Source organism: Girardinichthys multiradiatus, chromosome Y (genome assembly GCF_021462225.1).
Source record: "Girardinichthys multiradiatus isolate DD_20200921_A chromosome Y, DD_fGirMul_XY1, whole genome shotgun sequence".
Taxonomy (NCBI): Eukaryota; Metazoa; Chordata; class Actinopteri; order Cyprinodontiformes; family Goodeidae; genus Girardinichthys; species Girardinichthys multiradiatus.
Window position 1 is genome coordinate 30,123,080 of NC_061818.1, and position 144,179 is coordinate 30,267,258.

The 144,179-nt window shown below is 38.4% G+C and overlaps 4 protein-coding genes and 1 pseudogene across 4 annotated transcripts; 1 reads left to right on the forward strand and 4 right to left on the reverse strand.

Moving 5' to 3' along the window:
• Positions 1–636: 636 nt before the first annotated feature.
• LOC124864799 (visual system homeobox 2-like) lies at positions 637–2,723 on the reverse strand. Its single transcript, XM_047359711.1, has 3 exons — positions 2,313–2,723; positions 1,868–2,025; positions 637–1,186 (listed from the first exon to the last, which is right to left on the reverse strand). The coding sequence occupies exons 1-3, from the start codon at positions 2,545–2,547 to the stop codon at positions 773–775; spliced, it is 807 nt and encodes a 268-aa protein (XP_047215667.1). The 5' UTR covers positions 2,548–2,723; the 3' UTR covers positions 637–772.
• A 6,196-nt stretch (positions 2,724–8,919) lies between these two features.
• Positions 8,920–36,526, reverse strand: LOC124865061 (integrator complex subunit 1-like). Its single transcript, XM_047360068.1, has 48 exons — positions 36,394–36,526; positions 35,938–36,059; positions 35,569–35,859; positions 35,282–35,478; positions 34,841–34,978; positions 34,583–34,742; positions 34,386–34,491; positions 32,424–32,610; positions 31,891–32,036; positions 31,661–31,802; positions 31,053–31,229; positions 30,843–30,951; positions 30,648–30,768; positions 30,483–30,560; positions 30,249–30,406; positions 29,941–30,037; positions 29,764–29,855; positions 27,649–27,709; positions 27,379–27,576; positions 27,175–27,304; positions 26,809–26,988; positions 26,558–26,707; positions 26,286–26,465; positions 26,095–26,199; positions 25,830–25,997; positions 25,619–25,730; positions 25,386–25,544; positions 25,157–25,303; positions 24,970–25,068; positions 24,634–24,758; positions 24,258–24,512; positions 23,996–24,155; positions 23,782–23,913; positions 23,334–23,502; positions 21,801–21,927; positions 21,594–21,709; positions 21,414–21,501; positions 19,684–19,934; positions 13,468–13,597; positions 12,516–12,649; positions 11,012–11,204; positions 10,794–10,918; positions 10,589–10,698; positions 10,277–10,390; positions 10,104–10,174; positions 9,931–10,022; positions 9,715–9,824; positions 8,920–9,578 (listed from the first exon to the last, which is right to left on the reverse strand). Exons 2-48 carry the CDS (start codon positions 35,990–35,992, stop codon positions 9,463–9,465), a joined length of 6,561 nt encoding a protein of 2,186 aa, XP_047216024.1. The 5' UTR covers positions 35,993–36,059; positions 36,394–36,526; the 3' UTR covers positions 8,920–9,462.
• Positions 36,527–46,271: 9,745 nt separating this feature from the next.
• Positions 46,272–57,915, forward strand: LOC124864992 (annotated as a pseudogene).
• Positions 57,220–94,837, reverse strand: LOC124864165 (transmembrane protein 184A-like). Its single transcript, XM_047358831.1, has 10 exons — positions 94,800–94,837; positions 92,761–92,857; positions 92,396–92,599; positions 80,348–80,513; positions 79,466–79,556; positions 74,504–74,579; positions 70,056–70,147; positions 68,958–69,127; positions 68,655–68,852; positions 57,220–59,457 (listed from the first exon to the last, which is right to left on the reverse strand). Exons 1-10 carry the CDS (start codon positions 94,835–94,837, stop codon positions 59,228–59,230), a joined length of 1,362 nt encoding a protein of 453 aa, XP_047214787.1. The 3' UTR covers positions 57,220–59,227.
• Positions 94,838–95,222: 385 nt separating this feature from the next.
• Positions 95,223–100,442, reverse strand: LOC124864630 (proteasome assembly chaperone 3-like). The gene is made up of 3 exons (XM_047359478.1): positions 100,307–100,442; positions 96,326–96,548; positions 95,223–95,566 (listed from the first exon to the last, which is right to left on the reverse strand). Exons 2-3 carry the CDS (start codon positions 96,536–96,538, stop codon positions 95,414–95,416), a joined length of 366 nt encoding a protein of 121 aa, XP_047215434.1. The 5' UTR covers positions 96,539–96,548; positions 100,307–100,442; the 3' UTR covers positions 95,223–95,413.
• Between the last annotated feature and the right edge of the window lie 43,737 nt (positions 100,443–144,179).

A 144,179-nucleotide genomic window follows, 5' to 3' on the forward strand; every position in this document is an offset into this window, starting at 1 on the left:
CAAAAAACGACTTCTCAAAGATTAAGTGCTCAATACATGTAACAAATGAAAACAAACAAATCAGATCATCTTACCTGATATACTTCTTTTACTACATAATTATAATGTTAGTATTTAATTTTATTTATTTATTTGTCATGAGCAAACAGAAAATAGAGAGAATATTTTATCCTATATGCAGACCCCTTCACACTAATTGTAAGAGTAAAAGCTACACAATTAATTTCTATTATACTGGATTGCTTTGTTTTTAATGAAGGCTGGAAAACCAATCAGAACCTCCCACCTTAGCTGTTAAATGGAAAACAATTGAAAACTATCTGATCTGACATCTCATTTTAGGGAATTATAATTTACTTTTCATTTAGTATTATTTAATGTTTTTAGATTATGGGTGTAAAGGAAATAATTTTTACAAAAAGAAACAATATTTATATTCAAATCTGTTCAAGCATAAATGTGCTCATTTTAACCCTTTAAAGTTAAAAAGAAGTTATTTTTTAGCAGAATTTTATACAAATAGTTAAAAGAGGTTAAAAGTGTTTAGTGTGAATTGAGAGAAAATCAACATTAAACATAATTTTGTATATGTAAAATATCTGATACGTAATAATTTGGTAGAAATTATACAGTAAATATATTTATAGATTTATTTAGTCATTTGTCAGTTATTTAAAGCTAAGTGATGAAATGTTTCCCCCGAAGTTCAAACAGTGCTTGTACATTGAGGGTGTCCAGAGTTTATCTGTATAAACAGGAAGAAGGAACATGATTAGTCGCTGAGAATGGCGTCGGTTTCCTGCGTTTGTGCCCGTAAGTCGCTGCCTGACATGTTTACAGTGCTGTGGATCTCAGCTTCGTGCTCTCTGGCTTTGGCCCGCAGCTTGGCAATGCTGCAGGAGCGGAGCTCCTCGGAGCTGGGCCCCTCCTGCCTCTCCCACTTCCCCAACCTCAGGGTCGCAGGCTGCTTCCGCACACTTGGCACAGACGCCGGAGCTTTTGTCCATGGGTAGATCTCTCCTTCCTGTTGTCTCTCCCAGGCCTCGCTGTTGGAACTTTCTGTTTGTGTGAAATTTGTGCTCCTCTGCTCACATATTACATTGTCTCTTTTTATGAGTGGCTGAGCGAGCTGGCCCTGGATTTTCAACTGCCGCCTCATCTTGGCTCGACGGTTTTGAAACCAAACCTTAAAACAAATGAAAGAAAAATTAAAAAATAGGCAGTTGTAAATTGTGAGAAAAGACACTAAAATACAAAGTTTCACTGATTTAAAAAGAAATGCATAACCTCTAAAGTTCTCTACTTGAGTATTACTGTCATTAAAGAAATTTTATATAATTCTAAAAGTTAATTGTCTCGTTAATGATGTAGTAATTTGTTAAAAAGGACAAATAATAATATATTAAAATCTGAAATGTAAATTTGAAAGAACATTTTTCACTAATATACAAGATGACAAGGTTCACAAGAAAAGAATTCGCAAATTCTATGAATCCAAGTTGCACACGAATGAGCTTTGATTTTTACCTGAATTGCTTCATGTTACTAAGTTTTATTTTTAGAGAAAAGTAAATGTTTAATGACCGATATGGGGATGCAGGACAAATGAAGTTGAGCATCATAGTGGTGTGTTTAGCTTGGAGAAAATGTGTCTCTGTTACATTATGTTTTGTCCCAGATACTCATTTGCAGGACTATTATGTCACACAAAACACATGTTTAAATGTTAAAAATCCAGAAAAATGCTTAAATAAAATCTGAAATAAGTTGACTGAATGAGGAGATGGAGGGGATAAAAGGTTTTCTTTGCAGCCTGACTGACAAATGTCCAGCAGCTATTTGACTGTAAAACAGGCCCTGAGGGTACCTGGACTCGGGCTTCGATCAGATCCAGTCTGAGGGCCAGGGCCTCCCTCATAAAGACATCAGGGTAGTGGGTCGTTTTGAAAGCCTTCTCCAACTCCTCCAGCTGCCAGCTGCTGTAGTTGGCTCGTGCACGCCGTTGCTTCACTGGCCTCTGTTCATCTGGAAAGCATAGGAGAAGCACCAATTAGACAACTGCCAACGGGTGACGGGGAACTAATGGCCCTACATTGGATAATTAGTGCAGCAATCACTAGACCCACATTAACACTGCTTGATAATTGATTGTTAGTTACGAGCTGTTAGACACTTTTTTGTAAACATTTACACTGATGCTCACACACTGTCTTAAAAGCTGTGGGTACCAGTTTGGCTGCACTCTGTTCCAGCAAGTTCAAAACCATAGCAGCAGAATTATTTTGGCCAAATTAGCTGGGATAAGAACTCACCTTCGCTCTCAGTTAGTGGCCCTATCCCAACTGCCTGTGTGGCCAGCAGCAAAGACTCTTTGAAAGGCTCTGGCTGAAGATAATTCCTCAGGGATTCGTAGCTAAAAAATGGCCCAGGAATCAGGAACTGAGGTGGAGCACTCAGTCTGGTTGGGAATGCAGGAAAAAAGTGAGCTGCAGAAGAATGAAAAACTGCAGGAAGGAGTGTGGACACCATTTGGCCAGGGCTAAACATGTCCTCTTGATTAAGAATCCAATATTTGGGGATGGTCCGCAGATAACGGCCAGGTTGGCTTCTAATGAGATACTATTTGAATGGCAACATGCATTCCAGCATCCACAGTAAAAAAGTGTATCCACTTTGCTGCAGGCGCTGCTGCTAAATGTGACTGAGGAACTGAGTGCAGGTAGAAGGTGTTGCTTAAAAAGTGAAGGTAGTACTAGAGTAGGAGGTGGTCTCACCTTGCCTTCCTCCTCCTACCTGGTCACATTAAGCCAAACACAAAGCAAGACTTAGTTAATGAGAACGGGGAAAAAAAGCCTTTATTTCATCTCTCAAATAACATTACTCCATCTGCATGTACTTTATCTGTCATATCCCATTCAATAACATACATCCTACAGTCTTTTTCTGACATAAAACATATGCTCAGAACATCTCTCCTTTCTCAGACTTCATCTGGGACAAGTTGAAACATCTTTGGCTTCTGAAATGTCGGTGAGTAAGACCAAAGGCAGCTTTATCAAGTGAGAAGCTATCTGAGCCATTACCTGACCAGTTTAAGGGTTCCCAAGAACCATAAAAACAAACGACTGCAACAGAGAAGTCATGAAAACGGTTGCTCAGTTCTCTAGGATGAAAGCAAGCAGAAAAGCAGCAGACCCTGAAAAACGGGTCCCAAGATAAACAAACCAAAGAAACAAACCTTTGGGTTTATTAGCTGTTTTCAATTATTGCTGTTGTCCTGCATGTTCTGGACCTTTTCATATGGATCTGCATACATTTCTGGCACTATAGGCGATGTCCTCTTTTAAAATGATCAATTTATATATTAACTGTAAATATAAAAATTCTTGACACCACAGATTTATCATGCAAAGATGCAGGGGTGCTTCTTGCACAAATGAGGCCGTGGGGAAGCCCCACACAAAAATAAACAAACACTAACTCAAATAACAAAAATCATTCTTCAAAATATAACATACCAGAAATATTGAGAACTAAAACACATTGATATGATATTAGAATATAAGATAGAATTCCATTAATATCACCTTTTCACATGTAGAGATTTAATGAATAACAAACTGCTTCAAAGCATCCATAATCAATGTAGAATAATTCACACCTGGTTTGATCAGTCTATATATTGTGCTTTTCACACTAGTCTCAATTTGTGGTAGTCCTAATGCCAATAAAAATTCTCATTTTTGTGTATTTTCACATTCAGAATAAAGGTTTCACTAATATAAAATCTATAAAATAGAATTTAGCCTAAATAAGCAAGGTTTTGAACTTGATGCTCTTATGCAGAAATGTTATCCAGGCTCCTTAGAAACAGAGAAATGTCCCCCATATCAAAACACTATATGAAATACATATATCCTTAAAATTCCTCTAAGTGGTAGGTCATGATGATGTCCGGAAAACTCAGTGTTCCCCATGAAATGTTTATGTTATGGAATTTCCTTTGAAAGAAATGAAAATATCTGCAAAGAAAAACATGATTGTCAGTAAGATACATGCAAGCGGTTAAAATTCAAGCATGCAAAAATTGAAGCATGCAGAATTAACACGTGTGAAGAATGAAATTTCAAGATCTTGATAACAAAAAAAAAAAAAGTAAAACAGCGTCCATCCATCGTAGCAGCCATTGGGCGAGATGAGGGGTACACCCTCCACAGGTTGCCAGCCTATTGCAGGACAACACAAAGACAACACAACCATACTCATACCTAAGGACAATTTAGAGTGACCAGTTGACCTTTCATCATGTTTCTAGACGGTGAAGGGAACCCCCACATTTTTACAGGGAGAACATGCAATCACCTAGAAGGACCTTAGGCACGGATTCAAACCCTTGGCTTTCTTGCTGCAAGGCAATGTAAACAGCTGTGCAGCCGCAATAGAAAACAAAGAGTGGAAAATAACTTTTTCTTGTCAGTGTGCTTGTCATGATATTGGTTGCCTCTTATCGCATAAAAGTATTACATACATTGTTACGAATATAAGCAATACAACATGTTTACAAAAGCCTTTTTACCTGCCGGAGTAGTTGTCGACACTCAGAGCGGGCGTACAAAAGCTTAAATTGATCAAATCAGTGAAAGGAACAAAGCTGAGTTTTTATAATCACACAACAGTCATAAAGAAGTGATTTTTTGTAATACAGTGTTGCCTAACTCTTGAAGCATTCTTTCCATGTCAACATACACCTCAGCACATTAACAATCAGGACAGGAAGATTATTAACACTTTTTTCATCTTTGAGCGAGACAGCTGCAGTTTAGCACTGACGGATCTCTGATGAGATGATGAGCTCTGTCGGTGTGAATTAAACCCAGGTGTGTCAATTAATCCAGAGACATAAATGGGCCAACAACACACCTCGCTGACCTCTCATCGGCTCAGATGATGGTGGAAACATCCAGCTGTCTGTGTTGTCACCAATAAAACAGGCAACTTAAGGTGGCTTTGATCAGAAAGGCAGCTGGTCAGAGCTCAGGTGAGTCACAGGATGGCCATTCCTCTGTGTGCAGCAACAGGCTTGAAACTCCATCACCTGTGTGGCCCTTTCATCTGCACCTGTTTAAACACTAAACGGATGCCTTTGTGGAGGAAATAAGCTGCAGAGCAATTTGCTATTTTTTTTCAGGTCTTCAGGTAAAGCTAAACGCTGAGCTGGGTGGAACTGAGAGGTCAATGGCTGACTGTGCTGGTATTTCTGCTCTCTGAAATGGCAATCATGAAGACACTTACAGTTACATGCAGAATGTGCATTATCCAGGTTTGGCCAGACCCAAATGGGATGCCCCTCGATCATTTCTACCTTAAAATGGACTGTGCTAAACTTATTGTCATGCATTTCAAACTTGAAAGAAGGTCTAAAATCTCATAATGTGTAATAGTTTGTCATTAGCAATACGGCATCATTTTCTGAAGTGATTTGCATTAATGTATTACAATTATGCATTACAGGTAAGGAGGGGAGCAGCAAAATTTAAACTTGTAGCACATTAAGAGCCAGGAACCAATCACATAAACTTATAAATGAATTAAAAAATGTTCTGTTGTATTTTAAGTCCTTGTTTTAAGCAGCCTCTACTTTCTGTACATTTCAGGCCTGTTGTGGACTTTGTATTGCTTTGTTTACTGTTTATTCCTGACCAGAAAGTTTAGAAAGTATTTCTAGAACCATTTCACCGAGAACTGTTGTCAGCTGTATAAAAGTCCACATCCTGGGTGTTAAGTGGAAACCAAAACAAAACCAATCATTTAAAGGTCTATAAAGTCAGGAGGTGCTGCATTTCACTGCAATAACATCATGTAGTTTAATTCTTGCAAGACAACCTCCATGTTGGCACTGAATATAAGAACACAAGAAAACAAGCAAAAGTTATTTTGCAAAAATTGTTCTATCTTTAAAAATGAAGGCAAAAATGAATTTTTAATTAAATTATGTGAGCTATTTGTTCTTTTTTTCCACACTGACAGGCATGGCTGAAGTGGATTAACTATCTGCCCTCAGTGTGATAAGATCTGATATAATAGTGATCGTGAACAATGCAGATTATTATTCTTTCTCATCTACAACTATGGCACTTCAGCTCATAAAACAAGCGTTCTGCCAAATGTCATGCAAAGATGGATGATTATCGTCAGCGCCGCTGTCATGGGAATTTATCTGTGTGGTGTAATTTTCAGGCTGGAGCAGCAATGAGCACATACTCAATATTTAATGAAAGTGTAAGTGAGGCTTGAGGGTTGTCACTTATGCCTCTGCTGTTAATGATGTGTCACATTATACTTAGCGGATTGGGTCAATCTCAACTGCAATCACTGCTATCGTTTCTTTTTTAATTTATTATAAATATTGGATCATTTTGTCCAACTCTCTGCAAACACATCTGCATGCCACTCTCTAGTTTCCTGAATCTGTTTTTGTGTTAAATGCTTGCACAAAGGAATCTATTAGTAGAAGCGTGAATTGGTATAATTCAATCAACACATCTCAAATGTGTTTGTAACTTGGACAAAGTGTATTTCATGGCTGAGAAGGCCCCTATGGCTGGTGCCTCACTCTCCCTGGTAATAGTATCCCAGAGTGAGCAGGTTGATTGTTTTAGTCCTGGATCACTGACCATGGGATAAACCTGAGAGCCCAGCCAGCTTTTCATGTCAAAACCTTCAAGGGAAAGCGGCCACAATCCAAGGGCAATCACACTTGAAACATCAAAGTGCCAGAGAGACGAGAGCCGGTCTGCATTTTTTTCTCCATGTGATCCAACGCAACTCAAGCGTGGAGGAAGAGGAGATGATCTAAGGCGAGGGTGCCATTGAGAGGAAGACTGAGAGCAGACAAATGTGCATGGGCAGGTAGCAGCACATCAGGGCCCCTTCCGGAGAAGCAGAGAAGCCTCCGCTGGCCGCATTCCTGCTTGCTGCTTATTCACTGTCCATTCCTGCGGTTCAGGAAAATAGAGCAATGTAACCTAAGCTATGAAGCAGAAAAATCTCTTCCTGGAAAATTCAAGTTTTAGATGGTCCAAGAGGTTCAATTCCCTAAAAAGCTTTAAACTTTTGGAGTTTGGTAAAACCGCAAAAGCCTTGACATTAAACCTAAAACATTAGTATTTACTGCTGTAACATTTGCTTTTTGTGAGGAGTCCTTCCCTCAAGATGAAACTTTCATTGAAGACTTAAAATGTTGACCAACAGGCAGTTTAAACCCACTATCTCCCCTGCCTTCTAGTTGCTTGTTAATTGCTCTCACATTGAAATAATTTGTAATAGATTTTTACAAAACAAAAAAGAAAAAGAAATTGTAAGTATACTTTTTGGGGTCATAATTTTAATATTTCCTACTGTTTTACAGATTTAATAATTTCATAACACTAATCAACATGAAAACATGCAAGTCTGCCAATGAACACATTCAGTGTAGACAAATAAGCTGTTGCGTTTGAGGGCATTCGCCATATTGAGATAAATAAAGGCAGAAGTTGTTAACTTGTCAGTAGTCTGGACCCCCTGAACTCCCTCCCCACCACTTCCTTGTTAACTGTCACTCATCTCTGTTCCGCCTCACTGCTGTCCAGCCAATGGGATGCTGGCGCCCCACCAAGGCCCCAAGTTGCTACAACTTGTGTAAGTTGGTTGATTGATAACCATAAACAAAGCTTTTGGCTGGTCACAGGACACCATACAGGTGCAATTGACACATCAAACAAAAGGGGCACTAACAGATGAGCAGATATGGCCGTGAAGGAAATGATTGGGTTTTTTATACACAGAGGTTAATTATAGGAAAGAATCTGAAAATGCATTTTCATTAAAATAAGATTTTGACATCATTCAGTTGGTGGAGAGTGTGTGTTTGCATCTTAAATGCTCATTTTAGAAGAAACTGCTTTAAAAGCATCCTAGTTTCAATCATCTGATACATGTACCAATCGTATATTTCTGAATGACATTTGGCACTGACCCACTAGTTTGGACAGGTCTTTTTCAACACTCAGGATCTTTTTGTTTCGTGCTTTAGCTTCATCTCCACGTTCTGCTACGGAACAAAACACCAGGATCACAGTGCTGGGAAACGATTCACTCTCCAAAAGCCATTTTGGTCTGTGTGATTGTCAGTAGTTATCACCATGGTTAGTTAACAGTCAGCGGAAAGAGATCCATTAGTTAGATTAGTCGATTAGGTAACTCATTCTTCTGACTCTTGACAAGTTTTCAGATGGAGTCACAGGGACTTGGAAAAGCAGCCCATACTCTCATGGCAAAGCGGTTTCCATCACGGTATGTGCATCTAGCCTTTAATTGTCAGGTTCTATCTGAAAGGTCGGGTCTACGTATGTGACAGCGGTCTCCCTTTTATCAGAATTAGAATGAAATTAAACCTTTACTCATTTCCTTCTTTTCTGCAGTCGCACGTGAGGGGCTGAATTATTATTCTGAAAAATTAATGGGTTTTTGTGAAATGTTTGTTTTTGCCGTTTCAATATTGAACTAATAGAAGTCTACCGAGTTTTCAAACAAAAAAGTACCTTCTGAAATGTAACAAATTCCCTGTCAGACAGTTAAAATGAGAAAAATCACATATAGTTGTTCAGATTGAGGCTAATTCACAATATTATTTTGAAAGATAACACCTTCCTATTTTGGCCTCTTAGTTTAATTGATGTCAAAGTTGTTTGGAAATGTGATGATTAATTATGGCAATGAAAAGTTTTCGTGCGACACATTCACATTATTCTTTTTATAATTCCACATTTTAAACACAAAAAAATAAAGTCATATTGCTTCATCATCCTGTATTCGTATAAAGAATACTGTAATGACAACAAAACAAACAAAAAAAACCAAGTCTTGACACTTTTACTGTGCAGTACAAGCAATATTTTATTTTCCACCTTTTAAAAAATATGAAGCTAAAACAGAGTTAACAGGTTTGGTGTGATGAAGAGTGGAAGTAACATAAAACTGTTTCTGCTTTTAATTTAATAAACTTCACAAATGCAAAAAGAATCCCTGTAAATGTACGCTTACAAAACCTGTTTTATTTACCTTTCACATGTAATTCTGAGGTACTTTTTCACAGATTATTAAATGGAAAGTCTTAAGCAACTAACTAATGAACCAAATTATACTTTCTATTTATTATAATTACATTAGAAATCAAATGCAATATATTGCCTAAAATATGCAACATGAAATGAATGTTTAGTGGTTACATTCGACACTTAAATTTCAAGATTTTCACTTCTTTAAAAGGGGTTTTTAATGCATTATGCAAAAAGTTATTAATTTATCCAGGAATTATTACTCTGCTTGCTTTAATGTTTTAGGGGAGAATCTTTCATCTGCAAGAGACTCTGGAATACTGAGAAAGAATGACATTATTTTAAGTCAGACAGGAAGATGCAGTTAAGTTGTTGCTTCCATATGAAGCACCTTCATGGATTCAGAGATTACTGAGCTGGTGTCAATTTGTCCATAGATGCCAACCAAAAAAGCCTTGTGGAGCAAAATATCTGCATGCTCTGTAAAGAAAACAGACAACATAGTTTATTGCAGTCACAATTTGCTTCAACGACTGGCTGCTTTGGGTTTTACCCCTTACATACAGAAAGGGGCGATCAGCAATACTTTACTGTAATATGACTTTTAACCTATTACCTTGACAGAGAAGAACGTATTCTGGAAGATTCCTTAGAGCAGTCTGTACCACGTCAAAGTTACCGCTCCCGATACAGTACATGAAAGTTGGCAGGAAGTCCGTCGCCAAGCTACAGTACAAAAAACAAAACAAAATTTACTCAAAGTAAACCTAAAAAACAGCAGCAATTGTGATTTTATTTCATGCAATGCAAAACATTTATTGTTCAAACCGACCTGGGATTATTCTGAATGCAGCGCAGGGCCAGGCTGAAGGCCATGTTCCGACTCAAATCCTCAGACGAGGTCATGAGTCTCTGCAGGTCATTCTGCAAGCAGCCACACAAAGTTGTGATTGGCAGGTTATATACAATGACATGTATTAAACTTGACTTTTTCTTGTGACTCACAGTGAAATACTGTATGATTTCTGGACTCCTCCTTGACTTCTCATCCACTTCTGTCAACACTTCCAGCACATCTGCGGCAGATGGTTAAAAAAAAAAAAAAATCACCTTGTTAGTCATTACAGATGAAAACAGTTCATGTGCAGGTGAACCCGCTGCAGCAGTACGTTACCTACCCTCCACTGCTTCTCCTTTTGACATCTTTTTCAAGTACATTGTCATGTCTGCAGCGCTCAGTGTAAATGAAGCAGATATGTTGACCAGAGGCAGAGAGCCGGTAGATAAGTCATCTGCAATATAAGTAGAAAAAGATCATTCAGGAAAATGTACGAGCTTCTTTAAAAACTGCAGGCAAGTGGGAACAAAAAGAGCAGGAAAATCACTGTAAAGATGCTTAGAATGTTTAAAAATGTATAAATATTTAACTCTTTAGGGTTAAAAAATAAACTATCTGCACTGAGAAGGCTTACAAATCCAAAGGTACTCACCATCTCTATCTTCTGTTGTGACATCTGCAGAGGAGCTTTTCACTGGCAAAGTGAGTCCAGCTAGCAGAGATTTTAGCTGGACCAGATCTGGATTTTCTGCACACAGACTCCTAAAAAAGACAAGAAGCGGAACATGTTTTCCTAAAGATCTCCAGCAGTTTGTGCAACAATCAACTTATATCTGTAAGAGACTCTTCGGACTTACTGTAAGATGTCAGAGTGCTTTTGTAAATAAGGAATGGCAGCTGCAGCATCATGTGTTATGTACTTCTGTGTAAACTGCAGAAACTTATTGATGAAGATCAGCGGAGAACGACTCCTCTGAAAGTTCTACAAAATAAAAAGGTAACATAAAATGTTCCCTTGTGCTTCATTGAAATAAGTTGTGTTTAAATTAATTTAAGAGGAAAATCCTTTGAGCACCTGAAGAACTTTCATAAAGGACAGAAGGCAGTCTTGAAGCGCCCTCTGGTGGTCACTGTGGAAAACAAGTGGTTGCAGGAGCTCCAGGATGGCCAGCACATTGCTAAAGAAGGTCATGTGGTTTTGCTGCCGGAACTCCTGCATGTTTAAGTGAATGCGACCATGTAGGAGTCCTGCAATCATGGGGAGGTGTCTGTAAGAAAAAGGGGACAGAAGTGATCAGTCACCATTTACAAAAGCTGCAAAAGCAGTAAAAAAATCAAGACGATTGCAAAACAAATAAAACAAAGACTAATTACCGTATTTTCCGCACTATAAGGCGCACTTAAAAACCTTTAATTTTTTCAAAAAATGACAGTGCGCCTTGTAATCCGGAGCACCTTATATATGGATCAATTGGTTAATTGGTTGATCCATACTGGTTGTACACGGCGCGCTGTCAAAATGTTTCAGTACGACTGGTAAACTACAAAGCCGCACCGCTTGCAGCATTACGGCTACCGTAGTCAGGGGTGTCGCCGAAGTAATAGCGGTAAACACCTGTACTGTGCTTACTCCTAGTACAACACCACTTGTGTGTGTATTTGAATGTACTGTTGCAGGAATTGCCTGAACTATATGTGATTAGAAGCTCAGTGTATGGGGTGTATGTTTCGTGTGTGTGTATGGAAGATGTTGACATTACTCCTCCGGACAGAGGTGGCGCTGTGTGCTGCCGTAGCTGAGAATCAAGAGTGAAGGAGTGACGTCGGTATTATTGTGTGTGTGGGGTGGGTAGAGACGGCGACCGGAGCAGCGGTGTATGAGTCTGTAAGCCCTGTGTTTTTACGTGCTGCAAAGTCATTAAAAAGAACCCCGAATCTCGTCAACAACTCAGTGTTTTGATGCTGTTTCTTCATGCTCAACTCAGCAACGTATGAGTGAGGGAGTTAACCCCGAGGAAACTAGTAACTTCGGCCCTGGAGAAAGCGTCTTCCCTGTGTCATCAGACTACGGTCAGGGGACAGAAACAGGAAAGGTTAACAGTACTAACGTTTGATTTAGTGCATCAAACTGTTTCTTTTACATGTTTACTGAATCAGGGAAAAGTTCCCTTTCACATTTAAACTAACGTTTGATTTCAACTTCAACTTCATAGACTCCAATGCATTCCTAACGTGCGGTTGGCTCTATTCAATAGAATTCTATGTAGAGGAGACCTTACCATGAGAGTGAATGGAGTTATCAGAACGCTGGTTTGTAGTGTATTAATAAAGTTTGACTGACTGACTTATCTGACTGTTTTGTTGACATTCTCTTTAGCACAGCTCCATCTAGTGGATGCATAACGCAACCCCAGTCAAACGTTTGACTGCAGTAGCTTCTATTCTATGCGCCTTATAATCCGGTGCGCCCTATATATGAAAAAAGTTCTAAAATAGGCCATTCATTGAAGGTGCGCCTTATAATCTGGTGCGCCTTATAGTGCGGAAAATACGGTACTGTTTTTTTTTTTTTTACTTACCTGAGTAAAAGAACAGGATGAGACACAGCCAGTCTCCTACAGGCTAGGTTGGCATCAGAGACACGACCCTCAACAGACTTTGAGTCTCCGACATCAGCGAGCAGTGTGACAAGGCGATGAACCAGTACATCCAGCTGAGAAACATAACATTGCAAAGCATTTCTGGTGCAGTACTGTGGTTAAAAATGGACACAAGAAGCATTCAACAAACAGAAGAACATAGAGTTACACCAACCAGTATTGTATATATTTTTAGAAGTACATATCTTGCCTTCTGCAGTGTATATTAGACTTAATGTATCATATCTCTATTTTAAGAGAAAACCTTAAAAGCCTTATTTTTTTTATCCTACTGTGGAGTATGGTAGCCCAGCATGAGCACCTCAATTTCGTTGTACCCTCAGACTATTCTATTCTAACCAGGCTTCGACTGGTTGATTAAGATTCTTGATTTTCTTTAATGTCTGACCTGCTGATTCAGATGTTCTTTGTACCGACCACAACACATAATTCATTCCATTATTAGGGTTGTAATCTCGAATCAAGCAGAAGTTGAAGGGTTCTAAAAGTAATTGATGATGTTGACTATAATAACCCCATTGATGTGTATATTTGTAGGTAAAAACAAATTTTTATGATTTTTTCTATTTAGCGTGACTATTAAGCTGGTGAAAAAATAAACTAAAGTAAAATATCTTTCCAGGAAATTATGTTTAGGTTAATTGACCCATTAATAGCGGTTAAATTTAGGGGATTACCATAAGTATTTTTTTCACAAGCCCTCTCTGATTTGCTCTATTCTCAACTGAGCAGAGGTGGAGGTTATGACTTCCAAGTTTTGTGTCACAATGCATAATGCAAAGTCTTTTCTACTTAGGAAAACAAACATAGAACAAAACGGCCGAGAAAACTGTTGAATCTGTGGCATATGAGGCAGGAGTGATGTTTTTACCTTGCAGCTGCTACCGTCTGCAGCCCCGCCACTGCTGAACGTGTCTCCAGGCAGGGTTACGTGCTGGATGACCTCAGGGAAGTGTAGATAGATTTGCAGCAGCAGGTTCTGGCACCACTTACTCATTGCACTTCAAGAAAAAAAACAAAAAAATGTAGCTAAATACAGAAACCTGTCTGCTACATTTAAAAGACAAAAACAAACAACTTAGTACAAAAGTAACCAAAAATTGTGACCTTTATGTGGTTTAGTTACGATGAACTGAAGTTGACAATCAACGCCAAAGCTAGAAAATCTAAGTCAGATTTATGCTATTGATGTACTGACATCTCAAAACAGTAAAGAAAAGAAAAAAAGAAAAAAAACATGTTCAATTTTCCTAGTTTTATTCAGGTTTAACTTTAAAATTAACTTTCATCAGATCTAAAGTTCCAGAGGTCAGGAAGCACTGCAAAGCTAACGTTTTGTTTCTGTCCGCTAACAATAATAATAAAGCAACATTAATACAAGCTATGATCATAAATAGCATAATGTAATTCAAAGGTATTTACATTTAAGTCACTGCAGCGCCACCAAATCCTCTTACTGGATAAGGCTCTTCTCAGACTCGCACGATGCGGTCTCTGCTAACTGAGGAGTTTATTACGGTCGTGCTTTAAAGCAAATCACAGCGACCTTGAACAAGAGTAAAGGGTTTGCTGGTTGTCAACTGTTTGGGTGTAATTGGAATAAACACCAGCTTATCTGTCAGAAAGCTCTCCCAATAAGAATGCCTTACATACCCTCAAATGCTGAGGCAACACAAGACCAAAACCTCTTTACTTTCGGTGTATTTATACTGCCATGTTTTCACTCGCAAGTATTTTACCAGAAAGCTTAGTGCTACTTAAAATACTGTAATACTGAAGCAAATTTTGCCTGACCTTGGCCAAAGTTTCCTCATTAAAGGGGTTTAATAAGCAGAGACATATTCATGAAAGGAGGGTTTGCCTCCACAAAGAGTTGCACCCCTGATCTCTGACAGCTCAGTCGGAGCAGGAATTCACAACACGGTCAAGTTTGGAGCTCCAGCCTTAATCCTCTTGCCTTCATTATAATACACTGAGCTTTTAAAGAGATCACAGTACAGACGACTTGTGCTGGTTTTAATTTCACACCAATAGACCTAATTATCGAGTTCTCCCTGGTCCAAAGCATTGTGCGTGACAAGGGGAGTCTAAGAAGTTCATCTCCACAGAAAAGGAAAATCTGGTGCAATTTAGCAAAGTCTATCAGTGCAACATAGGAAAATAAAACATTCAGGGGCTGATCTATTAAAGGTTTGCATGTTTAAAAACACGTGCAAACTTGACAGCACGTGTACAAAGCTGATCTAGCCACCAGGTGCACCGAGCATTGCGTCTGTCAAATTTCCATTTAGTGTGTTTGCCCTCATGAACATGCAGAACATATGTCGATTATCAAAATGTGCTAAATACTAAATACTATGTCATCATTTACTCATCATGTGATTTATCAATCGTGAAACTTATTGCGGTCAGTTTTTTTTTCTTTGTTTTTTGCGGATCTGAAAGGCAGGTGCGAACTGGCACAGCGTTTCGAACACATGTCTGCAGAAATAAAAATGAGTAGAGACATATCATCTATCCAGTGATTTGGAGCAAGTTGCAACTCTGCATGTTGTTGCGTCTGGATCATTCTAGCGCACCATCACTTTATGGCACAACACCGTTGTCTGGATTGCACTGCAGGAGCGCTTCTACAGGTCCTTCTCAAAATATTAGCATATTGTGATAAAGTTCATTATTTTCCATAATGTCATGATGAAAATTTAACATTCATATATTTTAGATTCATTGCACACTAACTGAAATATTTCAGGTCTTTTATTGTCTTAATACGGATGATTTTGGCATACAGCTCATGAAAACCCAAAATTCCTATCTCACAAAATTAGCATATTTCATCCGACCAATAAAAGAAAAGTGTTTTTAATACAAAAAACGTCAACCTTCAAATAATCATGTACAGTTATGCACTCAATACTTGGTCGGGAATCCTTTGGCAGAAATGACTGCTTCAATGCGGCGTGGCATGGAGGCAATCAGCCTGTGGCACTGCTGAGGTCTTATGGAGGCCCAGGATGCTTCGATAGCGGCCTTTAGCTCATCCAGAGTGTTGGGTCTTGAGTCTCTCAACGTTCTCTTCACAATATCCCACAGATTCTCTATGGGGTTCAGGTCAGGAGAGTTGGCAGGCCAATTGAGCACAGTGATACCATGGTCAGTAAACCATTTACCAGTGGTTTTGGCACTGTGAGCAGGTGCCAGGTCGTGCTGAAAAATGAAATCTTCATCTCCATAAAGCTTTTCAGCAGATGGAAGCATGAAGTGCTCCAAAATCTCCTGATAGCTAGCTGCATTGACCCTGCCCTTGATAAAACACAGTGGACCAACACCAGCAGCTGACACGGCACCCCAGACCATCACTGACTGTGGGTACTTGACACTGGACTTCTGGCATTTTGGCATTTCCTTCTCCCCAGTCTTCCTCCAGAATCTGGCACCTTGATTTCTGAATGACATGCAGAATTTGCTTTCATCCGAAAAAAGTACTTTGGACCACTGAGCAACAGTCCAGTGCTGCTTCTCTGTAGCCCAGGTCTGGCGCTTCTGCCGCTGTTTCTGGTTCAAAAGTGGCTTGACCTGGGGAATGCGGCACCTGTAGCCCATTTCCTGCACACGCCTGTGCACGGTGGCTCTGGATGTTTCTACTCCAGACTCAGTCCACTGCTTCCGCAGGTCCCCCAAGGTCTGGAATCGGCCCTTCTCCACAATCTTCCTCAGGGTCCGGTCACCTCTTCTCGTTGTGCAGCGTTTTCTGCCACACTTTTTCCTTCCCACAGACTTCCCACTGAGGTGCCTTGATACAGCACTCTGGGAACAGCCTATTCGTTCAGAAATGTCTTTCTGTGTCTTACCCTCTTGCTTGAGGGTGTCAATAGTGGCCTTCTGGACAGCAGTCAGGTCGGCAGTCTTACCCATGATTGGGGTTTTGAGTGATGAACCAGGCTGGGAGTTTTAAAGGCCTCAGGAATCTTTTGCAGGTGTTTAGAGTTAACTCGTTGATTCAGATGATTAGGTTCATAGCTCGTTTAGAGACCCTTTTAATGATATGCTAATTTTGTGAGATAGGAATTTTGGGTTTTCATGAGCTGTATGCCAAAATCATCCGTATTAAGACAATAAAAGACCTGAAATATTTCAGTTAGTGTGCAATGAATCTAAAATATATGAATGTTAAATTTTCATCATGACATTATGGAAAATAATGAACTTTATCACAATATGCTAATATTTTGAGAAGGACCTGTATATAGCCCAGAAAAGGTGTCCCAGATTATAGTGGTCTGCAGCATGTTCCACAACATATTCACATTAAAAAACGGTCTCACACACACCTGAAAGAATCGGGTGCGTGCCTGAGAGATTTTTTTTATGTTTTATTTCCTTCAGTCTCCCTTCTGGGATTCCAGAAACACTGATCCTGTCTGTCTCATGCTAGTCAGAGGAGAAGCGTGGCAGCTGCAGTCGTTCGGTCCTGCGCTCAACACTGGGGCCAGTTCAGGCCCAGTGCACTCAAAGAAATGCCCAATAAATGTCAAAACACTTTTAGCTGGAATTGATGGCAAAGAGGACCATTTTCTCATCCAGGGCAAAAGGGCAGGTGCTTGAACACCATTAGGGGTATATCTGTACACATGCCTAAATGTGTCCAAACTCTCCACGGTGACAGCCAGTAGCACACCCAAAATCCTAATTTAAATAGGACTGTCCACACTACTTTTCATCTGTTATCTACTGTGCACGGAATCTTAGATCCCCCACAACACGTCCATTAATGGCACATGCATTTTTTTGTTTGCGCAATAAATTAAGAGCTCCTTATTTGGGATCTTCGTAGATTAGGCCCTTAGTATTTTTTGTGGATATTTTGAGGAAATGATATGACGTGAATGAATGATCAAGCACTGATAAACATAATCAGTGAAGCAAAGCCACTATTCTGTAAACAGTCTAACAATCTTCACCACTACACCAGTATGCAAGGCATGAGTTTGTATGCATGGTTGTCCTGTGTCTCTGTGTTGCCCTGTGATGGACAGGAGATCTGTCCAGGGTGTACCCCGCCTCCCGCCCAGTGTCTGCTGGAGATCGGCACCAGCTCCCCGCGACCCTGCAAGGACATTCGGGTATAGATAATGGATGGATGGACTGTTTATTGGAGCTAAAGCAACTGGATTATTAAGATAAAATGAAAAAAACATTCCAAACTGAATTACATTTAACCATAAAGCGTTTGAGCTGGTATGGGACTGCAGTAGAGCTGCATATCTTGGTCAATCTCATGATTCCCCTTCAATTCTGTTCAATTGAAGCATTTAGACGTGGTAAAGACAACTTGATGTTCAAACTGTGCATTAGGTGACTTAAGTGACTGAGGTGGTATGGTAGTTGATACAGACAGGCTGGTCTGTGTATTTCAGAAACTCTATTCCTCTGGTATTTTCACACACAACCCTCTCTCAGAATTACAGAGATTGGTCTGAAAAAATGAAAAATATTCAGTGAGCAGATGCTGAGGATGTTAATGCCTGGTTGATGTCAGGCTGGTTCGTGATGACACAAAAGTAGCAGTATCTCAAATAATCACTTGTTAAAACTCAAGAGTAGTAAATTCCATCTCTGTACGTACAACATGGTACACTTTGAAGCAGATGCGCTACAGGCTCAGAAAACCCCACCTTGGACAACTCCTTTCAGCTAAGAATGAAGAACAGAGGCTACAACTAGCGCAGGCTCAGTGAAATTGGACGACTATACTTTAGAAACATTTCCTTGTTCGTTGAAAATTGATTTCAGCTACAACATTGCGGTGGTAGGATCAGATTTTAGAGTAAACATTAAAGCATTGATCCATCCTGCCTTGTATCAGTGGTTTAGCGTGGGTGGTGTAATGTGTGGGGGATGTTTTCTTGGCCCACTCTAGGCTCCTCAACACCACAGTCCATCCTTTTATCACCAAGTGTACTCACTTTTAAAGACTACATCCAGCAGGATGATGCACCATGTCACAAAACTCAAATAATTTCAAACTGATTCCTTAAACATGACAATGAGTTCACTGAACTCCAAGGGCCTCCACAGTCACCAGATCTGAATCCGTTAGAGAACTTTCGGGATGTGGTGGATGTTGCGTCATGGATCGGAACTATGTGATGCTACTATGTCCATATGGACCAAAACATTGTGAAATTACCTTACAGCTGTGCTTCTCCAGGCCATATTACCCTCCATTTACATTTTTTATCAATGTTAAATTATTTAGTGAATATTAGTAAGTAATTACTTTTTCCGTTTATTTTTGACACCAAATCACCTTCTTCTTTCATTATTTAATGGCAGTTGGATACTATGTTGCTGAGCTAGTCGTGCAGCTTCATTTTTGCGATTGAAAAGACCAATCGATGATGCACATTAAGAATGTTTAACATTCACATTGCGATGTATTTAAGAATTGGGAAAATGCCATAGGTTTTGTCTTCAACCTTAATTGCAGAAATGATTTGCAACGGAGCTCCCAGTGGATGTAAACACCCCAGAAATCGGAGTACGGCCATCGTCTTTAAATCCTTTCACTGTAATCATCAAACCCACAGTGAATGAACTCTGGAGCAGTTTGTGGTGTGAATGTGAGCCGCCATCAGTCCGACACAGCTAACAGGTGGACGCTGCAAGCTTGAGTTAAATGTCTTCCTGTAACCAGGTATGCAATGCATTGTGGGATGCGGTAGAATCAAAACAAACTAATAAAAAAGGCTCTGCATCTTTTTCTTAAAGCATAAAGCCTATGCAACTTTTCAAGATCTATACTCACACTAATGAGTACATTAAATTCTCAGTGGCTCAGAACACAGCATCTGCTTCCTGTATTTACATTCGGTACTCCCACCCCAGACACATCTGACCAATAAACAACCTGAATATTTTCACATGGTTTTTAGTGAAAGGTTTTGGATTTCTCTGTGTATAAAGGAACTGAACCACAACAAAAGGTTACAAGGTAACAAACTCATCAACTGATTCGGACCAAAGTAAATTAAAGTAAAGTAACAACAGGAGTGAAAACACCTTTAATAAGGAAATAAAAACCTACCTGTCATCCCACTTCATTGTGCAGTTAATGAGGTATTCTGATACTTTCTTGATGTTTTCAAGGGATCCATCACAGTAGGAGTGAAGGAGGGGGAGTCTGGATTGGATAAGGGAACAGGAGGCCTGGTCCAGGACACTTTTATCATCACTGGGTGAGTTGACACTACTGAGCTTTGACTCTGACAAGATCAGGTCCACTAGGCTGATGAGCTCCTCAGAGCTCAGTCGCAGTACAAACTTCTCGGTTTTCTTCTGTAAAAGCAAATAGAAAAGCATTAGAGTTGTCAACCTCACAAGATCTACATTTATCTCAGAATCGGAATCAGCTTTATTGCCAAGTTTGTACAGACAAACAAGGAATTTGACTCCAGTACACGTTGCTTTCATTAAAAAATATCTTTTAAAATGTACATATATACACAATTGACTTTACAGCAGAATATATGACATCAGTCTAAGTATGCATGGTGTTGTTCTGGACTGTCAAGTGTTCATCAGAGAAACAGCCTGGGGAAAGAAACAGTCTCTGTGGTGGCTGGTTTTAGCAGACAGCGCTCTGTACCGCCGACCGGAAGGTAAAAGCCTAAACAGTTTGTGTGCATGGTGTGTGGGGTCTGCAGAGATTTTAGCTGCCCTTTTCCGGACCCTAGACCTGTATAAGTCCTGGGTGGAGGGAAGGACAGCCCTGGTGATTCTCTCTGCAGCCCTGATTGTTTGTTGCAGTCTGGACCTGTCCTGTTTAGTGGATGAGCGAAACCACAGACAGGACAGACTGAATTATTCAATTCAATTCAAAAATACTTTATTAATCCCAAAGAGAAATAAAATGTTGTTATAGCTCATATTATGAAGGTTTCCTCAAAGAGCCGTTGTAGATGCTGATTGCTGTGGGCAGGAAGGATCTCCTGTAGCGCTCCGTCTTACAGCAGATCTGAAGAAGCCTCTGACTGAAGACACTCTGTTGTTGTAGGACAGTCTCATGAAGAGGATGCTCAGGGTTTTCCTTAATGTTCTTCATTTTATGAAGAATCCGTCTTTCCACAATGATCTCCAGAGGTTCCAGAGGAGTCCCCAGAACAGAGCCAGCCTTTTTTATCAGCTTGTTGAGCTTTTTTAAGTCCCTGGTTCTGATGCTGCTTCCCCAGGAGCTGATGGTAGAAGAGATCACACTTTCCACAACAGACTTATAGAAGATATGCAGCATCTTGCTGCAAACACCAAAGGACCTAAGCTTCCTCAAGAAGTACAGTCTGCTCTGTCCCTTCTTGTAGATGGCTTCACAGTTGCATCTCCACTCTAGTCTGTTGTCCAGGTGAACACCAAGGTATTTATACTCCTCCACCACCTCCACTTCTTCTCCCATGATGGAAATAGTTTTTTACTTATTTCTGTTTCTCTTAAAATCTACAATCATCTCCTTTGTTTTAGTCACGTTCAAAATGAGATGATTGTTTCCACACCATGCCACATTATGGCAGTGTAGAAGATGACCAGCAGCTCCTGTGGAAGGTTGTACTTTTGGAATTGCCTTAGGAAGTACAGTCTCTGCTGGGCATTCTTACGAACAATGTCTATGTGTGAGGACCATCTCAGGTTTCGAGAAATGGTGGTTCCTAGGAACCCGCAGTGGTCCACAGCAGACACAGTGTTGTTGATCTCATATTATCTCACTTTTCAGTAGAAACTATAAGATGTCAACAGGGCAGTGTGAATATAATACTTTAATGTTACCTGAGGGATCTTCTGGTCACGTCCTTGCCAGATGCGTGGAATGTGACTACATGCCCAGAGGAAGTCGAGGGCTGATGATGGATCCAGTCTGACAAAAACAAACAAAACAAAACAAAAACAGTTATTTTGTAATGTAGTATAAATTATTAAACTGCGAATAATATTGCAGATAAAATGTACTTGTAGTCTCTGTGCTTGCTGAGCAGAGCACTGATGCACGGCAGCAAGGTAGACCAGTTGGACTGGTGAGTAAGCAAGGCCAAAAGATAAGGTCTGTAGGCCGGGGTGCCCCGTGCCTAAGACAAACGAAAAAGGGATCATTAATGCAGCAAATTTTTCTCTCATTTCACCAAAGGAGGAAAAGTTCCTGCAGAAGTTTTATGTTACCTTGTTGAGGGCAAAAAGCAGTTTCTGCTGCATGTCCGGGCACACCGAGGTAACTTCAGGGTCAAGATGCTCCAGCCAATCAACCAGCAGCCCGGAGTTTAGTCCTGACTTTGTTACCTCAGAATCGCTGTGGAAGGGTCAAACAGAAGAGTTAGACCCTAAACTTTGCTTGCCTTCAAATTCGGGCTCAGAGCCTTACGTGCAGCTTGAAATATATATTACAATAAATTAAATACATTTTGTTTGCAACAACCAAAGAATATAAACTAATAATCCTAGATGGTCTTGGTTGCCTTCAATTTGGAATTCAGCCCAAAAAATAAAAAAGATGAAACAAAATTAAGGTGTCTAAAGATTATTCTATTCATCCAATGACTATAACCTTTTGTTTGTAACTTTTAAAATCTACCACTGCTTAATAAGGTCAAGCTATTTCTCAGTTTGCACCTGCCTTCACTGAATCGACTGATAGAAATTGGAGATTTGTGTTCATATGAGTATCCGCATGGCTAAACGCACTGAGAGAACATCCTGCAAAGCTTCAAAATGACATCCTGAATTACAAGTTTAAAATAGCTTCCTGTATCCTCTCTGCTTGTAAAAACAACCGTTGCTCAGTGGTCCAAAGTACTTTTTTCGGATGAAAGCAAATTCTGCATGTCATTCGGAAATCAAGGTGCCAGAGTCTGGAGGAAGACTGGGGAGAAGGAAATGCCAAAATGCCAGAGGTCCAGTGTCAAGTACCCACAGTCAGTGATGGTCTGGGGTGCCGTGTCAGCTGCTGGTGTTGGTCCACTGTGTTTTATCAAGGGCAGGGTCAATGCAGCTAGCTATCAGGAGATTTTGGAGCACTTCATGCTTCCATCTGCTGAAAAGCTTTATGGAGATGAAGATTTCATTTTTCAGCACGACCTGGCACCTGCTCACAGTGCCAAAACCACTGGTAAATGGTTTACTGACCATGGTATCACTGTGCTCAATTGGCCTGCCAACTCTCCTGACCTGAACCCCATAGAGAATCTGTGGGATATTGTGAAGAGAACGTTGAGAGACTCAAGACCCAACACTCTGGATGAGCTAAAGGCCGCTATCGAAGCATCCTGGGCCTCCATAAGACCTCAGCAGTGCCACAGGCTGATTGCCTCCATGCCACGCCGCATTGAAGCAGTCATTTCTGCAAAAGGATTCCCGACCAAGTATTGAGTGCATAACTGTACATGATTATTTGAAGGTTGACGTTTTTTGTATTAAAAACACTTTTCTTTTATTGGTCGGATGAAATATGCTAATTTTGTGAGATAGGAATTTTGGGTTTTCATGAGCTGTATGCCAAAATCATCCATATTAAGACAATAAAAGACCTGAAATATTTCAGTTAGTGTGCAATGAATCTAAAATATATGAATGTTACATTTTAATCATGACATTATGGAAAATAATGAACTTTATCACAATATGTTAATTTTTTGAGAAGGACCTGTACATAAACTTTTCTCAAACAAAGTTAAAGGGTTAAATAATTAAAGTACTCACCTCTTTGTATCCGATTCCTTTTTCACTGTTCGCTCCTCACTTTCCTGAAGGAGCAGGGATATCACCATGGCAACAGGCCCAGCAGCCCCATTCTGAGTACCGACGGTCATCAGCAGAGACAGTAGCTCCTCCAAATATGGCGACTTAAACTCCATCAATCCTTGTAACACTGGCGTAAAAAGAACATATTTGTTAAATCTGACAAAAGCTTCAGTTTCTAAGCCTAAACAAACACTGTTTAAGCTTAGAAACTGAAGCAGTCTGAGACCCAATTAGGCTGCAGCTTTGCTTTCTTCTATTAATTATCATTATTATTATTATAATGATAACTTTTCCTTGAAAATATTAGTAGGCCTCAAATATTTGAGCATTATTTTTGCACAGTGACCAGTTGTAGGAATTATCCACAGACCCCAGTAACTCTTTTGTTCCTCAGCTCCAGTGATACCTTTGCCAATGAGCTCAGCTTCAGCATTGCATCTTTCTCCAGCCTTCAGCATTGTCATGACAGCTCTTAGTGGCACCTCAGGGTCTCTGCGAAACGCCAAAGCCTCGGCCAGATGTATGAAAGCTGTACGCACTGCAAACCATTGGCACACCCATCAAGTCATTCGCGCAAACATTAATCCACAAGCATATGACAAACAGTTAAAGATTCTCACCGTCACTGTGTCGTTGTATGTGAGTGCTCTGACCGGCGAAGGACTTGAGAAGGGACTTCAGAGGTCCGGCCTCCACAGTTGGGTTGTCTAACCACATTGACATCTCATCGACGACTTTTAGGAATAGCGAGGAGAAAGCAAGGTCCTGGGATACAAGACGCTGCAACGGTACGAGATAAAACACAATCAGACAGAAACAATATATCCAAATACATAACAAAACAGGGAAAACAGTTAAGCGCCACCTGCTTGTGACTTTCACCTGATACAGATGAAGCTGGCGCATTAGAGGACAAGAGAGAACATGGCTGCGGTGCATTGATATGACAATAAGCCCTGCATGGGTGGAAGTGAGCAGGGTTGCGATAGCCTGCAGGAGACGAAAGGCCATGCCCCCCTGCTGAATCTGCCCTTGCCTGGCCCGCATCAGTTCCTTAGCCAAGGCCTGCTGCAGGGCGAGAGAGAGCTGACTGGGAGGAGGCCCATGCCAATGAGGGTCCACCTTTATGGGGAAAATCTGGGATGGAAGAAAAAAAAACAGGTCAGATTTATAAACATGCTTAAGTACTACATAAGCAACAAACAAGAAATAAATAGTAGCTAAAAAGGTTGATTAGAAAACCAAAAGAAATAAGGACCTGAAGCAACATGCCAGTGAGATCATCCTCAGGCCCGACTGATGGAAGTTGAGTGGTTGCTCTCATTTTTACAGAGCTGTGAGGTGTTTCCAAGGTAACCTTTGCCTTACTAGTTTCCAATGAATCTGCCATAAACAAAAGTATTCAAGTATCAGGAAACCTACACATTTTCTTTCTAATTTTTAACTCGTGATTTATAAATAACTGTATTAAATTATGTACAAGTATAATGACATAATAATGTTTTGCTTATAAAACTTAAAGCATTATGGATATTCTGTTCAGTATTAGTAGAAACCGTACATCAGCAAGAATCTGGAAGATGAAGTAACTGACCTCTTTGTGAAGGAAGGGAAGAGCTAAGCAGAGAATGGAAAGTGTGCCCCCCAGTGGCACCTCGCTCATGCTGCACCTCAACCAAATGAGCCATGTAATCTGTTGATGAGGAAATAAGAAATTATGATGATTTTAAACATAGGCTTAGATAATGTTTCAAAAGACGAATATCTGCAGAAAAGCCTACGTTTGTCCATGATGTTTTGCTCCAGACTTTCTGGATCATGAGAGACAGCCTGATCCAGGTACTGCAGGAGTTTACTCATGCTTGAGACGGGAATGCCAAAAGACTGAACAAACAGCAGCAGCTGCTGAGGCTCCAAGTCCTGTAAAGCTAAGGAATACAAGTTGTTTGGTTCATTTAAAAAAAGACTTACTCATAGAAGGTATTTTTTAGGTATAGTAGGACTTTGTACCTGCATCTACTAATCGAGAGACCTCTGAACGGATCATCCTCAGCTTCAACCAGTCCGGCAGCAGTAGAGCCTCCTCTGAGGTGTCAACCAGGAAAGCAGTAGGCAGAGGTTTCTTTTCAGGAAACCAGATGCTCAAGAGAGCAAAAAAATCACTCTCTCCTATAGAAAAAACAAAGGATATTCATGTTCTTCAAGCTTCTTCAACAAAGCAACCCTAAAGTAAACAGGACTACCTTTGGGTGGTCCCAGTGTCAGCAAGATGACCATTGCATGGACCACAAGAATGTGCATCGTAGCCGTCTCCCCTGTGGTCCAGCGGAGGAACACTTGGTCCTGAGACTCTGACTGGGATGGAAAATAAAAATAAAAAAACAAACCTTGAGATCTTTTACAAAGCTTAAACCAAAGTAAGGAGGTTCACTTAGTGGTAATTGTTCATCTCACCCAGCTGTACAGATCCTCGCCCTCCTTAGTCTTCCTCATCCTTTTGATGTAGGTAGAAAAAATAGTGAGGAAAGCAGATAGCACTGCATTAGATTCAGGTCTGCTAGAGTGTTTGGAAAACAAATTGTTCATGATGGTGGATCGCTCCACGATCAGACGGGCAATGTCCTGTATGAAGAAAGACAGCGAGAAAAAAAATCGTTTAGCACCGATTTGGGCAAAAAACTGGAAGTAAGATAAGATCTAAGCAACTTGCTTTGATTACCAGTGCAAGGTCGTTATGAGCTGCCTGCTCCTCAATGGGAGCATGCTGGGAAAGGTAGATGAGGTATGCACTGATGGTCTGTGGATCTGTTTCCATGTGAATGGCCTTTAAGCAGAAACATTTTTAACTCTTACAAAAAGGTTTCACACATGATTCAAGTGTGTGATGGCTCACTGCTGAGACAGACTGACCTGCTGCAAGGCGGTTGAAGTCATGCCCCGGACGCTGTCAAATAAGGGGAGCTTTGGGAGGTCCTGCAGCAGCCACTGGTAACCAGGGAGAAGCTCAGCATCTGCAGAGTCTTCCTCCATGGGCTGCTCTCGCTCCTCTCCATCTTTTAAGCCTCCTTCACTCAGCACCAAAGATAAACCCTGCATATACATAAGTACATTATATAAACTCACTGTGTTCTCATGACACAATGTGACTAGCAGAAGGTTTTTATTGGCTTTAAGTATGGTACCTTCATGGCTAGGACTCTAGAAGCAGCTTGGGAAGAGCTGAGACGGCGCAGGAAGTAATCCAGAACTTCACAGGTTGTCTGTTCGTCAGCTTTAGAGCCCAAGAGAAGATCCTGGAGTCGCCCAAGTAACTGCCTCTGCTTTTGTTGTCGCTAAGAGAACAAAGTCAAGAGCACTTAAGAGTCTGTATTTGGTATAATCCAGCATGCATTAACTTTAATTCAGGATAGTCATTAAATAAAAGAAAACATACTTGTCTCTTTTTAGCTTTCTGCTCTTTGCTCTCTGCATCTTCGTCATCCTCCACTGGCAGGCCGTCATCTGCAGCATCGTGCAAGAGAAATTCACACAGACACTGTACTGGAAGCACATCCAGGGACCCCTCACTGGACTGGACCAAGTCGGCTAACCAGGGCATGGACTGAGAGGATGCCTTTAAAAGATTAAAAAACAGTTAAAGGACTTCCACAAAGAACTTCAACATGTAGATAAAACACATTTTCCCCTATCTAATCCTTAGAATAGCGGCTGAACATCTATGATCACAATGACAAGAACAGAAGGTTTTGATTTCAGTGGTATCAAGGTAATATTGAACAGTTGTGTTCATGACCGTCACCTGTCTCTGGATGATGTTGAGCAGGAAGTCAGGGCTGCGGCTGCGACAGAGGAGATGACCGAGACGGAGAGACTGGTTGAGGCTTTTCACCTGCTCCTGGACCTGAGGAGGAGGCCGACGCGGAGGACCCCTGAACACAAAAACGCACACATTACGGATTTCATAAGAAAAAAGTTTTAAAATCAGGATCTCTTAACATCTTACTGTGGGTCCAGGCTGGTAAGCTGAGACAGCAGCAAGCTGTTGCTCTCTGTGATGGTCTGTTTAGTAGAGGCAGCTGCCAAATGGCTCTCAAAGGCCAAAATCTCCTGCTTCTCTCGTTGGGAGATTTGCAACTCCCTGTTGATCATTTCTGTCTTTGTGTCCTCGTCAGCGATGGTACATGGCGGGTACGTGTAGTTACTGTGAAATAAAATAGTTTTAGTTGTTGTTCACATGAAAATGGTGTTATTACCATTCACAAGCGTTACTTACTTTGTCATTACCATCTCCATAAGCATTTTTAGTGTAGGATAACCATCCCAGGCAGCCGAGCCTGAGGAGAAAAAATGTTGGAACATAATATTTACAAAAACATAACTTCAATGTGTGATAAATCAAACTAGTGCTTGACTGTAAAGAAGAAGGAAAAAGAAACATAGTTTAAAATTCCTTACAAATAAAAATCTAAACAGTGTGGTGTATTCAGCAGAGTTGAGAGCAACTCATTGTATTTCAAGTCACAAGTAAGTCTCAAGTCTTTCCACAGAAGTCTCGAGTTAAGTCCCCTAGAAAAGGCGTGAAAGTCCAAAGTTGAATCCAAAGTCAGGGCATGCAAGTCTCGGTTCAAGTCGAAGTCCTACATTTTTAATTTCCGGTCGTAAACAAGTCATTTGACCAAATATGTAATTTGATCAGAGTAATAATAATAATAATAAAGGGTGCCAGAACAACCAGAAAGAGGAAGTGAACTTCAACATTATCTCAAACTCAGTGCTGATATTGCTTTTTACAGTAAATATTACCTGAAACAAAAATAAATCCAGTAAACTAAGCGATCTCTTCCATTATGACAAATAAAAATTTCTTCACAACATAAAAATATTTTCATGTTAACCACCTGCAACAGTAAAAAACCGCTTCTACAATATTATATGAGTAACATCAGCTGTGCTGCTGCCTGCTAGCTTGGATGCCCTGACTGTGTTTGTGGTTCAGGCTCAAAGCACAGAGGCCGTAGGTGTTAAGTTAACATTAAGCATACATTTATATATTAGCACAAATTCAGTTTTTGGCCCACACGTTTTCTTCACTCAAATGTATCTCTTGATTAAATTATATTCTGTGCAAGCAAATAAAATGATATATACATTTTCTCTGTTGTGTAAATTGGGATTCTCAGAATTGACTAAAACCTGGCAGGAAATAATAAATCCAACAAAAGAACAAGAACTCAAGAAGAACATAAGTGACAGTAAAATACAAAAGATCATTTGAATAAAAATATTTTATGTTTCTTCTAAAAAAACAAACAAAAAAAACACTCCCATTATAACTTTAAGAAAGACATCTCAGTTGCTCTCTGTCTTAAAACATTTGGCACTGGGTCTCTCATCCAAAACAATGCACACAGATTTAGGGCAGCTCTGGCCTCCCGTAAGGCATGTTTATACAACCGCTGGCAGTAGTTGTGTCACTTAAAGGCCTTAGCATTATGGTGCAGAGATATGCTGCATAGTAGCATACTTGTTGTTTGGGTGATGCGTAGCTTTTTTACACCTCCCTGATAGCCCGGAATGTCATGACCTCTCCATCCCCATCAGGGTCTTCGCTGTCACCATAGGACCCAGAAGAAAAACATGTAAACAGCACGGTAGATGCAGCGTGCAGGATGTTGGTGTACTGGGCTCGATCGCATGTCTGTTGCAGTTCCACAGTTGCATGCCAGGAGCTTTTCCATAGTAATGCACAAATCTGTTTATTGTAAGATATCAAGTCTTTTCAGCTTACAAGGTTCAATTTATAAGTCATTGGTCTGACTCGATTCTAAGTCACACCACTGGTATTCACCGTCCTTTACTGTGATACCCTAAATCAAATCAACTGCACCAGTATAATTTAATTTAAGTATAAATGCAGCTGTTCTTTGAAGGTCTCTGAGAAGCTGCAGAGATAAATAGCAAAGGTGGGAGAATTTGTTGATAGAACAGATATATTAGCCATGCACTCCATAAATCTGGCCTTTATGGAAAAATGCCGAAGTTATTGTTGAAGTGAAGCCATAAGAAACACTGTAGCGGACGCAACAAAAACATAGGTGAATGTGTTCTGGTCAGATGAGACAAAAAATGAACTTTCGGGCCTACGGTGTTATTTGCAAAGGAAATCCAACATTTCATGTCAACCTGAAAACAGCATCCCCATAGTGACACATGGTGGCGGCAGCATCATGCTGTGGGGATATTTTTCATGGAAAGCTGGTCTGAGATGATGGGAAGATTGATGGAACAAAATACTGCAATACCAGAACAAAACCTGTACAGGCTGTGAAAGGTTTAAAGTTCAAGGATGAATACTTTGCGTGGCACTATATGTATGTCATTACTTTACCTATTTTTTGAGGATTAAAGGCAGCCACCACAAGTAACAGGAGCCATGCCTTCCAATAGAGCGTCGATATTGCCAAATTAGGCGGTTGGTACCTTAAACAATAAGAGTCACGAGTTATTTTTAGATTGTATGACCCAGTGTTTGTCTTTAAAAGCCATTAGAAGACCATTGTCTTACCCTGCTGGCAGCTGAATGTTCTCTGGGTGGTGGTATGTGCACAGATTCAGCACAGCATCAATTAGCTGGATTCTCTCCACTCTCAGGACTTCTAGATCTATTCAATAGAAAACCAGATAAACACTACTTAACTAACTTCTAAAGATAAAACATGAATGAAGGAGTTCCCTCTTGGAAGAAGTCGGGCAGTGCATTAAGATGAGGTACAAGTGTTTAAAGAAATGTCCAAACATTTTGCCATAGCGTAAAATAAACAAATCTGTGACTGTGATTGTAAACCGCGACAGCTGGAGCAGATCCTCACACACCATCAGATTGAACTGCAGCCGCTCTCTTGACCAGGTGATCTGCGAGCTCCATGGCGTCGGCTGGCCCCAGGGGCAAATCACGGGACAGCCCGATGACCAGGATGCGCATCAGAGTGTCCTCGAGCAGCGGCACCTCAGAGCAAAGGCGAAGGAAGAAACTGAGGAACAGGAAAAAAAAAACATTAAAGCCATTGAAGACAGTTTGAAAACAAAATAGGTTTAACGTAACCTCACTTTCTGTCACTTTCTGGAGGCCAGTTGTCCCACTTGTAATAGGTCTCAGGCTGCTCGGTGAAAAGCACTTTGTGAAGGCTGCATGCGAGGAGATAAAGTAATAGAAACATAACTAACGTGCAGAGCTAGTTTGACAGTAAACATGTCAGACAGCTTTATACTCACCAGTGAACATAGTCTTTGGCACCCACTTTGCTGATTGTAGGGACCACAGTGTGAAGCCACCACACGGCGTCTCTCTGGATGGAAGCAATCTGATTCTGGAAAGACCTCAGAACTTCTAGATCTGAAAAAACAATTTTTGGTTCAACAAAAAGCTAATTACATATTATCAATCCATCACTATAACACTTCTCATACTTTTTTTCTCCCCTTTGTCCCATGCAATGCCAGCTTCCTTAACTTGAGCAGTGATGCCCAACATCATGGAGACTGTGAGTAAATCCGTCACCTGGATCACAAAGCGCTCCTACAGAGAGGGATTAAAACGAACAGCTCTATATCAAGTTTAAAGAAATAAAGCAAACAGCTGAAGTGAAGCAAAGCGGGGTAACCTTCATGTCTGCTTACTTTGAACTCCATGTCTACATAGGTCGCCTCTTTTCTCTCCTGCATCAAACCGAAGCAAAACGACTGGAAATTGATCTCATGCTTTGTCTGTTTGATGATCTCTCTGAGCAAAGCTCTAGAGGCTCGCAAGTAATCGTCCTTATTGGTTAGCAAGTCCTGGAACACCATCGCCAAGAACTGTAGATGCAACAACAAGAAAGTAAAATCACTTAGAGAAACAACACTTAAACTGATAGGAAAAAATGTGGAGGAGAGGAAATCTCCAGGGTCTCTGCTCCAGTTTGCATTTTTATTACATTTTAAAGCAATGCATTTATGGCAGACATTTCTATATACTGGCCAGGTTTAAGATAGACATGGAAACTGAAAACAACAGGAAGTGAGTAGATAAAAAAACATTGATATGTGGATGAATGGATGGAAGCCTATGTTTGCTTTAGAGTATTAGGCATAGAAAAATGTCTAGAAATACAAATATTTTTCTGTACTTTATTTTATTCCATACTTCTCCAGACCTACAAAATAATTAAATAAAATTCTACAGATTTTCTGGCCTCGTAGGAACCCTGAATGTATGTTCACATTAATCTAAATGAGTCCAACTTCACCTTTGGTGCTTGCTCTGGGCTGTGCTGCAGCACTGTGTGCAGAACCTGCATATTGTTGGGATTCCTGGCATTAGAAAGCTCGTTGAAAATCACCAGCTTCACCATCGTGCCCAAATTGTCTCTATGTGCATTTAGCAGCTCTCTGGAAAGGAGCATCCAAAGCACATGTTAACAAAGGCAGAAATGTTCTATAACAGGACCGATGTATGACAGCATTTAGTTACACACACCTGACACACAGCATGTAGTGGTTCAGAAGGACTTTAGGCTTCAGCCTGATCTTGATGAGGCTAGAGATCACCTCCATGTCGTCTGCTCCGTGTGTGCTGCAGTTCATGCACAATGACATGAGGAGATCCTGAGCGGGTCGAGTCAGCTGTGCACACAAAATAAAAAAATTCTGCAGTCAGCCGTCATGCATGAACATGGGGAGTCTTGATTATGTTGGCACTATACATACAGAAATGGTTTTAGCCTTTATATTCCTCTTTTATCATAACGGACATTACAGTAAAACTTTCTACTTTACCAATAATAATAGATCATATAATATTTACATATATATAGCATATATAGAGCAAGTTAAATGGCCCTAGCACTATTTTAAAGTGATCAAAATAACAGCACCACAAATTAAATCTTCAAAGCAAATAATGATCACATTTAAACCTGGGAGATTTTATGCCATTAGGCTTATTTTTAAAAAAAAAATCAAAACTCATTTTGCATAAGACAATATCCAGCATTTGTGTGAACTTCTCACCTTTGGGTTCTGGAGCCACATCTCCAACCTCTGCACAGCCAGAAGACGTGCCTCTTTGTAGCCACATGTTGCTGTGAGCAGACGCAACAGATTTCGGGAGACATTGTCCATTGGTTGCCTGCGGTTCAGCTGATCCCTTAAGACGTCAAGCACATAGTCCTCCACACTCTCTGCCAGTTCCTCATACCTATAAAATGACAAATGACCAGAAAAAAAATCCACAGGAATTAAAGAGATTTTTGAAAGATTTTTTTTCAGTTCATTTCAATTGCAAATATCTAAATAAAACAAACAAAAACAGGCATCTACCATTTAAATCCAGCTACACACGTGGACAAAATTGTTGGTACCCCTCGGTTAATGAAAGAAAAACCCACAATGGTCACAGGAAAAACTTGAATCTCGCAAAGGTAATAATGAATAAAAAATCTATGAAAATGAAAGTCAGATATTGCTTTTCAAACATGCTTCAACAGAATTATTTGAAAAAATAAACTCATGAAACCGGCTTGGACAAAAATAATGGTACCCCTGAAAATAATGTGGCCAAAGGGGCATGTTAAATCAAGGTGTGTCCATTAATTAGCATCACAGGTGTCTACATTCTTGTAATCAGTCAGTGGGCCTATATATAGGGCTACAGGTCATCACTGTGTTGTTTGGTGACATGGTACCACACTCAACATGGACCAGAGGAAGCGAAGGAAAGAGTTGTCTCAAGAGATTAGAAAGAAAATTATAAACAAGCGTGTTAAAGGTAAAGGTTATAAGACCATCTCCAAGCAGCTTCATGTTTCTGTGACCACAGTTGCACATATTATTCAGAAATTTAAGATCCATGGGACTGTAGCCAACCTCCCTGGACGTGGCCGCAGGAGGAAAACTGATGACAAAACAAAGAAACAGATAATACGAACGGTAACAAAAGAGCCCAAAAAAACTTCTAAAGAGATTAAAGGTGAACTTCAAGCTCCAGGAACATCAGTGTCAGATCGCACCATCCGATGTTGTTTGAGGCAAAGTGGACTTAATGGGAGACAACCAAGGAGACCATTGTTGAAAATAAATCATAAAAAAAAGCCAGACTGGGATTTGCCAATTTACATGTTGACAAGCCACAAAGCTTCTGGGACAATGTCTTATGGACAAATGAGACAAAAATTGAACTTTTTGGCACATCAGCTCTATTTTCACAGATGGAAAAATGAAGCATATGAAGAGAAGAACACCATCCCTACTGTGAAACATGGAGGAGGCTCTGTTATGTTCTGGGGCTGCTTTGCTACATCTGGCACAGGGTCTCTTGAATCTGTGCAGGGTATAATGAAATCTCAAGACTATCAAGGGATTCTAGAGAGAAATGTGCTGCCTAGTGTCAGAAAGCTTGGTCTCAGTTGTAGGTCATGGGTCTTGCAACAGGATAATGACCCAAAACACGCAGCTAAAAACACCCAAGAACGGTAAGAGGAAAACATTGGACTATTCTGAAGTGGCCTTCTATGACACCTGACCTGAATCCTATTGAGCATCTTTGGAAGGAGCTGAAACATGCCGTCTGAAAAAGGCATCCTTCAAACCTGAGACAACTGGAGCAGTTCGCTCATGAGGAGTGGGCCAGAATACCTGCTGAGAGGTGCAGAAGTCTCATAGACAGTTATAGGAATCGTTTGATTGCAGTGATTACCTCAAAAGGTTGTGCAACAAAACATCAAGTTAAATGTACCATAATTTTTGTCCAGGCCTGTTTCATGAGTTTATTTTTTTAAATAATTCTGTTGAAGCATGTTTGAAAAACAATGTCTGACTTTCATTTGTTCATTTTCATATAATTTTTATTCATTATTACCTTTGTCAGATTCAAGTTATTTCTGTGACCGTTGTGTGTTTTTCTTTCATTAACCGAGGGGCACCAACAATGTTGTCCACGTGTGTAAATGAGATCAGTACTGGAAGAAATCATACCTTGGGCTAATTTGGCCTTCATCCTCGGGACTAAGTTTCTCTTCTGCTATCAGTAGTTCAGTCTGACTGTCATCTTCATCTGGTGTTGATGGATGAGGGCTGTTACCTAGTAAATCCAAAAGCAAAAGACAAGATCAGCACTCAGGTAAAAAGCCACAGCTGTGACTAAATCAGGGCATATTTACAGCATACTCCACCTGCACTGAGATCCCCAGCAGTGCGACCACTGTCGGCCTGCAGCAGCATACTCTTGGGTGGCATCTTTGTAGCAAAAGCCGTCTGGATGTTATCAACAAAAGTCTTACAGTGGGAGCTGTCAACCCATATCCTTTCTCCAAGCGAGTCTTCAATGTAAACCTAAAAAAATGCAATCAATATGATCACGTGCAATCACACTTTATGCAAGATAGAAATTACTTATATTTTGCCTATTTTAATTTTCCAAATGTTCTTACTTTGACAAAGATCTCTGGCCAGTTCTCATCCTCCTCATAGGCTGCCATGAGCAAATTGCACGCCAGAACTGACACCAGGCTGTTGCCTTTTGCCTTAAAGTTGATGGAAGCGTCCCGACGCAGGAGGCTACACAATGCCTGGTGACGACGTAGACAGGTCAATAGTAACCAAGATTTAGTCCAAATTTAACAATTGTAAGATTAATTTACTGAAAAAGAATTTATCTTTATAATTAGATTATTTTGAAAGTCTAACTCTGGATTAATTGAATGTGTTTGCTATGTTGGTGACAATGTTATATTACATTAAAGGGAATTGTGTAATTTTAACATGTCAACAAATCTCAAATTTGATTCATTTAATCTCAGTTGAATTTGAAAATCGCATATGATTTTATTACTACTACTTTAGAATCAGTGGTTCTCTGGACAATGCCTCACCTCAATAATTCCCTGGGTAGCAAAGACATTGGGCTTGATTTTGGCCAGAAACATAAGGCTGAGGTACAGAGTGATATCCGGTTTGGCTCTGTTCATCTTCAGTTGTCTCACTGCTCCACACAGCAATCCCTCCACACGATCATCATTTCCCTCTGACTCTGCAGCTTCAATCTCATCCAGCAGGACAGCTGGAGACACTGCACACACATGGAGCAATCTATTATTAACAGAAGGATTTTAGCAGTTTAATTGTCAGATTATGTAGTGACACAAGACAGGTGGTGTACCTTCAATTGGTACCACTGAAGGCTCCTTTATTGAGGGTGATATAGCCCTCTTATCTACTGCTGCAACATCTGCAAGGCGTCCCAGAGCACTGACAGGAGGTGTAGTGGCTAATTTGGGTCTCTTGGTTAGGGTAGACAAACCAGATGAGGAAGGTAGAGTGGAGGAAGTCTCTCTCTTACGGTCAGCAGGTAAACCTGTTGATGCTGGCTTTAGGAGGACAGGAGGTGCTTTGGGCTCTCCTGTCTGGCTCTTTGAGCCCAGAGCGATGAAATCCCCTGGTGGAGGATGGCCTGAGAAAGAATGATAGCACATTTATTGTGTATAATTTACATGAGTAAGACTGAGGCTGGCTTTTTAGATTTTCCTACCTGATGGTTTTGCAGCACTAGGGCGCCTCAGTGTTGTAGGTTTTGGACGATTCATCTTTATGGACAGGTGCAAGAACTCAAACAGCAGGATGAGATAATGACATTATTTAGCTTTGAGGAGCCTGCAAATGATCAAACAATAATGACAAAAACGCAAACGATTGTGTTACAGATTAAAAATTACAAGCCATTTATTTCAGTCTCATTATGCACCCTTCACACTCCGTATAACATCAATACTACACACATTAGTAACAAAGTAACAAAACATGGCTAAAGCTAGTTAGTTTAGCAACTTAAGCTAACGTAACGGGCTAACGTTTTAGCATCAACGACAATTACAGTTAGTTTTTCTCTACCCTGAAACCAGAAAGACATTCAGAAAATATACACGCTAAATAAAAATGATTAACAGTGACACGAAAACAACATGTCTTCATAAAACATACAAATTACCGTCTCAACAAAGATACCCAGAGGTGTGAGCAATGATGGCTTCTTCTGTTATTGTTTTGCAAACAATAAAATTACTTACACCGCCATCATCCGTCAGGTGGTGTCACGACAGCAAAGTGGGGCTGAACTGAATTTGGCTTCTCTTTTAATAATCTTTACTGTTAGAAATATTTATTATGATATGATAATGATAATAGCTGCTTTACGTTTACGCTGAAATACTTAACGCAAAACGTAAAGGCTAGAACCGCTAAAAGTGTGCTGTTGAATACTTGTAGTTACTCAATATGGCCAATAGGGGGAAGTATTACACTTCTCCATTCTCACGCTCAGTGACTCAGAAAGATTTCAGGTTGCTCATAACATGAACCTACATGTACTTATGCATGATGAACACAAGAGGGGAGTAAAGAGACTTATTATTTTCCAAGACTGTGCATTATCAACATTAATGTTTAAACATAAAAATGCTGCGGACAAAACTTTGTAGGTTTTTTGTTTTAAATGATTATATATTTAGTACTAGTAAATAAGATTTTTTAGGGTTGTAAAATATGTACTTATTAAACATCCAGATTAAGTAAAAAAACAAACACAAAATAAAATAAAGAGGGATGGATGGATCGGTAGACTGTTTTTGTTGTTTTTTTTTTCTTTCTAGTTTGTATATAGTGTAGCTGTAAACTGAAGGAGTGAGTCATCTTTCATTTAGAAATTATTTTAGTTTTCATGTTGATTTTTTTAATGAAGTCAAGATTTGCAGGAGCAAATATGAGTAAATTATAAACATTTTACAAACATATACAAAAAAACATTCAGAAACGTTAAAAAAAACAATGTTCCAAACAACACAAGTGAAAGGAAAGAAGAAAAAGATTTGCAGATTTTAGCACATCCCTCTATAGAGCATAATGCAATGTCCCTGAAAAATAAGAGAATAAGACATCTTTCAATGGCTAAAGGTCAGTCAGTTCCCTTAGTGTGCACTGCCAAACAACTATTTTCTGATTGTATTTGTATCTGATAAAATCATATGAACAGGGTTTACAGTGGGAAACATGTGAAGTTAGATTTCTTTTCTGTCCCAACATTTCAGTATTTTTGTTTACATAAGATGAAATATAGATACATTATTATAAAAAAGGTTTTATGAACTTGAAATATCTTTGTTTCATGTGTCATAAAAGAAATAAGTGGAAAAAAGCCAAATAAATGAAGGTTAAGGTTAAAAAGAGAAAACACCCTTTTACCATTTTCATCTCCATACAGACTACAGGGAAAATAATAATAATTATAATTATAATAATCCCATTCCTGTTTTGACTTGGAACTTATTGACGAAGTTCTTCCAGTAATCTGTGTGGGCCCTTCATCACTTTAGCTACATCAGTCGTCCTAAAATATGAATCATGCAGTTACTTCAATGATTGAGTCAGAGCTTGGAAAATCTTTTCACTCATCACTTTTCAAAATTTCTGTTGAATTCAATTCAATTCAACTTCAAAATTGAATTGAATTGGGCTGCACGGTGGCACAGTTTGTAGTTAGGGGTCTTTCTGCGTGGAGTTTGCATGTTTTCCCTGTGCATCCGTGGGTTCTCACCAGGTGCTCTGACTTCCTCCCACAGTCCAAAAACATGACTGTTAGGTTAATTGGTCTCTGAATTGCCCTTAGGTGTGAATTAATGCGTGCGTGGTTGTTTGTCCTGTATCTCTCTGTGTTACCCTGCGATGGGCTGGCGACCTGTCCAGTGTGTACCCTGCCTCTCGCCAGTAGACTGCTGGAGATAGGCACCATCTCCCTCATGACCCACTATGGAATAAGCGGTATAAAAGATGAATGAATCAATGAATCAATTCCAAATACTTTATTAATCCCAAAAGGATATAAAATATTGTTGTTGGTCATATTAATACTGTCATTTCTCTAAATAATGTTTTTATGCTTGGTGTCATGGTTGTCTCTCTCTCTGACACTCTCTGCATCCCTTTAGGAAACGTACCTGATCCACTGATATCTGAAAGATAACAATGCAAACATCAAACGTATCTCTGACACAGTGACTCACAAATGTCCTGATAATACTTGCATTTTTTTCACATTTTGTCAGTTTATAACCACAAAATTGAATACATTTCATGGGAATGTTATGTAATATATCAATAAAGCAGTATACAAACATTTTTGACAAATAGGGTTTTTAAAGTGTACTCTGAATTGTCATTGAGCCCCTTTTACTTTGATGCTTCTAAATAACAGACTTTGTCCACTCGTATGTAATTTAACTGCAGTATAAATGCAGCTGTTTTGTAAAGGCTTCATATTTAAGCTGCAAACTGTTTCTTAAATAGCATTCATAACTTTATGGGAGAACAATAGTGCACACAGTGAACCTTCATATCTGTAAAAGCACCCTCATATTGAATGACAAACATTGCAGAGCAGCAGATTTTTTTTATCTGAATGGCTTCTTTCAGCAAGGAAGGTCAGATATTATTGTAAAATGAAGCAAATCCACATAGTAAAAAAAGTCCAGCTAGTGTTGGTAAGTTGCAGTCTAGCCAGACACCTACAGATCCTTCATAGCATGTATTTGAAATCTTTTTTAATAAATGTCTGTTGATGGAGAAACATTTTATGGTGAATATCAAAGCTGTTATTGTCTTACAGAAAAGAAGACAATAAATTATTGCTAAAAATACATGATATCAAGGTCTCTTACTGAAATATTAGCAATTTTACTTCACAGGTCAGTCTGTTAAAGTTATATTTGACTGTCTTACCATGTTCTCGCCATGTTTTGAGAATGGCCCCAACTTTGCGCATTATATTAACACCAATGAGATACAAATCAAACTAGATCTAAAAGATCCTAAAACATGTTAAATTATAGTCCATGATTTTAAAATAGATCAATATTCTTTCAACCAAGTTTTCAATGTGGAAAACATACAACGTCTACAAAAAATGTCAGTGCTGCCACCCTTTTTGCATCATTCACAAAAGCTCATGTTTTGGGAAAACAAAACTGAAGCATCCAAGCTTTTTATTTCCTTAATTTTATTTTTATTCCCACCCTTAGTCAGTGGTGATGATCTGTTCATTCCTCAGGCATTACTCAACTATGACAAGATGGTTGAGTATGGAAATATTTTAACATCTTCCCACTGAATTGCGTAAATAGAGATTCCAATAACACAATCTTTCATTTTGCTTACTAAATACATATTGGTGAAGCTGTAGAACCTTGTGGAACTGAAACCAGTGCACAAAGGCATTCTCCCGTTGCTGCTGCTGCCACCACTGCTACTGTAACCCCACCATGTTCCTTTCCACGCTGCTCTTTGCTGCCACCTGGTTAGGTAAAGTATTTTTATTAGAAGCACATTTTGGTGAAGTCAGTGGAATGTCCAGTAAGTGCTCCAGTTAAATCTTGTGTCACTATGGGAGTCTACAAGTGTGCAAAAAAACAGTCCTTTATCTTTTAGGGTGATGTACAACTCACAGAGTGCCAGAGGTAGCCTTCTGATGTGTCAGGCATTTTTTAGCAAGCTATTTCTGAGAAATCTTGTATTTTTACACGATGTATTTCATTTTTAATGCTTTAATCAGTCTAAATAATCTTGTAAGTTCAACATTTGCCTTTTGCCTAAAATCAAGTGGCCTTGAAAGACAAAAAATGAGCTCCTTACAACAGAGGGCCTCTTTCTACCATATCAGATTTCTGCCGTCAACATTCTGAGTCAAAAAAGGTTAGTGAGTCAGTGTTACTTCCTGTAATCCAAAACTGCCGGCAAGAAGAGAGACCCCACAGATAGAGCAATCGAAAGAAAAAAAAGCATGAAGACTCTGGAGCCCATAATTTAATGTACCGGTACATGTGTTGAACACATTTGGTTTATTTTGGTTCATCTTTGTGTTTACTACAGCCAGCTAGATACTAATTAGGCGCTGTTAAATTGAATGAGCAGCTGGATATCTGACTGATGCAGAATTTCAATAATGTTCCCGCAGATGCTCGGTCTTATCTTTTTCTTTGGCTACCTAACTCTGCAGGTTTCTTTGATTTTAGTCTTAATGTTTCTCAGATTTGCTCATTTTTCCCCTCTACGTTACATTTTAACAGTATTTCAGTCTGGCTCGAATACATCAGTCTCAAACCTATTTTCAGTTTATATAAACTCATCTTTAGCCTTGGCTATCACTCATCTAATCCATCTGAATCTTATCTATCATCAATGTTAAATATGACTTATTTTTCACTTTTGTCCAATTTTGCTTATGTCATGGAATGATATAATTCCCTCTTATCCCTGATCAAATCCTTTACGTTCCAGTTTTATCTTCTCGCCAGATTTAGTGTTTTTTACAATAAAATGTCATGTCAGATAACCTATAACTGAATATCATCCTATTGTTTGCTTGATTTAATGTCATCTAATCTAGACTATATCAGTATGTGAAAATAATACAATCTTATCACCTCTTTGTTTCATCCAAACTGATACAATGCTTCTTTGTTTGATCTCTTTTCTCCATCCCTCTATATATCTACTCTCTTCTACTTATCTGAGATCTAGTTCTGAAAGTAACAGGCAATTTCAAACCCCAGCCATCAGTCTCCCAAACAACACTCTATAGCTTTTACCTGGAAAACCTTCAAAGGTAGACGTTCATAAAACCTTGATTTTCAAACCATTTCAAAATGATTCATTTTGATGAAGATGAGCAGCAGCAGAACTACTATAACCATGACTACTTTGGGTCATTGGCAATCATAACACTGAATACACAAAAGTTTCCATGTGGAGTTCCTTAAGGCTTCATTCTCAGGCCACTTTTATTTAAAGTCTATGATCTCCATACCTTAAATTATGTAGTACTGCAACATCTCTTTCAATCGATAGGCTGAAGTGTTGATATGTATTACGGCGTAAATTTTAACATCCACATAAAGTCTACTACTGAATCTGAATATTCCCACCTCCAAACATTGCTAGAAAAACTGGTTTCTAGTGAAAAAAGGACACAGAAAACTTATGTATTTTACTTTGAGTATTATTGCAATGATGTCTTTGGATATCTCTATAAAAAATAACAAACTAGGGAGTTGCAGGTGATCCAAGATGTGTCTGCAAGAATCCTAACATACACCAGTAAAGTGGTTAGTATCACACTGATCCTTTAATTACTCCACTGGCACCCTGTTTGTAAATGCATAGATTTAAAAAAAATTTAATTTAATTCAATATAATTCAAAAATACTTTAATAATCCGAAAGGGAAATTAAATGTTGTTGTAGTTCATATTATGCAGGTTTCTTCAAAGAGCCTTTGTAGATGCTGATGGCTGTGGGCAGGAAAGATCTCTTGTAGCCGTCTGTCTTACAGCAGATCTGAAGAAGCCTTTGACTGAAGACACTCTGTTGTTGTAGGACATTCTCATACTGGTCTATAAGGAATGAGTGGTCTTGGGGTTAAATACATTCCATAGTTGCTGGTCAGGTATAAAACATCTAAACCCATCATGTTAATAGAACCGGGTTCACTTAGTGTTCCCAGGACCAGAACTAAACAAGTAGACGCAACATTTGGTTTATATTCTCCTCAGCTCTGGAACAAACTCCCTGAAAACCCAAGATGCACAGAAACGGTTGGCTCCTTTTAATCAGAACTAAAACCAATATTTATTGCAGCTCTCCGATATGGGTAGAAAATTACTGTTTTTTTCATGACTTTACTTTTTTGTTTTCAGTTTACATATTGATGGTTGTTTTTAGCTAATGCTTAAACTTCACTGTTGTCCTTTTATTTTTTAATGTATATTTTTCCTTTATTCCTCTGTTCTCTTGTAAAGTACCCTGCTTTATTTTGGGCTTAATAGTGCTTTAAAAATAAACTTACCTTGCCTTGAACTTAGACACAGAAAATTGTACTTTCTATTCTAATAAAATTCAATCTCTACTTCAATTAAAAGTAATGAAATCTAATTTTAAATCTATTTTAACTAATGTAATTACATCTTAAATCTACTTTAATAAAAATCAGGCATGTGTTTCATCTCTTCTTTGATTTTATTTTGAAGATTTTTTTTCATCACAGTTTGTCTCCTTCCTATAGAAAGTTAATACTGATACCTAATCTTAATATTCTGAATTATTGTCGTCAAGTTTAAATCTATATTAAAAAAAATGAAATCAGATATGGATTGGCTCATCAACCCACGCATACATCTGCCTGAATGTTACAGGAAATGCTGTGGTGACGCTTGTGGTTCATGAGGCGGTTGTACACCCTGAGAGCACAAACACAGTTAGTCATGAGGTTCAAGTGCCGTTTGGCCTTAAAACATGTTGCAGTATTCATGAAAGAACCAGACCCACCATCTTAAGCAAACAACTGATTCCATATGCATTTAGGAAGATGATATTCTCTGGAGTCATATACCACAAACAGAAACAGTAACTATTTACCAATATGGTGCCGAGTATGTTAAGAAATCTAAGGAGTCAGTTTCACTGGCAGATGCCTTTGTGAAGTGGACAAACATTCCTTTTTAAGTCAAAAATCTCATTACTAATGAATGCTTTCCTCTGATGAAAGGGATCTGGATAAAACAGATCATCATAAGCAGATGGAACATTTGTTTCGTTTCTATTTGTCTGAATAAATGCAATTACAGTATTCAACTCAGCATCTACTAATCAGTATTTAAAGGTTAGGATAGCATCACGCATGTGACTGTGTTAGTGTGACTGCTCTCATTTCTGTGGGTTTCCTCTTTTGTCTCTGCTTCTCTCATTTAGAGCTAAACATAGCACCATAAAAAATATGCATCATGCAAAACAATTTTAATAATGAAAGAGTGTTTGACCAAAAATGGTCAGTGACAAAAGAATGAACAAACATTTTCTCTCACACACACACACTAGTTTATTTTTGCAATGGTTAAAGAGATGATCTTTTACATTGTATCTGAATTGCTTCACAAAATCACAGGATGAATATGTATAAACACAACGTTGTGCATAATTATTGGTGTTATTAATGGGGAGACATATTTTAACTGTGTTACCCACGATGCAGGGCTGACTGAAGGTTGTATGAGGCCCAAAGTTGAGATTCATTTGGGGTCCACTTCTAGCTACACCCATTACAATTACAGACTTGTCTGAGGTCCGAGGCGGTGGGCTAGACGGCGGCATGGGCGACTGCAGTGTGTGGGGTGGGAGAGTTGTGTCCTCTTCTTGGATGTGGGGTCACCAGCATTTGGATTGGCTGAGCTGCAGTGGTAGAGCTGAGCTGGATAATATTTCTCCCTGGGCTATCATTGCAGTGGCAGTGATGTGGTGTGTCTGTGTGGTTGCGGGGGCCTCTTGATGGGTGAGTTTGTTCCATCTTGGTGTGGGGTCGAGGTTTCGTTGTGGGCGTGGTGCTCGGTGGTGTCTGCCCTATTGTGCCTGTGGGCGGGGGTTGGGGGTTGGGGTGGCGTTGCGCGGGGAGCTGTGTGGTGGGGGCGGGACGCGGCGGGGGTGTTCGGAGCGGGGCTGTGTGTGGAGCTTGCACTGTGTGGATGTCGCTTTGTCAGCTTTTCAGGGATGAAGCTCACCTGTGGGAGTGTGCCCATATGCTGTGGGGAGGGGATTCATGGGTTCGGGGGCATGTGTTCAATGTCTGTGTCCTGGTTGGGGGTTGCCCTGTGGGGAAATAAACATTTGGGTTCATTGGGGCTGGGGGGCTCATGGGTTTAGGATCAGAATTCATTGGGGGATTGGAACTATTTTATTCTGTGGCGGCTCTGGTTGGCAGGCTAGTTTGGACCATGTAGAACCCTCTTTTGTACATGGCCCCCTCTCCGGATGAGGAGGGGCGTCGTTGGGGACTGGGGTCAGGACGGGGGGTTGGGGTCCGGGCCGGGCTTGCTCAGGTTCAGGCATGGGCACGAGCCCGGGCTAGCCTGAATCAGATTTCGGTGCTGGAGCTGTCGGCCTGTCTATAACCCCGGAGGGAAGGGGGCCACCTCCTGGGTCCGGGGGCTGGTTGTCCCTATGGGGTATCGGCACCTGGACCTGGGAGTATAGAGTATGTATGGGGAGTGTGAGTGAATGTATGAAGTCCATTGTTGTTTGTCTTTACGTTGGGTGCGTGGGTGTGAGAGTTTTACGCATGAGAGTGGGAATATGTGATTGTGACTGTGTGTGACTGTGTGTGCCTGTTTTTTGTGTTGAGTGGGCCTTGGACTGCTCCCTAGTCCCGGCGGTAGTTCTCCTGGGGTTCCTGTGCTCTGGGGGGCCTTAGGATGTCTGTGGCTCGGATCTCCTCTGTATTTGTCCCGGGTCCAGGGGGGCAGGTCTGTGGCTCCTCACACTTGCTATTTTACATTTTTATGGAAAAACCTTGTATACACAAACACGCTCAAACTTAGACCCACAGGTGTTTAGATTCAGGTGTTAACAGATACACAAATGTTCTATATTGAGGTGTTATACTGTATTCTCTTCATCCTTCTTTCTTTCCTCCATTCTTTTCTCCTTCCATCCCCTTTTCCTTTTTGTCCCACTTCTCTCTCTTTCGTGCTTCTTATTTTTTTCCTTTTCGTTTCTGTCTCTGTGTCTGTAGCAATTGAAATAATCTGAAACCAGTTTCTAATAAAGTTTATTTTATAAATATCAAGCAGAGCTTTAAAACGTTAGCTGTAATGCTCCACTTGTGAAAGTAAATCTGTTGGGCTTTTTCTTGGCACTCAGATATCAATTCTGAGCGTTACTCTGCTGGACAGGACAAGGTAAAAAAACAAAACAATTATTGCTTATCAGTTTATTTGTTGTTTCATTGTGTATTATTTTGTGGAGATTTTTTTTTTTTTACCTTCCTTCCATTGATTGTTGTTCTGATCCCTGTTTTAACCAGTTTAGTCCTAAGAAATATAAGACATTATGTCCCCTGATCAAACCAAAATAACTGACATGCCTTCTGCCAGCAGATATTACTTATCAGTCACATAGCCATTTTTTTCTTACAGCAGATCATGAGCAAGTAGAGAGAAAACTACTTTAAATCATTAGTTGTCAAAGCTAGTTCAGAACGTCACCAAGGTGGGTATGAACTGACTCATGGTCAATGTGGAATGACCCACTTGGGTGAAAACTCCATTGTAACAGAAAATAGTCTGAAAGGAAAGGGACTCAAAGAGTATGAAATGGCAAAGCTGCAACTTACAACTTATAATTCAAGTGATCTTGGACACTGACGCCAGCAGGGCCCCCAAGTAGCCACAAAGTCTGCTTGTTGTATGAGCCAACTCTACATACAGTAGGTGTAAACAAAGTGTTTTTGTTCTTTTTCTTTGTTACCAAAGTCTCAAGCAAATGAGATTGTTTTAAACTGAAAAGCTCATCGAGCAGGACAATAAAAGTTTCGACCGTATAAGGCTTAACATACTTAGGATCAGTAGTTAATTACCCAAAATAGCAGTGACGTTACAGGCTGCAGTTAAAATAAGATAAATCTTGTGACTTCTGAACTACTACTCTGCATACTTTCCTCAGTAATGGAATGCTGCTGCTCCCAAAAGGCAGACTGAGGGGTGGGGGCGTCGTTGTTTTCCCTTGTGTTTAACCCTGGCCATAAAACAGTCCACTCACAGGAAAGGCGACTCAACTGGCGGAGAATGCAAGCAACAATTGCAGCAAGTAAACCTCTTTAGAAATGTAAAGTTTCTCCCGGCTGGCAAACTGACTTTGATTTGTTTTGTAAAGTAAGCAAAAGCTGTTGCCAGCCGTATCTGTCTTCTATTTCTGGCCTCCCCCCGGGCCCCCCTCTCCACACTGACGTCAGCAGAAAGTTATTTTCATGAATGGAGGGGGCGGTCACGAGGAATCGGTGACGTGAGCGCTTGCGGAAGCAGAGCGTGGAATGTTGGTACATTGTTGTTGTTTTGTAGTTAATTCAGTAGGAGGATACACCACTGCCCGCCAGTCGCGTCTCGCCGACTGTGTCAACTCACTTCGTGGCTTGGATAGAAAAACTTACTCCGTCACTTTTACGCATTCCCCGTCTACATATACCCGCGTTCACAGAGGTAAGGTTGTTTTTTGTCGTGTTTTACTCCCCTAGAAGATGTTTTGACATTTCTCAGAAAGTTGCTAAAGTTTCTCACGCTGATGTATAAGCGCAGACAGGCTGGTGTTTGGGTCCACTGGCCCGTGAGGAAGCTTACTGGTGGTGGTTCTGGAAGTTTACGTTGACTTTGCGGATTGTTGGAGCCGAGAGGACACGTGTTGGTGCTGGAGAAAAAAAATAGAGTGTACACAAAGTGATTGTATTTAAAGTGAGAGAAAAATAATCTACAGAAACTCTCAAGGTCTTTTCCTCTCTTTATTATCGTTTATATTCCAGTCATAAAAATACTTTAAAATGATTCTTAGCTCTCTCTTTCTCTCTCTCGCTATATATAGATATAGATATAGATATAGATAGCTAATAAATGTGCTTTTCAAAGCGGAAAACCTGCGAAAAAATTATAAATGTATATCATGAGCCAGCGTGGAACCAAAAAACTTAAAACCCGACTTTGTATTCTTTTTATGATGGGTGTTTTATTAAATTTATGTTTTGCGAATTGAATGAACTCTTTAAGGAAAATGGAATAACCCAATAATTCCCTGCTATATTTGCTGAAGCTATTTCCGCGCACAAACACTTTCACATCCCTCTAAACTAATTCTAACACAACCCCCTGATATAGATTCCTATTGCAAAATGCCAGTCTACGTTTTTTGACATCGGAATCAACACGTGGTCTGCATTGTAGACATGTGGGACAAAGGGCATCGGAGACCACCGGCGCTGACAAGTCTATAGCAGTGGCAGCACATATTTCCACAACCACTAAATTACCCAAATGGAACAAATGTCTTTATCTTATCGGGTGTTTCAGTACGATTTCTGGTCGACATCAATCTTCCTTTCTTGACCACAGTAAGGGAGTCATGTGCTGTAAGGGGCAATGACCTAATGGCCCATGATTCTCATTGCTTTGTTGCATAACATTTTGGACTTTGCTCCAGTGATTAATAAATGGAAAATATTTGTCTCTGAGTTGCTTGTTCCATTGAGAGGTTCTAAAGATTTGACGCCAGGAAGAGGTTTCTGATGAGCGCCCTTCAGCCTGGGGTGGGAGCATGGGTGGTAGTAGCATTTGTACTTCACTGTCATATGGTTAACATGTGGTTCAGTCACCAAAGTGATGATGTGTGTTTTGGAGGGAGAGCGTACAACAGCTGATTCATTGTGTCATCAAAGCACTCTAGGAGAAATTCCCCCTAAATAGACAGACTGTATAGTTTATTTTCAGAGTTTAACATTTTGCCAGAGTTCAGTGACAATCAGAGTCGATTGCACAACACATTGTGGTAAAATGTTGTGAAAGTGAAATATTTGTGGTTGCTGATGGTATGACTCACAGGGACCACATTCGCCGTGATGTCTTTTGCTCCTCTTGTTGGGAAAAAAAGATGCCTTGTTTATAATTATCTTTAAGGAACTTACATTTTTTTTAACACTATTGGATGTGCCAAATAGTGTGTAAACAGAAAAAAACACACATTTGTAAGAAGAGGTATTTTTCTTCTTAAATCAGTTCACTCTGCCACCTGCAAGTGAAAATGTGTTTTTTGTTTTTTTTTCTGCTTTTCCTTTCAGAGTTATTCGGTCCTAAACAGCTGCTTTCAACTTGTTATATGTTTCAGCAGACCCGCCTCTAGGTTGTTCAGGATCCTAGGCAGAATTTTATTTGGGGACTCACTTCCACCACAGCACCACTAATATACAAATCTGTAATTAGAGTAAAATGGTGCATTTCCAGATTGACAGATCCATATTTTGCATTGCAAGCAAAAAAAACCCAAGAAAACAACATACTGTCATTTAACTATTGTCCTGTTTTTATTGCGTCTTTACGGCTATAGCATTTTTTAAAACCTGTCCTGGGAATTTGTAAGTGCTCTTGTGCCTCCCAAGCTATCAGGGGACCCTCAGCAGCCACATGTACCGGCTATGCCTTGGGCCGGCTCTGAGCGTCATCTATTTGAGGAATTCCTTCTTTAATCTTTTCGGAGCTGATAGCAGCTTGTTACCACTTTGCAAAGAAAATATGTGATCAGCAGAACAAAAAAATTAATCCAAAACATACAAAGTTATGATCCTCTTACCCAAGACTTGGAAAAAATACTATTTAAAAAGATGCAGTAAAAACTCTTAACTATTTACTAAAATTAATGTTTGGAACCTGTCTGGTAATATTTGTCTTGCTGGTCACTCATATTTAATTTGAGTGTAAAAAAGTGAATAGAAGTGCGTGTTCCCCCCTGCGTTCCTAACATTTCTGTATCCCAATGTCTGCGAGAATATCTTCTCCATGAGTCCTCCTCCCTTTCCGCACAAAAGGTTCCGGCTGATCATAGCAACCATTTCCAAGGTTCTCTGTACTTTTCCTTCCTCCCTGTGAAACAACGGGATTTTCCAGGAAACATCAGATCAGGAGGGTGTGATTCCCTGCTGCTGGTCGTCGCTTTTACCCGTAAACAGCATGACTCACCAAGCAGTTATGCTCTCCGTTTCCTATGCATAACATCCCACCAAATGTGCTGCGCTGGAGAAAGAGCAGAGTGCCATGCGCGTCAGTTAGGAGGAAAAATCTCCTCACATTCCTGAATAAGTGTGGGAAAAGCTTTCTTAGAAGAGTGTAAATACTCTGTTTCTGTTTACTTCAGACTTCAGAATATAAAAGAAACAAGTCAGCTTTCTTTTAGCTCCAAAAGCATGAGCTCATAACTCTTTGATAGCTGTTTATTTTAGGAGGGGACAGGGCCCCACGGTATCATGCTGTAACGAAGATCTGTTAATGTTTCATTAAACATGAGGAACAGTTTACAGATCTTTTTGGTTCAAAAAGAAATTCTAGTTTGTATGTTCTGGATTTACTTGTCTTGTTTTACTTAGCCTTATTTGTGCTAATGTAAATTGCTGGTTTCTTGTTTTTTTAGTGTCAAAAATATCTTATAGGGTCTCTTCTTTTTTGTAAATATATATATATATATATATATATATATATATATATATACACATATATATATATATAGTTGAAACCAGTCATGTTTATTCACATACCTGTTTGTTTTCACTGACATTATTTCAGACTAACAAATTCATCTGTTCCAACAATTATGTGAAAGTATAGACATCTTTGGTTTTGTCCCAGAGATGAATGTGATTTGGTGCAAAATGTGCTACACAACACAGGAAAACACAATATCCGCACCACTCTTTCTGAGCTGTAGCATTTTGGCCACTATAAAACTTAGTTTGTGCACATAGGGCAGTTAAAATTGATCCTACATGGCAATTATATTATCGAGGAGCATAATTTGCATGGAAAATATAATTCTCCAAAACACTATGTTCAAGTAATCTGTTGCAATTGTAATGTTGCACAGATTAATATTGTGATGAATACCGTGATTTAATATATTGTACAGCTCTAATAGTAAGCCCAGAACAAAAGCAAAATACTTTTTGAAGATGCTTGCTAAAGTTTGCAGAAATGGTTCATTATCCAGAGTGAAATGAGTCCTGTGCTGACATTGGCTGAAATGCCACTCAGAGAAGAAGTAGCCATAACTCTAGAAGTGACACAAAAAAGTGAGATTAGAGTTTGCAAATACACACAAGAAGAAAGGACTTCAATTTTGGAGACATTTTAATGTTCTCGTTATACAAATGCAAATATGCAAATATTCAAATCTGAAGAAATATAAAAAAATGATTCTGTCATAAAACTATATCACTATTTATTCTGTCTTTCAGTAAATATAAATAATTTTGGTAATCTTAATATTCATATCATGAGAAAAGTTTAGCCTGGGTTATTGTCAGACAGTGAGGAAAAAAAAGTATTTTATACTGTATATGTAAATATTTGGTTTTAGCTGGTACAGATTCAGTCAGAATGTGCATGGCTTTTTAGTGTTGCTGAGTAAAAGTTCTCTTTAGCTTTTAGTCATCAGACCTCTGTGATGAAACATATGGAAATTAGGAGAGTAGAGTTAGAAGAGCTCTGTATTGTTTATGTTTCCATCCTCAAAGAGCGAACGAGAGGTGAACTACTTACTTGCACACATGTGCACATGGTGCAGATGATTTGTTTGGGCAAGCAGTGCATGTGAGAGGCTTCTGAATTCCAGACATTTAGGAATTTTTGCAACCATTGTTTTAAAAGTGAAGATAATGTGACTCCCACCCCCACATCTGAGTGCACCGCAGAACATATTTCAGAATGCATGTTGTCTCTCTCCTGAGAAGATTCGCTTGTTTGCATGTGAGGGTTCGCACATGTGGGCTTGCTCAGGAATGTGGTTTAGTTTTTGTTTTTTTTTACCCACCATCAGCGGCTTTGCTTTGAGGAATTTACTCAGACTCCATTATGGAAAACCTGATCTGAGTCACCTTTTTGACCATGCTGAGAAGCCATGTTTTATTTGTGTGTCTCCTTTGCGAGTGGATTTTGCTGTGTGATTATAATTGCTGCTTTTCCTCTAAGGAAACTTGATTATGAGAAGCATGTCTTAGTGGAAACTGCAAGAGAATAAGCACACATCTGAAGAATTTCAGGGCAACAACTTGGCCTCCTGATTCCGACCGGAAGCCCCTTGATGGAGAGGGAGAGGCACCTCATCACTTTTCCAAGATTTCCACAAAGAATAAAAAAAGGGACTCCCTCTGATGCAATACCACTTAAAATTAACTTGTAAAGGCCAACTATGAACGAGACAGTACACCAGATGGTCCTCTAATCTCTAAACACACCTCTAGTTTAGCACCTTTCTGCATTTTGCATTTGTTTCCATTTACCTATTCTAAGGGAAGTTCTTGATGCTTCAGAGTAAAACGGTTGTTTTTTAAATTTCACTTCTCTGCAAAATTCAACCACATTCTACAAACTCCTGAATTAGCATATACCGTACCTATTTATGGCCTAAAATATGTAAACATGATAAAGACCACAAAGTGAACTCCAGCACCTGGAGTTTTTTTTTTCCAATTCTCTTCACAGCACTGTAGAGAATATTTGTCCTCTCACTGAGGTATCACTTAACACATACTCTCCTATATTTGTTTAGTTGGCAGAATTTTATGTCAGCAGTGTGAGCTAAATATATCCACCAGAGTTAAATAAGGGCATGGAGGAGTTCAGGAAAGCTTAGTGTAAGAGGATCCAACCAGAGAGAGACAGCCTTAAATCGATAGACTGCATTGTCTCGCAACAAAAATACATCACTGACTGTAAAGGAAAGTATTTCCCTATGACATTCCCTCTCCTGGAATTTTCCACAGCTGTACTGCTCTGTAAAGTTCAGCATAACTGTAAATGTTATACTCATCTTATAATGTGGGACGAAAAGCAAAGCATTGGGGCCTGACTGTTGACCCAGAGACCTCACATTAAACAATAAAAAACTGTAAAAGACTGGCTAGAAGTTAACTTGCAAAATTAAGAGAAATATAATAGAAACAAAGTTTAAGATAGAATATCATGATCAGATTTAGTTTGTGCTTCTTTTTAATGCTATCTATGGGCCATGCTGCGGTTATGAATGAGAGTTGTTTACCCTTTCGGTGACCATGTGACTCACGCTCCCACGCCCATTCTCAGGACGTTTCCATGGTAGCTGTTGGAGCATGGGACAGTGAACTCCCAGTCAGGCTGGTCGGCAGCTCCTGAAATGGAGCCTTGATGTTTGCCATGTTCAGTTTTTTTCTCCCCTTTACTTTTTCTTGTTTTTTGTCATAAGAGTAGCCTGAGAAACCAGTTCCCCTGTATGACGAGTGCCAAGCGGCCTTTTTTAAAAACCGGACCTGGCCGTCACACACAGCAGAAAGTTTAAATCTTGAAACAGTTCCGTGTTTTATTTCTGCTTGTTCCTATAAGCAAGTTTGGCTCATCTCCCTCATAAAATGAAAGACAAACACTATCAAAAAGTGATGGATTTTAATTGTGTGTCTTGCTGCCATCTGCTGGCATGGATTGCGTTAATAAGCAGAGAAACTGTCTAACTGTAAAAACGTTACAAAAAGATATAATAGGCTGGGATGGCCAACTTTTCTGTGGAGCTGAGAGTTACATGAGGCATTGGTGGAATCAGTATTAATAAAAAGAGAAATGAACAAACGTAAGCCAGAATAGCACTATAGGTCACACAATGAAATGGCACCAGATTTCTCATACTAATATTTGAGGTGACTGAAATATTCACAAAATTAAACTATGCTGAAATTAAGAACATGCTTATAAGATGACAAACAATATTTTAAGCATACAAGACCCTCCATGAACACACAAATGTTATTTTTAGCCAGTGTGATGGATGTCATTGTGGCTGGTTCTAATGTGTTTAAGCTCTTTAGAACTGTGTAGGTGATTATATTAGAACCAAGAAATAGATCTTAGAATGGTTAATAAACTATATTGTCAAAAGTATTTCCTCACCCATCCAAATCATTCAATTCCAGTGCTCCAACCACTTCAATGGCCAAAGGTGCATAAAATTCAGCACCTACAGATGTAGAGTAATTCTACATTAGTGAAAGAATTAGTTACTCTTAGGAGCTCAGTGAATCCCAGTTTGGTACTATTATAGGATGCTACCTTCGTGATAAGTCCAGTTGAGAAATTTTCTCATTACTAAATATGTTACATGTGACTGTCAGTGACATTATTACAAAGTGGAAGCGGCTGGGAACGATAGCAACTCAGCTATATAGTGAGCAGAGGTCACCAACTTTCTGCACAGTCGATAGCTTTAGATTTCCAAACTTCTTGTGGCCTTCAGATTAGCTCATCAACAGTATATGGAGAACTTCATGGAATAGGTTTCCATGACTGAGCAGCTGTATCCGAGCCAATCGCAATGCAGAGCGTTGGATTCAGTGGTGTAAAGCACATTGACATTGATTCTACAGCAAAGTAATGATGACTTATGCCTTTCTGTCTGTGGATGCGTCTGGGTTTGGTAGTTGCCACAAGAACAGCACTTGGCTGACTCTACTGTGTTAAATGTGAAGTTGGGTGCAAAGGGGATTATAGTGTGGAGATGTTTTTCAGGAGTTGGGCTAAGCCCCACTTTTTTTTTTTCTGTGAAAGGAACTCTTAATACTTGCCAAATATTAAGAGAATTGTCCAAAATGCCAAGACATTTTGGACAATTTCATGCTCCCAACTTTGTTGGAATAGTTTGGGAATAGCCCTTTCCAGTTCCAACATGATTGCCCAGCACTTCACAAAGCAAGGTCCATGAAGTTGATTGACCTGCGCAGAATCCTGACCTCAATACGGCAGGAACACCTTTTGGGATAAATTGGAATGGAGACTGGGAACCAGATCGTCTTCTCCAACATCAGTGTTGACCTCACAAATGTTCTTCTTGAAGAATGATCAATAATTCCCATTAACGCATTTCTAAATCTTATGGATAGCCTTCCCAGAACAACAGATGTGAGACGACAAATCAAACCCAAATGAATGGGATGTTATTTAAGTTTGTAATGGCAACAACCACAATTAATGTGTTCCTCTCCAACTAAAAATGTGTTTATCCGTTTCATTTTCAGTGCAACTTCTGTGAGGTTCTGGTCGGTTTTCTGCATGCAGGGCATGACGACTCATTTTGAGACAAGCAAAACTTTAAAGGTAAGCCTGGCAAATTTAAGAAATGCTTTGTGGAACTGTCTTTGCATGTGGAGTTTTTCTTCACACACTGACTGCATTCTGCAGGTCAAAAAGGAGACGGGTGAGAATGCCCCGGGACTCAGTGACGATGAGTTGGTGGCCATGTCTGTGCGGGAGCTGAACCAGCACCTGCGTGGGCTGACGAAGGAAGATGTCATACGGCTGAAGCAGCGGAGGCGGACCCTGAAGAACCGAGGCTATGCCGCCAGCTGTCGCATCAAGCGTGTCACCCAGAAAGAGGAGCTGGAGAGACAAAAGACAGAGCTGCAGCAGGAGGTGGACAAGCTGGCCCGAGAGAATGCCAGCATGAGGTTGGAGCTGGATGCCCTGCGAGCCAAGTATGAGGCCTTGCAGTGTTTCGCCAGGACTGTAACGCGAGGGCCAATCTCACCCGGCAAGGTGGCAACTACCAGCGTCATCACCATTGTCAAGTCCGCTAATCACAACAACACCAGCCCGACCACATTCTCAGCTCCTTCCTAGTGCTGGGAGGACTGGGCTTTTCCTTCTCCTGCCTGGTCTTCACTGGTTCTGTCCTGAATCCAGCCATCTTGTACTGAGAGGATGCTCAGTAGTTTGTTAGACTGAAGGATTGGGTGCCAAGCTCTATGTCACATTATGCTGCATTCACAGTTCTGTCTTCATTCGCCTGTCTCTTACACAATCTACACTGTCTGCACACTGTTCACATCCCCATCCCGACTCCCAGCACCGGCAGGGTATTGGGCCTCTGTGACTGATGGTAGAGATATATTACTGTCCGTCTTACATGCCCTAATGCTGCATCACGCCTCAGACCGGTGGGATATTTGATACTGCAGGACATCAATTATAAACGATATGACTTTGTGGCAATATAGCTGTTTGTAATTTCTGTACATTTACATAAAAACTGTAAATTAAGCCTTCAACTGTTGACTTAAAGATCTATAAGAAATCTATTCCTAACATGCAGTTCAGCACAGTAAGGTTTTAAATTTTTCCAGTGATCTGAGAGACAGATGAAACACAAGTTTTCATTTTTTTTTTTCCCCTTTATCTTTTCTATTTTATTCTAAGCCATAAAAGAAGCTGGGTAAGAAGTAGTAAACTGACAAACATGTCTTTGTATTGCATGTTTGGAAAACACAGAGTAATGAAAAGAAACACAAAATCTCCATCAGCTATGTTTGCTTCTGTTTACTCTGTTTTAGATGAATTAGTAAGTAGGGTTGAAATGTGTTGTTAAAGACATTGTGAAGTCTGTTTGAGAAGGGTTGGGTGTAAATTCTGATGGCTATTTTATAGCTCTTGACTCCAAATTGTAGGTTTCCTTTTTTTATACCATTAATAGGTTTTAAACCTCTTTGTAACTTATGATGAAAACATTACATTTGAATGTGTTTAGGAAGCAGATTGAGCAAAAATAGTTTGTAATTAGAGAATTTTCTTAATTACATAGCACTTATAACTGTAAACATACAGTATAAAGCAAATTACATGATACAATTTCACAGAAGCCATTCTTGTATGTACTAAATGTGTGATGATAATGCGGTGGGAATATTTAGTGGCAGTCTAAAGTAAGGATGTATGGTAAACCCTGCTGCACTTGTGATGTTTGGTGGATAATCCATATTGGATATAGTGATAATGAAAGCAGTCCTTTAAAAAAATCAGCTATCTTCCTGTATATTACAGATTAAAGGTGACAAATCCTTCGCTGGTTCTGTTGTCACGTTGATAAACTCCGTCCAGAAAAGAAAAATCATTCCTACCGCTGGGTCACAGGAAGTGCTGCTGTTGCCGGTATTGGTATTTTTTACAGCCAGTAGCTATTTACTTTTGCGTTTGACACACTCTTCTACAAGAAAAACTCCTGACACCTGTCTCTTAAAAAAATTGAATGCAGTAAATGCCTTTCTCTTTATGAACATCTTGCATTATTTAAATATAAAGCTGACTTGAAAACAAGCTGTTCCTACAGAGGATCCATTCTTAATGTTGAGACAACTCATGTCAGGATTTCATCTTGCCTTAGAGGACATGCCTGTTCTACCCCTGTTCAATAGCTGCAAAGAACAGAATGGGAAACTATGCTGCTGTACAACCTGTTGTGATTTAATTTTTTCAAGCAGGGGCATTGCTGTGTTCTTTCTCTTTTTGAATTTTCACCCAGTTCCTATGTTATGTCCTATGTTCTTTTTCTGACAGTTTTATACAGTCTGCATACAAAATACATAAAAATATACTTATTTTTCTATCTTTTACTCTCTTTAGAGTGGTGTGTCTGTGTAATCACTAGAGTTAAAGTGATATTGATGCTGACTATTTGTATTCACATTTATGAGACTGTGTTCATAACTTAAATCTTTTATATATTTTTACTCGACAATTAGCTGCCTAGGGCTGATATTCTGTAACCTTGCAAACAGTGGAAATTGCAGTTATGTGAAATATAAGCACATGTAGAACTGTTGATGTAATGTTAGTGAGATGTAAAATGGACCTCATTAGAATGTGATCAAACGGTCAACCGTGTTATAGGATCCTTCAGTGCAAATTTTAAAGCATGCTTGTACTTTCCCACCGAGACCAGTGTTGTGAAAACTTGTAAAGTGACTGCAATGTCAGAGCATTTTTAAGGCTTCACGTGTTAAAATATTTCCTAAGAGCTTATGAGCTTAAACTAAGTGTAAACCTGGTGCAGTCACCACAGGTTTTAAAAGTGTTCCCTACAATGGTAATGCTTTTATTATTCAGCACTGCTAACCCAAACCCAGTTAATGTGATAGTCTGTTTCAGTCCTAAAACCAAAAACAATATTGTTTTGTTTACATAGGTCTACTTTAAATGCTCATGACAGCTAAAATGCAAAGCATTATACTGACCTCTAGTGGTGAGTCTTCAAAACTATAAGCACTTATATACTGCATCTGAGACCAAGTTGGCTAATTTTGAGAACATCTTTTTTTTTTTTAGACAATGCAAAACGTATTTTTTTACTGTGCCAAATAAAAGACAAACCTTTCTCTAGGTGAATTACCAAACCCAGATCCATGATGTTTTTTTGTTTTTTATACAGATCCATAAAGACACATTTTCCAATTAATTTAAACAGATGTTAGAAAAGAAAATGTAGACAGATTTGTGGGACAAGGAAAATAAATTCCTGCCGTAGATGTTTACTAAACTTTGTCCAGGACATTTTTCTTTCCTCTTACAGTTTAATATATTTGGCAACATCCAGACGTTCTATTCCGGCCAACACTTCTGGATGAATTGTAAATATTGAAAAGGCTCGTATTTTGATAAGTGCAAGAATATTTATGGAATTTGTTTCCTGACAAACATGACTTTTTAAATAAGCTTTCAACACCATCTTTGCCGTTCTACAGTCTACTGTTTAAATTCTGTTATAAAACTGCTGAAAGGACAACACAAATCAAATGCTATTTTAATGACTGCAATTTCTATGCTAAATTAGTTTGGAGTAGAAGAGTTTCTTTTTTATCTATTCACAGCAATGAGTTGAGGGCAATTAGTTGCCATCTATAAAAAACCTTGAATGAGGACAGTAAATGGCAGCATAAACCAGTTATGTACCCTTTAAACTTGTTATAAGTCTGCTTATGTTTTGTATTTATTTCATGGTATTAAAAAGGAACAGCTAAATTATTTTTTATTTTATGTTCATTTATTTACCTGTTCTCAATGAACTACCATCATGTACAAATAAAACATTTTTTCCTGCCCTGATTGAAAAGAAAATATGGTAAATTATTTATTTTAATAGTACTGCCATATCTGTTTTTATACCTTTTAAATAAAAGTTCTTTCCTTATTAAAAGCTTCACTCAGTTTTTTGCATAAAAGTTTTAGACAAGTCATTTTATCTGAATTTAAAACCAGTTTAAAACTACTTTGTACACGTCTGCATTAATAATGAATAATTTCCCAGAAAAACAAAACTGGCACAAGGGAAAAAAAAAAAAAAAAGCACAATTATGACTTATGAACAATAGAAAAGTCCCTGAAAGGCTACACATCTTACCCAAAAATTTTTTTTTATAGTTTGTTAAAAAAAAAAAAAAGAATAAAAGTACAATTTATCAATGTTCAATTTCTGAAATGGCCTGAACTTTTCACAATAAATAGAAAAAAAGAATTATATTTTTACACAAACAGACCATACTGAACAGCACAATTAACACTAATCAATTTGTGTACATATTTCATAACCCTTACAATATAGGACAACATGAGCATCAAAATTGAATCATAAAACACTATACAACACAGTTACAATAGAGAATATTTCTAAAAAAATTAACTGTTACATGGCTATTTAACTGGGCCAGTCTTTATCATGCTGAGAAAAAATTAAGAATATCCAACTTCCCACTTTGTAGGCAACAGGTTTATCTTGCTACAGTGGACACCGAAGTGCAGTTTGAATTGCCTGCTCCAAAAACTAATGCATTTTTGAACAAAAGCCTTTCATTTGTCAGGAAACCATGCCGAGGAATGCTCAGAAATACTTCAAACAAGCAGATGTGAGTAACGGTCCATGAAGTGCCATTCTCGGCCATTGCCTGCTTCCCTGCCTCCCACCTGGAGTCACATATTAATCATCTGTTCTTGGAAATTGACATGATTCAGAGGGAATACAACTTCAGACAGGCTGCAGTGACAAGACGGCAAAGACGGAATCTGCATGGAGGACGCAGCTGAAAATCCGGCGGCTTGATTTGAAGGAAGCGCATGTCTCCTGACTTGTATGATGAAGCAAAGATGTAATTTTCCAGATTATCACAGCAAGGTGGAGACGGATTAGTTCTCACCCTATTCAGCTGCGAAATTTAAAACTGTTAAAATTTCATTAACATCTTATGATTAAATAAACATAACGGAACAGAAGCAGGAAGTCCTCCCTAAATACTTGCTTGTGAAAACGAACCGCCTGTGTTCAACCCAGCTTTGTGAGTGATGCAAGACAGCTTTTTCCCCAGGGGGTCAGAGGTAAGGGTGGAAAGGGCACCAACACCTGGGTCTCTTGCTGGAAAAATGCCTAGAACTCGTCATCTGATGTAATCAGCATGATTTTGTCAGACTTCCGAGAGCTCTTGTTGCCCGTGGCCACTTTTCCATTAGTGCTGGGCTGGGTGACCTCCTGTGTGGATTGCTGAGTATACTGCTGATAGGCTGGGGAGAAGTTGTGGATGGCATCCTGCACCATGTCTCCTGGGTTTATGGTTTCCTTTAAGCCGCTGGAGATGCTCTGCATTGGGGGGAGAGACTCTGCAGAAACAATAGGATAAAGTCAAGCTTTTTAATGCACAAAATTGTGCGGTTACATTTGCAGAGCATAAATAAAAGTGAAGGTACGACACTTTAAAAAAGTACTCCAATTTTAGTCTGAACTCTTGTCACTTATTTGGAATCAGAACAATTACAGCAATTTTTATTTTTTAAATTCAACCAAAATTCTTCAATTTTGTTAGAATCATAAAAAAGTCTCTAGCTAAAGACAGTTAGATCACTGAAAATATTCGCCATCCAGGGACTATAAAACTAAACATTTCAATGTAACCCTTGGTACATAGCAAAATACAGAACGATGCTGCTCAAAAACAATTTTCCCCTTAAATCTTGATTTTTTTTGTAAGCTTCAGGCTCTTCAGAAATCATGATTGTTCCTGAGAATCCGACTGCGAGGCAAGCTGATTCTACTTTTGAACTTAAAAAGGACCAGCAAGGTAAAAAAAAAGAAAATAAAGAAAAAGAAAGAAGGAGAAATAAGTAAATCAGAAGTGCACCAAACCAGAGCTATGCAAGCAATAACAACAATAACAGTTGTCTTCAAAAAAGAAGCAGTGCAACATCAAACAGATCAATCACTGTTTGGTTAAAATATTTCTACACTGCAAATAATTTATTAAGTGACCCAACAGTTACGACATGCATGCCTTTGATTCTCTGTTACTAAATCATTACTTGAAAGGGGTGGGTTCAAAATAACAGAGGTGAGTTCAGTGAAGTCGTACATTCTGTAAAGTAAAGTAAAGTGTCAAACAGGTGGCTCTTTTCAAGGAGGAAGGCAGAATATCTACTTTCTGGTTATAGAAGTCTCTTTGAAAATCTGAGCACATTTCATTTCATTTTCAGAAGAACGGCAAATATTTTGATTAAAATTGTTGATTGGAAAGGGGAAACCATAAAGGAGTGCAGAAAACGATAGGTTACTCATTTAAAATGACCTCATATACTTTAAAATAGAAATAACAACTAAAGGGACATGGGGAAAAAAAGCAGAAAACTACAATTTAAACAAATCAAGAAATAACCAAAATGGCAAAGACTCAGTCTTCTTCTAGAACTCGGTCGTAACTGTAGACATTCTGTCATTGAGTCTATGTGAAGCTACACTTCAAGAAGAGCTCCAAAAGTCCCATTGTTAAAGAGAATCAGAAGAAGTCACAAAACCCCCCAAAACACAATGACTGGCCTAAAGAAAAATTTTGCAAAATTTTGTTCTTTCAGTTTGCAGACAGTTTGTCAAATGATCCTAAAAAAATGAATTCAAGCCACAGTATATTATGAAGCACAATGGCTCTGGCATCATGATAGAGATGTTTCTCATACTATTGAGCTAAGCCTATTTATCACATACCATCAGTCTGAATACATCAGAATAATAAAATAAGTCCTTAAAATTAGCGATTTAACAAGACAACAACCCAAAAACACAAAAGACCAATAAAATACATTTTATGAAGCGGCAAACCCAATTATCGGACCTTAATCCAATAGAAAACCTGTTAGGTGACACTAAGAAGGCTCTTTATGAGGAAAAAACCAAGAGATTCGGAATAATTATTGACAGTAGTCTAATGGGCTAGAATAGCTGTTCACAGGTGCCAGGAGTCAGTCAAACCCATGGAGCACAGATGTGAAGCAGCTGACAGAAAGTGGTTATAAAACTGTGATTCACAAATTGTCTAAATTTTCCAAGCAATTTTCCAGGTTCTGCAGTAAATGTTTGAGACTGTAAAAGCAAATGCAGACACTGATATTTTCTGAGTGAGAACCATAATCATAACATTTTTCTTAATGCTTTACTGTGCAGTGTTTTCAACGCATTTGCATGAATAAAAATAAAAGTTAAGAAATTGTTGAGCTCTTTTAAACTCACTGCTATTTTTGAACACAGCTGTGTGTACAGTAGAGCACAGGATGAAACGAACAGCTAAAGATAAAAAAGCTAATTCTATCTGTATATTCATAGATTTATGCTGAAATACTTCTATACTTACAAAAGTAAAAAAGAATGGCCTATTTCCCTTGTAAAAAAGGCTGAAGATGTACAGATCCTTCTCAAAATATTAGCATATTGTGATAAAGTTCATTATTTTCCATAATGTAATGATGAAAATTTAACATTCATATATTTTAGATTCATTGCACACTAACTGAAATATTTCAGGTCTTTTATTGTCTTAATATGGATGATTTTGGCATACAGCTCATGAAAACCCAAAATTCATATCTTACAAAATTAGCATATTTCATCCGACCAATAAAAGAAAAGTGTTTTTAATACAAAAAACGTCAACCTTCAAATAATCATGTACAGTTATGCACTCAATACTTGGTCGGGAATCCTTTTGCAGAAATGACTGCTTCAATGCGGCGTGGCATGGAGGCAATCAGCCTGTGGCACTGCTGAGGTCTTATGGAGGCCCAGGATGCTTCGATAGCGGCCTTTAGCTCATCCAGAGTGTTGGGTCTTGAGTCTCTCAACGTTCTCTTCACAATATCCCACAGATTCTCTATGGGGTTCAGGTCAGGAGAGTTGGCAGGCCAATTGAGCACAGTGATACCATGGTCAGTAAACCATTTACCAGTGGTTTTGGCACTGTGAGCAGGTGCCAGGTCGTGCTGAAAAATGAAATCTTCATCTCCATAAAGCTTTTCAGCAGATGGAAGCATGAAGTGCTCCAAAATCTCCTGATAGCTAGCTGCATTGACCCTGCCCTTGATAAAACACAGTGGACCAACACCAGCAGCTGACACGGCACCCCAGACCATCACTGACTGTGGGTACTTGACACTGGACTTCTGGCATTTTGGCATTTCCTTCTCCCCAGTCTTCCTCCAGACTCTGGCACTTTGATTTCCGAATGACATGCAGAATTTGCTTTCATCCGAAAAAAGTACTTTGGACCACTGAGCAACAGTCCAGTGCTGCTTCTCTGTAGCCCAGGTCAGGCGCTTCTGCTGCTGTTTCTGGTTCAAAAGTGGCTTGACCTGGGGAATGCGGCACCTGTAGCCCATTTCCTGCACACGCCTGTGCACTGTGGCTCTGGATGTTTCTACTCCAGACTCAGTCCACTGCTTCCGCAGGTCCCCCAAGGTCTGGAATCGGCCCTTCTCCACAATCTTCCTCAGGGTCCGGTCACCTCTTCTTGTTGTGCAGCGTTTTCTGCCACACATTTTCCTTCCCACAGACTTCCCACTGAGGTGCCTTGATACAGCACTCTGGGAACAGCCTATTCGTTCAGAAATCATCCGTATTAAGACAATAAAAGACCTGAAATATTTCAGTTAGTGTGCAATGAATCTAAAATATATGAATGTTAAATTTTCATCATGACATTATAGAAAATAATGAACTTTATCACAATATGCTAATATTTTGAGAAGGACCTGTATAACAGATGCTAATTAAAACATGGTGTCTTTAAATCCCCCCCCAACTTTTGTCTGCTAATTTATTTGATCTGTTCTGTCTATTAGAACCATTATGCTGGATACCTCTGCAACCTGGGCGACACAAACAGAGACTCCGTTTAAAGAAATCTTTTTTTCTATACAAAACTGGCTGGATAAAAAATAAAAAAAATAAATAGTTATAAGCTTGTATAAATTAGTTTTAAAGCTTTAGATAGCCTTGCACTCACCCACATTATTGATTTACTACCTCAATGTGACCTGAGCCACTTGCTGTGCTCTTGAGTCTGAATATTTCTCACATCTTAATGCTTCTTGTCAGAATAGAAAAACTGTGGGAATATGTAGCAGATGAACAGTCAGAAACGTAATTGTTGGTAACACCTTTTGAACCCTCCATCATATATTCTTTAAAGCTGCAGTAGGGAGTTCTGAAACTGTATACTTAGCCTGAAAATTTGAACAAGCATACATTACAGGTCCCTCCCAAATGCTCTCTGCTGTGCTACAACCCTCCCTCCAAAGCGGAGCCTGCCGTGAATGCACAGTAAGCAGGGAAACCGATGAGGGACGATAAACAGTTATGGCACATTCACTGGTAGGGACAAAACATCATCAATATGCTTTACATAGACTATTGTAACCTATGTTACTTAAATTGAGTGCCCGTTCAGCTATCAGGGGCGCCGTTATAAAGGGAAACGCTCTCAGAGTACGCCCCGTTCTGATGTCACGTCCTCCTTGCTGTTGGCTGTGCATGGTTGGAATAAACAAATGACTGATTCAACACGAAATCTGATTAACACCTTATGTAAATCTTCCCAAACTCATTGGTAAGTTACTTTACAATATGATTGTTCAGACCGGTTGGGTAAAGTCGTCAACTTTTCTGCTGAAGTTCATTTTTAATGCCGGTTGTGTTATGGCTTTACTTCCGCATTCGCGAACAGAAGTCCAGAACACAGTTATTTTTAGACATTTATGTTCATAAAGTTAGTTACGGTCATACATTATGACCGTATATTTGTTTGTGGCAAATGTTTAACAATTCGGCTGCATTTCTATGGAATCATGCAAATGTTTTGACACTGTTTAAATATTAATGCTGCTAATGTTAGTAGCAATGTCAGTGAAACGCTTACGGCATGCATGGTTTCTTTTAGCTTTATGCTACTGCCTGTATTTTGTTGAATTAATTGAATCTAGCTGCGCAGCTTATTTTGAATACAATGATCAATGAATTAATTTTGAATCATTTGAAATTCTGAATTATTATTGTAATTTCTGTATGTACAGAATGCAATTTAGAGATGTTACCGGTAACCTAATGTATTTTTTCCAGATGCTAATTGCATGTATTTTGACCTTGTTTATAGGTCAGGTTTTTTTTTTGGACTCCCTGAACCTCTTCTAGAGTGGCGAGCTGGTAGGATTATTTATTTTTCCCTTTTGATTCGGGACCTTGGACACTGTGAGAGTCCTGATTTTTTTCCCCCCAAAAGGAACTTAACTAAAAGAACATGGACAATAACTGAACTTTCATATTTAGGTTGGATAACTACAAACTGAACCATTTTGATTGAATGACTGGATACTTGTCTAATGTAATCTTGTCTTGACACACTTATCTGGTGTCTGTCTAATTATTTGTTTGTTGTAATTTAAGTTAAATATATATTTCTGAATCAGATGAGCATTTATTTTTTTCTTCCTCTGGTTGTCTTGTTCCATCCCAGGCTCCTATGACAAACTTAATTTTCTGTTGTCAGTTTTGTTAATATCTTTGCGATAACTGGTCCATATAAAAAAAAAAACGTAACCCATACAAGCATATTGTGTTGGTGTTACACTATGGCCTGCCCATACTTTGACTACAAACTTGGTCCTCAAATCGTTAGCACAGCACCATTAGCACAGCTGCAGCACACTAGCAATCTTGAGCTTGAACGACGCTGCGGGTTGTGCAGGGGAGGGGTGAAAGCAGCTCGTACAAGAGCATGACTGACACTGCTAAGACATTCCTCCTGCTTCCGATTGGTTGTTTCTGACTGGGAGCGGTGTATTTCTGCAAATGGCAGTAGGACCACTAGGAGGAGCCAGAGGAGCTTGATTTTTTTCACAGATAATATGCCTAAGGTGCTACTGTCAGAAGATGCTACTTTTTACAAAAGTTACCTACTGTAGCTTTAAGTTATGACTGATCAACAACAACAAAAAATTGTTTTTTTTTTTCATGGCCATTTTATGATGAGTTTATTTTTGTTATTAACTGGGTTGTTCCTCCTTACCCTCTTGATCTGTGCTTCGGTTTTCTGTCATCTCCTCTGTGTCCCTTACTGAGAATGTTTGGAAAACTGAAGCTTGATATCCTAATGTGCAGTCACTGACCATCTCAGGCCCCAGAGCTGCTTGTTCCTGATCTGTGACTGATGGTCCGGCCAGCCTTCAGAGCATTCATTGGTCTCAACGACCCATTCCTTCCACACCATCATGCCTAATATCCGTCTCTGCTTTGAGACGTCCTATAGTCATTGTCAGGTCAGCCCACTCAGCTGTAATATAACTGACAATTAGCAGTGACAGTAATAACAACTTGTTCATAGGATTAAAACAGTAATCTTTATGAGAACAATGTACACCTTCAAAGAGTTTACATAATTACTACCTTGAATGCTGGATATTTTCCCCCTTTATTTTATTCACTGTCAATCTTGTATGTACCATGCCTCCATTTCTCTCTTTCATGCATCATTTTGGTTGAGCTCAGCTTGGATGGTAATTTGCTTCATTTCTCCCTTTCTTTCCTCCTCCTAGCTCCCCTTAGGCTTCTAGTATGTGAGCCAGTTTCTTCTCAAGGTTTATTCTCGTGAAATGAATTTAAAAACAGTGCTTTTCCTTACATATGTCAGTGTTTAGTCTATGAGTTTAATAGCTTCATATTTTATATAGCTCTTATATTAAAAATTCTGTTACAGTGCATTGCAAAAGTGAAATATTAATACCCGCTTTTTTTCTGCATTTCTTCACATTACCACGACAAACCATGGATTTTATTGGGATTTTAGGAGATCACCCAATACAAAGCAGTGTATGATTGGGAAGTAGAATGAATGATGCATGATTTTACAGTTTACAGTTGCTAATCCATTTCTGAAGAGTGGCATCCATGTGTATTCAGCACCTGTTTTTCATACCTCTAAATAAAATTCAATGCAACTAATTCAAACAAGAGTGGCAAGAAAAAACAAAAAAAAGCCATAGGAAGTCTTGTTTGCAGATTGCAAAAAGTCACTTAAGGGACTTAGCAAACGTGAAAGAAGGTGCTCTAGTCCGATGAGAGCGAAATGTAACTTTCTGTCTAAGAAGCAAGGCGCTGTGTGCTGTGTTTGACGGAAAATTGACAGTGCCCAGTCCTTTGGAAAACATCGTCCCCATGGTGCCACTTGGTAGAGGCAGCATCATGCTATGGAGATGCTCTTCTTCAGTAGAGAGACAAGCTGGTCAGAGATAATAAAACGCTAAATTAAGCTAAAAACAAAGCATTGAAAGACTTGAGCCTTGGGGCAGAGATTCACCATCCAGCAGAACAATAACACTAGACATACAGTCAGAGTAGCAATGGCATGGTTTAGCTCAAAGCATATTGGACCAATATGCCTTTTTAGAATGGCCAAAAACTCTGTGGCAAAACCTAAAATTGCTAATCAAGGACATTACAACCAATCTGAATGAACATGAGCAATTTTCCAAGAAACATTATTCAGATTTTCCATCTCTAGATGTGTTAAGCTGGTATAGATATTCTCTAAATGACTCGGAGCTGTAATTGCTGAGAAACGCGGTTCTACAAAGTATTGGCTTATCGAGCTTGAATAAATATACATGTCGCACCTCAACTTTGTACAAATCTTTCAAAACACTTTATGTTCTTTTACTTCACAATTGATTTGCTTCTTATTGGTTTATCACAATCCCAATAAAAAAGCATTTTTGTGGTTGTTGTATTAAATACCTTTGCAAGGTATTGTAAAATAAACTTTTTGTACACAACAAAAAAAGCATTGAACAAATCAAGGTACGCAATGTTAATGAAGCCACACTGTTGTAAGCTGTGCGGAAGGAGGTCTACAGAAACAGTCACTGAACGGGACCATGAAATGGCATAACCATCAGATATTGTATGCATCTCAAATGTTCCAACACAAACATTGGCATAAATGCTACGTTTACTATATCTTGGGGCTTTTATACATCAAATTAAGCAGCGGCAACAGCATGAACTGCAAAAGACAACCCCAACCCGCCAACCCAAATATTTAAAATATACTGTGGAAAAAGGGTTTTTAACTAAGGAGAGTATGAGTGTGGAAATTATTAAGCCAAAAAAAGTTAAACATTGTGTAGATCAGGACATTTTTATTTACGACTGAAATTGACTGGATTGTACTGGAATGAATTGGATTAATGTAAACTGCATTTCAAACTTGTATTCAATTAGATATTAACTGGATCAGCTGTGTAAAGAATTTTGAGATGACTTTAGTTTTGAACTAGCGTTATATGAATAAACTCAATATAATTTAAATATTAAAGTTTTAGGATCCAACATAGTATTAAAATCAGGGAAGATTTCATGTACGACTGAAGACTGGAATGCCCCCTGAATGTCAGTTTGCTACATAAGGCTCCCAAGTCACCCATTACAGATGCTACAACTTGCATTCATTGATAACAGCTTAAATAATCTTTCCCACTTGATTTGTTTTGCTTTTTCCCCCAAAGCAAAACAAATCAATGACTCCTTTGAACAACATGCATCCACCATCTTTGTGTCCATCTTAGATTAGGTCATTCCCATGTGTCTTGAGAGCTGATTTATGACTTTTTCATAACAGAAAGGTTACCTTTCCCGAATGAAGCAGTGGATTTTGAGTGGCAATGGTATTCCAAGGCAACCTCGAGCCTGTGAGACCATATTAATCACAATGAAATGACACTGGTGCCTGAAGACTTTGCGGCCCCTTTGCATCCAACAGCCTTGACCTTTCCGTTTTCTAAATACTCCTTAAATCTTTTCACAGTATTGTGCACTGCAGATTTTAAAGGAACGAACAACTCTTAGTGATTTCACATTCAGATTCTGGTTTTTGTTTACTTTCAATGCATTTTCAATAAATAAAACACATTTAGCTGAAGCTCCAATCCAGACACCCACACCATTCGTTTGGCATGCATCCAAGCAGTGCTGTTCATTTCAAACACCTCTCAACATTTGTGGAAATAGATTTTTTACATAATTTAGGAACAGATGAGACGTTTGGCAGAATCTCAAATTTTCTGATGTCTTTTCATGTTCTCAGGGCATGTCATCAAATGTCTTTTCTCACAGCCTTAACAAAGAGGAAAAAAACAACAACAAAACAAATACAAATAAAAACCCCAAGGTATAATCTTTCAAATGTTTTTGCCTTCAACATCAGATGTTGAGAAATAAAAGTTTCAGTTAATATGAATATGAACTGTCATGTTTTAGAGAATGCTGTGACTATACAAAATGGTTTAAAGGCCAAGTTATGAGTTAAAGGTCAGTGTGACTGGCCCATCAGAATGGGACCACCAAAGCAATGTCATTAGAAACACTTAACATTATAAAAGTGAGAAGGTCAATTAGCCTGAATACACATCAAGATACTTTACTTGTGGCAACGGTAGTGCTGCAATAATATAAGGCGATTTTGGCAGATTTCTCGACTATCTGAGCTCACCTGGCACATCATTTTTCTTCTCCTGGTAGACGGTGCAGGTAAAGGCATATCGGAGCGCAATGGCAGCAAAGAACATTTCAATGCAGATGATGAAGTTCTGCCAGCCAGCTGCGACTGTGCCGGCACCCACTTCATGTCCTTCGATGAAGAGTGCATTGGGAATGACGCCACACCGTTCCAGGATAGCAAGCACCATTCCTATGAAAAGAGCAACATTTGTCCCTGTTAATTTGTAGCTTTATGTGCTGACCGTGGCCAGATATATATCTAAAAATAAAAAAATAAAAAGAGGGATGAACTCACCTTGCCAGAAAGACAAAAAGATGACAGATTTTATTGTGAGAAATTTGAGCACTGGTTCATACGGTCTGAGCAGGTCACTAGTGGCAAAGTAGAAGAGGAAGAGCGCATAGAGGGACAGGCTTACTGAGAAGTTGTAGATGATTGTGATGTACAGGTAGCCTCCATTAACACTGCAGTGAGAGGAAGTGGGACAACAGCAAACCTCATTTAAACATTTGCTTAAGCATAGGTGTAATTTCATGAGTGCATCAGATATACAGGGGGACTTCTAAATTTGAATGCTTCAATAGAGCCTCTCTGAAGATTCTGCTGTGACAGTGCTTAATATTTGAATGTAGAACAGTGTATGTGTGGCTGAAAGTATAAGTAAACAATGAGTGAATCATCACGGTTTTTCAGCAGAGCTCAGGAGCTGTGAAGTATATGGATGAATAGGAGAAGGAGTTGAATTAAGCATATCTTTTGTGATGATATGAGAGCAAAGAAGAAAGCCAACCAGAAACTTCTATATGAAGCACTCACTGATGACTGCTTCTTTTATGTAATTTTAAAACAAGTGTTGTCACAGCTGACTCTTCAAATGGAGACACTGAGCTGAGAAGGATCAGAAAGTATCCAACAAAGAAATTATATAACACTAAAGATATGCTAAAGTGTACTTTTTGTGAATTACACTCATTCTGTTAAGTGGTTTGCTCTCATCTGAGGCCTTAAAACTTTTACCAAACCTCTTAAGTATTGCAATTTATGCCTATCCTTTATATAAAATGGTATTTAAGTAAATGTATAAAATTAAACCACCCATCCCACTTTAAAGTACACCATTTAATTATAACCTTTCATTCCAATTCAGAAGTTGCAACATCATCTATTTGGTCAATAAACAGAATTCTGGAACAGCACATAGCTGTTAAGTTTGATCCCATAACTTTGAGCTCAATTCAACCATTTTTATTATGCTTCCTGCAGAGAGGCGATGTGCCTATCTCCATTTCCAAAATGTTTCTGTGATCACAGAAGCACAAACAAACCCTCTGGAAACGACATGCATCAGTAGGATACACAAGAGAATGAAATACAAAAAGAGGTGCTGCTCACTTAAAATCTCCGTCGTGATATTTGCCGAAGGCCTGCAGGATGATTGTGATGACTGCCATGATGGGTTTGACAACACAGAACTGGAGAGTCACCTGGAGGATACATGACAACTCAGAATGGCACACCAAGAGACAGCAAGCAAGGACACAAACAAGGAGGACGGGGACATCTGAATCAGTTTGGACATCAAATGAGATTGGGAAAGGTTTAGGACTGCTCAATGACATTAAGCAGTTTTCCAATTATCACAAACAACAACACATGTTGATTGTACTTTGTCTAACACTAACCAACTATGGAATTTAACATATTTGTATATTTACACAATGTTTTGTAGTTTCTCAGAGTATCCATATGCAACATTCCTATTTTGTCATTTAACAAATTTCACTGTTTACAAACTTCATGTGATAGTCCAACACAAAAGAGCAGATAATTATAAAGCGGAAGAAAAATAATGCTTTAATAATTGTTTTACTATTTAATTTCCTACTATGTCTACTTTAGTCAATATTTTTAAAACGACATTTTGATGAAATTGCAGCATCAAGTCAATTTAGAAATGTCTATTCCAGCCTTGAGGACTTAAAATCTGAATAGTCTTTTAGTATTAGCTTAAGCTCAGTCAGACAGCATAGAGACTATCAACGAACATAAATTTTCAACTCTTGCCACAGTTTCTCAGTTGAATTTGGGTCTCGACTTTAACTGAGCTTGTTCCAACATGAACATATTTTGATCTAAATAATTTTATCGCGGCACCCTTTCTGTCCCTGTTAAACAACAGCAACTCCACAGCATGATTCTACCACTATATGTTAAAGTGGGACTGGTAGGTGTTTAGAGTGTAGTAGTGTTAGTTTTCTTCCTAAGTGTTTTGAATATCAGCCAAAAAGCTGAATTTTGGTCTTATCTGACCAGAGCACCCATATATAACACATATCCTACACGGTCCTTTAAAATCTAGACCGTTTCAAAACAAAAAACTGCTATGAAGAGGTGATTAATGCAATCATATTGAAACATGAGTTCAGATTTCGCTAAAACAAAAATATAAGAAATTACGTTCAAAGTCACAAAATATGTAAATGTTTATGCACAGGCCTATTTTTTAGTAGATAATGTGGTCATTTCTTGGCAGTGGGCAACATAGTTCCTGTGTGTTGGAAAATGTCTAGAACAGATGAACCTGAAAAACCAATGAGTTAGCCCTAAATAATTAACATATCTCTACATTTAACAGGCACACCCACATATCAATTAAATGAATATTTTCCTAATATGCAAATGTTAATAAAAAAATGAAAAAAAAAGTTTCTTTTATTATTTAACAAAAAAAACATTTCTCAGGTATTCTGATGTTGTGATTTTGATTTAGGAGAACAACAGATCCTGAAGACTGAAAAATACAGCCATATATCCAAGTCTTCCGAAATGGCAGGAAACGTGTCTTTTGTGTTGTCTACTGAAGAGCGAATGAGCCAATCTAACAGAGGCCGTCTCACATGAAAGCAACAGGCCCACAGCATTCAGTTTAATTAGTCAGAGGGAAACTTTCCTGTGCTTTACAAACTTCCGTTAACCATATTCATACTGCAGAAAAACTGATTTACTTTGAAGCTTTCAGTGATTATTTGCACTAAATCTGCTCCAGGGCCAGTATGGCACTGAAAATTATCAAAGCAAAGATATCAATATAAAATGCTGACATGTTTAGCATTCAAAATACAAAACAAGTTCCTGGTTTCTCCCCCCCAAAAATATTGCAATTTGCACTCTTTGCAGCTGTATCCGACCTTACGTTGCATGTTAAATCACTGCATGAAAAACAGTAGAAGGATATGTCAATTATGTATGCCTAATTTAGGATCTTCTTCGAGTTGATGCAAAACTTAAATTTTTATTACCTTTTATGTAAAGCTGTGAAATTTAGGTTACATTTCTTCATGGTTATCACCCCAAGAAATTGCTTCTACAGGGACTATGCAACATTATATTTTTTATATGTTTGTTATATAGTCCTTAGTTAATTTCTTTTCCAGGTAAAATCAGCTGAGGCAACCATAATTGTATAACATTGTAATTAAGTCTTCCTCAAGCATCCAATAATGATAATTTCTCAATGAAATGTCAAAAAGCACTTTAGTATGTAGGAGCATCCTATCCCCACCCGTATCAAAACCACAGTTAACTTCAAGCTTCTTTCCCATATCAGTGATTTCCCATTTAGAGTCATTAGGAGGCAGTTTACCAGTTCAGAGACTGCTCATGTTTATAACCCCCGCTTTAAAAAGCAGGGAAGAAGGCCAATCAGATCTGCTGGACTGGTTTAATTAATAGAGCTAATAGAGTTTAGCTTTAAGGCACTGTTAAAAAGATTTGTTCTCATCAGTATCATTTTGTTTATGTAAGCTACAACCCTATCTGTTTGAAAACAGGTGTATAAAAGAGCTCAGTTAGTAAAGTAAGTAGAAGTGCCTCTCAATGAATCATCTAAAAGTTAATTTATTTTAACCCCTCAATTCACAAATGAAAGCTCTTAGGTTTGTTACACACACAGTGATATAGCTCATGTGTTTACTTCTGTCAGTTTTAATGATTCTGGCTTACAGCCAATGAAAATCCAAAGTTCAGTTTCCTCAAAATATTAGAAAATCCAGTAACACCAATAAACAAAAAGACTTAATCTGCATGACTTACTGCATCAATGCAGCGTGACATGAGAGAGACAGAGAATGAAGTCTGCATAGTCCTAAAGCTCTTTAGACCTCTCAATGGTTCCTTCTGCTAAACTTCCCAGGTAGACGGCTGCATTGACTTTGAACTTGATAAAAACAAGGTGGACGAACACCAGTGGCTGACATGGCTCCCCAAATCATCACCAGCTGTGGAAACAAGACACTGGACCTCTAGCAACCTGGATTTTGTGCCTCTCCACCATTCCTCCAAATGTAAGGACCCTGATTTCCAGTTGAAATGCAAACTTCATTTTCATCTGAACAGATGACCAATCAATACTTGTGTCCTTTTTCTCCATAACCTCGGCTCTTCTGAGATCTCTGGTTCAGGATGAACACAAGGAATCCAACAGTTGTTTATCATGTACTGGATATGTCTGTGTGTGGTTGCTCATGAAGGACTGGCGTAGCTCTTCTTCAAATATTTGAATGGGTTTTTCTGCAGTTATTCCTGCTTGAGCATGTTTTTCTAACAGACTTTTTCTCTCACTCAACTTTCGCGCGCGACCATATACAGAGGCTACAGTCCTCGAATGGCGGCTGTCCCGGGTTCGAGTCCCAGACCCGGCGACATTTACCGAATGTCTCCCCCTCTCTCTACCCCTCTTTCCTGTCTACCTACTGTCAAAAAATGGAAAAATAAAGGCCACTAGTGCCGAAAAAATATCTTTAATTGTGGAGGGTGTCAAAGACTGCTTGCCGGACAACTGTCAACTCATAGCCCATGATTACGCTGCACATTCCTTTTTTGTGCTAAAAATATAGATATTTTATTGTTCCCATGTAATATTACAATGTTTTGATAATCTATATTTCTAGTTTTCCATTAGCATTTCCATCATCAAAATGACAGGTGTATAGTTACACCTATATAGTACAAGTTTCACTTTTTGACCCGAATTACTGAAATAAATAAACTTGGATGATATTCTAATTTATTTAGATACACCTGTAATATGGAAGGCAAAATTGTTATTCTGAAACCATTCACATTGGTCCTGATGGGCAAATCAGCATTTATTAATATCACTAAAGTGTTAAATTTATTAATTTCTTAAGTCCTTTGAGAAACAGCAGTGACAATTGTGACTTCAAAAGCAGAATAATGTGTTTCAAACTACACTAAGACAACATTTTTCACATTCAAAGTTTACTCAAATTCCAAGAAAACTGACTGATTTATTTGTGCCATCATTAAATTTTAGGTATTCCAAATTTCTCTATTAGAGAAAAATCCTTTTCAGTTGTGCCATTAGAGAGAAAAGATTTTTAATTTAAAACCTGTTTATATAACATTGTCAATGCACAGAGTTTGTCATTTGCTTGTGGGTGAAAAACAGTCCTTTTCACCATGCATTTTGTTCTGAAGACATCTCTCAGTTCTAATATCCATCAGTGTTACAGAGGAAGCCTGTGCAGCATCCCAAGACACAGAGACGGCTCTCTGTGTACATCATTATACCATCACCCACCCTCACCTGCTTTTGTTTTCCATTTTTCGATGTTTTTAAATCCACAGAACATCCAATTACAGCACCTGCCAATTGTAAGCAGTCTGGAGGCTTGAATTAACAGCTCAGGGGTTTTATTTATTTTTTTTATTCTAATTTTCATTTTTATCGTTTTTATTCTAATTTTCAGTATAAGCGAGTTTATTTCAGAGATCATAGGGATCATCTCTGGAGCAGAGAAGAGAGTCATGAGGCTCACCTGTTTGCAGAATCTTAAAAAGCCAATGGAGTAGCTCATTCCTCCCAGACAACACGTCCCATATAAACAACTCGACCTGTGTAGACAGCAAGAAGATATACTTATTTTGCAATGCCAAACAGGAAACCTACTTATCAGAGAGCAGGCAAAAAAAAAGTAAAATGTGACATAAATCAGAGCACATGTGTGACAAAATAAAGACTATATAAGTATTTTAATACATATGGACAGGTTATATGATATATTGATAATCTGCCAAAGCAAAAATTGCAAAACCTCCCTCCATTACTGTTCTATGCTCTTGTTCAGAAGAGTCACTTATGTTCCTCTTCTTTAAGTTCATGAACTAGTCTTTATGTCATGAAAGTGCACTTGGATTTATTTTGTTTAAGTCTTGGATGGTTTTAAGTCAAAAAACAATGGTGAAATTGAAATTGTGATTTTACTGAAAGGGTGATAGAAAGATCTGGAGTTTGTCACTGGGATGTATGCAATAAATCCTTTAAGCAATGTGGACTGTGGAGTGAAATATCTGAATTTGGCTTGCTTCATACAGGTGCCACTAGATAGCATCACATTGGTGCACATAAACATTTAGCATTGCAAAGATCAAAGTAACATTATCACTTCCCCCTTTATATTTATATTGCTTCTGCAGATCTGTGTTTAATGAATACATTTTGATCATTCTATACCGTTTGTTTACTGTAAAGTCACTAATTAGGAAATCCTCTCAAGTAATCAGCGTCTAATTTGCCAAATTCACATCTATAGTGTCTGTTTAAATTTGATCTTAAAACAACTCTGGCCATTTTAATCAATACTTAATTAGAGCCCACACATTTAAAAATTTTACTGTGACTGACAACAAGATCTCATTGATAACATAAAATTCAAGTAACAAAACACACCAACGATCTACAGAAGCTACAACACCTATGTATTAAAAAGGCATTGTTATTCATTTATTTATTTCATTTATGTATACATTTTAATATTTCTTGAAGTTTTCATTGTATCTTCAAGTCCTGCAAAGACAAATTAGTCGGCTGATGTGCAAATAAACCTCTAATTTCTTTATTCAAGTTGCAAAGTCAGCCTTACAGGTCCTTCTCAAAAAATTAGCATATTGTGATAAAGTTAATTATTTTCTATAATGTAATGATGAAAATTTAATATTCATATATTTTAGATTCATTGCACATTAACTGAAATATTTCAGGTCCTTTATTGTCTTAATATGGATGATTTTGGCATACAGCTCATGAAAACTCCATAAAGTTTTTCAGCAGATGGAAGCATGAAGTGCTCCAAAATCTCCTGATAGCTAGCTGCATTGACCCTGCCCTTGATAAAACACAGTGGACCAACACCAGCAGCTGACACGGCACCCCAGAACATCACTGACTGTGGGTACTTGACACTGGCTGGACTTCTGGCATTTTAGCATTTCCTTCTCCCCAGTCTTCCTCCAGACTCTGGCATCTTGATTTCCGAATGACATGCAGAATTTGCTTTCATCCGAAAAAAGTACTTTGGACCACTGAGCAACAGTCCAGTGCTGCTTCTCTGTAGCCCAGGTCTGGGGAATGCGGCACCTGTAGCCCATTTCCTGCACACGCCTGTGCACGGTGGCTCTGGATGTTTCTACTCCAGACTCAGTCCACTGCTTCCGCAGGTCCCCCAAGGTCTGGAATCGGCCCTTCTCCACAATCTTCCTCAGGGTCCGGTCACCTCTTCTCGTTGTGCAGCGTTTTCTGCCACACTTTTTCCTTCCCACAGACTTCCCACTGAGGTGCCTTGATACAGCACTCTGGGAACAGCCTATTCGTTCAGAAATTTCTTTCTGTGTCTTACCCTCTTACTTGAGCGTGTCAATAGTGGCCTTCTGGACAGCAGTCAGGTCGGCAGTCTTACCCATGATTGGGGTTTTGAGTGATGAACCAGGCTGGGAGTTTTAAAGGCCTCAGGAATCTTTTGCAGGTGTTTAGAGTTAACTCGTTGATTCAGATGATTAGGTTCATAGCTTGTTTAGAGACCCTTTTAATGATATGCTAATTTTGTGAGATAGGAATTTTGGGTTTTCATGAGCTGTATGCCAAAATCATCCGTATTAAGACAATAAAAGACCTGAAATATTTCAGTTAGTGTGCAATGAATCTAAAATATATGAATGTTAAATTTTCATCATGACATTATGGAAAATAATGAACTTAATCACAATATGCTAATGTTTTGAGAAGGACCTGTACAGGTATACCTGAACCTCTTGATAAAATACAGAGTAGCACAAATGTAGCCTTTGGCTACAATAAAAAGGGAAATAACTACATTCTAAACCCTCTGAACTTCCTCTTGGAGGATTACGCCGAGATGGTATACACCTCATGTGTGCTTACAAAAAAGGGGGAAAGCATGAAACAATTGTAAAATTTTGGTTTTGGTACACTGCTTTGTTTAAATTTTCACTGATTATTAATTCAGTATCTAGATTGTGACAGCTGTTACAATAAGAAAGGCATATATGAACATGTGTTACCAGTTGTAAACAACATTTAGGGTTTAAATCCATTAATTTAATGTCCAGTTTTACTGGCAGGAAAAAAAAAAGTGGAAAAGAAGCTGCAGAGAGTGAGTAATAAACAAATTTCCACTAAAAGGACTAAACTCATCAGAAATCTTTGGAAGTATTACTACCAAAATAAAAATCAATCAAGAATTTGAAGTTGCTCTCAAACATTAATGTTGTAGCGTTAGCGTAGTTAGCATGTGGCATCGTTCGGCATTCCATTTTTTTCCTGTCCATCGGAATTATAAGGAAATTTCCTTGGAACAACATTTTGTGTTTCCCTTGTCGGCTAAAGACAGTAAATACAGTGTTTGTTTTTTTTTGCCAGGATGTACCCCGCCCTGTTAGAGTTTAAAATGTCCAACAGCAGTTCATCGTTTTGGTCCAGTGAACGGCTGCAGGGAGGCCAGAGGCTGAGTGACTTTGTGATTGCGGCGCTGCTGCCATGGGTCAGTTTATTTCGATTTTGATCCTTAATTAATTAGTTTAGTAATGATTTTATCGAAACCACGACAAACCTAGTAAACAATTATTATTAATATACCGTAATATTGTTTAGGGTCAATGGTAAATGAATACAACCAACAGTAACTCTCAAAATACACATACCCTTGGTAAAATGCCAAGTGATGTAAACAAATTTGACTGATAGATAATTTAAAAACTTTTTGTACATGTGACATTTTTTTTCTTTACAATTCAACTAAAATTAATAAAAAGTAAAAAAGCTGCCATAACCTGGTTGCAGAGGTGTGCACACCAACTAATGCTTTACTGAAGTGTGTTCTGATTCATTTGCAACATTCAGTGTTAAGAGTTCACACTTACAATCATTTATAATGAATCTGATTATTCTGAAATAAACTACAACTGTCCTAATAGAATTTTCTTGACATTAGCCCACTTGCACCTTTTAGCTAACGCCATAGTTGGCAGAGAGGTTATAAAGGATCAATATCATCTCATTGTGCAAAGATATCAGTCTGGAGAAGGACACAAAATGTTCCACGGAGTTATATACCTGTATTTACACAGTGACACACTGAAGCAAAGAGAAAAACGGGAACATTACAAAAACACAACTTTTCTACAAATTTTGACAAAAAGACCAGTAAGAAACTGGTCAGGGAGGCTTCCAAAAGGCTAACATTAACAGCAAAGGAGTTCCTACAAGTACTAGTTTTGTTTTGGATGTGACAACAATCCCCTGTATTTTTAATGTCTAGACTAGGGAGTTCAAAGACAAAATTATTTTCCTCCAAAGAAAGAAAACCAAAAAAAAAAAACCCACAAATCTTCTAAAACCAAAATGTGCAAAGAAATGATTAACCTAAACTTGAACTTTAGGACCGTAAATCCAATGGCTAATAGATTTGGATAACTTTTGCAAGGTTAAATAACAAATTGTTAAATCAATTTTAATTTGAGGGTGTGCACATTTCTGCTGTTTAAACTGGGTTATTGCTGGGTTTGTTTTTCAGTTGTATTGTACGATATAATTGTCACATTTCATGAGAAAAAAAGTGTTTAAAAAATATTTATCATCTTAGTTTAGGTTTTAAAAACCTGACATTTTAACAGAGGTTTGTAGAGCCATTGCATATAGTGTTTTAGTCAAGCTGGTCACTAAAAGTGCTTTTATACTACGAGTCATATTCACCCATCCACACTCCCAAATTGCAACACAACTATTCTCTCCACTGAGTCACAGCCACCCCGCCTCCGAAGGCTTTCAGTCCATTACGAAAGTTGTTCCAGTTGAAGTCCAGTCTTTAAATCCAGTAATTCCAGTTTTTAAATCCTATTAAACTTAGAGTTCCTTATCACTTTAATCCTTAGCTAAAGATATGCCACAATATTCCAAATCTGTGGGATAACTGAATGTGAATTTATTTGCAGGAAATTCCTATCTGGGCTGACTTGAGACCAAACAGATTGGAGATCTTTAGAAATTCTACAAAGACTCATTCAAACAACACAGAACAGCAAATGATTCTGACGAAGTACGCACTCCAAGTCTTTATACTTAAAAAGGACCTCAACATTATTGTCAGATTTGTCTTTAGAACCTGGCAAAGAGCTCATGCCCTCTGGCCAGAAAGGACAGACTTTAAAGACCATATCAAATGCTCCCAAGAAAAAAAAAAAAAAAAAAGAAATGCCACCTGTGAGAGTTGTTTACTGCTAGGATTTTCACAGTGGATTTCGGACAAAGTTTTAATATACAACCAGAAAGACAATTCTGCAGCTCATATAACCATAGCAAAACTTTCCCAAGTCCAGCTAATGCTTTTATTGTTCCTGAATTAGCATATAACAAATAATTTGTAAAATTATTCAGTTTGTACATTACATGTGCATTTCAGTTATAGAATAGCAGTGGATGTACTCACTGTATGGGCTTCCCCCTAATCTCGGACATGATTGCACTCTCTCCTCCAAGATACTCGAAGGACAGGCTCAGGAAATTGTAAATAACAAAAGCTGAAACACAAAGAAGTTTTAAAATAGTTTTAACCCGACAACCAAAGAACGTTTTCCTCCATCCCCTTCAAGTCTTATTTCCCTAAGAAGGTCAAATAATTTAAGATGGAAATAAATGTCCACATAACAAATAAAAAAAAAAAAAAATTTGTTCCACATAATAGATTAGGACAAGAATGGTTCAGCCCTGACATTAAGGCCTTTCCAACGGTTGTGTGTCTCGAAAATCCCTTCTTAATCCTTTGTTGCTATTTAAGGGAGGATTAAATTAAGCAAATGCAGATGGTGTCCAGCCTGGAGAAGGTTTATTATACTTTAGCTGCAACTGCAAATGGTTTTCTAGCGTCACTGCTTTCTGGTGCATCCACGATACTGGCCATCAAACATTTTCTAGTCTGCTCAATCTCCTTTTACAGATTACTTTTATTTAAATCAGCATGGTAATCATCTTTGCAACTTAAAATGTACTTTCATATTTTATTCTTCAAACATCTATAATTTAGCAGTACAATATTAGATTTCAGTGTTAAAAGTCACACTGTATCAAAACTACCAAAAGCATAGCCTGTCACAGTCCACAAAAGGATGCTCCTCCTAGAAATTTAATACCTCCTACAATGAGGCCTACGGATATGAAAACAAAGACTGAAGAAAGGAAAAACTAGTTCAGTGACTTCTTGTCTTTCTGTTTCTGGCATCTACAACATTTATGAGGGTAGGAAACACCAGTCTCTGTTAAAAAAATATAACAGACACCATCAAGTAGATCAATAACTGGTGGTGATACATACCTTCATAACAGTCTCGAATGGAATCAAAATACACATAGTACTGGTCATTGCTGATGAATAGGAGGCTGAGCCAAGAGTCAAAGGCATAAACTGGTACAATAAACAGTATGCGGATGATGTAGCGCTGCTCATTGGGGACAGTGTAGGAGCGAAGGTGAGTGTAGATCTAGAATGAAAACACAGAACATAAAAAGACATCAGTTAGAAAGAAGAATGTAGTAGGTTTAGTATCAAAACCATGGAATTAAGTTGGGTATTTTACAACTAGTGAACTTTGTTTCTGATCATGGAAAAAAGTATGGCAATAAAATTGAACCTCGTCATTTATGAATCGGAAAACCATTGTAAAAACCGCTTGGGAGATAAGGTAGAAAATGTGCAGCATTTATCAGAGTGTCTTAGCTAGGGTTAGCTCCAATAAGCATGGACCAAGTAATCTTGGCATCATTAACTGATACTGTGATGAAATCCTGTCCATTTAATGCAAGGTTGGTTACATTTTATTTTGAACTGGAGCTCACCATCCAGTTTATTAATTCCAAGTATTAATTTAATCTCACGTATTCCATCTGCGTCAATAAATTTAAAAAAAGATGCGATGTGTTAATAATTAGTCATAAAATGAGGTTGAACTTGGCTCCTTTGCTGTTTGACTATCGTGCAGCTCTGAGTCCTGAAGAAGCCTTACATGTTTTTGCCAACGCTACATGACTTTTCATACAGAGCATTCATTTGTACTAATCTTAGGCACATTTCGTACCTGCTTTGTTGACCAATTATTTAAAGTACCTTTATATGATCTACTTCAGTTTTAAAATAACAAAATGTAGCTAAGTGACTAATAATATTTATCAAAAGGAGGCTGCTCAGAGAATTTGAACCAATAACGGACCATGATATAATTGATAAGAATCGACTTTTGCAAAAAAAGTCAGAATCAAAATTAAAAAGGGAACAAAAAGTATTTCTAAACTTTATAAAACCAAAACAGTGATATTTTTGTAAACCATTCAGTCAGTTTTATCAAAATATTTAATTACCAAGAGAAATAAACTGACATGTAATGGTTAACCATAAGGTATCAGTTGCATATAGAAATAATTAATTATATTTTAATGTGCACAATCTTTGTGCACTTATATGCACAAAGATTGTATTTTCCTTTGTTTATTTCTTACTTTGTAAGAGATTAAAAAAGAATGGACTCCTTTCCTTTATATGTTGCATACATAAATGGTTAAATTAAGTGATTCTGATTGATTTTTTAAAATGATTTATGGCTCTCTGTTTTTGTATGAGACCTCACTGTCAAAACGTCTATAAAGAAAAAGTCAGCACCCCACTCATTGAAAATCTGTGTGCATCTTTCTGTTGTGTTCCCATCAATGCAACTTCTGTTGGATTAAGTCAAATAAATACCTGTAGCCACTGGCAAACTAGATGCCGCATTTCCATGTCAGCTTTCCACTGCACTCAGGAGCCAGATGTCAAGTTTTATTTAATGTATACAGATAACACAACACATCTATGAACTGTCTTTCATTGAGAGAGCGCAATGAAAATGCTAGTAACCAACTTAGCTGCTCCTAAATGTTCTGCAGTTAATTAGCACTACATCATTATCAAACATAAGATTAGGACATTTAACCAATGGTTACATTCACAGAGCTCTGTATTTTATCCAAAAGGCCTAACTTATATAGACAGATTAAGTTCCACCCACTGTTTGTCTGCTACTATGAAATGCAGCTTCAAAGGTGTCTTGACTAAACACATTACTCAACTCATGTTTAAATAACCTCTCCAACAATCCTGCTCTAAACTTGCAGGGCACACCTTGTTTACACCAAGTACACTGCTCAAAAAAATAAAGGGAACACTTAAACACAATATAACTCCAAGTGGATCAAACTTCTGTGAAATCAAACTGTCCACTTAGGAAGAAACACTGATTGACAATCAATTTCACATGATGTTGTGCAAATGAAATTCAAATTCAATTCAAAGATACTTTATTGATCCCCGAGGGGAAATTAGAATTCCAGTACAACCCATCCAAACATACATCATGACACAAGACAATGGGGGGACGGGTCACCGAGGCTTTGCTGCCCACTCACAGGCGCTGCCCTTGCTAGATGAGAAAAGAGGCCACATTAGGTAAGTAGAGGAAAAAAAAAATCATATTTCACACTTTATCCTTAGCAGGATACAGTTTGAGATTGCAAAAAACCTCAGCACAAAGAAGCAACAAATTTACAAAACAACATCATGCCGGGAACGGTGAAGGTGGTGTGAGGAGTGCAAATGTTTATCTTGAGCATGTGTGTGTGTGCAAGTGAGTGTGTGCAAGTAAGTCCATGAAGCACTGTCACAGAGGCCATTGTCCTTGATGATTCGTTGGAATGTTCATCAACAGGCCACAAAGTTCTGAGCAGGTCCACAGGTGTCCTCAGGGAAGGGAGGGGGCAGAGGGAACAGAGCGTCATGTTTACATAACTTCCAGGAGAGGTTGAAGATAGCCAGCCATCAAGGCCGCGCAGGGGAGCCAGATTCAGAAAAACAATACTTATTTGGGTTAGGCTGACTCTTAATTTTCCGTCAGCTTTGAGAGTCTCACTGGTGCTTCTCATAGGCAAATCCAAACAGCCAAATTCCTGGTCTTTCTGCCAGATCCGAGCGAACAACTTTCTCCAAGATTTATCCCATTTCATCCCTGAGTCCAGGAACCGCAACCTGCCTGCGATCCTGTGTAAGGATTCAGCTCACGTAACATCTCAGTCTGAGTGTTGATCGCTCTGAAGATCCCATCACACATGCCAGGCAGCCTTACAATGGCCAGAACAGTTGCTGACATTCTCCGAATTTCTCGATATGCCAGGTAACTGCTGACTCCAAAAATCAGAAATCCTGATATCAAACATCCAATTATATACACATCTTCCACATCCTCGACTGACATTATCGACAGACACACAATCCTCCACTTCTGCCAGGAGTCCATCGTGTATCCGGAGAAAAATGTCCCGTCTGGACAAGTGGGCTCTCCCGACCAAATAGACAACAGGGGGAAATCTTTGGTGATTAGCAAGACACACTCAATAAAGGAGTGGTTCTGCAGGTGGGGACCACAGACCACTTCTCAGTACCTATGCTTTCTGGCTGATGTTTTGGTCACTTTTGAATGTTGGTGGTGCTTTCACACTCGTGGTAGCATGAGACGGACTCTACAACCCACACAAGTGGCTCAGGTAGTGCAGCTCATCCAGGATGGCACATCAATGCGAGCTGTGGCAAGAAGGTTTGCTGTGTCTGTCAGCGTAGTGTCCAGAGCCTGGAGGCGCTACCAGGAGACAGGCCAGTACACCAGGAGAAGTGGAGGAGGCCATAGGACGGGAACAACCCAGCAGCAGGACCGCTACCTCCTCCTTTGTGCAAGGAGGAACAGGAGGAGCCCTGCCAGAGCCCTGCTAAATGACCTCCAGTAGGCCACAAATGTGCATGTGTCTGCACAAACTGTTAGTAACCGACTCCATGAGGATGGTATGAGGGCCTGACGTCCACAAATGGAAGGTTGTGCTCACAGCCCAACACCGTGCAGGACGCTTGGCATTTGCCAGAGAACACCAGGATTGGCAAATTCGCCACTGGCGCACTGAGCTCTTCACAGATGAAAGCAGGTTCACACTGAGCACATGTGACAGACATGACAGAGTCTGGAGACACCGTGGACAGCGATCTGCTGCCTGCAACATCCTTCAGCATGACCGGTTTGGCAGTGGGTCAGTAATGGTGTGGGGTGGCATTCCTTTGGAGGGCCACATGGCCCTCCATGTGCTCACCAGAGGTAGCCTGACTGCCATTAGGTACCGAGATGAGATCCTCAGACCCTTTGTGAGACCATATGCTGGTGTGGTTGGCCCTGGGTTCCTCCTAATGCAGGACAATGCTAGACCTCATGTGGCTGGAGTGTGTCAGCAGTTCCTGCAAGATGAAGACATTGAAGCTATGGACTGGCCCGCCCGTTTCCCAGACCTGAATCCGATTGAGCACATCTGGAACATCATGTCTCGCTCCATCCACCAACGTCAGGTTGCACCACAGACTGTCCAGGAGTTGGCGGATGCTTTAGTCCAGGTCTGGGAGAAGATCCCTCAGGAGACCATCCAGCGTCTCATCAGGAGCATGCCCAGGCGTTGTAGGGAGGTCATACAGGCACTTGGAGGTCGCACAATACTGAGCCTCATTTTGACTTGTTTTAAAGGACATTACATCAAAGTTGGATCAGCCTCTAGTGTGTTTTTCCACTTTAATTTTGTGTGTGACTCCAAATCCAGGCCTCCATTGGTTAATAAATTTGATTTCCATTGATGATTTTTGTGTGATTTTGTTGTCAGCACATTTAACTTGTAGAGAACAAAGTATTAAATGAGAATATTTCATTCATTCAGATCTAGGATGTGTTATTTGAGCGTTCCCTTTATTTTTTTGAGCAGAGTCAATTCACACACAAATGTAGATAATACAGCATATCAATGCTGTTTTCAGGGGTCGATTAGGGTTTTAACCTTTACTTCTAACAAGAATGACTCTACCACATGGGCCCTTTGACCTCCATGAGCAGAACGTGGTGCATCTGACCTGTTTGGGGAATACGCACAGCATATGGCAGGCAATGCAGAAATGAATTTTAACAATAACCTTTGATTTTATATATTCTAATAAAATGCTAAAACTGGCATTTAACTTGCAAAAAAAGACCAAGACTCAAACATAACGTATCATACATTATAATGTGTGAAAGAAAAGAAAATATAAAATTAATATGAATAAGCAGGGTTTCAGGTAAATTTTAGAGACTACTGCTTCTTAAAAATCTTGTTATTTATAAACTATTGTTTTTACTAAGGGAAATTAAACAGCCACAATGTTAACGCTTACAGGGGTTGGACAATGAAACTGAAACACCTGGTTTTAGACCACAATAATTTATTAGTATGGTGTAGGGCCTCCTTTTGCGGCCAATACAGCGTCAATTCGTCTTGGGAATGACATATACAAGTCCTGCACAGTGGTCAGAGGGATTTTAAGCCATTCTTCTTGCAGGATAGTGGCCAGGTCACTACGTGATACTGGTGGAGGAAAACGTTTCCTGGCTCGCTCCTCCAAAACACCCCAAAGTGGCTCAATAATATTTAGATCTGGTGACTGTGCAGGCCATGGGAGATGTTCAACTTCAATTCCATGTTCATCAAACCAATCTTTCACCAGTCTTGCTGTGTGTATTGGTGCATTGTCATCCTGATACATAGCACCACCTTCAGGACACAATGTTTGAACCATTGGATGCACATGGTCCTCAAGAATGGTTCGGTAGTCCTTGGCAGTGACGCGCCCATCTAGCACAAGTATTGGGCCAAGGGAATGCCATGATATGGCAGCCCAAACCATCACTGATCCACCCCCATGCTTCACTCTGGGCATGCAACAGTCTGGGTGGTACGTTTTCTTTGGGGCTTCTCCACACCGTAACTCTCCCGGATGTGGGGAAAACAGTAAAGGTGGACTCATCAGAGAACAATACATGTTTCACATTGTCCACAGCCCAAGATTTGCGCTCCTTGCACCATTGAAACCGACGTTTGGCATTGGCATGAGTGACCAAAGGTTGGGCTATAGCAGCCCGGCCGTGGACATTGACCCTGTGGAGCTCCCGACGGACAGTTCTGGTGGAAACAGGAGAGTTGAGGTGCACATTTAATTCTGCCGTGATTTGGGCAGCCGTGGTTTTATGTTTTTTTGGATACAATCCGGGTTAGCACCCAAACATCCCTTTCAGACAGCTTCCTCTTTCGTCCACAGTTAATCCTGTAGGATGTGGTTCATCCTTCTTGGTGGTATGCAGACATTACCCTGGATACCGTGGCTCTTGATACATCACAAAGACTTGCTGTTTTAGTCACAGATGCGCCAGCAAGACCTGCACCAACAATTTGTCCTCTTTTGATCTTTTGAACTCTGGTATGTCACCCATAATGTTGTGTGCATTTCAATATTTTTGACAAAACTGTGCTCTTACCCTGCAAATTGAACCTTCACACTCTGCTCTTACTGGTGCAATGTGCAATCAATGAAGACTGGCTACCAGGATGGTCCAATTTAGCCATGAAACCTCCCACACTAAAATGACAGGTGTTTCAGTTTCATTGTCCAATCCCTGTAAATGTTTATACCACAATAAATTTAACAGCAAATAAAAGCTGTTTTAGAACACAATCGGCTTGAAACTCAAGTACATAAAAATGTTACAAGTTCATTCATATTATTTCATAGTCTGGTAACAAATCCCAGCCCAGTTAAAGTAAAAATTCAATAGCAGTTGTTTATAATAATTAGCAGTGGTTATAGATTTATAACAATGGTTTTGTTTAGGATCTACACATACTTGGGGAAAAATAATAGAGCACATATGTAGCATATCAAGAGTGCTACATATTTAGCAAGCCATTTTCTTTTTTTTTGCATTTCTTTACTGCAAACCCTTGTAATAATCAGATTGTTTTCCCTAAATAAATATAAAAAAAATGCATTCCCATGAACAGAAGTTGCTTGATTAAATTAAAGGCTGCTCATTAAATCCTGATCACTGTGAGACTAACAATGTGATGAGTCTTCGTGTGGATCGACTCCATTTGGCTGAGAATCCAGAACAGAACCGGAGTTCCTCCTGACTGCAAAACACTGGCGACAGAGAAGCAATTGTTTCCAACTTGATTTTTGTAAACGTCTCACCTGACGGCTGACTTCAGGACGTGCAAAAATGTCCAAGCATAGATAACCTAAACGAACCTTCCCATATATTTTCTTAAAATGGGGCGGGGTGGGGGGGTGCGATCTACTACTTTTGATACCCGATGCTTCAAGTTCCAAAGGAGCTAGTAAGACCATCTGGATAAATACCTATATACTAGTTTGAAATGCATGGCCAACATCACAGCAAAAAGATCTTAGGTCAATGACTGTTTAGTATTCAGAAAGAACATTTAGTAGTTTATAGCCAATCTCTAAAGCCAAGTCGGATGAAAACACTGCCAGCATTATAACTCTGGTCCAACAGACCGTTTTATTCCCCCAGTGTGACACGAGATGCCTTTTGCAAAATCACTATTCCCCCAGCGGAAAACTTGCTATTTATTTGTTCAATTAAAATGTCTTGCTAGCAAGTGTTTGGTGTACTATATTGCAAACATAGAAACCAATTTGCAGAATATTGAGTTACAAATCCCAAAACAAGGGTCTTGCTGCTGCTGTTGTTGTGTTTCCCTGATGCACAGATTACTCATTAATTATTTCCACAACACAGCATACAAATACATGTTAACAAGCTTTACATAAATGCTGTGTGGATGGTTATTCAATGTTTTCCTTATTCTTTTTTTAAACAATAACCGAACAACAGAAAAATGTGAACTGGAAAACAACAAGAAGCTCAAACAGCTTTAAACAGCTGTGAACATTATCTCAGTATCTACTGATTTCCTTGCTGATAAAACACAGCACTCCTTTTTGTTTCCTGCAAATGATAAAACCGTAATGATAAGCTATCATCTCTGCACAGTGGGCAACATTCGCTCACATGAGGAAATGCTAATTTCACAACAGTGATGAGATGGCAGCGGGTAAAGGTAGTCCATGGTAAACCATTTATTTCTCTCGGCCATCGTCCTCTGCCATGCAGAGAGGGCTTGCTGTGTTTCCGTTTCATTGTAATCAGCTAAAATTGTTTTCCCATTATAATTTAAGGTCCCTCTTGTGTATAAAATAGGTACAACTTTGAGGAAATGAAAAAGAAAAACTAATAATTATGCACTATACAGTTTGTGTAAATGAAATTAACATGTATAATACATTCTAATGCGCATTTATAAATTACAACATGTAATACAATATATTGCGGAAACCAACTTGCTGGCCTACCTTAACACACATTTGAGTCATCCCACCTTTAATGTTTATAGTTTAATGAGGTTATGCTTAAACTATTTTGCAAAGGCTTTCCACGAGGTTTACAGGTGTGTTTGTGGGAATGTTTAACCATTCTTCTAGAAGTGCATTTGCGAGGTTTCACACTGATGTTGGACAAGAAGCCCAGATGAACAGTCTAATTGTTTCCAAAAGGTGCTCTACTGGGTTAAGGTCCGGACTCTGTGCAGGCCAGTCAAGTTCTTCCATGACAAAACTAAAGTATCCATGTCTTTTTAGACGTTGCTTTCTGCACTGGTGCACAGTCATGCTAAAACAGGAAGGAGCCCTCCCATAAAACGGTTTCTACAAAGCTAGCAGGATAAATTTTTCCAAAATGTCTTTGAATGCTCCTTTCCTTTTTATTGGAACTAAAAGGCAGAGGTTAAACTCCTGAAAAAACAGCCCTACACTATAATCCCCTCTGCACCGAACACATTTGACACGATGCAGTCGAACAAAATGCTGGCAACTGCCTAACCCAGACTAATATGTTGGATTGCCAAAGAGAGAGACATGATTTGTCATGTAAGAGATCACAGCATCTGATGCTTTACATTGGACTTATTGATGTGAGGCTTTGACCCAGCTGCTTGGCCATGGAAACCCATTCAATTATGCTATCTTCACACCGTTCTGAACTAATCTGAATGCGACAAGAGGTTTAGAGGTCTGTAGCTATTGGTTCTGCAAAAGATGGCAATCTCAAAGCTATATGTGCCTCATCATCCACTGTGGCAGCTCCGGGATTTTACTGCTGGTAAAGTGGCCTGCTTTGTGGCAGAGTTGCTGTCCTTCCCAATCACTTCCACTTTGTTAATCACTTTACCAACAGTTCACTGTTGAACATTTAGTAGTGAGGAAATTTTACAACGTGGACAGATGACATCCTATCAGGGTACCACGCTTGAAATCACGGAGTTCCCGGGAGGGACCAAATCTTTTACAAATGTTTGTAGAAGCAGTCTGCATGTCTAGGTGCTGGATTTTATACACCTGTGGCCACGAACGTGGTTGAAACACCTGAATTCAGTGATTGAAAGGGTCGAGCAAATACCATTTGCAATATGTATGTATGCATGTTCCATATACACGTACAGACTTGGAAGTCACATCTCACCAAATCATGTATTCCACCTTAAACTGGGAATATTGCTTTAAAAAAAGATAATGTGCTAAAGATGACTTAAAGCATGTGATTTTATATTGTAAATTCATTAAATCATATTAAATTGTTAATTTCCTTTAAGGTTTGCATGGTGGTACTTTTCCCTTATAGCAAGTATGTCCTGGGCTTGAATTATGGCCAGGGCCTTTCTGCATTGAGTTTGCAGGTTTTCCCTGTGCATGCATGGGTTTTCTCAGGGTACTCTGGCTTCCTCCCACACTTAAAAAACATGCATTTTAGATTGAATTGCCACTCTAAGCAAAGAGAGCTTAAATACTATAATTAGGTATGTTACTTTAAAAAAGCTTAATATCTGAGTCATAAAGTTTCAATTTTGAGAAATTCCTGTTAATAACATAAAAGAAAACATACTCAAAGTCTCATTCACTGACGTTTTATTTTTCCCTGTCATAAGTTAAAACATATTTTCTATTTTTAATTTCTGGATTTATAAATGAGGTTGAATAAAAAATGCCTTTGTTTTACAGCAGAGTATTCTCTATCACTGTTCTAAAATGGTGAAAATAAACTCTACAGTAATACACATGGCCTTTTGGCTGAATAAAAGAACTGGATAAGTCAGTTAGGTGAAAATGTATTCTAACCACTAAAGGGCAGAACATTTAACAAAGATCGCTCGTTAAAAAGTTCACAGCAATATCTCAAGAAAAATGTTAAATTCAGCATTTTTTGTAATTTTGGTCTCATTAAGTCATAGGTTTCAATGTAAATTTAGGGACAAAAATTACCCCGAATGTTTCGAGTTCAAAAAGCTGTAGCTGTATACATTTTTGATCTACAGAGATGATCTTGGTATCATTTAAAACGTTACTGCTGAGCTCTTATAGAAAAAAACTGGTTGTTCTGGCAAATGACTCTTGTGAAAATTTTATTTAGACAGTGCCTTGCGAAAGTACTCGGCCCCCTTGAACTTTTCAACCTCTTGCCACATTTCAGGCTTCAAACATAAAGATATAAAATTCTAATTTTTTGTGAAGAATCAACAAGTGGGACACAATTGTGAAGTGGAATGAAATTTATTGGATGTGTCAAACTTTTTTAACAAATAAAAAACTGAAAAGTGGGGTGTGCAATATTATTTGACCACCTTGCGTTAATAATTGGAGCGCCACCCTTTGCTGCAATTACAGCTGCAAGTCGCTTGGTGTATGTCTCTGTCAATTTTGCACATCGAGAGACTGAAATTCTTGCCCATTCTTCCTTGCAAAACAGCTGGAGCTCAGTGAGGTTGGATGGAGAGCGTTCGTTAACAGCAGTCTTCAACTCTTTCCACAGATTCTCGTTTGGATTCAGGTCTGAACTTTGACTTGGCCATTCCAACACCTGGATACGTTTATTTGTGAACCATTCCGTTGTAGATTTGGCTTTATGTTTTGGATCATTGTCTTGTTGGAAGATAAATCTCCGTCCCAGTCTCAGGTCTCTTGCAGACTCCAACAGGTTTTCTTCTAGAATGATCCTGTATTTGGCCCCATCCATCTTCCCATCAATTTTGACCATCTTCCCTGTCCCTGCTGATGAAAAGCAGGCCCAAACCAAGATGCTGCCACCACCATGTTTGACAGTGGGGATGGTGTGTTCAGGGTGATGAGCTGTGTTGCTTTTACACCAAACATATCGTTTTGCATTGTGGCCAAACAGTTTGATTTTGGTTTCATCTGACCAGAGCACCTTCTTCCACATGTTTGGTGTGTCTCCCAGGTGGCTTGTGGCAAACTTTAAACGAGACTTTTTATGGATATCTTGGAGAAATGGCTTTCTTCTTGTCACTCTTCCATAAAGGCCAGATTTGTGCAGTGTACGACTGATTGTTGTCCTATGGACAGACTCTCCCACCTCAGCTGTAGATTTCTGCAGTTCATCCAGAGTGATCATGGGCCTCTTGGCTGCATCTCTGATCAGTCTTCTCCTTGTTCGAGATGAGAGTTTAGAGGGACGGCCGGGTCTTGGTAGATTTGCAGTGGTCTGATACTCCTTCCATTTCAATATGATTGCTTGCACAGTGCTCCTTGGGATGTTTAAAGCTTGGGAAATCTTTTTGTATCCAAATCCGGCTTTAAACTTCTCCACAACAGTATCTCGGACCTGCCTGGTGTGTTCCTTGGTCTTTATGATGATCTCTGCGCTTTGAACAGAACCCTGAGACTATCACAGAGCAGGTGCATTTATACGGAGACTTGATTACACACAGGTGGATTCTATTTATCATCATCAGTCATTTGGGACAACATTGGATCATTCAGAAATCCTCACTGAACTTCTGGAGTCAGTTTGCTGCACTGAAAGTAAAGGGGCCGAATAATATTGCACGCCCCACTTTTCAGTTTTATATTTGTTAAAAAACGTTTGTGACACATCCAATAAATTTCATTCCACTTCACAATTGTGTCCCACTTGCTATTGATTCTTCACAAAAAATAAGAATTTTATATCTTTATTTTTGAAGCCTGAAATGTGGCAAGAGGTTGAAAAGTTCAAGGGGGGCGGATACTTTCGCAAGGCACTGTACCTACAGGGGGTTTGTGCCCCAGTACGGCCTTCAGTATAGCAACACGCTTGGAGGCCGGCACAAGAAAACCAACCTGGGAACAAGAGTATAAAAGCACCTCAGATTCACTATGAAGAGCTAAAACTGGGTTTAGGCCTTTATTAAAGTATAATATCTCACCTAAGGCAAGGGAGGTGTGCCTAACCATCTCTGTTACAGATTTACATAATCGTGGCTGCAGAGCTTTAAGGGTGTGTTCCTCTTTAGTGTAACTCAATGAAGAGATTTTTTTGTTCTTCTGGCTCTGATGTGTGAGTGAAGACAATTTATTGGAGCAGCACAAACTCACCTGGTGGCATGTTATGAGCAAGGCGGACCAGACAAATATCCCAGACAGGCCCTGAGCGGTCATTGTGTTCAGAAACATCTCGCCCTCCGTGAGTGACCCGTTTCTTGACCGGATGATGGTAATGTTTTCCGGGAGAATTGGTTTATCCAGGTGAACAATCGAGATATTTTCGGACGATGAACCCATTTCCAAAGAGCCGTTTATCTAAAGACGGGGGGAACAGGAACATGAAGCAAACATGTCAAATATTTCCCTGTTGGTTTATTCTGGCAGCCATAAATTGAACTAATAACATTGTTTGAAGAACATAAACGCTCCTCGGTAAATATCACTCATTTGATCTCTGCTGTCAATAAACGACTCACCTTGTTCCGAGCAGAGTGGAAAAGCAGCTTTATCCTGTTCAGATGGTACTGATCGTCCCAGGTCAGCGTTAAAGGATCAGCATCGAGAATAAAACACCTGTTTCTCAAGCGTGAGCATTTATAAAAACAGTATCAGCTTCATGTAAGAGACGGGACTAGACTTCCTTGTTTCTAACAGGTGCCGAGGTCGAAGTCCACACAGTAGGAGATGAAAAACTTAAGCAAAGACTACAAAAAAATTAAACCACATTAGAAAATTGTTCAATATGCCAAGATAAACATCTCAAAGTTCACTGAACAAAGCTTTTCTAATGAAAACCTGTGAGTGCGCAGCGTCTTGACTTAACAGAAGAAATAAATAGGCTGGGCACAGGTACAGAAATCACGTGGTCTCGACTGTGTCAATGTCGTCATCACGTTGAATCGCAACGTGCCGAAGGCAATTTAACATTATTAGCGTGACAGGTGCGAAGCGGTTTGGCTGTCTTTACATTTCTTGCATTGGTGATTGTAAGGAATCAGAGTCTGGCAGTAACTAGTAACATTTACTTAGTTACATTCACTTGAGCAACTTCATTAAGAAAATGTACTTCTAGGAGTAGTATTACTGCACCATACTTTTTACTTCTACTTGGGTAATTGGAAGTAATTATACCCTTACTTGATGAGTACGGTTTCTGGATACTCTAAACAACTCACTGAATGCAGACCAGGGATGAGTAAAAAAAAATGCACCTGACAGAGTTTATTTCAAACTGAAACATCTTGTTTGTACAGACGCGTCGTTGTTTTACTATTATTTTCTATATGCATCGCCTTCTGTGCCATTTGGAGGTGAATATACAGTAAACTTTAGTGTATTTAATAAAAAACAAAAAGAAAAAACAAAATTCTTACATAACTCTTTATTGTTGTCTGTCTGGCCAGTTTTAAACAAATTAAACCAGTTGTCATGATCAGTTACTTTGTAGGCTACTTGAGTGGCCGTTTTACTCCTGTGTAATTTTCTTTTGGAAAACTACTTTTTACTTCTACTTTAGTGACAATATACTGAAGTGATGCTACTTTAATTCAGTAAAATTGTTAATTACTCCATCCTCCTCAGCAGTTGAGTCCAGAATTATTGACACCCTTGGCAAATTTATAATCAAAACTATTTTCATTCTATCAAGTTTGATTTAGATAGGAATTATTCGGGCATCTACCAAAATAAAATAAGACAATGAACAAGGGGACTCATTTATTAAATATTTGCATTTACATATTAAACTTGGTGGGTCAGAAATTGTTTATACACTTCCCAATTTTATTAGCATCACAACAAACTGTTATTTTAATTGCTGACCAGTTTTGGCATATTTCTAATTGTAGAGGTTGGAAGGCATCCTTCCCATCACTCTAATTTTTAGCTCTCTCCCCAGACTCTCAATCATATTCTAGCTGAACCTCTGGTTTGGCCACTCCAAAGTGAAAAAAAAAATGCTTACAGCCAGAAGAAACATGTTGGTAATTTTAAAAGATTATTTACAATCTGTGAATAGTTTGTGGCTTACATGTAGCTGTCAAACATAAACTGCTTTAATTTTTATCAATAACTTCCTTAACGTTCACTTTACCTCCAAACATTAATCTTTGCTGTTTTGAGGACTAACATAAAATTAACACTTCAACTGAATGCAGAAGGAATCCATATTTTTTGGCATACCTTAAGAGCCTTAAAATACGTTCAGATTTGTTTGTAGTAGCAAAGCCTCATAGTAAAAAAAATTGAAAAAATCCAAGCACTTATATGAGTACCTAACAATCTCTTTAAAAGAAGGATGAGGGGTGCAAAATATTGTAAAAATAATTGTGGCAACAGTGATTTCATTAAAACTTTTTTATTTGCATAGAACTTTCCCCATCAGAAAAAGAATCTACTCAATTTAAAGGTTGAAACTTTCTAAATTTGTTCGTGTTAGATTATGCAATAATGCAATTATTATTTTTATAATAATAGATTATGCAATAAAAGATTTATTTAATTTAGGGGCATTTACATATTGTTATCCAAGGTGCCCATAAATGAGTTCGGCATGGTATATTTCTTCTATAGTTTCTAAAATATTTGACTATGAGATTAAAAAATTAACTAATTCGTATAGCAATAAATGATAAAAACGTGTGCATTAAAACAAGATGCGTATATTAGATATTATATCAAGATCTTCCTCGCACCAAAAAGGTTCCACTCAGGCATAACAAAAATCCTGAAATTCTTACACACTACGGTACTGAGTAACTTCTTCATGTGCAGTAATAAAGCAATATCCAGCTGCTGCACGTTTCAAAAATAAAAATGATGTTGACCTTTACTTTGTTTCTGTGATAAGAGAGCTGCATTAAAAAAAAAGCAGATGAAAAGAATAAGTCATCTACGTCAGGCAATTAAAGCAACAAACAAGTCATTAGGTTAATGACGGTATCTTGAAATTGCCATTAAAGCATTTTATTTATGAGCATTTCAAATAATACAAAATGTAGTTAAAGAATTTTGAAATACAAAAAAGTTATATTTAGTATAATTTTACAAAATATGAAACTGGTAGGAGCCAATACGTATATTTCACCAGGTCTTTATATTTAACGTCATTATTTTCAGGGCCTTGACTCATTACCACACTTTACAACTTTTGATGATGTCTTTGATTTCTTTTATTGTGTCTATGGAGGAATCCTTTAGGGCCAATCCGAGTAAGACGGGCCTGTTTCCGGCTTCTTGAGATATGAACGTGGTCAGGTTTTTGGCACAAACATGAGTCAAGGGCTGTTAAAAAAAAAAAACACAAATTAGGTATTAAGCAGTAAACCTCTAAATATTGAATATAACAGAAAGTTTTAAAGAATCAACTTATAAAAGATGGAAATGAAAAAATGTGACTCAAATTTGACCAATATTCTGTTTTTTTGTCCTCCAGCACTTGGAAGAATCCCCTCACCTTCCAATCGAAACTTAAAAGAAAGCCTTCTCACCCAAATAGCGTGCCACTAGTGTTAAAATGTGGTACATTTATTCTGTCTTGAGCCATGTAGCATAGCATCAAAGGAAAATTACTTTTTGAAGCTGTTCTAAAGCCAGCAGAATTCACACATCTCACTATACAACCACAATTTATCTTATTCTGTTTTATTTAAATTATTCATGTGTCACTGAGATATTGTGTATTGTATATAACTAGAAGATTCTTCGTCTTCCTTTGTCTTTTCAAAAAAGTACTCTTTTTACACAAACTCAAAGTCTGATCAATATTGCGAGCAAACTTTGTAACAATTTATATTTCCACGGGTGACACACCTTGCGCGTCTGTTAAAATGACAAGCTCAAGCAGAGATGAAATGAGTTTTCTTGAGTAAATTTTAAATGACTGCTGGACTATGTGCATCTAATTTCTCCAGAATCTGCCAGAGTAGTTCAGAGCTGATCTCATCTGGCCTTTTTTGCCATGTGAAATGAGTTACCCCATGTGACAAGAAGTCTATAATCACACAAATAGAATATTAATCTGACCAATTTCACTCAGCGTACCTCATCTTTGCCCAGCAGCACTTTGGTGGAGAATGTGGGGGTGCTGATATAATTAGATCGGGAGTCAGGTGTGACCAAAATCAATGTCCCAATTTTGCCATACTGGGTGAGGGTCACAAATATGTAATTACTGAACTCTGTGCAGACGACTTCTGTGAAAATTCCATTGACTTCTTTTTGTGCTTGTCTCGATTTGATGATGGGCTCAGCCATTTTGTTAATCCTGGAGAGAGAAGCAAAAGACACAGGACATGGTTAAAGAATACATTTTTTATATGATTTTTGTTTTATTGATTTAAACCATGTAGCTGGGGCTTATTGTTGGAAGTTTTTGTCTTACACAACTGGGTTTGATTTACCTGAGGATGAGTTGATTTTTTTTTATTAATCAAATAGTCTGGTAGTTAGTGTTATCAAGTACCTAGATTCCAAAAATCCACTGATTTGAAAGGTGAGGACATAGTTAATAAGCCAGTTCACCATTAAGTTTTCACCCAAAAATGGAAAGTTTCAGTTATTTCAGTTTCAGAACTATACTGTTTCATCTCAAACCATTGGAGATAGATACCAGCACCCCACAACCCTGCACGGAGAATCAGGAACAGAACATGAATTGATGGATGGATGTACTCGTCATCTTCCACTTTATCCGGGACCGGGTCGCGGGGGCAGCAGACTCAGCAGAGACGCCCAGACGTCCCTCTCCCCAGACACCTCCTCCAGTTCCTCCAGGGGGAGCCCAAGGCATTCCCAGGCCAGCCGAGAGACATAGTCCCTCCAGCGTGTCCTGGGCCTCCTCCCGGTGGGACGTGCCTGGAACACCTCCCAAGGAAGGCGTCCAGGAGGCATCAGGTATAGATGCCCGAGCCACCTCAACTGGCTCCTCTCGATGTGGAGGAGCAGCGGCTCTACTCCGAGCCGCTCCCGGATGGCCAAGCTCCTCACCCTATCTCTAAGGGAGTGCCCGGCCACCCTACGGAGGAAGCTCATTTCTGCCGCTTGTATCCGGGATCTCGTTCTTTCGGTCATGACCCAAAGTTCATGGCCATAAGTGAGGATGGATGTTTCATTTGAAAACTGAAGACAAGCTGAAAATGTTTAGTTTTACACGGAAAATATCTGCTGCTGTTTTTAATTGTAAAAATGTTACATTCTACACTAAGAGACTTGACATTTGAAGTGACTATTACCAGTCAAATAAATAACAACCATTCCAGCAACTTCAAAAGGCAGAACTCTCATTAAAGATAGGTTTGTTGAACGCCACAAGGAAATGTCAAAAAATCGTTTTGAAGATAAGCAATTTTACATTGTGTTCAGATCTCATTAAATAGACTGTTTAAGTCAGAAAGTGATGTTTTTTTAGTAAGTACTTGAATATTTGGCATGTGTATCAAATATTCCTTTACCGGTGTGTTTGTCAGTATAAGTAAGGCAGTAATGATAAGAGTGCAGAGTGTACAGGTCCTTCTCAAAATATTAGCATATTGTGATAAAGTTCATTATTTTCCATAATGTCATGATGAAAATTTAACATTCATATATTTTAGATTCATTGCACACTAACTGAAATATTTCAGCTCTTTTGTTGTCTTAATACGGATGATTTTGTCATACAGCTCATGAAAACCCAAAATTCCTATCTCACAAAATTAGCATATTATTAAAAGGGTCTCTAAACGAGCTATGAACCTAATCATCTGAATCAACGAGTTAACTCTAAACACCTGCAAAAGATTCCTGAGGCCTTTAAAACTCCCAGCCTGGTTCATCACTCAAAACCCCAATCATGGGTAAGACTGCCGACCTGACTGCTGTCCAGAAGGCCACTATTGACACCCTCAAGCAAGAGGGTGAGACACAGAAAGAAATTTCTGAACGAATAGGCTGTTTCCAGAGTGCTGTATCAAGGCACCTCAGTGGGAAGTCTGTGGGAAGGAAAAAGTGTGGCAGAAAACGCTGCACAACAAGAAGAGGTGACCGGACCCTGAGGAAGATTGTGGAGAAGGGCCGATTCCAGACCTTGGGGGACCTGTGGAAGCAGTGGACTGAGTCTGGAGTAGAAACATCCAGAGCCACCGTGCACAGGCGTGTGCAGGAAATGGGCTACAGGTGCTGCATTCCCCAGGTCAAGCCACTTTTGAACCAGAAACAGCGGCAGAAACGCCTGACCTGGGCTACAGAGAAGCAGCACTGGACTGTTGTTCAGTGGTCCAAAGTACTTTTTTCGGATGAAAGCAAATTCTGCATGTCATTCGGAAATCAAGGTGCCAGAGTCTGGAGGAAGACTGGGGAGAAGGAAATGCCAAAATGCCAGAAGTCCGGTGTCAAGTACCCACAGTCAGTGATGGTCTGGGGTGCCGTGTCAGCTGCTGGTGTTGGTCCACTGTGTTTTATCAAGGGCAGGGTCAATGCAGCTAGCTATCAGGAGATTTTGGAGCACTTCATGCTTCCATCTGCTGAAAAGCTTTATGGAGATGAAGATTTCATTTTTCAGCACGACCTGGCACCTGCTCACAGTGCCAAAACCACTGGTAAATGGTTTACTGACCATGGTATCATTGTGCTCAATTGGCCTGCCAACTCTCCTGACCTGAACCCCATAGAGAATCTGTGGGATATTGTGAAGAGAACGTTGAGAGACTCAAGACCCAACACTCTGGATGAGCTAAAGGCCGCTATCGAAGCATCCTGGGCCTCCATAAGACCTCAGCAGTGCCACAGGCTGATTGCCTCCATGCCACGCCGCATTGAAGCAGTCATTTCTGCCAAAGGATTCCCGACCAAGTATTGAGTGCATAACTGTACATGATTATTTGAAGGTTGACGTTTTTTGTATTAAAAACACTTTTCTTTTATTGGTCGGATGAAATATGCTAATTTTGTGAGATAGGAATTTTGGGTTTTCATGAGCTGTATGCCAAAATCCTCCGTATTAAGACAATAAAAGACCTGAAATATTTCAGTTAGTGTGCAATGAATATAAAATATATGAATGTTAAATTTTCATCATGACATTATGGAAAATAATGAACTTTATCACAATATGCTAATATTTTGAGAAGGACCTGTATGTAACTATCAGTCACTCCGCAGTTACCATTTGTATGCCTATCACCTGTTTGGAGATTAGGCTACTGGCTGCGATGTTTCCTAAAAAAAACAGCTTTTGATTAGTTACTATATAATTAGCGATTTTAGAAGATTCTTGTTGATAACAAAGGAATCCCGTTCTTTATGTTTTTCATTTCTTTCCTGATAAGTACTGGGTGCATACTTTAAAGAATTTGATGCGATAAAACTATGATTTACTTTAAAATGAGAATACATTTTTAAATCAACATTATAATCTGTTTGTTAATGCTATCAAGAACCCATATATCCAAGATGATATTATTTTATACTTGAGCACATGTATAATTAACCCATGCAAATTCCATAAACGATGGGAAACTCTACAGTAACAAATGTGGCATTTGGGCCGAATAAAAACACTTTTGCACGTCAATTAACTGACATTTATATCAACCACTAAAACGGCAGATGATTCATCAAAGATGGTTGATGATAGGCCACAACTTTTCACATCCTTTTATACATTGTTCTAACATACCTCGTATTATCAGGCTGGCTGAAATAACTCCGGATATCGGACAACGGGTCACAGAACAGAACAATAAATAGTGCATCACCAAAAAGGTGATTACCCACCTAAAATAATTAAAACCTTTGTGGAGATTGTAAAACTGAAACAAACACAATGTTGATAGCTAATTATCAACATTGCACTGATATATGCACTATATCATCAGTAAAATGTACAAGCTAGCAAGCGGAACGGATCATTAGTAAAGACAAGCTTCATCAGAATGAATGATGTTGCAGCTTTGAAGCTAATGTTAGCTTCCAGCTAGAGCGAGCTCCGGCAGGAAAATCTGACAGTTTGAAAAAAAAAGAAGTGCAACAGTACAAAACTCTTACCATAGATTTCTGTCTGTCCAAAGTTCAAACTTCTACCTGTATGGAAACTATAGACTTTCTGTAGTTTCAACTTAGCTCTGCTACTCTTCCTCCACCAAGACAACAAACCGAAACAAGCGTGTGCCTCTGTCTTGAGAGCACGCACTTTGCGTAATGACGTCATCGCAAATATCCACGTACAATTTGGTGCGTCGACAGTGGATGCAAAAATAATGTAATAGTTTTTTGTTGTTTTTTTTTTTTTTTTTTCCATCGTAGACTCGATCACATGAGATATTGTGACAGAATCTGTTTAAATATATCTTTTAAAGTGAAATAATATGAACTACACTACCGGTCAAAAGTTTTAGATACACTTTCTCACTGAATGGGTCTCTTTATGTTCATGACCATTTACATTGCAGATTCTTACCAAAGGCAAAACAACTACGAATGAACACACATGGAATTATATAGTAAAAATTTTGAAATAACTAAACATTTTTATATTTTTCAAAATAGCCACCATTTGCTTTGATAACTGCTTTGCACCCTTAGCATTCTCTCCATGAGCTTCAAGAGGTGGTCGCCTGAAATGGTTTTCCAAAGAGTCTTGAAAGAACTTCCCAGAGGTTCATTGAGAGACAGACAAAGTTTAATATTTTAGTCATCACAGCACAGGGCGGCTACTTTAAGGAATCTAAAATATAAAACATATTTAAAGTTCTTTTCCAGTTTTTCGTTTGCTACTTAATTCCATGTTTATTCACAGTTTTTATCCCTTCAGTGAGAATCTACAAACAATGTAAAGTCATAAACATAAAGAAAACCTTTAAATCAGAACGTTTTTCTAAAACTTTTGGCCGGTAGTGTAAATATATATATATATATATATGTTTATTTTAAATATCACCATTGCATATTGGCTGATTATTTTTAATTTTTATTTTTTTTACCAAAGGTCTGTCTTAACCAGAGGAAGAATCCATAAAATGTTGTTGGTGATCCGGGTCCAGGATTGTTTTTATGGTGTCAGTGACCCTACATTGGGTGGCCTTGCTATGCAGTCTCTGACTGTCTGTTTTCATGCTGTGATTCCAACTTAATCATCTTTTTTCTTTCTTTGGCTTAAATAGGATAAACTGTTGCCTTGCAGGAACACGGTCCTCGGTTAGTATCCTGAGTTTGCCAGTTTAGGATACATACAATTGTGTATTTTTGTCATAAATTGACAATTAATTTTACAGCAATCAAATAGAGAAAAATGCCCTTGTTATATGGTCAAACGTTAGTCACATAATGAGGCTTTAAACAAAACGCACTTTAAGTTTCCCTGGAGTTTCTTAATAAATAGAATTGAAGGTTCCACCACACTTGGCTGTTATTAAGCAAAATCGTCATCACTATTTCCCCACATACAGGCAAAACAAAAGTGATTAAACAGGGCTTTCATAGGGTTTATTTAAAACTGAATTTATTTAGGTTTGAATTAGGCTGTAGCCATAGGCTGGTACTTTTCAGTCATTATTGGTTAATTATAGCTGTCAATGAAGCTTTGAAAGTAGCAGGTAATGTATGGCTATTATTTTCATCTTTGTGTCTTCTTATGCTTATAGTTTTATTAAAACACAGTTTCTTGCACTCCAGACTAAACAATCTTTGATTTTAAGAAGACCAGGAAATAACAACTGTTTGCACTGTATGTTCAACTCATGAGAAATGAAATAAATTTAATATTTAAAGCAGACCATACTGATGTGACTTACTCAAACATATATAAACAGAAGTTGTAATTAGATTGATTAATAAAATCTTAAACATCTAAGGGACATAAAATAGCTAAAGAATTAGTAAACACAAAGACAGAGAAATTCCCTTAAATCACTTACTTTTTCTGTTGCCGCAGAGATTGAGAGCTGAGGAATTTTCACTGCCAGCAAAAGTGCTTGCATTACATTTTTTCAGGTGGATATAAGGCTCCTCAGAAATCTGTGAGTGCTGCATCAGGCTTCCTCAACAGGACGAGGAAAGCATCCCTATGAACTTGACATGTTCACAATGTCAAATAGAACAAGCTCTGCTGAGTTGTTATTCATTCTGAGAAGGCAGCAGTAGCTTTGAAAATGGTTGTGCCACATCTTTTGCTTCCTCACAACCCATATGTGTCCTTGAATGATCATCTTATGCTAAAATTATAATTCGAATATTTCTGTGATTTTAGTATATATGTATAGAAACCAACTGCGTGGTTTCTATATTTTAATTTGTATATTGCTGCACAGATTGAGTTTTACAGTTAGTTGTTGCAAGAGTCGAAATAGGTTTGCAGCCTTTTCGAAAAGACCTTTTGTTCTGTACCTTCATGTGAATTTATAAAAGTGAATTGCTGACTATTGCATTTATTAAAGTGGATGTAAAGGTATAATATAGTAAGAAGGTCTTTATCTGTTTAATCTCTTGTTTTTATAATTCCTTGGAGATATCTGAGAAATACATTTGTTCAAGCTCATAACCAGTAGTTTTATTCATAATTTATTCACCTACACAAGCACGTTTATGTGAATTATGGTAATTAAGGCATATTATAAAAGGTGTTTTGGTCTGTTTGGTACAGGAAAATGTACTTACTTTGACAATGGCACTGAAACACATAGTGTGCTTCAAATCTTTCACTGAGATAAACTAAATTATTGTACATCGTGATTGACTTTCTTCATTCTTTTAAGCAACTAATCTTTCCCCTCAGGTTGTCATGGAGTTCCGCACCATCCTGTACCTGGACCAAAAAGTTTAACTTAATCATAAAGTAAAAACCAAGTACATATTCTTATATATTATTATCTTAATGGCCAAGCCTTAATGAATATTAGTAATTGTATAGTTCCATTACATTCTTAACTGAGCAAGGGCAGATAAAAATGTACAACTTTTATATTAACAATTTGTAATTCATAATATATTTTGAACATGCCCTTGGTATTGAGCTGCACCATGGGGCAGTGGCTAGTGCTGTTGTTTTGCAGCATGAAAATAAATTCTGCATTCTGCATGGGTTATGCATGGTCTCCTCAGGCATGTGTGGGTTCTCTCCAGGTTTCTCTCACTGTCCAAAAACATGGTTTTTCGGTTGATTGGTATTGGTTATGAGTGTGTAAAGAGTTGGTTGTCTTGTGTTGCTCTGTGTCCTCTGTGTTGTCTTGTGAGTGACTGGAGACCTGTCCAGGGTTTACCCCGCTTTCATCCAATAACCACTGGAGATAGGCACCTGCCCATCTGCAACACTGCACAGATAAGCTGTTAAAGACGATAGATGGATTTTAATGTTAGCTACTGCTCAGGGAACTAAAAACAGCTTTTGACACTGGTCATAACTGTTTATATGATGTTTTAATATTTTATTTGTTCTGACACAAAATACCAGAGAGTTTGGGATGATTTCTTGTCTCAAATCACTTAGTCCATGTAATGTTACACTGTAAATTACTTAAGCTTTGCTATGCATAATGAATTGCTGTCGACTCTCTCTAATGGCTGGGTGCAGGGCTTAAGGGGTGCTTGCAGTTTCCAGAGAAAATGAAGAACAGTTTAATTTATTATGAGGTGATTTATGTGAAGATAGCACTGGATATGGACTCCAGTTTGTGCCCCAATTTTATCTTCATTTCTTTGCAGCTTGAGCTATTTTACATCTTCATGCTTTAAGATTTGCTGTCATCTGGAGAAAATACAGATAAGTGGAGGCCTTTTAATCATCAAAAAATCATCATAACCTAAAATTTAATGCAGAAAGAATTAACAGAGGAAACAGATAAAAAAAATGCACTTTTGATGTTTCCTTCCTTCTTTGGGCAATACAAATGTGACAAGCATGTGTTCTTACCCTAAGCCCAGACGTTTAGCTTTGGTGTGACACAAAGAACAGAAACAGAGCGGATGCAGCTTAAGGGTTTTGAGTTCTATAAACACTTCCCACAGTGAAGCTGAGTCTTTGTGTCTGGCTGTCTCAAAGAAAGATTCTGTGTGTCAAGATATCTTCCCACATATATATCTTATGTGCAATATGAAGAAGTTGCTGGCCTCTACCACCCCCACTAGATATTGTTACATTTAATTTGTATTTGGCTGTTTATCTGTAAAGCAGAATGTCCTTTTCTTATCTATAGACATTTTTGCATGGCAATAAATATTTACTTAACAGTAATGTCTGGAAAGAATTTTCTTCACAGCTGCTTAATAAAGTCAAGAAATATATTGCAAAGGAGCCTGTCTGCTTTACTGAGCCCCTTATCATAAAGTCTATCCCTAACCCCTACTTAATAGCGTCAATCCTAAAGACAAACTGTTACCCTCAAACAGCTCTGGGATTAATGTCCCAAGACATCCTTTCGCCAAAGTTTTCTAACTTTGGTGAAAGGATCACCCTCTCATAGTTATCTATGCAATAGACACTCAGACATTACCCTGGTGGCCACTAGAGTGCTGTGCTGCATTACAGATACAGCTCAAAAGCAACTTTACCCTGATGTTGTTTAGGCTAATATTATGCCACATTACATGAACCACTGGGAATCCTGTAAAACAGGTTAGAAACAACCAAAACTATATTTTTGCAAGATATGAAGACCCAGTGTGATATTTCTTTCTGCAGAGGTCAATATTATTATAGTTCTCTTTGTGATTTGAATTCAATTGATAAGGCCACTGAGTGAAGTAGTGTGAAACTCACTATTTGGAAAGGAAAACGAATGTGCAGCAGGGGGAAACCACTTTTAAAACACTGGAAGCAGTTTATTAATAATTAACTATTGCTCCACTATCCATTTGTTGTGCTTTCTGGATATTTTCACTTTTTTCAGAAGCCCCACTTTAAAAAAAAATCTGCAGTAGCAATCCCATGCTTGATCAGTCTCTCGTGTACTTTCTATTTTTAGATTGGAGACTAGAGACTGCAATACCACAAACAACTGCTCAGCAATGCAATGCAAAAAAAAGCAAGAAAAGTCATTATAGTATACTAGAGTGTAAAAGTGGTTATGATATTTCATGTCTGACACATTCTAGTCAGCACAACTGTGATTCTATTTTGTCACTGACAGAAGGGAGATTCAAATATTTTACAAAAGAGAACAGAAATCAAAGAGGCTTTGAGGACACCTCGATTTCCGTCTCCTCTCCTGTCTGTGCTCCAGAGATGCACACATCAAATCCTGACTGGAACATCTTTCAGTCAGGAAACATTTTTGACTCAGTGTTGGAATGCTCTTAAATGACTACATGCACATCAAATCCTATCGCGCAGCAGCAGAGGTGACACAAAAACGCAGATATCCCAAAACAGCACCACAGCCAATTTAGTGGTTAATCTAAGCCTAAATCAATATCATAGAAGGTCCTGGTTTGGAACACAAGAAAGAAAAAAAAGGGGAAACTTTAAAAATATTACTTTTAAACGTTTTGTGAAAATACAAATCTTGGCAAACATCAATGTGATAGAGATAAAAAAAAAACATAATAAATGGGAAGCATCAGAATAAAAGACTGCAAGAATAAATATTTATTTACTGAATCATTTCATTCTGAAGAATCTCTGCACACGAGCGATAAGACAGACGATTACTGAATGACTGCTTTCAAAAACGAGCGATTGTCTTTTTGAGCCAAGAGTCACAATCATGTAGGGAAACCACAAAAACTTTCAGAAACCACTGTGAATTATTTCAGAATAAAAGTGAGAGGACCATTTATGTAGGGCTAAAAGCAATAAAAACGTAGTGAGCTAAATTGTAAAACTTCTTTTATTTGTTTTAGAAATTTTGGATGCCATGCCAATCAGACTAAGGAGTGCAGAGCCTGCATGGAGCCCTTATCAGCTCAAAACTATTGCAATTCTGCAAGGGTGATCTCAAGAGAACAGAGAAGGTCCTGGAGTGATGCTTGAAGAAACAGAAGGATGTTGGAAAAAATCTAGAAAAAAAACCCATCAAATGCTCTGACTGATGTTTTCTTCTAGGAGCAGCAGCTTACGTTTTTATAGAAACAATGTTTGAGTTTGTAAAATTATTCCTCAAATGACTGGTAATGATGCATTTAAGAATTAAAGATCTTTGATTTTACATGCCTATTACTAATGAAATACTTACAGCAATTTTTGCTTTGTTGGGGTAGAGAAGCAGAGAGAAGAATAAGTAGAGTTCAATAGTGACAGAAAAGACAGTAGTTTGAGTTCTTCAGTTGACTTTTCTACGTGTTTTCTTACTTGTACTTTTGCTGGTGCCTGGGTTTGCGAGATTGTTATGAAGGAGCTACCTCCTCCCTGTGTTAGGGCTACCTTTCAATGTTTTTCTTCTGGATGTTTACTTTTAAGAATTTAGTCTGGACTATCTCTTCCGCTTTGGTTTTAAAGCCCCCAATTTCTGTTACCTGTCACAACCTTGATTTCTTCACAACCTTATATTGTCCTAAGACTTTTTGTTTGTGTATTCTACTCACCTTTCAAGGTAAGACGCTATTTGTCATCACATTTGCCTCACAGCAGAAAAGTCTGTGTGAGAGGCCTTTTTAAGGTGGAGTGTGCATAATCTTCTATTTGCCTCAGTGTTTTTATTTCAGAATACAGTTTGGTACTCTCTGTCAATGTCATGGCAGAAATAAACAAAATAATTAAGATATGTTGGAGAAGAGTTGGTCTACAGTGCTCTAAAATAAAGAATTTGCACTAAAGATTTGTTCTATTTTTGCTTTTTTGTCATACCTAAATGTTTTAGATCATCAAACAATTTTTGATAAAAGACAGAGTAAATGCAAAACAGTTTTCAAGTGACGATCCAATTTATTAAGGAAAAACAGCTATCCAAACCAACCTGGCCATATGTGAAAAAATAATAGTCTCTCTCAATAAATAATAAATTAGCTCTGATTAACCAAATACTGTGACCAAAAATTAGGAAATCACTTAAATGGAATCAGTCTGACAATATGGAATAGTCTAAAAGATCTCAAAAAGCTACACCTTACTTCCTGATCATGGGAGAGTTCCAAGGTGAAAACCACTGCTAATAAAAAAAAAAAAGAGTACAAAGGCCTATCTTACATTTGCCATAAGCGTCTTTCTTAATGATCCCAAAGACTATGCTGGAAATAATCTGTGAAATAATGAAACAAAATGGAACAAGGCTGAAGGAGAATTCATGACCTTCAAGCTCAAGTGCTTTTGGGTTACACAGCAGGACAATGATCCAAGGTACACATCCAGCTCTAAATGGCTCAAACAAATCTTCCAAAAAGGTTTTGAAGCAGCCTAGTCAAAGTCACAAAATAACCTAAATCCAACAGAGATGCTTAGAGGTTTAGGAGGCAATTGTTGTTTTCAAATAGGACCAAGATGGTTTGGCTAACTTTTTTCCATCAATAAATTTAATTATTATTTAATTGAGTTTTTATTTACTCACTATCTTTGTCTAAGATTAAAATTAGTTTGATTATCTAAATTGTAAGTATTAAAAAAGCAAAAACAGAACAAATTTGTAAAAAAAAAAAAAACTTTTCACCACTATATATTAGTTTAAATGTAACCATATATAAAAAAAAAGCACCTTAAAAATTTGGAGTGGAGGTGCAAAATCTGAGCTGTCTAATATATTTCCCTCTTCTTTAACATGAAACCTTATTCTTTTGTAAAAGTTTTAAGGCGTTATTGTCATGTGGTGTGGCTGTGGAGTCAGACCATACTGCAGACAGGAATATGAAATAAACATTGTGAGAATTTATTAAAGAAGGAAACTTACAGAACATGGGACATGAAGAGAACAGGACATGAATCATGGACATAACAGGCAGCAAAAAAAATGAAAGAATAATGGGAGGATCCGGTGGAACACCATGACAGCTGGTAAGCTTAAATACTGAGGGATGAGTGGAGAATGACATAAAATGCAGGTGTGTGAACTTAGGGGAAAATGTGGACCAGTTGTGGCAGAAGGCCAGCAGAAAAGCTGAGGAAGGTAAACTAATGATCATAGGAGCTGAACAGAGATACAAAGAAACCCAGGGGAGAAAACCAACAGAGATCTAAATGATAACAGAAATAAATCTAGATGTACAAAGAATACAAGAATAAACTAGAATGCACAGGAAGCAGAAACACAAGAAATAAAAAAAACAGAACCTAATAGAATGGACTGATATAGCAACATCTAGAGAACATAAACACCAGAACAAATTGTGAAAACAGAGATACAAATTAAAAAAACAACCTACACTCACGAATCATTACAGTTGTTATAATAATACTTGGAACACTTCACCACCTTGGGGTACCTCTAGACTGTTCAGTCTTATCTGGTGTCCTATTAAACTTAAAGACCCCATCTCAGTTTTCAATATTGTGTGGCTTCGACACCCTGCTTGTAACTAATTGCTCTCATCTCTGAGGTATTCAACGTATTAGACTTTTCATATTTTCTTTCTCACAGTATTTTATTTGTTTGTGATCATTAATTATTGCTAATGACCTTCATTAGGTCTTAACTGAGTTTATCTGTGTTTGTGCATGCTGATTGTACCAGATGAAAGCGAGCTGTGGCTAATTAAGAAAACAAAATGCTTAATAGAAGATGGAATTAATGCCGTTGATATCATGAGATATTGATGGGTCGCACTAAGGCCATATAAATAGTTTAGCACGCTTGGTTGATGAGTTCATTAACGGTAATCAGTTTCCGTTGGCTTTTGACACGTATATCAAAATGAAACATAAGTACCATGCCCTATAGTGTTGTTTAAATTTTCACTCAAATGCATCAACTGATTAATTCAAATAACTGTGTTAATTTGTGCTACTGATTATCTGCCCAGGCTTTGATGCAGCACCTCATTAGATTTGAATAGCCAGGAGGCGTTCATAACAGCTCCACTAAGAAATTTAATATTCCGAACAATTAATAGTGATATTTGGAGGCATTCTGAGCAGTCATAAATTTGCTATATATTTCCAAAATCTACAGTGGTATTTATATTCTATGACATTACTGCAACCCAGTCAGCCCACCAAAAGTAATAAAGTGGGCTTGACTTTTTTTTTAGTAAAGTGGGAAAGATGAATTACAGGGGAGAACGTTTAAAAACACTCTTTTTTTCCCCATTTTAACAGGGAAGAGGTATTTTTCCCTCATTGCCTCAGGAGTAGATCTCAAATGACATCCATTAGTTTTCAATGTTATTGCTCAATTGTCCTGTGGATAAATCACCTCACACCTTCAAACCCACAGAAATACCAGAAAAATTAAGACCTCCTGGAGAAACACAAGGGATGTGCACAATACATTTATCATTACTGACTGATTTTTTAGTTTGAGAACAAAGATATGGGATTCCCAGAATGTATGCAAAGTTTATAGTTGTTCAAAGGTTACTTTTAGGAAGGATAAAACATCTGAACGTCTGTAACCAGCAAAGTTTGATCTTCACGGACAAGATGGATCATACTCCTCAAGCACACCACGGGACAATACAATTATAAAAACCTTTGGGAGAAAAAGCAAACAGTTGTTGCATTAAAATAACAAAATAATAGCAAAAGCAAAAAAAAAAAAAGAAAAGACACGTAGAAACTGCTTTGTCCATTCAACACCATGAATTCTACTTTTATGACAGGTTGATGATAAAACATATCCCATGCCCACAAATACTGAACTTTTAACTAAAATTTCAACCAAAGTCTAGTTCCTAAAATAAGGAGCTCTTATTTCTTAGCATTTCTAGTCACAAAAACTGTCTAAAAGTTGTTAAAGTCTATAGATTTATAATTCATAAAAGTCATTATAAAAGAAATCACATAACCTGTAAGTGAGGTGAGCAGGAGCTGTTCTAGACTGCTCTCTGTAATAGTGTTTAATTTACTTTTTGTGTCTTTGTGGAGCTGATTTATGCAATTCCATTCAGGGATTTATATAATTTCAAAATCGGCATACACGTCACATCAATTTTCAGCTTTTAATTATGAATTTAAATTGTTCTTTTTACAGGGTGAAATGATAATACAACATACAACTTAAGTACTGCTTGAGAAATGGTCAAGTCAAAAGAAGACTAGGCCATTTGACTGCCATGGCAAGAGGTATGTTTGGAGGAGTCAAGGTGAGGCGTTAGAGCCTAAGAACAATGCACCTACAGTCAAGCATGGTGGCGGTAGTGTCATGCTGAGGGACTGTTTTGTTGCCAGAAGTACTGGTATATTATACAAAGACTATGGAGTAACAAAGAACAAGAACTACCTAAAACAATTTTGAACTTCACCTCAAACAGCTAGCCAGTTGAAATTTAGACACATTTAATTGTTCCAATCAGACAGTGATTCCAAACATTCATGACAAGTTGTTTACTGACTGGTAAAGCATGATAACATTAAGTTCATTGTGTAAAACTGTAAATGTTAACATGTGTGCTACATGTGTGTTTATTTTAAATTTGTGAAATCAGAATATACAATTGTTGTTAAGTCTTAACTATCACTGATTTTAAACACAGTTAATAGCATTATGTTTAAATTATTCTCTAGTTTCAAAACCTAGTCTCAGTCATTCAAAAGTTAAACTGTTTAGTGAGCTGCTTTTGGCAAAGTATTACAATTGTGATTATGTATTTAATGACCTGGTCTTTAATTGAACATGTTAAGGCATTTCAAATCCCTTGTTGTGACTATGAATCTGAATATATTATTTAATATTTAATATTTTATCAAATAATATTTTGGTCTGTTAATGGTTGTCTTGTGAATACCAGCCAAGTAAGGCAATGGTATTAGGACAAAATCAAAAGGGTGAGCCAAGCTCTGACATTATTGAACAGCAAAATACTCACACACATGGAATGAATTCACACAATTTCTTAAAATACAAGAATTTATTAACAAAAATAAGTCAACTCAAAGTCAAACATATTTCAATCAACAAACTTTTCACTATGCCAAAATAATCCAACTAAACTACCAAGCAGAATTAAAGGATAACGAAGTTGGGCCAACCAAGCTGCACGTTACCACGGTGATGCGGCTCCTGTTGTCCTCCTTTCAGATTGGGAAACTGCTCCACTCGGCTTCGTAGAGACAGCGTCTCTGCAGGGAACTCTCTGGAAGACAGTTTGCTTCTGCAGGCCTCAGAGAGAAAGTCAAGCAATGCTTATACCTTAATTTCCCCTTTTTATGAATGAATACCAGGTACACAAACAGTGATTAATTCGTACTTAACTTGTGCATATAATCGCGTGATCGTATGACACTCGCAGATCCAGTTGAAGAGTTATGTCTGTTTGCCAGCAAAAAGACATATGCTTTGAATGCTGTGTCCCCCCTGTCCGGTCCCTCTGGAGGCCGTGTGGAAGAGATCGGACCATTGGGAAGGTGGGGGTTTTATACGGGCAGTGGCATCATGGGAAGTCCACTGTTACCCCCCCCCCCCCCCCCCCCCCCCCCCCTTTTCCAAATGTTGGAAGTAGGTTAAATGCAATTTATTTTGAAAGTTCCAGAAAAGTTTGTACCGCATCTTTCATGTTGTTTCTATGGCTATGGGTCCCAACACCCTTGAGAGGAGAGAAGGAACTTCAAAATGTAGAGGAGTGACACTTCCCTTGCAAGTATAATATACTGTGATTAATTCACTTAGTAGTACACAAATAAACAGAAGCATAAATTTGCCGGTTAATGAGTTACATTTTTCATTGTGGAGTTCTTAAAATAATACTTTCAGAACAAAAGTTTTTTATTGAATAAACCAAATATTATGCGAACGAGGAGCTGAAATCCATGTATCGCATGGATAGCAAATGACTGAAACATGGATGATATGACATGAGCTGGCAAGTTCAGCTTGCCTGAGCTAAACCTCAAAACAGTGAGTGAATAAAGCAACAGAAGTGGGTTCTGTGCCGTATTGGTGCTTTTAATTTGCAGCCTCTGCATAGCACTCGGTTTTTCAGTCCTCTATATTGCTGTCTGAGAAGAATCTCATCACAGGGTCTGTTGTGTGTTCCATGTCTTTTTGTTAGTAGGCAGAGTGGCTGAGAGAGGCTTTATCAGCAGACAAGAAAGCCTTTTAATCACCAACGTGGTCTCAGAAGGCAGCCATGGAAGCAGGTTCGTACCATGGGGAAGGCGTGGATCCTCATCTGATATTCACAAAGGTGGAAACCTAGTTGACAGTTTTTGGGCTGAGCCAGGGAAATAAAATATGTTATCTTTTAGGAGTTGGAGCAAGCATTATTTATTATAACACACACCCTCTGGTATGCTGCTGTGCTGAGTTGAATGATGTTTTTGTATAATTTATCACCATTAGCTGTTCAAATGCATTGTAAGCTATGTCAGGGCTTGGCAAAACAAAACTGAAAGAAAAATGAACAAAAATGGGCATCTTCAGCATGTGACATTTATTCTAATTTGAAATTAATATTTACATTTACATTTTGCCAGCCGTCTCTGATTTTAGTGGCAGCATCAGTGTCACGTTTGGCTGACATTCACAGTTCGTTCTGTGATGGATACATGAGACCACCAGGTATTTTTTTATAATGATGGGCACAAATTTTCCCAGTGACATGGCAACATCTTTGTAGGTGGGACAGCCTAAATTCATTCATCAACCTTGGTCCCTGTGTTCGATGACTGGCTGGCATTTAGTGGTGAGGCTGTGATTCCTCATTGGCATTATTTACAGCAGCATGAGGCTCACAGATACATACATTGCATACACCTGTGAAAAGGTCACGCAGAAAGATGGATAACAGTAGCTCATTACCTCTGCACCCCATTACTGGTCTGTGTCACAATGTGTGAACTGTGAGCTCTTTCTTTAAAGATAAACTTTGCCAGTTTGAATCCGGTTTGGTGACAAGTGTCTGTGCAACAGAATTTGATGTAATGACTGTTTCAGGTCCCAGCTGATATCCAGTCTTAGTATAAGAGTTAATAAATAAAATGTTACTTGCCCAGGAGTGGCGACAGGGGGTTCCACAATTGATGAGGGGACACAACCTCTCTAGGATTCACACTGAATAATCTTCTCAGGAAGATGTGTAGAAAAACGAATGCAGATAGGCAGTAAGTAATGTTGACGACAAGTAGCAAAATAATTTCCTCCTTCAGTCTTGCATAGCTGATCTGGCTAGCAAACTGGTGGTTCCGATCTTAGAGAGCGGAGCTAACACATCTAATTTATTATGGTTCTAACTTATGTATTTTCTCGTCTTGACTTCTCTTATTTTTCCTTTTCGGACATGTTGTTAAGGTATCCAGCCTTCTTGTCCATGGTTCGTGCAGGAATTTTAGGAGACACTCCATATGTTAATTTGTCAAACCGTTGAGTGAGGCCTCAATGATTTTTATGAAGGAGAGAGATATTCCTACAAAAAATCTCAGGAAGACTCCTCAGAAACAAATTGGAATTCCTTAAAAATGAGAGTTGTGAGTGTAGTCATGTAACTATTCAAAATCACTCTAAGAATTAAATCTATAATCAGTCAATGAAAGGATAAGATAGTTATTTAACCATCTAGATTTCAAACACAATTATGAAGAGATGTAAAGGGAACACCACATCTTCTCTGTTTTATAAAACAAAGACTCTAGCAGCTCCTTTTCCAATTCAAGGATAGGCTGTGTGTAAGTATAACAAAACATACCAGCAGTACAGACATCCCCACAAGCGGGAATTGTAAACTGACAGTCAGAGAAAAAGGGAAACTAAAAATCAGATCTGATGGTAGCCTAAAGCTACACCTGAGACAAATTCTTTTATATTTCTTATATATTTTCAACTGTCACTGTATTTAAAGTAACGCAGTCTTATAATCCCCTAAATCAGAGGGAGCATCAAAACCAAGTTCATTTATGTATAAATCTATGTATAACTAATTTAAAATGTCCTTTTTCTTTCAATTGTCATTCCCCACATCCAATAAAGTGCCAATATTCCAGACTTTTACTTTTTGCCACAATAAATCCAAAAACAAATCCAACTGCAAACACATATACTGGATTCTCTTTACATTGCTAAACAGATAATCAGTGGGAAAATGTGAGTCTTTGTGTCTGTCTCAGTGTCTGTGTAAGGGATGTGGATGTAATGGCTGATGAGGTTAAAGAGGTTCATGTGTACCTCTGTGGGTCTCTGTGGTGTCTGCCTCCGTTTACAATCTGCTTCAAAGTGACTTGTCGCGAAAGCTCAGAGGTTCAAGGCTTTGCTTCTTTGCCTGTTTGCAGTGTCCAGGGCTCATCAGGCAGACTGCAAAAATCTGGCAGTTTAATGTGCTCACTGAGCAGGAACATTGTGTTTCCCTGTGGCTGTTCTTATCTGCCCCTGGGTGGTAGCCTTCTCACATGCTAATTTACTCTGTTCAAAATGGGACTTCTGCTAATACATTATTCCAACATAGACTGTGGCAGTATATGGAATAAACTTAAAGAGATTTATTTCATATTCTAATTAGGGGATAGTGACAGTCTTGTATGTTTCCAAATAATGGAAAATAACTTAACTAAGAGTATCGGAAAGGTCTCTGAGGAAGCCTCTACATGTATAGGCACCCCAGGTCAAAAATAAGAAATCTTGGAAGAAAATGCACTTTTATTGCATTAGCATAAACTCAGTAAATAAAAGCAATAATTCAGCTTAATAAAAAAAATCCTGGGTTTAAGGAAATTAAAAACTATAGTCAGATCAGCTTTCACAGTGTTGGAGCCTTCAGAGAGAGGGATGTCACTCCTCTTTGCACAATCTCTCCATATTGTCTCTTCACTGTCCTGGGTACCCTCTCTTCCACTCTCCCCACTTGTTCTCTATTCAGTTTAGATCTGGAAACACAGAAGGTTAATTTTGTGTGTGGACTATTTTTGTTAATTTGACAGTGTGTTTAGGATCACTTTTTTGCTTAATGACTCAAAGATGACTAGTTTTCGGTTATTCAGTTTTTTTTATGTCCTGGTTTTCTTAGGTTGTATTCACACCAGGAAAGTCCTTTGGTCCGCACCAAAAGCGAACTTTATTTTTTTTTCATTTGGAGCGGTTTGTTGTCACATTGTACTTTTTGCAAGTGAACTATTACTTGTAAAGCCACGCGGTTGACAATCTTTGTTCCCATTGGGCAGAAACGACGGGGGTGGGACAGAGCACAGACCCGGAAATTTAGGAAAACATTTGTAGACGTGCTGCGTGCAGCGCCTCTGTTCTGCATATTTGTGCCGTTATTACAGCTGCAATATTATTGTGAGTGTCAAGAGCAGCTCATTCAACACAGACTTTGAGACGTTCCATTTATAATTTTGGAACCCCGTCAGAGAATGTGTGCTGAACGCCAATGTTCTCTACGTACCTTGTCCCACAACAAGCCAGTAGTGTTGCTAAGCAACACACAGCTTATCAGGTATGATTACCTTACAACACACACCTTTGCTACTGGCTATGGTGGGTTTTTATGTCCAAAGAGACGTACGCTTTTTGAAGTTGGTTCGGATCGGGGCCGGTTTATATTCAGACCATAAGTGAACCGCACCAGAGTCTGTTTGGAAGCGACCACCTCAAAAAGTGGGTCTCGGTCCAGTTGTTTGGTCCGGGCCAAGGGGGGAAATGAACTCTGGTCCGTTTAAAGTGGACCAAAAGTGGCAAGTGTGAATACACCCTTAAAGAGTCGATGTGCCATGAACAACATGGTTCCCAGGGCTTGTGGAAGAACAGGAGACCCACAGCATCCCACCTCCATAGATTTGTTGACAACTTAGCAATTTTTCCCCATCTACCCAAAGCAAATGGTAGCAGATGTATTTGGGAAACTCCACATGTTTAAATTTGTGATGTTAAGACAGCTTTTTCTTGGCATACCTCAATAACAACTCATTGGTATGTATATAGTGTGTTATTTCTGTTATGAAGTTCCTTCTCACTGTGCTAGTTGCAAGATAATTTTGGGGTCTCATCCAGCCTTGTTTTTTAAAGTTCCAGTTATTTCACGTTTATCAATGCTCCAGCTGTAGGTATGAGCTAATTTAGGCAGGTTGATTTTTCTAGTCATTTCATGACTCTCAAAAGGTCAAAAGACATGTGCCTTAATTGAATTGTTTTTCTCATATCTTACCCAATTTAAAGAGTAGTCATACTTTACACATAATTTTTCTCAGAAACTCTGGTCAACTAAAAAGAGAAAAGCAAAAGTGACAAAGATACTAGATTTGCCTTTATTGTACTGAAATTGTTAACAGCAAAAGTACCAGGGATTTTGTAAAATTGAGTATTTGTTATAGTAGGATATTTTTTCTGCCCTGAATAAAATGTTCTCTGTGAGATTATGCTATTGCATTAAATATTTTAAGGCTTTTTGTGTATTAGGGTGTGACAATAAATGTTGTAGGCATTGTAAGTTACACATTATGTTCTGTGTTGATATTTAAAGCTTGAGTTTAAAGAAATCAGCATAATTATGTTATACAAATATCTATTTTCTATGCCAGCTTAATTGCAGGGTCACTATTCAATTCAATTCAGTTTATTTATATAGCGCCAATTCACAACACATGTTGTCTCAAGGCACTTCACAAAAGTCAGGTACATACATTCCAATTAATCGTAACCATTGAACAGTGCAGTCAGATTCAGTTATTTATTCAAATTGGATAAAAAGTTTTTCTATCTAAGGAAACCCAGCAGATGGCATCAAGTCAGAGACTTGTAGATTTCACTCCTCCTGGATGAGCATGTAGCGACAGTGGACAGTCACTGGCGTTGACTTTGGAGCAATCCCTCATACTGAGCATACATGTAGCAACGGTGGAGAGGAAAAACTCCCTTTTAACAGGAAGAAACCTCCAGCATAACCAGGCTCAGTGTGAACGGCCATCTGCCACGACCGACTGGGAGTTTGAGAGAACAGAGCAGAGACACACAAAGAATACAGAATCATTGATCCAGGAGTACTTTCTATGGGAAGGAAAAGTAAATGTTAGTGGATGTAGCTCCTTTAGTCGTTTCATCTAGAAAGAAAGAACAGATAAACTTTGAGCCAGTTTTCAAGGATAGAGTGTGAAAGACAGCACATATAATTAGCTACAGTAAAAGCTCAGTCAATTGCTGTATCTAGGAGAGAGAATGGGTTAAACACTGAAAGACAGGGCCAAGTGGATCATCTGTTGAAGGTGAGCATTAAGTTGTTGCCAGCAGAAGCTTTGACGATGCCCCTCTCCAGAAAGGTGTCACAGGTAGACACAGAGTCAGGCCAGGTGTAGCTTCTAGGAAAAGAAAAGAGAGAGAACATAAAGTTAAAAACTGAAATAACAGTAAATAATGCAAAATTGGAGAGTAGTGTGAGAATGTAATGAAGAGGGTGAAAGTGGTCATTATGTCCTCCAGCAGCCTAAGCCTATAGCAGCATAACTACAGAGATAGTTTCAGTTTATTTATTTATATAGCGCTTATTTACAACAATGTCGTCTCAAGGCAACCCACGGCACGGGGCCACAGGGGAGGCCAGACCAAACCACCGAGAGCCTGGCCACCCCAGAACGGGCCACGTGTAGGGGCACTAAGTAAAATAATAAACTGATAAAATTGTCCATAGAGCCCACTGATGGCCATTGTTATACTAAAAACCACAAGGATTGGGATACCTCTCTCTGTCAGACTGATTATAATTATTGGAAAAGAGAAGGGGTCATACAGGTAGCAGAAATGGAGGGTGTGTTTGCTCCTCAACCATAACTGAGCCGGTTTAGGCTAAACCTGACTCCCCCTTACTCCATCCAACAGGGAGAGAGGAAGGCGGAGGTAAAAAATAAGGAAGATAGCCTAAGCCACTCTAACTATAAGCTTTATCAAAAAGGAAAGTTTTAAGCCTAGGCTTAAAAGTAGACAGGGTGTCTGTCTCACGGACCAAAACCGGGAGCTGGTTCCACAAGAGAGGAGCTCGATAACTAAAGGATCTGCCTCCCATTCTACTTCTAGAGACTCTAGGAACCACCAGTAAACCTGCAGTCTGAGAACAAAGTGCTCTGTTAGGAATATATGGAACAATCAGATGTCTGATGTATGATGGAGCTAGATCATTAAGGGCTTTATATGTGAGGAGGAGAATTTTAAATTCTATTCTGGATTCAACACGGAGCCAATGAAGGAAAGCCAAAATAGGAGAAATATGATCTATCTTTTTAATTTTCATCAGAACTCTTGCTGCAGCATTTTGAATCAGCTGAAGGCTTTTAACTGCATTTTGTGGACATCCTGATAGTAAAGAGTTACAACAGTCCAGCCTTGAAGTAACAAATGCATGGACTAGTTTTTCAGCATCAGTCCTAATAGGATATTTCTAATTTTGGCAATGTTCCGGAGGTGAAAGAAGGAAATCCTAGAAACCTGTTTAATATGGGATTTAAATTACATGTCCTGGTCAAAAATAACACCAAGGTTTTTTACTTTATTACTGGAGGTCAATTTAATGCCATCCAGGTTAAATGATTGACTAAGCAGTTTCTTTTTTAAAGACTCCAGTTCAAAGACAACAACTTCTATCTTGTCTGAATTTAGAAGCAACAAATTTAAAGTCATCCAAGTTTTTATGTCTTCAAGACATGCTTGTAGTCTATCTAACTGGTTGGGCTCATCAGGATTTATGGATAAGTAAAGCTGAGTATCATCAGCGTAACAGTGAAAATTTATCCTATGCTGCCTGATAATTTGACCTATTGGAAGTATATATATAGTAAAGAGAATTGGCCCAAGTACTGATCCCTGTGGTGCTCCACAATTAACCCTGGAGTTTAAAGATGATTTATCATTTACATGAACAAACTGGAATCTGTCAGTCAAATAAGATTTAAACCAGCCTAGCGCTGTTCCCCTGATCCCTACAGCATATTCCAGCCTTTCTAAGAGAATATTATGATCGACTGTATCAAATGCAGCACTGAGATCTAACAGGACAAGTACAGACACAAGTGTATTATCTGAGGCCATAAGAATATCATTAGTGACTTTCAGCAGAGCTGTTTCACTACTATCATGAGCTCTGAAGCCTGCCTGAAACTCTTCAAACAGGTCATTGCTGTGTAAATGCTCACACATTTGATTAGCAACTATTTTCTCAAGAATTTTAGATAAGAATGGAAGATTGGATATAGGTCTGTAATTTTTCAAGTCATCTCGATCAAGCGAAGGTTTCTTAAGTAAAGGTTTAATTACAGCTACCTTAAAAGCCTGTGGTACATATCCATTTACTAAAGATAGATTAATCATATCTAAAATGGGGCTGGTAATCAGAGGGAACACTTCCCTAAATAATTTGGTTGGGATTGGGTCTAACACAAGTTGAAGGTTTAGATGAAGCTAATATTTCTGATAACTCAGGAAGCTTCACAGGATCAAAACAGTCCAAACACAAATCAGGTTCTGCAGTTATTTCCAATGTTGTCTCACTTGCTGAGGATGAAGTAATCATCTACGGGAGTATGTCAAAGATTTTATTTTTAATAGAATCAATTTTATTTAAGAAGAATCCCATAACATCATGGCTGCTAAGAGCTAAGGGAATGGATGGCTCAGCAGAGCTATGACTGTGTAAGTTTAGCAACTGTACTAAAGAGAAACCTCGGATTATTCTTGTTCTCTTCTATTAATGATGAGAAATAAGCTGTTCTGGCTTGGCGAAGTGTCTTTTTATACAACAGTAGGCTATTTTTCCAGATTAAGTAGGAATCCTCTAGGTGTGTAGAGCGCCATTTTCTCTCCAATTTTCTAACATTGTGCTTTAAAGTATGCAGATCTAAATTAAACCAAGGAACCTGCCTCCTGTGAATAATTACCTTCTTTTTCAAGGGGCCTGCATTGTCTAATGCATCACGCAATGATGAAGTAACACTATGAACAAGAGAATCAATTTGTGAAGGGGCCCTCCACTGTTCTTTTCTGTGATAATGAGGAGATTAAAAGTGGAACAGATTCTTTAAAGGTTGTTACAGCATCGTCTGATAATGATCTACTATAATGAAATTTTCTTTCAGGTGTGGAGTACTCGGTTAAATTAAACTCAAAGGTTATTAAGAAATGGTCAGACAGGATAGGGTTATGATAAAATATTGTTATGTCTTTACACTCAGTGCCATATGTCAGCACAAGGTCCAGAGAATGAAGACAAAGGTGGGTAGGTTTGTTAATGTTTTGTGCAAAGCCAATTGAGTCTAAGATAGCATTAAATGCTAAATTTAGGCTATCACTTTCAGTGTCAACATGAATGTTAAAATCCCCCACTATATTAACATTATCTGTATTTAACACTAAATCAGATAAAAGGTCTGAAAACTGATCTACAAATTGAGAGTAAGGACCTGGTGGATGGTACAAAACAACAAACAGAAGTGGTTTTAGTGCTTTGCAATTTGGATGAGGAAAAGTAAGGATTAAATATTCAAAAGAGTTGTAGCTATTGATTGGTCTGGGACTAATCAATAAATCGGACTGAAAGATGGTTGCTACTCCTCCTCCTCGCCCAGTATTTTGAGGAATGTGAAAATTTAAATAATTAGTAGGAGTTGACTCATTTATAGTAACATAATCCTCTTGCTGCTGCCAGGTTCCTGTGAGGCAAAATGAATCAATCTGATTGTCACAAATCAGGTCAATAACTAGCAAAGTCTTTGAAGAGAGAGATCTTATGTTCAGTAAGCCACATTTAATTGTTTTATTTTTCTTTTTAGTCTGAGTTGTGTTTATTTTTATGAGATTTTCCTGATTTCTTCCTTTTAGATGATTTTTTAATCTATTTAATTTTGGCCGTGGGCGAGACACTTTCTTAATAGGGAATGGGTGGGTAGCTGTACAGAAGCTGCAGAGAGGAGTGTTAAACTACGACCCCGCTTCCTGGTCTGAACCCTGGGATGTCAGAGTTTTGGAGAACTAATAAATTTGGCCAGATTCCTAGAAAGAAGAGCTGCTCCATCCAAAGTGGGATGGATGCCGTCTCTCTGGATCAGACCAGGTTTTCCCCAAAATGTTTGCCAATTATCAATGTAACCCGCATCGTTTTCTGGACACCACCTAGACAGCCAGCGGTTGAATGACAGCATCCGGCTAAACATGTTGTCACTGGTCAGATCAGGGAGGGGACCAGAGAAAAATACGGAGTCCGACATTGTTTTGGCAAACTTACACACCGAAGCAACACTAACACATTAGGGTGTGGGTATCTATTTCCAGGGGTCATTGGGTGAGAGGCAGGGTACGCTAAGGACAGATTGCCAATCCATACAAATTTTTTTTTTTTTTTCACATACAGCTTACAGTACAGGTCCTTCTCAAAAAATTAGCATATTGTGATAAAGTTCATTATTTTCCATAATGTCATGATGAAAATTTAACATTCATATATTTTAGATTCATTGCACACTAACTGAAATATTTCAAGTCTTTTATTGTCTTAATACGGATGATTTTGGCATACAGCTCATGAAAACCCAAAATTCCTATCTCACAAAATTAGCATATTTCATCCGACCAATAAAAGAAAAGTGTTTTTAATACAAAAAACGTCAACCTTCAAATAATCATGTACAGTTATGCACTCAATACTTGGTCGGGAATCCTTTGGCAGAAATGACTGCTTCAATGCGGCGTGGCATGGAGGCAATCAGCCTGTGGCACTGCTGAGGTCTTATGGAGGCCCAGGATGCTTTGATAGCGGCCTTTAGCTCATCCAGAGTGTTGGGTCTTGAGTCTCTCAACGTTCTCTTCACAATATCCCACAGATTCTCTATAGGGTTCAGGTCAGGAGAGTTGGCAGGCCAATTGAGCACAGTGATACCATGGTCAGTAAACCATTTACCAGTGGTTTTGGCACTGTGAGCAGGTGCCAGGTCGTGCTGAAAAATGAAATCTTCATCTCCATAAAGCTTTTCAGCAGATGGAAGCATGAAGTGCTCCAAAATCTCCTGATAGCTAGCTGCATTGACCCTGCCCTTGATAAAACACAGTGGACCAACACCAGCAGCTGACACGGCACCCCAGACCATCACTGACTGCAGGTACTTGACACTGGACTTCTGGCATTTTGGCATTTCCTTCTCCCCAGTCTTCCTCCAGACTCTGGCACCTTGATTTCCGAATGACATGCAGAATTTGCTTTCATCCGAAAAAAGTACTTTGGACCACTGAGCAACAGTCCAGTGCTGCTTCTCTGTAGCCCAGGTCAGGCGCTTCTGTCGCTGTTTCTGGTTCAAAAGTGGCTTGACCCAGGGAATGCGGCACCTGTAGCCCATTTCCTGCACACGCCTGTGCACGGTGGCTCTGGATGTTTCTACTCCAGACTCAGTCCACAGCTTCCGCAGGTCCCCCAAGGTCCGGAATCAGCCCTTCTCCACAATCTTCCTCAGGGTCCGGTCACCTCATCTTGTTGTGCAGCGTTTTCTGCCACACTTTTTCCTTCCCACAGACTTCCCACTGAGGTGCCTTGATACAGCACTCTGGGAACAGCCTATTCGTTCAGAAATTTCTTTCGGTGTCTTACCCTCTTGCTTGAGGGTGTCAATAGTGGCCTTCTGGACAGCAGTCAGGTCGGCAGTCTTACCCATGATTGGGGTTTTGAGTGATGAACCAGGCTGGGAGTTTTAAAGGCCTCAGGAATCTTTTGCAGGTGTTTAGAGTTAACTCGTTGATTCAGATGATTAGGTTCATAGCTCGTTTAGAGACCCTTTTAATGATATGCTAATTTTGTGAGATAGGAATTTTGGGTTTTCATGAGCTGTATGCCAAAATCATCCGTATTAAGACAATAAAAGACCTGAAATATTTCAGTTAGTGTGCAATAAATCTAAAATATATGAATGTTAAATTTTCATCATGACATTATGGAAAATAATGAACTTTATCACAATATGCTAATTTTTTGAGAAGGACCTGTATTTCTAATTATTGAATTCCTTTCAATTTAAAATTAGCTGGAAAACACTGTTCAACTTTTACAAATTTTCCTACTGAAGTATAGAGAAGATAGATCACTTTTTTGGTACATTCCCACATTGAATGTATAGTTTTCCAAGGAACATAATAAAGCCTCATAAAAACCTAAAAAAGTCCAACCCAATATTATGTTTTAGGTTCCTACATTTTCATCACAAATGTTGGACTAAGACATATGTATATGTATCTTTCATACATATATACAGGGGTTGGACAATGTAACTGAAACACCTGTCGCTTTAGTGTGGGAGGTTTCATGGCAATCTGATTATTACAAGGGTTTGCAGTAAAGAAATGCAAAAAAAAAAAAAAATGGCTTGCTAAATATGTAGCACTCTTGATATGCTACATATGTGCTCTATTATTTTTCCCCATGTATGTGTAGATCCTAAACAAAACCATTGTTATAAATCTATAACCACTGCTAATTATTATAAACAACTGGTATTGAATTTTTACTTTAACTGGGCTGGGATTTGTTACCAGACTATGAAATAATATGAATGAACTTGTAACATTTTTATGTACTTGAGTTTCAAGCCGATTGTGTTCTAAAACAGCTTTTATTTGCTGTTAAATTTATTGTGGTATAAACATTTACAGGGATTGGACAATGAAACTGAAACACCTGTCATTTTAGTGTGGGAGGTTTCATGGCTAAATTGGACCATCCTGGTAGCCAGTCTTCATTGATTGCACATTGCACCAGTAAGAGCAGAGTGTGAAGGTTCAATTAGCAGGGTAAGAGCACAGTTTTGCTCAAAATATTGAAATGCACACAACATTATGGGTGACATACCAGAGTTCAAAAGAGGATGAATTGTTGGTGCACGTCTTGCTGGCGCATCTGTGACCAAGACAGTAAGTCTTTGTGATGTATCAAGAGCCACGGTATCCAGGGTAATGTCAGCATACCACCAAGAAGGACGAACCACATCCAACAGGATTAACTGTGGACGCAAGAGGAAGCTGTCTGAAAGGGATGTTCGGGTGCTAACCCGGATTATATCCAAAAAACATAAAACCACGACTGCCCAAATCACGTCAGAATTAAATGTGCACCTCAACTCTCCTGTTTCCACCAGAACTGTCCGTCGGGAGCTCCACAGGGTCAATATACACGGCCAGGCTGCTATAGCCAAACCTTTGGTCACTCATGCCAATGCCAAACGTCAGTTTCAATGGTGCAAGGAGCGCAAACCTTGGGCTGTGGACAATGTGAAACATGTATTGTTCTCTGATGATCCACCTTTACTGTTTTCCCCACATTCAGGAGAGTTACGGTGTGGAGAAGCCCCAAAGAAGCGTACCACCCAGACTGTTGCATGACCAGAGTGAAGCATGGGGGTGGATCAGTGATGGTTTGGGCTGCCATATCATGGAATTCCCTTGGCCCAATACTTGTGCTAGATGGGCGCGTCACTGCCAAGGACTACCGAACCATTCTTGAGGACCATGTGCATCCAATGGTTCAAACATTGTATCCTGAAGGTGGTGCCGTGTATCAGGATGACAATGCACCAATACACACAGCAAGACTGGTGAAAGATTGGTTTGATGAACATGAAAGTGAAGTTGAACATTTCCCATGGCCTGCACAGTCACCAGATCTAAATATTATTGAGCCACTTTGGGGTGTTTTGGAGGAGCAAGTCAGGAAACGTTTTCCTCCACCAGTATCACGTAGTGATCTGGCCACTATCCTGCAAGAAGAATGGCTTAAAATCCCTCTGACCACTGTGCAGGACTTGTATATGTCATTCCCAAAACGAATTGAAGCTGTATTGGCTGCAAAAGGAGGCCCTACACCATACTAATAAATTATTGTGGTCTAAAACCAGGTGTTTCAGTTTCATTGTCCAACCCCTGTGTATATATATATATATATATATATATATATATATTAAGCTTGTAGCTTGCCAAATACCAGCTGCAGGGTAGGACAGGCTGAGAGAATTTCATTCCCTTTGTAGAAAATGACAGGAATGACCATCTCATCATGTGAAAGTACAGTTGAGCTTTATAATTGGAGCCTGCTGTCATTAGGATCTATGAAGTTCTGCTATGTCCCAAGCCAAAAAACATAAAAGCACAGCAACAAAGCGGACCCTCTGACAGGTTATTGCCACATCTGTGACATCAAAGGACAAAAGAAAAAAAAACAAAAACAATGATGTTAGCAGATCAGGCTGATGATTGGAAGTCTTTTCTGCACTTTACAAGATAACTTTGAACCTGTTCATGATCATAAAACATAATAAAAAAACATAAATAAAAAAACATAAATTCACATTTTAAAGCAAAATGTTGATGGTGACTGATTGTTTTATTCTTGAGAGACTTTACAAAAAACAAAAAAAAGGCTTAGTTTTTTTAACCGTACATAAACTAAACAGTAATTACAGAGATAATAAAACTGTTGGATTGATCAGTAAATGACAAAACATGAAAACAGCAGGTAAATGAGTAATTTGAATATTTTTTGTTTACCCAGAGTTAAAAACCACTACTGCATTAAAGCCATGGGTCTGACTGTGTTCTCGCAATGTTCTTGCTGATATTTCATCATTTAAAAAATCTTAGTACCGTTATTAAACATTAAGATCTACTATATATAAAATTGCCAAAAGGTAAATTGCTATATTTATGCAACTTCAAATGCAAACAGTGCTGTAGAAAAATTTTTATGTTGCCCCTGCTGTAAGTGGCTGTAGGCTTCTGAGCTGCTCAGTAATTAATGAGAGTTTTCTAATGATGGCAATATAGTTATGAATAATCATGTCTCAAGCCACAGGAGATACGTGTTGCCGCAATAGAGATTAAAAGATTAAAAGCAAGTTCATTGCATTCTTATTGTTTATATTTAGTTTATATCCTGAGTATACAAGTATTTGGTCTCTTGTTATAAAACTGGTTTGCCACAGTGATTTTAGGACTGAAAGAAGGCATTAAACTAAAATATCAACAACAAACAACTCATGTCATAAAATAAAAACCCATTCAGTTCTCTCTTCTGTTGTGTTCACACTTTTTCCCCTTAAATGTATTATATTAACATAGCATGAGATATTAGTGTTTGGAATTAGAGCAACTGAGGCATGTGTGGGAAGAACAGGTAAGCAGAAGCAGGAGTGTTGCTATGGTGTTGGTTTTGAAAGTACTCTTTATGTTTCAAGATATCAGACTTGCGTGGGAAAAGTCTGTGCAGCTGTCATCCTTCCGAGCTCCCAGCTGAAGCTACTTTTTTTCCTTTGTGTTTTATTTGATCTTCCGAATAATGTCTAGAGATAAATCTGAGACGCAAGCCCCAATGATGCAGCGAAAATGAGTCAAAATCAGTGATTCTCTTTTAAGATACAATGTCACACTGTATTACATTCATTTATTTAAATCTGAAAAATAAATATTAATGATCAATGTCTTAATGCGAAAAAGGAGCCTTTTTACATTGCTGCAATCTCCTTAGCAATGTGGTTAAACAAAAAGAAGCAGTCTATAGAAACTATAGTTTTGGTCAAGTTACCATTTAAGTCTCTTTTTTGTCTCTATTTCCAAAATCAGCACAAATATTAACACCCCTAACAATTCAAATAAAGTGAACCATTTTTGTAATACAGGTTTTACTTTTTAAAGTTGATCAGTATGTAGCAGTGGCGGTTGCTGGTCTTTCAAAGAGAGGAAGCTCAATTTCAAGATCGCTGATTCACTCATTTCGGTGTCAATCAAAAAGGGATTCAGCCTCAGACAGATCATCCAATCATCATGCAGAAGTTGAGCGTCCGGGCCAGCCGAGGCCAGCCCACTGCCCCATAGACCCCCAGAGATGCTGAGCATCTGATGGGTGGGACAAAGCCCAGAATTTTTGCTTCACTATTGAACTCACTGTTTAAAGCACGGTGAAGCTGCTGGAATAAGTGAGATGAAAGCCGTGTCATTACCAGTGATAAGAAGCTGATTCTGAACAAAAGTTAAACGCGTTTATTTAGTCAATGACATGTACACACAACAGTATATATTTGATCAATTATATTTTGACATTTTAGGGGAAGCTGAGCTTCCCTTGCAGTCTTAGAGCAATCGCCACTGTAGGAACATTTTATTAGAAATCTGTGACTCTGGTTTTCTCGGGGTATAAATATAAGATGTCCAAGAGGCCCATTTCCAATAGCCACTCTTCAAAATGGGAAAAACAAGAGAACCTTCATGTAAGCCACAGACATATCTTCATTAATAATAAAATGGATACAAGAAAATAACACTTCATTAAAACTTCTTTTCTACACAGAGTAATGATTAAAACATTTAAAGCAGCTGGAAATGGAATAAGATAGGTTGAGTATGAGCTATGGTCAGATGAAACCAATTGAGCTTTTCAGCAACAAACACTCAGGGAAGTAGAAGGAACTGAGCACCAGTGTGTGAACTTCAAGTTAAAATCGGATGAAGAGTATGATTTACTTAGTCATGTTTCAGAGTTTCTGCAGTAGCAGAAGGATATGTTTATGGTCTTACTGCAACAACAAGACAACTTGAAAGGTTTTGTCAAAATCCTCATGGATTCCACAAACACTCGACACTTTAACTCGGTAAGTACAATAAATCAGTTGCAGTCACCAGGCTCAAATCCTGGTTAGGGGAACATGTGAGTACAGTGAATAATAACATCCGTTTATTAGTGGCAACATCAAAATAGATCTAATAAACCCACAAATAACCAGGCAATATTAACTTAAGCAGTAAAAAACAACTTGTAAAAATTTGAGATCATCAATCCAAATATTTGGAAATTGTTTGTGGCGTTTCACAAGGTTAAATCTTGGGTCCTAAGTTGTTTATCATCTACATAAATGATCTATGCAGTTTATCTAATATTGCTAACTTCATACTTTTTGCTGTTGATAGAAATATTATTGATACAGGTGATAATTTGCAAGTGTTATATACCATCACTAAAGAATTTCTCAAAATTAAAAAAACGGTTTGATGAAACTCACTAATTACTAAATAAAAAAATAACGCCAGCACACTACAGCACAGGAGTGCAGATTGAATGGGTTGTTGTTGAAAGAGTAAAAGAAACATATTTTTGGGGTTAATAATAGATCAGAAAATAAGCTGGAAATCTCAAATCAAACATATGTGTACGAAATTGTCAAGAAGTGTATCAGTTCTGGCCAAAGCTAGGCACTTCTTGAAACCAGGTCACTTAATATTCTGTTCTGATCATTCATTTTATCATACTTTACATACTGTGTAGAAGTGTGGTGGAAATACATATACAACTTCATTACAACCACTTTTCATTCTGCAGAAGAAAGCTCTTAGACTTATTCAGTTTATAGTAATTATTGACTTCTACTTAAGCGGTAGGATTTAATTTGTTTAAATGTCTTCCTAATCATTTTTGAACTAATTAAATGATTATTGTTTTGTTTTATTTTGTGATGTCATACTTGCCCTTCTAGGTGTTCCCACTAAAAGACTGGTTTTTGTATCATGATGTACTGACTTTGGATCACACACTTAACTGCGCCTGCTGATGGATCACAGACTACAATATTCTGGAGACACACTAAACCCAAATGTGCGCATCAAACTCTGATGGAAACTATTACGAGGGTGACAGTTTGAAATAACAAACATGCCAGCAGGTGGCAGTAATAGAAGATATCCTTAGAATATGGACTGGCTACATTTCTTTGCCACCACCCCATAAAATGAAAGAGATGCGATTTAAGATATATTACGTTTAACCCACAACTAAACATGATTTAGATAGTGTTGACTGCATTCTTTGTTATATTCATGTTGAGAGTTTGGAATATGTATTGATTGTGAGGCTGTCTATGGGTTTGAAATGACTTTACATTTAGCTTTCTTTTAAAGATTGTATAAATTCTATCTTAACAGACAACGCTATAATGTTTTGACTGGATTGTGGAAGTAAACATTATGAATGTAACATAAATAGCTTTCTTCTATGTGGAAAATGCTTTCTTCAAAAATGTAAATTTGTTGAAAAAGGTGAATTGTTTGGTTTATTTCAACAAGGCTCTTTATTAGGTGCTGTATTTTGGTCTTAAATATATGAGTGTCTCTCTAGTTTGTTTTTTATCACTATTATGAGTGTTATTAGTTAATAGTTTGTATTATGCCCAGAGCTGCTTTTTGTTTATGTTCAGGGCGCTTACAATGGGCAGGTACTGGTTATTTCTGCAGGGTGATGATCAAAACATCCATCCAAATTAACACAGAAATGGCTCGCAAGACATCTTTATTTTATTAAAATCTTTATAAATATCTGACACCTATAGAAAACCTGTGGTGTGAACTAAAGAGAAAAGTTGTGCAATTCACTAAGCGGGGATGCTACAGCTGATTAATGTGTAAATTGAAGGATGTCACACTGTATTACAATAATTTTTGGACTGTGCTCTATGACCATTATAAAGACAAAGAACAATTAGCACAGAATAACCTGTGCTCAATGGTGAAAACTGGCAAATCAATGCTACACTTTACTTGCTTTCTCTGTAGACACTTTCATCCCTGAACTGAGCAGAAAACCCCCCGATTGTTAGGTACTGGCAAGCAAAAAGCAACAGAAGACACACACACAAAAGCAGCACACCAAGCATAGTTAATCTTCCCTTGTTTTCTTTAAACCAGAAGCTCAGTAAGCTGAACACTCTGGCTCATAAACACAGCACAAAAAGTCCCACATGCACAAAGTGTTTCAACTCAGTTCACAAATTGTTTGCCCTCTTTCTTTCAAAACTCTGTGTGCTTACAAATAGTATGTTTAAGTTTAGAACAGGAGAGCAGACCCAGAAAGCATCTTAACTTTAAGCAACTTGTAAGTATAGTAAGTAGAAGTTAGTATAAACAAATATAATTGAAGAAACTTTATATCAATTAGATTTGACAGGTAAAACTACATTTAGAATGGCTTTAATGCAGCTTTTCCATTCTTATAGATTTTAAGCAGATACTATTTCTCCAACCAGTCAAACGTTTTAGTACCTTTTTCTGATTTTTGAATAGGTTGGATGAATTGAAGGCAGAATTCCCGCAAAAATAGATCAGATATTTTAGACTGAAACACTTTGTGTATTCATAGCACGGAGCATAGAGTATGTATCCAAATAAAAAATCTCTAGATATATGGTGTAATACAGCCTGGTGTTTCTTTCCAACTTCACCAACTACCTACTTGCTACTTCTTTCCATGGCTTTCCGTTTGATAACAGGACTGTAACTTGACAGGGTTTAAATTAGTACTATTTCCACCTGTCTCAGAGATATTACTCTAATCAGACACTTTATGACCTGTCAGTTATGAGTGACTCATTTTCAGTTTTGAAATACGTTTTTTCCTTTTTTAGATTTTCTGGTTTCTTTCCAAGAGCTTCGTTTTGCCAGTCTGAGCAGTTTAGTAAAAAAAAAATTGACCCTCAGATTCCATTGAGATTATTTTATTAACAAATTCTTGCATTCTCCTCCGACTTGTGGAGATGAAACGACAGCTGAAAGCAGTCCTTTGGTCAGCCTAGCCTTGTTATGTTACTCTGAGCTCTCTTAAGCACTCAAAATGATTAGCTATTGGCCAACCTGAAATGGTGCCAGGGTCAAATCATGGTTTTAATGTAGTACAGACTAAACTGGGCTTGGGCTGTATTCCAAAAGGACAATTTAAGTGAATTACTGGAGGCAAAACAAGTGGAAGGCAGCAAAGCATTTTGCTACTGCAGAAAATATACCCCTCTTCTGTGGCCTTTACTATTTAGCATTTAGGCATATCCTGAATTACCTTTAAACTACAACTCAGTGACTAAATGATCGTTATGTGTGTAACTCAACCCCTTCAAACGACCACTGGTGCTTCATACTGTGTGATTCTGTTGTTTGCGTGACAAATGATTTGTGGTTTCTCTGTGTGGGCTGATGCACAGCAATTCATAGTTACATAATAACAGCAGTACCTTGAATTCATTTCAGTACTTCAAAGAGGTAAATTATCAGCATTTTGAAAAAGTGAGATAATGTTATTTTGTACATCTGCTGCAGTTCCACCATCATTGTCTGTAATAATTAATTGATCATAATGATGAAGACAGCACAAAGATTAACCAGTAAAAGCACTAAAATACATTTGTTTTCATTATTGCTATGAATCAGAAAAAGGCGGACCTAAGATTCAGCCAGACAGTACTGAAAGTTTAAAAGGTTTATTCAGCCACAGGAAAACGTCACACAGGTAACACTCCTCACAGCTTCCAGGAATCACTGAGGCAGAAAGAGGGATTAGTGACTTGTAGTTTCTCCAGATTTTGCAGGGATCAGAAAAGCCACTAACCTGCTTTTGTCTTGAGTGGAACTTGAAACCCAGAGGGGAAACCTCAGTGGGCGGCAGGCGGTGATCTCCACAGCACAGGTAAGAAGTGACTCCAGGCTGAATAATCCAAGGGCAAGGCTGGCTCAATAATAATAATAATAATATAATCCAAGGACAGAAACAGGGTCAACGATCGGGACAAGAGGCGTCAGGCAAGGGGCAGGCAGAGGCATAAACCAGATGCAGGAAACAAGGTCGACAACCAAAATCCAAATAGTCCGACAGGGAGCAGGCAGAGACATAAATCCAAAAAGCAAGGTAAGGTCAAGAACAATGATCAGACAGGAAGGAACGCTGGATATCTACTCACACGAATGGCTTTCAAAAATCTGGCACCATCTGCTTGTCAGAGTCAGTATATATCAGGGAAGACACAGGTGTATGGCATGCCACAGATTGCACTGCACTGCAGCAGCCACCAGGTGCATCTAATCTGCTGATTGCAGCCAGGGAGACAGGGTAGAGCAGATGTGCCAGAATCATAACAATTATGTCTTTATTGATTGTAAAATTAAAGTCACAGTTGGTCAAAATTCTTAAAAAGGTCAAACAAAAGTAGCTGGTTGGTTGTTTTCATGTCTCAATAAAATAATTTCCTTTTCATTTATGTTGTCAACAATGCAGATTTTTTGGTTTTAAACCAAGAAAACCGGCCTGTATTGACCTGAAGACCAGTATAATGTTTCATTGTAAGTATATACTGAAAATCAACAGATTTAATTACTGAGCGCATACTCAATTAACTCTTGCACGGTACAGATTCCACTAAAAAACAGGATACTTTAAGTAGAACAGACAATTTGGAACTATCGTTTTCTCTGTTGTACAGTGCCTCCATTTTTAGACATTAAATCAGTACAGAAAAAAACAAACACATTTTTAAAACAATCTCTCAGAATAGAAAGTCTTGTGTTTCCACAACAAAGCAGAACATAAGCCAACTATTCCTACTGTATGTTATTAACTCTTATTAAAACAAACAAAAAAAAATATTCAGACTTGTTTAAATCAATTAATCTCAAAAGTATCTGTACTATTTTTGAGTGAGCCAGGTTACAGCTGTTGGCACAGTTCAAGCAGAGATCACGTGTAGAGGAATTTTTCTGTGATTCATAATTGCAACAAACTCGCTAAGACGTTTGCAGGCTTCTCAAAAATAACTTCAAAATCCTGAATTAGCTCCATTAACCAATTAAATAAGAAGCCATCAAATACCTAAAATATGCGCATAAGAGCTTTCGCTTTTAGTCTAAATGTGTTGCAGAACAGCATGCATAAGTCTGATTAACTGCCTCAAAAAAATGTATTTTTATATGTTACCCTTTTATTTCCTTTTTCGCTGTTAATGCCATTTGACCTACTATGAGATTTCAGCCTTAGCTGATGGACAGAACCTGAGCATGAATATTGAAATGCTATCACCATCGGTGCCGCCACATTTGATAGAGTGCACTCATTTCATGAAACAAAAGCTGAAATGTCGCATCTACTTGTAGAATTGCGATGCTCTTGTTGCAGCTCCGAGAACAAAATGACATTTTGTCGAAAAGTGGAAAATCATTCAGATTTTAAAATGTTTTTATTTACACATTGCAGAACCACAGAGGAAAGATTTTAAGAGGGTCCATCTCAATTACTTAGTGGCTGAAGAGACAAACATACCCCAACAGCGCCCCAAATTTGAAATTGCAGAAATATATCCATGTTAAATATTTTCCTTTCCTTTCCGTATTCAAATTAAGAAATAGAAAAGAAACCATTTCTTATATCTATAAAGTAAGCAAAACGGTTGCAGATTTACTCCATAGTTCTGTCACAGTGTTGCAAATAGTATCTAAAAATGCATTCATTACTAAATATTTATAAAGTTCTCTGAGCAGCGCAGATATTTAAACTTGTGTAAAACTGATCAGCATTAGAAAGAAAGCTCATAAATGACATCCTTCACTAACAAATATTTTAGTTGAACCTCAGAATGGATTGTTGTTGTAATTTGCTCTGAAAGGTTTGGTATCAGAAACTAATCAAAGGGTCAGCAACTCAAGATTAAAGTGGTCTTCAAATGATTAAAAGTTCCTAAAAGAGAAAATATAGTGCATTAAAAACCCAAAAGCAAAGAAACTGACAAAATAGTTTAAGAGACCTTTCCTTTTTTCTTCATTCATTGTGCCAGATGTTCATTGATGGCCAAATTTACACATTGTACAGAAACCCTGTGGATGAAAGGGTCTGAAAACATGTGACAATGGGGAGTGCAAGCTGGAGAAAGTACAGTCTATCACAAAAAACATAAAAAACATTTTATGCTAAGTAATCATTTGAACTCAGTTTTTACCAGGCATAGATATTTTTAACCAGACCTAGACCATTATAGAAGTGTATTTTCTAAGAGATACATATGATGCCATGAAAATAAATCATACCTATGTGGTCCAATGATTTAAAAGGTGTAGAGAAGGTATAAAGAACATTTTTCTTGCAAAACTGATCTTGGAACCAGACGCAAGTGGGAAGCAATTTCAAAGCTTCTACAGATGTCTAATAAAGGGAGGGTTTAAAATATTCTACTGACACAATAACCCACCAAAGACCAAAAAAATCAAAAGGCTGTTCTGACCAGCTGGGAGCAGAGTTGTTTAAAGAGGGCAGGTAGAAAATGTTAGCGAGAGAAGTAAGGTGTGTAAGATTGGATGAGGTTAGTGAATTTAGTAACTCCAAGAGAGATTTGAGGAAAATTTCAGTTCTGTTCTTTTTTGCACATTAAAGAGATGCTCTTTTACAGCATCAGAATGTGGTAGGACAGTTTAAGCACATGCTTGTATTTATGGGATTAAAGTCTGGATGATGCAAAATAAATTTTCAAGGAATTTGGGGAATGAGCAAAGTACCTTTAAAATACAACTTTAAAGCAGGTATCAAACATACTTTTCATGAAGCCTACATTTCTGTATTAGCAAAGGTTTTTTGATTGGTTTGATAGAATATTCTAATCCTAATTGTAATGTTTTCATTAGCTGTAAGCAGAAAATCTTCATAATTAACAGAAATAAAAGCTTCAGTATGTGTATGATTAATATTTAGAATGTGTTTCAATATTTATTTAATCAGTCTGTAATGCTAATAATGGACCTTTGTGGTGCTGATGGCAACAAAGATTTAAACTGAGATTTGTAAGCTTTCAACAGTTTAAAAAAAATCATGATTAAAAGATGTCAGTTGAAGCTTGATACAATTCTGACCAAATGTCTGAAAACAGACAACAGAGTTTTTTAAAGGTGATGTTCTTAAAAGGAAATTGTCATGGTCCTGGTGCGTGGTTCTGTTTTCATGTTTGTGTGAGTGTTCTTCTGGAACAGAAGATCTCTGCTGAGTGGTGTGGCAGAGCTGTGGCAGACTGGACACCAGAGCTGAACATCTAGACTACTGAGGATTTAAGCAGATACGAAACTATTATTCTTTACCTAATGGGCAACCCATGTGGTAGAGTCAAGCCCTCTGTGTTACCTTTCGTTGTCCAAGTGAATTTATGTTTTTGGTGAAAAGGTATTGTGAAGAAACTTATCTCCTTATAGCTTACTTTCGTGGTCTTCGTGGCTCAAAGTTGAAGCTGCATGTTTGTGACTTACATCATATTTGGATTTCTCCATCAGAACCTTTGGATGACAGATTTTCGCCGCAACCATATTCAAGCTAAGGTACTTCCTAGCAAGCTCTATTGGTCCTCAGTCTCCATCTCCATGCTTGCTCTCCAGTGGTTGCTTCCCCTCTCCATTTAGATTATTGTCCAACCCTGCTTTTACTTTTACAGAAATTTTCTGAGATGCAAACCTTCTCCAAGACTTTACAAATTCAACCCCAGGGTCACCAGTGATTCCCCCAACACCTTCCATCGCCCTTCTCACAGTAAGCTTCTTTCATCCTCTGTTATTTATTACCTCCAATATTTGCCTCTCAGAAATGACTCCTCTATTTCCAGATGTTACTGAACCAGACCCTCAGAAGTATCTGCTAGAGTTCCTTTGCATATTTTGTTGTTTAAGAAACATGTAAATAAACCTTTTACCCTTTAACCTGCTTCCTGAGCATGATTCTGGATGTGGGTCAGAAAAATAATTCAAACAATCATTAAAATGAGTTCTGGAAGTTTAAGAAGGAAAAAAAAAAAAAGTTTTTCTATCCTTTCTCACACATGGCCCTTGCTGCTTGGTATCCATGTAGCATCTCATTGCACAACACAGGTACTGCATCTGTTTATTTTTTATGCAGGCTGTGAAATGGTAAAAGAAATACCTACCACCCTATGACATCCTTAATTACAGTTTAAAAGGTAAAACATTTGGCCAACTGCATGCTGTTGACACAGCAGGAGCTAATTTGTTTAAAGTTAGAACACCTGCAATAATCAGCCATATCTATTATACAAAACACTGAAGATCGTGAGCAGAAAGAAAATAAAACTGCACATCAAAAAACATTTTAGAGTATGCCCAAAAATTCTCATTGCAGAACGAATCAAGGATTGCGTTAGAGGAGCGAGGCGCATTACCATTATGTAACAGTGCAACAAATATAACGTCATGAAATATTCAGAATTTAGCTTATTTTAAACCATCATCAGTTTGTCTAGAAAGTTCCACCTGCAAATAAACAGCACTATGGAGAACATTTTCAAGCCAGTATTACTTTTACTCATTGTACCATCCACAGTTATGGCCATACCTAAGTGCGATGCATAAACAGCCATAAAATGCATAAAAAAATTTTTTTATTACAGCATCTCACACTAAAAGATTTAACAAAATTAAGCTTTGGCCATTTTATAGCTACCTTACTATCCACCTCATTGTGCATGGTGCCAACACAATCCTGGGTCCCCATCCAGCTGTGTTTGTCACAGTTCCAGTTGTTATTTTCTAATTATTGCTCAGTCCATATATATATATATATATATATATATATAATAGTAACTATTCCTATTCCCTTGTTTCCATTTCCTAGCTTATGAAGATTAAAAGATATTTGCCTTATGTGAAGGGAATGGATTCTGTAGCAATTTGACAGGGTACTTTAATCAATATGGGGCTGCAAGGTGGTGCAGTCGGTAGCACTGTTGCCTTGCAGCGAGAAGGTCCTGGGTTGTGCAGGGTGTGGACTGCTGGACTTAGGCACCAGCTTCCCCACAATCCACTATGGAATAAGTGGTAGAAAATGACTGACTGACTTTAATCAATACAGTATTAATGTAAATATTCAGTCTCCATCAGTCTCAGAATGTATTACCTAACCTTTAAAAAATCAGTCAGAATGAGGAATTCTTTCTCACTATTCACACTAAGGTCTACTTCCAAATAATTAGATAAAAGAAGCACCACATCAAACAAGACTGATCAAAAACTAATTAAATAAGCTAATTCTACAGGGAAAGGGGAAACAAGAATGAATTTTCAAAATATTATCTAAGTTGATTAAAGGTTTAACCATTATCAGACATTTTAGTTTTGTTCTGTCTGCAGTTGAAACATAAAGGTGCCTGATTTTGAGTTATAATACAGATATTTGATGTAAAATTGAAAAGGGAGAGGGAAAAAAGGAAGCAGCACTAACTGCAGGGACATCTAGCAAACTGATCCAGAACATCAGAGATGGAGATAAAGAAAGAAAAACTTTGCATGAACTTCACACTGTATTTAGTGTGAAGTTCTGTGATGTAGACATCAACCAAGCTGTACCATTTGCAACCAATGGGAAAATTCAACTGCAGTAGCCACCCTCCAACCCAAAGAGGCCAAATATTGCAGAATTAAACAAGTTTACACGAAATTGTCAAAATTTGCACAATAACATAAAGATAACACCCTTAAGGCTCAATTTATACATTTTATCTACAAAGTGAGATAGTTGTTTTAAAAGTTAATCAAGAATATTTTTGTCATGGTCCAAAGGTGTTTGCATTTGGTTTTCCTTTTGTGTTTGTTTTCTGATCACCTATGGATTTATTTTTATTAGCAAGTTTTGTTAGTAGATCCTTCTGTGCCTAGGTTGCGGCTCCCGATGTGTTATCTGTCTTGATTAGTCTCCTCTCAGTCTCCTTGTTTCCTCTCCTCCATAAGCTGTAGAGCATTTCCCCTGTTTATGCTTGCCTGGTATCAATATTATTCTCCTAACTTTACTCAGTATTTAAGCTCTTTGGTTTTCTTTGGAACCCTGCTGGTTCCTTCCGTTGTTTGCTGTGAAGTTCCATGGTCTGTCCTTCTTGTACCTTGCCTGTAACTTTTTGCCATTTTTCAGTATTAAAGCCTTCAAATCAACATGCTGCTTCCAAACTCTTGTTTGCATTTTGTCCCTGCTTCAAACTCACAACTTATAACAATTATAAAGTGCCTTTGAATACAGCAGTTGTTGTGAGATAAATGTAAAATCTATTATGAAAATAATTTGTCTTTTTAATTTTGAAGTGTGGCTAAGACAAATGGGCCTCAATGTCATATTTTATCATTGGAAAAAAGGAAGTCGTAGATTATTAAATAAAAGTCCCTTAGCACTATGATCAACTTAAGAAATGGATATGTACATGTCAAAAAAGATAATGCTTGTGTGAACAAGTATGTGAAGTCCATCAAGCATCTATATTTCCCCAGTGTTTCTTCTTAACACTTCAAAGGATTAAATAAAACAGTATCCATTTAGTTCTGTAAAACATCTAAACTTCAATGCTGAATCCTTCTTGTAACTGAAAACATAGACAAGCATTTATCTGAACTTTCTTTGAGAATACTCATTTTTGTCCCCCATTGTAGTAAAACTGTCCTTAAAGCCCATCATTAGCTGTGACTATCACAAACTAAACAAAAAATAAGTCATTTTTTGTTCTAAAATAATGCAACTTGCTTACAAAATCATAAGTGATAGACATCAAGATTATTTTTAACTGTATCTTTCCCCATCCATTTATAAGCTTACCTTCAAAATGTCACACATAGTCATGCTAAAGACAAAAATTTTTTCCAGTCAGTGAGGATCTGATAAAAGATTTGCATAACGAGTTGTGACAATCCCATTTAGACTGATGAAGCATGTTGAAGAATGCACTTATCACTCTGCAACACAGAGTGAATGCTAATTGATCAAAGTTTATCACAGTGATAAGTTTGAATGACAACAACCCGGTTTGGCAAATAAAATTATTATTTTGAATGTCTTTCTACTCAGTACCCCTTTCACCCTCATGACCTCCTCCCTGAGTGAAGATGTCCCATTGAATTTTAAATAAGCAATATAAAGATCCTGACTGTTAAAAGGTCACAGGGTCTCATTTTTCATTTAGCCTTGGAGACCGTTTCTGTCTACTAAATTACAGTATCATTAGCAAACTAACTCTCCGTCCAGATCATTGTCGTTCTTGATCGTTCTTGATGGTTTTTGAGTGTCACTTAAAATGTTCATTGGATTTTGTGATCTTTTTTTTAATAGAATAAAAATAGCATCTGTGAAACTAAGCTTTAATGATTTATTGATAAAAAAAAAAAGAAAATTAAACATTCCTGAGACTTTGAAGAGAGCAATCATCTCCCGCATTTTTCACCCCATCTGCCATGCTGAGTTGCCATCTTTCCCAAACACATTATGCTTCAATTGCAAACTTTTGCCAAAGTAATGTCTCTCTTTGATTCAGAATGAATGAGAAAGACTGCCTGTTGAGATTCAACCTTCTTTCAGAAATTATAAAAAACCTTTGCTTGTAGGAAACTTAACTCATGTGTAAATTCAGAACATAATTGGGTGCGCACCAGCTGTTTCTCATCAGAATAATGAGTCTGTTTTTCTTTAAAGATAACAGTTGTTTTTCTTTGTATGCAGAATGCTCAGCTTCAGTTTTCAGTCTTTTCACTGTTGTCCTAATGGCATCATTGCAGCCTGAGGTTCCTAGATCGGTCCTGAATGTGTGTCAGATTGTTGCCTCTCAAAAAAGAGAAAAAGGGAGACTTTTAGTAAGACAGGTAGCTCCCTCAGTAAGTTCTGAGCTGCCTGTCTTTGTTGGTCAGGACACAGGGGACCCCTTCATAAGTGTCCCTTCCCATCGTTTTTTTCTCTTAATGGCTCATTGCACACTTTGATTGCATGCAGATGAAACAACCTGATGACGTCAATTTTTCTGCACATACATAATTGCAGGTTCTTAGATCTGCCACTTGAGTACAACGTATTAATGATTTCTGGGACTCCAACTCTTACATATGCAACGAGAAATATAAAAGGTCTGAATGATAGCTGGGGCTCCTGGTCAAATCAATGTTCTTTCTGGGTTTTAAATAAAAGGGCCTTCCGAGATGGTGCATGATGGTGAATAATAGCCACTCAGTAGCCATATTGAATAGCAGATTTAATGTAATTGCATCTGCTTGCACTGAACCAGGAAAGAGAATGTATCCAGTCTCTAGCTGGGTTCTTTTTTGTTTGGTTTTTTGAGTCAATATCTTAAGAGACTTATCAATATGTGCTTTCTACTCACATTTGAAATAATTACTGCTAAGTGTTTGAAAGATAAAATACAATCAAATCAAAGTGACCATGCAATATTCTTAATTAACAACTTAACTCCTCTCCATGGTACTAGAACTGTTGCTTTTTTGTCCTAATTTCAATATCAACCAAACAGGGACATCCTACAGTCATGTTAGCATCTCTCTGAGGGGTTGATTTGACTTAAAGGGTAAAATAATTATGCTAACATGTATGAAACAAGTGGAAAAAGCTTCAGAAAATATTTTGAGCAAGTTTGCACTCTATATCTATAAACCAACTTAAAGCATTTCTGCTTGTTTGAGTGCATCTCCCCTCCCAATGAAGCATATTTGTGAAAGCCAGCTGAAGACAAATTTTACACCTTGTTGTTTTAATATTCACAAGCATATGACCAGTGGTACTGCATAGCACGAAACAAAAACATCTTAGTCAGTGTGATGTAAAAACACAATCAGGTCGCCCTTATTGGTGAATGCCATCCACATCACAAGAAAATAATCTTAAGGTGTGCATGCACTTTTACAGGCTTGGAGAAGTAGGCTCACATGTATTGCAATAAACTGCCAAAATATACGTTGCTCTGGCTTGTCCTATATTTTGTTTATTTTGTTTTAAAAGCAATGTCAACTCATCCCATAAATGAGATACAACATTTTATTATTTCAATCCAACCAAGAAGTTTGATTCTGGTAGAAAATGTGATGCATCCTTCAAAAGATATTAAAGTGATGTCAAAGTAGTTACAAAAAAATACTTTTATTTAAAAAATGGCATGTTAAAATGTATATATAATCTTTACAATACCCAAAGAAAAGATTGTTATTGGCATTACACCAATCAAACCCTTCTTATAATTGCTGACCAGCTTTTTCCTTTGGTATTCTGATGATTTATCTTTGCTGATCAACTCCAAGCCTTTCAGGTTGGAAGGCTCCCATGCCATCACCCTAATATTACAGATTCTCCTTCAGATTTATGTTCCAAATCTGGCTGGGTCCCTCTGAGTTATTAACTCTATGCGTTACATTAACGCTCAGCTTGGACTCCTGCTTTACTTGCACTGCCATACTTGCACACTGATCATCTGCACTGTTGTATTGCTCTTGCATCTTATACTGCTCTATATTTACTCTCACTCACTTAAAACTGTGCACATATATTTATATTATATTGTAGATATGTTTATACTGTTTAATTTGTATTGTATTGCACCGACTACGCCAAAACAAATTCCTTGTATGTCCAAAAACGTACTTGGCAATAAAGCTTTTTTGATTCTGATTCTGATTCTGATTCTGATTCTTAATATTACTTTCAGTCAGAAGAAACATGTTGGTAAAATTAAAATATTACTTTAAACCTAAATCTGCCAGCAGTATCAACTATTTTCAATTCAACAGTAGATAGATGCCATTACAAGGAAAGAAGAAAATGTAACTTTCAAAGACAATACCTGGGCACAAGTGGGTCTTCTTAATTTGCCATAACAAAGTCCTGATTCAAGTCCTAGAAAATATTTGTGTGCAGAACTAAAATATGTCTGTGCAATGAATCTATCTTTTTTTCATTTAGACTACTTCTGTCAGGAGCAATGGGTCAAAATTCAAACAAACTGCTACTGTGAGAAGCCTGTGGAGGGATAGCCAAAATGTTTCACCCAAGTCATACAGTTAAAAAGGCCAGTCAGTCATTTTCTATATCGCTTCTTCCATAGTGGGTCGTGGGGAAGCTGGTGCCTATCTCCAGCAGTCTATGGGCAAGAGGTGGGGCACACCCTGGACAGGTTGCCAGTCCACAAATAACCATGCACACACTCATTCACATACCTAAGGGCAATTAAGAGAGAACAGTTAACCTAACAGGCATGTTTTTGGACTGTGGGAGGAAGCCGGAGGACCCGGTGAGAATCCACACATGCATGGGGAGAACATGCACTCCATGCAGGAAGACCCCCTGCCGAGAGTCAAACCCAGGACCTTGCTGCAAGGCAACAGTGCTGCCAACTGTGCCACCGTGCAGCCCCAAATATAAATATATATATTCTGGCATTTAAAAAGAGGTTAGTTGAATTAAATGTCAGACAGTGAAAAAAATGGTTATGTCTGTTTAAACTACAGTTTATGAAAATATCTGGTTTCAAATGTATTAATTTCTTTTGAAAACGTACCATATCAGTACACTGATACTTTCCTTAAATTTACTCTTAAAACATTTTGATATAGCATGACTTGATGCCCCCTCGTTTTGTACGGTGTTTGTGTATTGGGGTGAAGCCTGTTAACGGTACTGTATGTCACGGCGCCAAGACATACAAAGTAGTTTTTGCTGTAGTCACAATGTCACTGTTTCCATGCCTAATGATTATCTGAGCTGAAAGTTTAATTGTCTAAACAATCTAGGGGATTTTCCAGTAGTTAATTAATCATTAGCTGAATTTTTTAGGAAGTAGGTCAGATGTCCCTAGTCTGAAGTGGCTGCAATGGCTACTTCAGGCATTTGGCATACTGAAGTGACTCAGTCTTCATTGGTGCAGACAGAGCATTTGCATAGTGCAGCATAGGTATTTTAGGTAAGATTGTTGGATCATTGCTACAAAAGTTGAAGCAGTGGTGTATGCCATTCACTATGATACACTACTATACACTATCACAGAATTTTGGACATGTCCTTAAAATCCATGATAGCATGGCTTAGCTGGAGATCAAATTATATATGCTGCAGTTAAAGCTGCAGTAGGCAGTTCTGATAAAACCTGGACTTAGCCTGACAATTTGAACTAGCACGCCTTACAGGTCCCTCCTCCTTGCTCTTTGCTGTGCTACAGTCCTTCATCCACAGCTCATCCCCCACAGTGGAGCCTGCCATAAACATGCAGATTGCTTTTCGTCATCAGTCTTCTTCTGTTTACCTGTCTATGTTTTCTGAGCAGGTACCACTCGAGAAATTGGCAGTTTTCCTGTAATGTTAGGTTGTTTCCCTACAGCTGCAGCACACCGGAAATCTTTACTTTTAATGACAGTATGTGGTGTGTGGGGAAGGGTGTGAACAGTGCGTACATGAGCGTGATCGACACTGGAGGAGCCAGATTTTTTCACAGATAATCTATCTAATATTTTATTGTCAGGACATAGTGACAGTTTTAACAAATATGCAAAAAAAAATCATTTTTACTAAAGTTGTCAGCTGCAGCTTTAAAGCCATGTATTATTGTATGCTATATAAACAAAAATCGGATTTGCCCTAATGTGACACAGGCATTACCGGAACATTGACTTACTGACACTTCTGTTGTTGCTTTTGAGTTATTATTGCCATTACTAAATATTGGATCTCCAAAAAATGAACAATTGGACATGTGAAAAAGTCTTTAATGAGTATTTCATGTAACCAAAATTGAAAATTCCAAAAATAAATTTTTATGAGACTTATGGGAAAAAAATGGCGGCAGTAGCATTGGTAAAAACACATGTAGGTCTTCTAGATTAGACCTTTCAGGCTGTTGTGGGAGTCATAAATCACAATACTAGATGCTGAATTTAAGGTGACCCCAACACTGGTACAGTGAAGACACATGAATTCTTGCATGTGTAGGTCAGATAATAAAATTCACTTCACTTACTGTTGCCTCAACAATTCAAAACGTCCTATCTTGTTCTGACCAAGTTTGTTGTTTATGAGAGGACTTTTTTATGTTTGCTTTAGTGGTAAATGTGTAGTAATCATGCCCTAGTCATCGTTTGAATGGTCTGGTTCTAAATGAAACCAGATCTAGAAAATTCTTAACATAAATGGAAATTTGTAATTTTACTGAGTAATTTTACCTCTATAAAACCCTGATCCTCCCAGACGCCTTTTTTTTTAGCTTGAAATAGAGCAGTTTGATAAATAGTAATAAAAGCTCCAACAAAGTTTTCCAATGATGTTGCCAACAGTTTAGTTGGAATAATTATGTTTGCACTTTATAGCTAGCTAACAAAATATTTGTATTCATATTATG

Bases quoted from the DNA above. Each gene is read 5' to 3' on its own strand.
- LOC124865061 (XM_047360068.1), bottom strand. From the start codon at position 35,992: ATGAATCGTCCAAAACCTACAACACTGAGGCGCCCTAGTGCTGCAAAA. The intron at 21,928-23,333 runs GTGAGTACTTTA...ACCCTTCCACAG, and splicing joins AAGGAATCGGATACAAAGAG to CGATTCTGAGGTAACAAAGT. The intron at 12,650-13,467 runs GTAAAAACATCA...TATGTTTCTCAG, and splicing joins CAGACGGTAGCAGCTGCAAG to CTGGATGTACTGGTTCATCG.
- LOC124864165 (XM_047358831.1), bottom strand. From the start codon at position 94,837: ATGCCGAACTCATTTATGGGCACCTTGGATAACAATAT. The intron at 70,148-74,503 runs GTGAGCCTCATG...TGTATCCTCCAG, and splicing joins TTTTAAGATTCTGCAAACAG to GTGACTCTCCAGTTCTGTGT. The intron at 59,458-68,654 runs GTGAGCTCAGAT...TTGTTTCTGCAG, and splicing joins GAAGAAAAATGATGTGCCAG to AGTCTCTCCCCCCAATGCAG.
- LOC124864799 (XM_047359711.1), bottom strand. From the start codon at position 2,547: ATGTTTAGCCCTGGCCAAATGGTGTCCACACTCCTTCCTGCAGTTTTT. The intron at 2,026-2,312 runs GTGAGTTCTTAT...TATGCTTTCCAG, and splicing joins GCCACTAACTGAGAGCGAAG to ATGAACAGAGGCCAGTGAAG. The intron at 1,187-1,867 runs GTACCCTCAGGG...ATTTGTTTTAAG, and splicing joins TGATCGAAGCCCGAGTCCAG to GTTTGGTTTCAAAACCGTCG.
- LOC124864630 (XM_047359478.1), bottom strand. From the start codon at position 96,538: ATGGCTGAGCCCATCATCAAATCGAGACAAGCACAAAAAGAAGTCAAT. The intron at 95,567-96,325 runs GTACGCTGAGTG...TTTTTTTAACAG, and splicing joins TGCTGCTGGGCAAAGATGAG to CCCTTGACTCATGTTTGTGC.